The sequence below is a fragment of the Varanus komodoensis genome, unplaced genomic scaffold (genome assembly GCF_004798865.1).
Source record: "Varanus komodoensis strain SLA01 unplaced genomic scaffold, ASM479886v1 scaffold9, whole genome shotgun sequence".
NCBI classification, from domain to species: Eukaryota; Metazoa; Chordata; class Lepidosauria; order Squamata; family Varanidae; genus Varanus; species Varanus komodoensis.
This window is the reverse complement of record NW_025336598.1, coordinates 32,630,832-32,775,010: the sequence shown is the minus strand read 5'-3', so window position 1 is coordinate 32,775,010 and position 144,179 is coordinate 32,630,832. Positions and strand designations below refer to the sequence as shown.

Below are 144,179 nucleotides of genomic sequence, written 5' to 3'. Positions count from 1 at the left end.
GCTGAGGAACACTGAGGAATGCTATATGTGGGAAAACCCTTTTAGGTACCATTGTAAGAAATAATAGGATCTCCATGTGCTTACACATGTTACACTGTTAATCAATACATGCAACATCATTTCAGCTTTGCTATAGTATTAATACACATATGAAATGTAATTCCAGTTTAACACATGTTGAAAAGTGGTGTTTATTATATATCAATAGATTAATTCTTCACTAGGTTTTTTAATGTAAACCATCCCGAGACATCTGTGAAGGGATGGTATAGAAAAGTTTTAAATAATAAATAAATAATGCTCTTGACAGCATTTAATTTTTTTATTTCTACCTGATCCTCTTAAATTGTTATACCGTTGCCCAATGATACGAAAAAATAATGAAAACTTTCTCAAAAACAAAACAGATTAGAACAGTTATGCTTACCCTGCCATATTAGATGGAGCAAGAATTTCAGTGGAAGTGAAAATGGAATGAGACTCAGTATTCACAATAAATAGCCTTACAGTTGGATTTGTTGCACCTGCCTGAGAGAATTAAGATATTTTATGTCATGATGAAGTCTGTACAAATAATGTTGTTCATTATGAAATTATATAAACTTCAAAGAAGTGAAACACAACATATGAACAAAAACTATGCATAATCAAAGATAGACTGTATGAAATTTAAAATGCGCACAGGCGCTTTGGTAAAAATTACAAAGCCAGCACTTGACATTTAATGCAATCCATAAACAAACAGCATACTTTCTACTGCACATGTAAAAGCAAACATAAATTGTTGTGAAGGACTGCTCTTTGAGCGGAAACACTTTGCCAAATCGCACACATTTCTGGACTCGATGGTCACATCCGACTTCAGAGAGCAATAAACATTCCACCATCAGAATCAGCCAACACAGATACAAAATGCCAAGCAGCTTGAACAATGAGGAATCCAAGAAGCAATTCTGTTGCTTGGATTCTCCGCATTCTCTTCTTCCCATCGATAGGGAAAGGAAAATACGTCTAGGTGAGTACGACAGAGATGGAAAGGCTGACCCCGTGCATGTCATTTGTTTCCTAGGCTGAATCCCTCCAAGCTTTTCCTCCCATTTCCAGCCACATCCCTGTATTTTTTACGCACTGACCTGATTCACACAACAGTGAGCTGTGGTGGGTCGTACCACCCAAACACAGGCCACTCTCTTTAGGGTTGCTCGTTTTGTTTTGTGCTTTTCCCCCCAGCTAGTCTCCCTGAGTATCCATGGACTGTAGCAGGGCTTCTTTCACCCTGGATGGGTTGACATGTTGTCCAACCAGAATGCCTGTCCTCCCTGGAGGTCGTGGGCAGCAGGAACAACACCCTTGGCAAGAGCAGCAACACTCCTACCAGCTGCCTACCTGGCAGGGTGACCACCACTGGCTCCCTTCCCAGAGCTCACTGGGACTGGGAGACGTTTTGGTTCACCACAGCTTTTCCCCCCTGCTTTTAACCGTTTTTGTTTTCAGAGATCGTTTTTGTAATCCCTGCTTTGACAGCCATTGACAGCCCCTCCAAACTGCCGAACCAGCACATCTGAGGGACCACCACTGGTTTTCCATCCTGTTTAAAAAAAGGAGAAAGTGCCCAAAATGTGCACAAATTGTTTCATTCTTTTAGTATTTTTATTTCATTTTTTTAAATGCAAGTGATGCATTAAACAGAACGCAGTGCTCCAAATAAGCAAGCAACATGGCTATTAATACTGAATCCAGTATATACACTTAAAATGACTAATTTAAAAAAAATCATATATCTAAAATTATTTTTAAAATTGATGCACACACATAGTTACACAGAGAGTTTTTAAAAAATGTGAAATGCCAGCTTCAGCCACAAATAGGAGTTTATCAAGTCCACCTTAACAACTGGGCCAGGACCAATCAGAAACAAGGCCAAACACCGGCATGGATTAACGAGCAGCTATCTGTACTCCACAGCCAATCAAGCTGCTTCAGTAAACACCATGGCTGGTTTCATCTCAGCTTTTGTATTAATATCAGATTTTCAGCTGATCGATAAAAATGGCATCCTTCATCTTTCTCCTTTGCAGGCTTCATTCATCTGCTTGCCTAGAGTTCTTCACTTCAGTCACTCTGCCGGCGTCCTTCTACCTCACACAAAGTGACCAAGGTCTAGCATGTGTTCCACTATGCTGCATATCAGCTTAAGTGTGCCTCATATTTTTTTAGGAGGGGTCTTGCCATTTCATTAATGTAAAAGGAATTACATCCCAGACATTCAGTGTGACAACCTCAGCCAGTGCCTCCCTTACCTTCCGCACAGACAGGGCATTCTGGAGTACGGCATTTGTTGTTATACTGACTAGACTTCACAAGATGTTGCTGTAGGGTTATCAGGGCAGTACAGACTAGATTAGTCTCAATATTATGGGAGCCAAGGATTGTTTGGGTTCCCTGTGCAAACATGTCAGTCACAAATGGGATTTTCAGAACAGAGGACTGGTTACTTTGGAAGGGATGTTGGTGGCTATCAAAACAGAGACTGTGAAAACCAATTTCCAAAAAAGAGGGCTTGTTGGAGGTATTTTTATTACATATTTTAAAAAAAGAATCATGGGAAGAAGAAAAAAAGCTGTAGGCATGTTTACCTCAGCTCCCTCTACCACACACACCCACACACACACACCCCTACTCCACAGGACAATGAGAGTGTGTTTCTGGACACTTCATCTTGCCTACTAAGACGAGGAAATGAAAAATGTAGATCATGAATTAATACCCTGCAGCCTTTATTTTTTTGTTACCCAGAGGGGAAGTGAGGTGGCCTGCTGTACTGGGGAAGGGATGCTTTGTGTGACTCAGTTCCACCCACACAATGCATTTATCCACAGAAATTCCAGCAATAGTCCACACAAATATGCATGCCTGTTATTTCCAATGGAAAAGAAGGACAAAGAAGGAGATGGTAATCTTGAACTGGCCAAAAAATGTCACTTTGCCCATCTACTATACGTATGTCATAACTGGAGATGGGGCGGGGGGACTTCCTTTCCACAAACCCTGGTCCTAAGACTGCTTAGCTGCCCCTGTGCTGCTTACATAAAACCGGCCATGCATCCCAACTGCGTTAATACAATCGAGCCATGGCTGTTTCAATTCAGAGAAAACGAGAGAAAGAAACAGAATTTCAAGGCAAAAAATTTGTGCAGGTAAATGCACAGTCCAACAGGACAAAAGTTTATTAAGAGGTCTGATATCCTTAAAGGAGAACCCGAGTTACAGATGATCATGTTTATGTCCAGGCAAACACTCTTAACTTAAGTAGCATTACAAGTGAGCTCTATGCAGCGAGTATGAGTTAGAAGTGTGTTTTTACCCACATATTTTGATGTTCCGCAAGTTATGAAAAGCCTCCTTTTTTCAAAGAAGGCTATGTAACGCAAAGGTACAGTCAGATGAAAAGCAGTTTTGAGTTGTTATTTCAGAGGCAACAGCTTTCAGTAAATGCTGGTTCATGGTGAAAGCACAAAACAGTTCTCAACGTTAATTTTATGTTTACATTAAACTTAAATAAATATTCATCAAGGTCTAGTGTAAAATTTTCATCTCTGAAAAAGTGACTTGGAATGGCATTCCTGAAGGTACACATGAAGCTAAATTCATGTTTACCTTTGCTTCTGTTATGCTAAAAATATATGGTAGATGCAGGGGATGCCCTCCTTGGCAATCCAGATTGATACTGCAGCCACTGGTGGAAGGGGTTTAAACCTGTCCTTCCCAAGTTGTTATCCAACAAAAATAAGCTAACAAACTTTTATTTGCCTTGCAAGAGAAATGTTTTGTGCCAATACAAATTTACATATTTTATTTTTATTAAAATTAATGTATTTTATGGTATGTTCTTTGTGAACTGTCTTAGATCCTTTTAATCTTGTAAACAGTATATAAATCATAATTGGCACCTTCTCTCCCAGGGCAAGCAGCAGGTTTGGGAGTAAAAAGTAATTTTCATCAGGACCATAAGAAAAAATGGAGTTGTTCAAACAGAAAGACACTTCTCAGATAGCAGGTAGTTTGCTCTTAGAAAAAAATAATTTTACTGGATCATCTTAATTTTTGTTAGGCCAAGCATTCTCAGTCATGCAGTCCTGCATAATATATCAGAGAATATGATACGAGTGCATATCACATATCGCATAGATGTCCAACAGCCCCCAAACTCTTTTAAGCAAGTAGGATGGGTGCTATAGAAAACCATGGGAGAAAAGCATATTGTCCTTCTTCCAATGATCACCCAAACACATTTCAATAAAGCAATTCGGAAACTTAAGAATCCCTAAGTCTTAAAAATTGCACTTATTTCCTGTTTCCCCAGAGAGAATAGAACATTTCAGTGCTGCCAGATGCTATTGACTTAAGTCACAGTAATCACTGCAAGCTGTTGAGGAGAGACAGACAATATTTTCATTAGCAGCAACTGATTAAATGTGACTATACTGTTAATCAAAGTGCTCAACAACTATGTTTAATAAATAACACAGACCTTAGGATATGGGATTCTGATGGTCCTTGGATATTGCAGCGTATCTTCTGAATAAAAGGAATACTCAATAACTGGAACATCGGTATCGTTAATCTCCGCATATGCTAAAAATCTGCCATTTGGAGACCACCACAGAGCCGAATGGGTGCCAAACATTTCCTCTGAAAGAAATGCAAATGTGTTCTTTTGAAGCAATTGTTGGCTTCTGCTTCCGAAACATTGTTCTTATTAATCTGTATAGAATTTCAGATGGAAGTTTAGCAACTAACATTCAGATTACTTGCCTGATCTTGCAACCAATACAATAATTTTTTTAAAAAAGCCTTTTTATGGAAATATTATGCTACAAAATCTGGTTTCAATAATGAATGCAAATTATAGCCGCTTAATTTATCATGGATTTTAAACACCATGACTAATCGTCATTTTGAACATCTCTAAATTAATCTTCCTTATAAGACACAGTCAAATGCACAGGCATTTCCTGTTTTCAGTCATGCCTTCAGTCCCTTCCTGGCAATTGAACTTAACAACTGGTGAATGCATTAAAACCTCTGGATTACAGTCATTATATACAAATGCAGTTGTAAAAAGTAAAAGCTATAATATCATTTCAGCTTAATTTTCCCACCATGATTTGGAGAATCATGAATGAGTCAGGCTAAGGCTTGGTTCTGGACGCAGCCCTCTCCACCCTCTCCATGTGCTTGGTGATTAGACTCAGAATCTTCCACCTCTAATCTGAAGAGCAAACCATAGTTTGTGCTTTCATCTTGATCTGACAAATTATAGCTTACAAAAATGTGAGGAGACCAAACAAGGTTGAAACTGCGGTTTGAGAAGCTAGTTTATTATAAATTAAGGTTTGCCACAAGTCAGAAAAAAATCTAATCTTCTCCGTTGTGCATGAAGAGACAGAGGGTAGAGGAAGCCTATGAGATAGAGATTCACTATAAGTCATTCTTATTATGTCAAACCAACATTTCATCTGCAAGCAGACACTATCTAATAAAAAGACTATACTGGAAATATTGTATATTTTCTACATGACACTTACCTTCATAGACCCAGTCTGCTAATCCATTAAAAATTTTGTTTTCTTCTCCATTGGTGGTGATATTTATATGTGGGCTATCTGGTGTCTCCTTCACATAAATATTGTTATGCCAAACAAAAGCCTGTAATAAACAAAACATTAATATACACACCACCAGCTAATGTTAATTTTATAGTCCTTTACTCTTGGATCGACATTCCCCAACCAATCTTCACATCTACATTAGTAGTTCGAAACATACTAAAGCACGTGGAGGGCAATGGACTGGGGAAATTGGTGTATTGGTGGACCTTTTCCCATTTACAAATTAACAACAAACTGGAAATCTTCTTGCTGCATTTGTACATTCAAGATTTCCAGCTGCCTCATTCTATCCCACTCCCACCAGCTGGTCAGTCCCTCCTGCCTCCATGTCAGTCAATGTTGCATGCTGGGAACTCCTTAGGGGGCTGTTAAGGCTTTTCCTGAAGATTCTGCAGGTGTCTGCAAATCTCAGAATTATTCCAAGTTTGCTGCTACTTCTCTCGTGAGGGTGAATGGTTCAGTGTGAGCTGCATGAGTATCAAGATGGGAGACCCAAAATGGTGTAAGGAGCAATGAGGATATGGGTCGGCTTGCGTGACTTTCACTCACCAGTTTGTGACCAACAGGTGACCAGGAGATATACTGGATATCCTGTGGAAGTGGGTTGGCTGTAATTAAGGAGCTAGGGAGACAAGGAACCACAAAGAAGCAAGTCAACATAACATGGTCTACACCGTAATTCTAACACTTGGATAAGGCAGTGGCACAACTTACTTATTGACTATATTGTAGAGGTGGTAAGATGCATTGTATGAATGTCTCCACACCTGAAAAAGAAATGTTTGTATATAAAGGAAAACGCCTGAACAAACTAAAAGGTACCTCAAGCCTGCATTAAAAATAAATGAATAAAGATCATGCCCAAACCATGTTCTCGTTATCTACACTAGATAATATTACCTCAAGGCAGCCTTTCTTAACCTGCTGCCTTCTACATTTTGGACTACAACCCCTAGCATTACTGACCACTCACCATGCTGCATCAGACTAATGGGAATTGCAAAGCACCTGAAGAGTAACAAGCTGCAGAAGACTACCAAAGGTCATGGGAACATGTGCTTGGGCATGGTGAGGGCACCTACAGATGGCCAAGCTTGGACAAATGGTTTAGAAGGACATCAACAAGCCTCAGGCGTATGCACTCCCTACTCCCTTGGCATGGTAACAAGGAGATAAAAAGATTTAGCTTCTGTTTTCAGTTATCGGAACTTTAGTGTGACATCCGAACCCTAAGCTGTGGTGAACACTAACAGTGGCAGCCTCCCCCACCCAGGACTGCTCCAGATGGTTTGGACTACAACTCCCATACTCCCTCACTATTGCATATGCTGGCTACAGCAGTCCCATCTGGGAAGCCACAGGCTGTGTGCTCTTGCCCCAAGCAGTAGTCAACCCTTTTCTGAGTTTAGATATAACTAACTCTAATCCTCATGAGTTTTGCTGGAGAAGGAGAGAGGAGAGGAGAGGAGAGGAGAGGAGAGGAGAGGAGAGGAGAGGAGGACTACACAAGCCCCTGTGACTCATTCACATTCTCATTAAATCAGAGCAGGGGTTCCCCCAGTGTGTGTACTTGTGCCTGTGAATAGCTTTCTATTCAGACAATTAAATGCGTCCCTTCTAAGTAAACCCACTGGCACAGCTTTTACCACACCTTTATTAGCAATTGATAAGGCCTAAATAAAATGGCTTTGTTTCACAGGGTGCCTGCTGGTGACACAAGTCATGCTTTCCCCAAGGAAAACTAGAGCTCTGGCTGGTGGGGAATGCTGGGAGCTGTACTCCAACACATCTGCAGGCCACCCGGCTGCAGAAGGCTGTTCTAGAAGAAAACAGCAGCTGATGTGGTAATGGACGTGTCTTAGGAGTGAAGACATTTATGATGATGCTGGTGGTGATGCTCTTTCAGATACAATATTTTTCTTCCAAAGACTGGCTGCTTCAGATCCACCAAGGGTGCTTTCTGCTTTGCCATACAGTTTAAACCCCTGGAGATTTATGGTCCCTGCATTATGGTCGAATCTAGAGCAACTAGAACTGGAAATAGCAACCTACTATCACACATACAGGTTTTAGCTTTTTAGCACCTCAGAAATCTATTTCCCCTAATACTTCTAACATAAGGGATGTCCTCAAAAACCTTTCTTATAAGATATGATAAAATAGCCTTGTGGCTATCTGTCAAGAATTTCCTTCACTAAAACTAGGTAAGTCTTATGCAGAAGACTTCAAGGCTGAATCTGACCAATCTCATGTGTCAATGGAATAGCATCATAAGATAATTTCTGGACTTTGAATTCTGATATTATTACCTGTGATTTGTACCTTGTCACTCACTTTTTCAGTATGTCGTTTTGGATGGTGTCACTCTACAGAGCGGCTTGAGAGGCTTTAAATAAAGACAGCCCACTGGAATTTGCTTGCTTTCTTCCAAGCCATGCCCAGTCATTTGCTTACGGTAACAGGGAACTCATCCTCTTTGATTGCACATGCAGTCCTATTGCTGGGCTTGGACTAGAAAGTTCCCCTTTTTTCCCTTAAGTGTTTTTCTCGGCTGCCTCACTGCCAAACTGATTGGGAGATTTCACCGTGACATTCCTCAGATCTCTTACTTCAGGGGCAAGTTCCCTCCCCTCCTCTGCCATTTAATCAAGCTAGGAGCCCACCTATCCTGACCACATCTAACGTAGACAAAAACCCTCTATTGTTCACAGTCAGAAGCAAGGAGAATGTGAAAAGATCAAAGTGTGATAGCATGGTAGCACAAAAGTACAGCGTTGTTGACGAGGAACACTAGGAAATAGCATTGATTCTTCCTGGATTAACTGCTGGACCAGTTATTCATAAGCCAGGCAGGTGAGTCAGAAATTGGTACCAGAGCACCTCCAGCAAAGCAGTATCTCTGTGGAGTAATGGCCAATTTGGTGTGCAACTTGGTGCAATGCAGGGTAATAAACCAAAAAGTAGTAGCAATAAGCCAGTTCTGAGCCACCTAAAGGCTGAAGTGAATTAACACTATAGAGGACCTGAACTTTTTCTATGGATACAAAGCAAATTCACAGAAGACAAAATTAGAATCTCATTGGTACCTTCTCATAACGGTATCGCAGGAGAGCGTATTTCTGGTCAGGTGACACTATTGCCTCAGAGCTATTGTAATTGGCCTGTTGACATAATTTTTTAAAAAAGCATTAGAGAACATAAATGTTCTGGAAGAAAGGAAAGTGCTCCACCTCTAACTCTCTTGGAGAGCTGATAACATGCAATATTATTGCAACTTACTAATGTACCATCTGCTATGATTTTAGTCTCTGTTCCATCATTAGCATTGATGAGAAAGACGTTTCTCCCCTTAGTGTGGAGATACTGATTCTCTAAGGAGGAAAAAGAAGGAAGCCATTCAGCACATCATGTCAAAAATCATGCAACTATTTGTGCTGTCCAATATCATACAGTGTACATGCACAACATTCAGGAATTCAAGTATCATAAGCAGTGCTACGTGGTTAGACAGCCCTTCATTTCACTATTCCATGTAGCATCATATGGAAGATGTCGCTGGAGCTGTTGCCGTTCATCTACCAAGTCAAATTCAGGATACAGCAGGGGAGAAAGGTGAGATCGCTTGGACTGGTATGTGGCAATGTTTATTAGAAGATATGCAAGAGCTCCTCTGCAGAAAGAGGAGAACTTGGAGAGGCTGGTTCATTGAGAAGCTGCCACTATTACAAGGTTTTAGAGGGAGGTAAAACAAGGACCCATCATCCACAAATATTATTTTAAAAATCTTAGCCTAGATTAGTTGTTGTATGCCTGGCAGTGTCAGTGGCTGGCTAGGGATGCACCATGTTCACACAACAGACAGTGCAGTGTTTGAAGGAAGGATGCCTCTGAACACGTGGCAGCCACACATCTGGAAGCGACGCCTTCCAAAGCTCCTAGCCTAAGCAGGTATTTACCGTGTGTTTGCACTTCTTTGTTTGTGTGTACATGGTTAATATCTGTTAACTTAATCGGATGTACTACAGAAAGCATCTGCTCACCTGAAACCCACTGCAAGCTGTATGTCTCATATTGAAATTTATCACTCAAATAATCCTGTAGCGTAAATGTCACTCGGGAGTCAGGAGTACCTGTCAGCAAAAGCGAAGGGGGATTGCTTGAGTTAGAGCTCACCTTCTCAGTATCGTCTGTCATACTCCTATGCCAAATAAAACGTTTGCAAATAAAAAACCTGGATTAAATTATGCTTGCAATATCCCATGATGTTTTGAATGTGCAATGTTACTGTGACCTATCATGATTTCCATTCCCACTCCCAGCACTCCTTAAAAGAAAAGAAGTAAAGCTGTTGATTTCTCTTTCTTTAATAGACTGTTTCCGGAGTACAAAAACGCCTGACATGTCTTGCTAGCAATAAAAAAAAAAAAAGATGAGTATGCTAGCAAGTTCAGATAACAGGCACTAACAGTTATCATGTACTGTGGGGTAAGACTAAAAAGCAAATGCACAGTATATAATTGAACACACAAATTAATCTTGCATACATTTTCCCGACACATTTCCATCCCATTTGCCTCCATACTTCAAAATAAGGGAACAAATACACTGAGATTAAGAAAGGTTTTACTTCTGGTTTTTTGTACCTCTTCCATGGTCTTCTTTCGTAACAGAAGGGTGAATAATAGAGAAATGGAACATATCAAATGTACTGAACTTTATGGCTGCAATAACCATTACCATATCTGCATGCTATCAGGTGTGAATAATGGGGAAATAATAAAAATATGACTAGGATCAAAGGTACAGTTGAAGATAGCATTCTCATAACCACCTGTAATGAATTATTGAGAGTGTTAAACTGGATGAACAGGACACAAATTATCCTAGCATCAGGGGAAATGGGTGCAATTAAACAGCAGAGAATTCTTATTCAGGATCTTTCACTCTGCCTATTGTAAAATAGAGAACACCAGGCTTTCAAATAATCAGTCTAATCCCAATCATATGACCTGCTGTTGCAGCAAACCTATACTCCAGGGACTCAAGATCAAAAGCAGGAGGCCAGATCAGCCAGCTTGCTTGCTTGCTTGCTTGCTTGCTTGCTTGCTTGCTTTATTTATTTATTTATTTATTATTTATTTATTTATTTATTTATTTATTTATTTAGAAAGCTTCTATGCCGCCCTATTTGCCGAAGCCTCGGGGTGGCTTACAACAATAAATAAATAATAACAATATAAAACAATATAATATAATTGGAGACATCCTAGCCAACATCTTATAATGTCCCAATGAAGTTACCATGTGTGAACCAAGCAAGACGGCCACAGGTGTGGGGCAAGAGATAGTATTTTAACACCCCCCAGGAAAGAATCCTCCATTATATATTAACAAGGTGAAACAAAGAAGGGATGATGAGCAACACTCAGTCTTGTCCTTGTGAAGAACAGCTCACAAGAAAAGGAAGCCTTTTCTGCACAACATGTCTAAAACACGAACACCGGGAAGACAGCGTGCCCTTGTCTCTGCCATGGGCAGAATAAACCAGGCAGCACCCAAGGCTTACCTTGTATCGAAGGCAGCAACTCTGTGGGGCTCAGAGTGCTTCTAGACAAGGCTTTTACCACGAAATTGCCCTGCCTCATTCACACAATCATTCAGGGGTTCTGGAAGATTCTCTCTTCCATTGTGATCTAACCACTAGTCTACTAGTCCCAATGTTTGGGATGGGAGGGAAACAAAAGGAAGCTAGGTGGAAAGGGAAGACAAGCTCTCACTTATCATTTACAAGTAATACATTACATTTATACCTCTCCTTTCTTCCATTTGCAAACTAAGCCATAGTGGCTTACAAGGTTTTCTTCCTTTCTATTTCATCCTTCTACAACAACCCTGTGAGGTAGGTTAGGCTGGGACTCTTTGAATGGCCCAAAGTTTGCTCCATGGACCTGGATCCTCTAGGTACCTAGATCAACACTCCAGCCATGTCTCCACAGTGGCTCAGGTACTGGGTCCAGAAGATATTGCTTCATCTGGCCTTTGGAGTCTCATTCTTCTGGAGTTATTTCGATAAGGTTCAGTGACTCTGTCATGCCAAAGTAATGTTTGTTTCAGTATAATACTTTTAAAATCGTAACGCACAGACGGCCGTTCCCTAAAGACATTTAACTTTGCAGGTCTAGAGAAGTGAACTGATTCTGAAGGGTAGTGGCCTCAAAAATTTACTATTATAAAGGGAGCACACATGCTAGGAAACCTCTGAACTCTGGCTCTGCTTTCATTGCCATGTCTGTCTTCAGGAGACACCGATCATTTTTTCTTATTTCCCCTTTATCTTCCCACTCTTCCTTTTGCAGGAAATTAGGATCATTTAAATAAGGAGTCAATAGGACAAAAAGGAAATAGTGCCTGTGTCTCATGTATAAAAAATACTCACAATATCAATATGCTACAAGATATAATTATGCCGTACTTTCCAGAAAGTGGATAGATGCATTAACACTCTTTTTTATATTATGCCATGAACTCATTACATGATGAGAAAGCAGAAAAGTTTCTATAGTTAACTCTGGCCAGGGAAGCAAAAGCTGTCTTAGTAAGTATGTCTAAAATGCATTCTACACTTTCTGTGGAAACTGAAGTGTGACTCACAGAAATATGTGAGCAAGAGTTCTAAAAAGCCACATATTTTACCAAGGGCAGCTCTGCAGCCCAGCAAGGCACCTCAGTGCACAAATAGAAATAGAAAACATATTTGTATTTCCAGGTGATCGTCTTCTAGTTTGCAGGGGAAATGATACTCCTGCCATGCAGCTGTGACCTTACAATGTTGCTATCAGTTGGAGTTGACAGCTGCAAGGCTCAAAGTTTCATGGGTCTGACCGACTGTAGGGCAGCTTCTTGTATGGAGAGGGGCACAGTTCAGCATAAGCTTTGCATTCCCTGTGTTAAATTCTGGGTCAGGCCCTGGAGTCCCCGGTAGACAAAGAAAGTTGGTAGCTCTGCTTATTAACTGTGAACCAGAGAAGTTGGTAGCAAGCGAGAGACAGATGAATGGCTCAGTGTAAGGCAAGTGTGGCAAACGGGTGGCCCTTCAGAAATTGTTGGACCGCAGTTCCCATCAGTACCAGGCAGAATGAACACTGGTCAGGGGTGACAGTCCAAGAATACCTGGAGGGGCACCAATTCCCCACCCCTGGTATCAGATAACATCTTCATTTTACAATGTTGTATAACTTAATGCTATTTGTGTCTTAGAAGATCATTCATGAAGGACTTTCTTGTAATAGTAAAGATACAAAAGTTACAGAAGTTACCAAATAATATCTGAAAAAATAAGAGTGTTCAGAGTCCCTTATGCTATAAGGTCTACTCAAAAGGCAGTCCCCTTTATTTCAGTGGGGCTAATTCCCAGGAGAACCTGGAGGAATGTTGTCCATGGGGTTGCGAAAAGCTGGGCACGACTTTGCGAATGAACAACAACAACTCCCGGGTCAATGTGTCCCTGCAGCATTAACATGGCCCTTCAGTGGGCAGCACTCTTCAGGAATGAATGCAGCCTCGCCTGCAATTACGTTAGGTGGAAATCTAACAAAACAGTACGAAACTGTAATTCTCACGGCTCAGACAAAGTCTGCTGCTTGCACAAACCTGTCCCTGGAGCTTTTAAAACTGCGAGGCTCGCCTACTCTTTGGGCAAAACCACGATCCTCTCCAGATAGCAAGCACATTTCATTCCTGGCTGTCTTTGACTTTCCCAAACCTTCGCGTCAAACTCAAACACAATCCTTTGCTCTTTCTCTACCTTATAGTCCAGATCAGTGGTTCCCACACTGTGTGCTTGGGCACAGCACACAGCTGTGTGAGACATGTCGTGGGCTACAGCACAGTGATTGTTTTACTTGTATGCATCTCCTAGCCTTCCACAGCAATTGTGGCACTTAGGGCAGCTTACAACAGTTTGAACAAACAAATAATAAAAGCCAACATATGTTAAACAAAGCAGAAAACAACAAGAATCAAAACCAGCAGTAAGAACAGCAAAAGGTGCAGCAGATAAGACCAATCTAAAAATCGAAGTGTTTTGGTGCAGTAGCTTACCACGTGAAATAAATTATACAGTTGAAAGTTCCTGAAAGTCAAAAACACCTCTCCAGAGAAGAGGTTGCCTGCTGCGACTCTGCATGATCAATCAGGAGAGCAATCTTATGGCCCCTAGAGAGTAGCTGTGGTGCCACAGGATGTTTCAGCGCTGCTTTGTGCCCATAGACAGAGCTAAGAGCAAAGAAGAGAAACTCTGAATGTGGCTCTTCCTTCCCCACCGCCTCCTCCGTTCCATGCGACCACAGAATGCTTCCCTTATAAGGCTGCACAGAGCCATCCACCAACCATGCCCTTTTTTGTATTTTAAATGTAGGAAGTACAGCAGGGCATAGGATGGATGGAGGATTCTGAACACAGAACCCTTTGTGTATTAGGAGTACAAACGACGATTGCAAGCCATAGGATTGACATCTAAGGTCGTAGCAGTGTGCTGGACTGGGCCTCAGGTTCTGGTCCCCACTCAGCCATGAAGCTCACCCGGTTTCTTTGGGCCGGTCACAGATTCTCAGTCTAACCTACTTCACTTGGTTGACTGTCATGAGGAGAAAAACAAGAACCTTGCAGGATGCCTCAGGTTCCTTGTGGAGAAGAAAGGTGGGTGCAACTATAATGCAATAGTAATAATAATCCTCCCCACACTTACACTCAGCTGACTTCAATCTGATTTACTTCTCAGTAGTTTACATGGTATGAGAGTACAGTCTTATGCATGTTCAGACAAAAAAAATGAGTCCTACAGTTCCCAGCATTTGCCAGTCAGCTCACAGTAGATCCTATCCATGTTGAAAGTACAAATTTGAATACGTAACGAGCTCCAGACAGCGCTCTAGAGAAAGACACTCACCTAAAAAACCTGGGAAACTGCTGCATGTCAGGTAGCACTTGCCTGGATGGGCCAACGCCCAGTAGGACAACTTCCATTATTCCAAGTCTAGCACAGACTATGGCCTAGCCCAGGAGTCGGCAACCTTCAACACTCAAAGGGCCATTTGGACCCATTTCCCACACAAAAGAAAACACCGGGAGCCGCAAAACCCTTTTGCCATCTAAAATGAAGATAACACTGCATATATCGTTTTTTACCTTAATGCTATGTATATCTTCATTATGATTTAGCTGCAGCTCTTGTTCAGTCACTAAAAACTGTTATTTTTAATCTTACATTATAAACTAGTAGGACTCCTTTTATATATTTTGAATAGGAGAACAGCTTCCTGAAGAGTCAAAGTCAGTGCTAAAGGGCTGCGTGCATTAAACAGCAAACCCCATAAGTTCATCAGCAGTAAAAGCAAATGAATCTACCCACGTATCATTAAACGTTTGGTTTTCTTCAGAAACTTTTCTTTTCTTCGATTTATCCATGGTTGGCCCACGGGGATAGGGGTGGGGGGCTCAGTAAATCGGCACGGGTCCACAGATCAGCAGCTGTGCCAGATCAGCGGCTGTGCCAGAGATATATGTGTGTTTAGTAACTGATTAGCAGATAAACAGTCAAGGGCTGTGAATTGTGATAGGTCACAAGCACAGCTTTTACATTCAGATAAAGGAGATTACATTGGGACAAAGAGAATCTTTTCAGCAGCGTTTCGTGTAACGCATGTTTCGTGTAACATGAGAGCCTGCAGGAAGCTTGTTTAGCAAAGGAATGTAGCAATTACTTAACTAGCTAGCGCTGCATTCCTGAGTGGAGCTTCGAGCAGATCAGCGGCTGTGCCGGGACGTGTTTTGAGCGACGGAGCCGCAGCAGAGGGGTTCAAGAGCCACGTGCGGCTCCAGAGCTGCAGGTTGCCGACCCCTGGCCTAAACTATACATTACGTATTTAACCCCACATGCAGCTGATACTCACTTTCTTTCTCTTTTTACCTCAGTGTAAGCAAGCAGGGACCTACCTCCTATAGGATGATTAAACCTCTTCCCTCCCACACTTAAATTTGGAGGGGCAAAGAAGGAGGGATAGATCCATGATGGGTTGTTGTGTTGGGCAAACTCTGTTTAAGTTTTTAATGCAGCTTAGCAGCTTTATGTGCAGGTTAGTAAAGAAAAAAGAAAAAAAGGAAGAAATTGAGGATGATCCACACACTGTATTTAACAGAACACGTAGTCTAGTCTAAAGTAAGCAGTTTAAACTGTACGGACAAGGTATGCCTCTAGTGTGTGTGTGTGTGTGTATGCATTAGCTCTTGGAAATTTTGGAAACAGTAATTACTTCCTAAGCCGGCCTGGGGCTTAGGAAAGGCAGTCTCCCGGTGCAGCAGCTCACTGAGCACATACGCTGTGCTGCTGCTTGTGCAGAAGCTGTCCAACGGGCACAGAGAACTCCCGACAGAACACAAAGGCCCAGGTTACTTGATCACCTCCGTCAATCATGCCAGGCAGTTCCTGATGATTCAAGCTGCCAACACAGATTGCTGTGCCATCCTAACCCAGGGGTTGTGGGTTATGCAAATGTTAGATGTGTTATTGTATGGTGAATCTGTGAGTTTCAGCAGGAAACTGCAGAATGCTCTCTATAACATGTAGGGTTTAAAAGGAGGCTGCAAAAAAACAAAAACAACAAAGATCATGCACCAATGAGGAAGGAGGAGGAAAAAGAAGAGGAGAATGCGGGACAGGGAGAGTATTAGGAATTGCAGGAAACTCAGAGCAATCCAGATAACTTGGAACATCTTTATGTAATCTTGATAAATACCCTTTGCACTCCTTCACCATTAATGAAATATCCCGTATTAACCAAAGATTAAGAATGCACTTGTAATCTCAAACAAGTCTAAGTAGGACCAAAGTCCATTCTGATCATGCGTTCAGTACAGCTTGTCGGTACTTTTGCGTGTGTGCCTGAACATTTTACTTGGGTTTATAAGAAATTACCAGATGCAAATGTTTCAAAGGAGAACAACACATCTTGCTAAATTCATCATCATTCCAATGAGATACTGATAAAGACCTGCATTGGTTGGGCTCTACAAGAAGAATGCCAAAGAGGTTATTAAGGTTCAACGGGAAGTATAGTGAACTTTCCCACTGTCCAAAAGTCAGGGGAGTTTTATGGAGCCATGCCAAGGCTTTATGGCCTTTGACTTAATGTGAAGAGAATTGCCTCAAAGTTGTTTTTCCAATAAAGTAAGAGCGGCTTTTAGCTATGAGAACACTGCTTTCTTTACTGAAGCACTTCTGCCCATAAACATACAGTATATACCAAGAAGCTGCATTCAGATAAATAAACTGATTGTACTTCCAAAATAAGAGATGCACTAAAGAGGAAAGTCTTTACTTGAATGCCTGTTCATAAAAGCTCATGTCAACAGAAGGGGGGTTTCACAATTCTAGGGCCACTACTGAGAAAGCTCCCTCTCTCACATGCTGCACCTTTATTTATTTATATGCCATGTTTTACCTTTCAAGAAATTCAAGGCGGCTTACAAAATCCTCCTCCTCCTCCTCCTCCTCTCAGTCTTTCCTCACAACAATCCTGTGCGGAAGATTGGGCGGAGAGTCTGTGACTGGTCCAAAGTCACCCAGTGAGCTCTATGGCTGCATGGAGACGAGAACCCACATCTCCTCAGTCCCAGCCCAGCACTATTAACCACTGCACTATACTGGCTCCTATCCTAATGGCATACACTCAAGAAGAAGCCATAATGCAGACGTTATCACGTGGCTGAAGGGCAGTTAGAGCCTTAAATGTTAAAACCAGCTGTCTGAATTGGTCCTGGTGGCTTACTGGCAGCTGACAGATCATGGGCATTTATCTATTGGATGTTATTTTACCAGCTGCAGCTTCTGGACCATCTTCAAAGCAGCCACGCTGTTTGCCCTAAAGCACTTTGCAGCGATCCAGTTAGGACATTATGAGTACATCACTAGCTGAGTACATCACCAGGTAGGGTCACAGGTCATTTGCTTCTAAAAAGCCTGTCTGTGCCTCACCTGTGTGAGTCAGTGACAAGCTGTGCACCTTAGTCTTCCCATGGAGAGCAGCCCTATCCAGGACTGGCTTCATATCATTATTGAGACCTGCTGCCTAACTAGCCCACTTATCCTTCAACTTCCCCACCTTTAGCTTCATTTTGTCCTCCCCCATCAATCTCATCACCACATTCAGACACTAGTCCAAGTGTTCCACTGCCTGAGGATGAGCGGCAAACTCCTGCCTTCACACTGGTGGTACTGAAGCCCAACAGGTACAGGTACCCTACAGGTAGTAAGTGGCAGCATGTTTTGGATTCTGACAATAGCCAAGCAATTATTTTACAGGCAAACAATGCCTGGAGAGCCTCTGCAGGGTGGTTCAACTGTGGTCACTGACCCTATGAAACTGCCTTACACTGAGAAAGGGCTTTGGCGTGTAGGGGAAGAATGGGGCGTACAAGCAAGTGGCACAGCCTACTACAGATGGGTGACATTCAGCACTTTGGTCATCCAGAATTTGGCTCAACAAACCAAGTTTTTAAAAAGAAAAGACGAAAATCAATTCTATTGACTCCATTAATTTGTGTTCCTACTGTAACATGTAGCTTGGTTTATAGCACCTTGTATTGATGCTTCCCTTTCCAGATCATCAGTTGGTCCAGAGCCAATGATAAGATTGGAGCCATGTTGTTTTCGCAACAGTCCTTAACAGAAAAAATCCTTAGTAAAAATTTCAGCACTGTAATGCACAGTGGAACATTGGTTTTATTCCTGTTATATAACTGATCCCTTCAAATACAGAACATGAACAGTTATTATATTTCCAGATGTTAAATGCCCCATCAGCCTCACCCATCATGGTCAACAGATAAGGATGATGAGAGAGATAAGCCAACAACATTTGGAAGGCCAAAGCTTCCCTACCACTGCTATAAGAGGGAAGCAGGAACAGATCTTTTTAAAATTAATCAGTATTCTGATATTAGCACACATCTACAATCGTATCCATATCTAAGGGAGGCAGAACTTTAAAAAGCAGTTGCACAGCTGTTTGGGTATGATTGTGACAAACTAGCACAGGTGCATGGACTCCTAGAGCACAGCATTCAAATGTTCCGTTCATAGTACCCATGTAAATATACTGGCACATGCATTTTTCTGTTTCCTGCTCTCAGGGATGGACCATGCTGCCTTCTTTGTACATGACTGACATTTCTGTATTCAGAGATACAGACTGGGTCCCATCATGACCATTTTGGCCTTCAGGAGGAGCTGTTTCTAGACATTCGTGAGCAGCACAATTAATTTTGAATATGCAACTTTGTAATATGTAGAAATTCAAGTTTCTGCCTTGAATTTCTCAAGAGGGAAATGGCGGTACACATTTTAAATAATAAAATTTTCAGCTGGCATAATAAGGAAATACTGCACAGTCCAATGTCCAAAAATGTGGAAACTATCAACCAATTGCAATGGATTGCTGACATTCCTGCAACTGCAGAAACCCATCAGCCACACCCAGTAACTAGAACCACATGCTCCATCTCGTAACCTAATTGTAGTGCAGACAGTATAATTATTTCAAGCCCCATTCCCCTTCACTTTTTATATGGAAATAGTCAAATTCTAAAAGCTGGATTCCGTAACTGTTTTTAAGGCATTGCTGTAACTGTCACTTGTAAAACACTGGATGCATATATATAACTTTTCCATCTTTACAGGTGGAAACAGCCCCTTTTTTTTTATAAAACTGAATCTTCCTTTCAACTTTATACACTGTACTGAAGCCCACACTGTCAAATATATGTATTGCGATGAAGTCAAATGATAAAGAAGGTTAATAAATTCTTTAAACGCATAAGAACAGCAGATACATAATCAATATTATGCTGTGGCACAACTGGGCGGCATACAAATGTTTTTAATAAATACATATGGAAACACCTCCCTTGCTGGCTTCTAAGAGGTTCTTTTATATTGCTGCTTCATGCTGAAGGCCCATAACTCCTAGAAACACATAGGGACCATACATTCTGGCAAGTTTGTTGTTCACAAATTCATGTGATTTGAATGCAATAATCTTATTTTGCATTTTTGCAATGAGGTGGCTAGATGGGGTCACTGGGGCAGTGGGTGTGGGCTTGGGTGGACTCCGAGGGATGGTGGGGGACAAGAGAGCCTGGAGGAATGCTGTCCATGGGGCTGTGATGGGTTGGGCACAATTTTGCGACAAACAACAACAACAAAATGTTATCCTATGGGCAGTTTACAAGAAGAATGAACCAACTGTTCGAAAAGAAATGTATCCATAGCACCTTCTGCTGATTTTGCTGAAGCATCACAGACAACCACCTGCCTTTACCTGAGGAAGGCATCTCTTCACTGTGATGGCGTATGACTCTACATTGCACCTAGAAGACCATGGGGTCGTTCATATTCCTAGCTCTGAGCCAGAAAACAGCTCTGACCTCGCTGGAGACCCATGTCCAGAGCATTCTTTCCAACCCTTGCAGCCCATGTAGGAAAAAAACAGTTGTTTTCCCATGGTCATAAAAATAATAGCAGAGAAGGGGTCTAGAGGGCATTCCAGGGAGGTGGGAGGACAGAGACAGAGGCAACCAAGCTATAATGTGACCTGTAGATGCCTCGGCCTCCTGCCCTCACCTCTGAAGCACAACATGACACTTAGACAGCCAAAACTGGCCATCTAGCTGTTCTTCCAGGTTGGAAGAGTGTGAAGGTGACCTTGACTTCTACACTTCTCCCACCCTGCGTAACAAGTCCATAATCCTCCAAGATTGGAGGGTTATAGGCAGCCTCATTTGTAGACTCCACTACAAATCAGCTGGCTCGCAGAATGTCACAGGATGCCAAGTTTTCCTATTGGTCTGCTCTGCATGTAATGGCTATTCAAACTATGGCTTCTGTTTGGGATTTGTTGGAAGTGTGGCTTGTTGTTGAACCATGGCTTGCTGTTATGTGCAAACCCTGCATTATGGTTTAACCATGGGTTGTAAACATGCTCCAAATATCTGTTTAGAAAGTCTCCAAACTCTCTGCAGCAGATTTTGCAGGCATAGAGGATGGAAAGGAATGGGAAAAGAGGGGGAATCATCTCTCTCCTTCCCTCCCCAGTCCACCCACAGAAGCCATTCAGTTAGTGGGATGAGCTAATCTGATTCCACTCCATGCACTTAATGGTATGGAAAGAAATGAGTAAAGGGATCCGTTTTTCACATTGATGAAAATTGCAAAATTCTCTTATCCTTTACTTATGTTTCTACAGGCCCTTTTCCCAAGTACTATTCTCCCAAGTATTGCAAACAGGTTGGAAATCAAAGTGCATCAAACTGTGGAAAGGTAAACAGTAGATAGTGGGAAGTTTCTCTGTGCCTGTTTCCTATAAAAAAAAGTTCCCCCTTTCTATATCACTGGGTAACATCTCATCTGTTTAAACTCATAGATAATGTATCTAGTTTGAACTTCAGAAGAAATGAATTTCAGGGGCAAGAGTTTGTCTATTTATTTAGCAGATGAATTAACTTGCTACTTATATATTCATACAGTGCCAAATTAAATACATTCTAGTCTGTCTTAGATAGCCTTAAAGTTTTGGCTTTTCTTACAGGAAGGCTTTGGAACTTCTCACAATACTTAGTACTTCCTATTACGAAAAGACCACTGCGAACTTACTTTGATTTGTCAACAAAACTGCAGGAACGACAATGATGGTAATGAGAACAGCAACCCCAAGAAGTCCCAAGAGCCATTTCACTGCAGTCTGGAAACAATTGAATAAAGTTAGAACAATTGAATAAAGCAGAGCGCTGCTGCATCAGGCCAATGGCCTATCTAGTCCAGCAGTCCATTTCCGACGATGACCGGGCAAATGCTTCTATTAAACCCACAAGCAGGACATGGGTGGGTCAGTTTCTTGCTATCTTCTGGGAACTTGGAGCACTGAGCCTCTTAGAATGAAGACAAATATAATATTTTCAGAGTAGTCAAGCTGCTTGGAAAGCAACTTCCACACTATGTTTCATTTCCTTTTTTTCAGGGCTCAGTTTGGGTGGTGGGTGGGTTCCACAATTTTTTAGCAGAAGCTGACAGTATATAGCAATGATCAGCTAGTGCCTATGATGCCTCCAAGAACAAACATGTTCCACCTCCCAGAAGAGTTTTTCATTTTTAAAAGCCTATTTCCTGCTTGGAGGAATTGATAACTGTACAAACACAGAAAGAGCACTTTAAAAAACATTAAAAGGTTGACAAACACCTGAAGCACTGAAAGTTGAATTAGCATTTGATTTGCTGGTATATATACTGGTTACTGAGACTGTAAAAACTTAAGAGAAATCAGGCTTATACCACAATGGAAAAACTAAATTTTTAACAGTATGCGCTTCATCCTGAGCCACAGCAATGCAAAATGGTTATGATCAAGGGACAGGGCCCGGGGGGGGGGGGGGGGCTTGGCTTGCTGGGAAAACCAGTTGCCTATCACAGGTAATAATGTAACATGACTCCTATAACATGGTTGAGACTTCAGGGGTTATGATTATATTGTGGAAAAACTACCTAACTTTGCACAAGATCTGATCTTATAATGCGAAACCCACATAGTTATAATAAACATTCAGGGTTTTTGCTTCCAGGTGAAAGACTTCTAGGGCTCACAGTCCAAAAGCACTGTTTAGCGACCTCATCTTTTCTTCCTTAATTGCTTTCTCCTGCTAAGAAAAGGATAGAAGAAGCAATGGGGAATCATGAGAGAGCTTCCATGGCATCGGTCTAGTCACTGGACTAGATGGTTCAATCCGCCAATGCTCTTTTTTGACAACTGCCATAAACACTGCAAGAGAAAAGCATTAATTGACCAAAACATTTTAAATGGCTTTTCTGAAAATAATCTGAGTCCAGGTGCATGCTTTTCCACAACAGCACATGTAAATGAATAGATCTTTGCAACGTGTAACCATTTTAGAAAAGGATACGCTAGGGCTCAAGTCTGAAAGCATCGACCTTCATCACAGATGCTGAGACCACTGCTGCTGACATCAACGTCTCAAGTCTGTCTCTCTGCCGTTTTCCCATGCCCAACATGTGCTATTGCAACATCAGGAAAACTCATGCAGAAAAGTCTAACAACTTTTCAGGGCAACCGAAAACTGATAAATCGTGCTGGATCAGACCAAAGGCCTGGCTGGCCCAACTTTTTGTTCCCACCATGGCCAAGCACAGGCCTGGAGTGCAGCAGTACTCAACCGCTCATGCTCCCCATCCACTGGAAGGGATAGATAGCCATCATGACGAGGTTATTGGGTAGCCTTTTCATCCACTAGTTTCTCTAACCCACGTTAAGCCACTCACACGTAAGCCAGACAGAGGAGGCGCGCTCTGCGCACAGGCAGAGGCAACTTCCTCGCACTTTTTCCCGCCGCTCGCGCCACGTCTGAACCCGGAGCCGGGCTAAGCAAGCGGCTGCGCGAGCCCCCGACGGAAGGAAGCGCAGAGCGGCGCTGCCAGCCTGGGCGAGCCGCCGCAGCGCGCTCCTCCGCCCGCGGCCAGGCCCCTCGGAGCGGCCGGCGCGGGCAGGCTTCCTCAGCACCGCCCTCGGGGGACCTCACCGGCGGGGCAGCGCTGCCGGACTGACCTTCATCGCGGGAAGCTTCCAGGGAGCCGACGCAGAGGCAGGCGGGCAGGCAGGCGAGCGGGCGGCGGCGGCGCGGCAGGCGCCTTTTCTGCGGCGCGCCGAAGTCCTCGCTCAGCGCCTAGTTAACCATTAGCGAGGAGCGCCGGGGGCAAGATCCGCGGGGCTGCCGCCCGCCCGCTCGCTGGAGCCGGGGAGGCCACGGTGGCGGGAGTGCGGGGAGGGAGGAGTCAGCAGGGCTGCGGGTGTCTGCAGGAGGCGGTGGGAGAATGAGGGGAAGGAAGGCGGGGAAGACAATGGGGCGCGGGCGTGCGGCGCGGCGGCTGTGCCGGAGCCGGAGCCCGAGCCGGAGCGAGCCAGGCCGAGGGAGAGCGCCCAGGCGCGGCGGCTGCGAGCGAGGGCCGCCGGTGGCACGAGGGAAGGCTCGCCAAGCCGCGGGAAGCGCCTCGGGTGCGCGGAAGGGCGCTAACGTGCGAGGAGCACTTCGCGGCGTGGGCGTCAGCCGCTGCACCGTGTGCGTGGCGCTGAGGGCGGCACAGATTTGGCGCGCGGGTGGAGAGGCGATCAGACCGGTTTGCGGCCGCCGCCGCCCCCCGCGCCCTCGAGGCCCGTTTTTGGAAAGCGGTGCCAAGCGGGGCGGAGGCGGGCTGATCGAGCGCCCGCCGGGCAACTGCGAGACCTGCCCTTCGGGGTCAGGTTGGGCATGTGTACAAGCCACAACCCAGCGGAGGGCGCCGCCGCCGCCTTCGCGCCTGGAAGGAACACCCGTTGTGTGCATTGGGGTTAGCTCCCATCTCGCTGCGCAGCGAGATACTGAATGCTTGGCATGGGAAGCCATGGGCATGAAGACCTTGGGATGGGAAGAACTCTTAAGAACATTAGTATAAATCTGCTAGAGACACCCCAGTCCCTCATCCTACCTGCGGCATAACAGAATAGTGCAATTGCACAAGTGGAAAGGTAATGCCACGGTAATGCCACATTTTCCATCCTCTAAAATGAGCTTTTCTTTCTGAGGCATTTATTCTGCAATCATTATGCCTTACCCATGGCTATTTATTGGGTATTTCAGATTTTTTGGTTGGGAAACCGCACTTTTAACAAGTTTTGTTTGTTTGTTTCAGAGTGGGGAACATGCACAATGATTGCTGATGAGAAAAGAAAGTATTGTTTCCACTTCCCTATTTACAGTTACACCACAGATCTGTTTCAGTTGTGTAGCAGAATCGAGATTCCAAGACATGCACAAATCCCACTTTTCTGCTTTATAACCTATAGGTGGTACTGTGATGGAACAGCACAAATATATAAGTTGAAAAAAGATTTCTTTGGTTGCTGATTTAAATGTTGCTCAACAAAAACAACAACAAAAGTCCCTTACCAGAAGTGTTACTAGTCACAGAAGGTAAACAGCTATATAATCAACTGTTAACAGGGAATGACAAATGCACAATAAATACTTCAGTTGAAAAACCCAGATTGCTGCTTAAGTAGAAGCATGGAATAACAGGCATGAGTAGAAAAGACCCTACTCAATGCACTTATCATGCACGCATCATTCCCTATTCATGGCCATTTATGCATACTTTAGACATCATGACCTCTCTAGTTTTGCTTCTGTTTTTAAAGAACATTTGGCAAGTGCAGAACACAGAATGATGGGTTCAAGTTACAGGAAGCCAGATTCCAGGAAAAAATTCCTGTTAGGGCAGTACAACAGTGGAACCCACTCCCTCGGGAGGCTGCCGGCTCTCCCACACTAGAGACATTCAAGATGCCACTGGACAGCCATCTGGGAGGGATGGTGTAACTTAGGAATCCTGCTCTGAACAGGAGGTTGGACCCTCTTGTTCCTTCCAACTCTATTATGATGCTAAGTTTTTCCAGGAACATGCAGCACTATTTACAAAGGCAAAAGAAAATTCATTTTCCACTCATGTATTTGCCCCACCAAAGTGCAACCAAGAAGTTATGTAACGATAAAGGAAATAGAAGTATTTTCCCTACTTGAGTGCTTGCATTATTCTGCTGTAGCCTGTACCACTTGGGTATGACAGGCTGAGTTTCGTAGCTGAGTGGGGCCTAGAGCCCAGATCTCCTGGGTTCCCAGTCCAACACACCAGCCACCACACCACACGGATGCTCACTGCCACTTCAGGAGCAGCAAGATACTGTGGGATTAGCTGACTCAGGGTGCCTTCTACTCAACCCCTGTGAGTAGAACACTTAGAAACAATTTGTCTGGGCATCTGGACCTTTGAACTACAACTCTCAGCAGTCCTGGCTATTGCAGGGGCTGATGAAATTTGAAGTGTAAAACATCTGGAGAGCACCAGCTTGGGTTTCTTGAGAACAGAAGGGCTGAGTGTTATGACACCAAACATGGGCTGAAGGAGCTATAATTAAAAAATTGTAGGAATGGAGAAAACAAAAGGAAGTACACTGTTACCTTGCATAATTTATGGTATCTTAGGTAATACCTAGTATGGGTGCTATAGATAAGTGGCTTACTGTTAAGACTATGCCTCATGTGTTACTGTTGAATGGTTACCATCAATCAGGTCTAGTTCCTGAAGAACTGAGAATGGAGACAGCTGCATTCCAGTTCAGAGCTGTATACCTTTGCAACTTAATTACCAGCACCAAGAGGAAGCCAAGTGGATTGTTCCAGTGGCAATAAACCTTTCAGCCAGTTCACGGTTTCTCCTGAGTCAAAGGTTGGGTTCCCCCTTCCCTGCACGCAAGTATGTTCCAACAATGAGCTGACTCACTCTTCCCTGTCTGAATCTGAGTGTGTACCCATTATGAGGGATGGCCTACACAGTCCTTTTTTAGAATATCCCAATGCAGAAGAAAAAAAATAAATGCACAAGAATTAAAAATCAAACACAATCTCCACACCCTTGAAGCTCGCAGAAAAGTCACCCATACTTGCAAAGGCACAAATGTTCATTGCTGGTAAATAAGCATGTACCCAAATTTCTTTGTGAAATAGGGATCTAATTATGAGAAGTAAAATATATTAAGAGCAGACTATAATGACGGGTTAAAAACATACTGCAAATCTGTCACAGAGAGGCTGCAAAATGGTGTGCTCTCTTCCATTTAAACTGAGGACAACAGTGTTTCTGGAATGTCCTCTGGTGGCAAAGGTTGACTTGATCTTAAATATGCTAGAATGTAATAAATTACAGACTATGCAACTGTATGAAAGAGAGATCTCAAGAAATGCATTTTACTACTGGAGTCGTATGTACACTAAATGCACAAAACACCCCAATCCTCTTTCATTTCTTTTTTTAAAGGAGTGAGAATCGGGCAGGGAATTGCTCCAATTGTTCAGGAAGTCTGTAAGTGAGACAGCCAACATATAAGGCAATTGCTAGAAGAAACTGAGTTTAAAAAAATACGTAACACTCAAAGTAGATGCAAAGTTATTAAGATGTTTGATTTCCATTGCAATATACTATTAGCATTAAATTAAATGCATACCATGCCTGTTTTCTTCCAGAGAGGCGCCCAAGTAGTTTTCACGATTCCCCCTCCTCTTAATTTCATCCTTACAATAAGCCTGTGAGATAGGTTAGAATGAGAGTGAGTGACTGACCCAAAGCCACCAAGTGAGCTGCAAGGCCAAGCGAGGAAAAGAATTTGACTCTCCATGGTGCTGACCATGGCATGACCCTGACTCTCAGCCTAAGCTACTTCTTAGGGTGCTGTTTGGATAAAATTGAGAAGAGGAACATCATATAAGCTCCCTGGATTCCTTGCAAGAAGACAAAAGGGCGTATAAAAAGCAAAATTTTGTATTATCCACAATTTCACACACCACCCATTAGAAGCACAATCTAATGCATGCTTAGAGAGAAGGAAAAAGCTCTTCTAAGTATGCTCCAGTCAGCCGTGCTGGGAATAGGACACGTTTTCCAGTTTAAGCATGCCTAACATTGCAGCCTAAGGAACCATTTATAAGAGACTGGTACACTACTGAGCAGCGAGAGATGAAGCAGGTGGGTAGATGGTAGAGCGCATGTGGAGGAGAACCTGTGCTGGATCTGACTGGACATGTTTGAGAGCTCATTATCGAGCCTACGCTGTGGTGCTGAAGGCAGCAAAGAGGGCCGCCTTCTCTACTAGCATTGCATCTTCTGAATGCCACCCAGTGGAGCTATTCCAAGAGGTTCATAGCCTTTTTCATGGTGGCCCTAAATGCAATCAGAACATTTGGTAGCCCGTTGTGAGAGTTTTGCACAGCATTGCAAGGGCAAAATCACTCTGATTTGGCACAGATTGGACTCTGCATTAAACGTAGTTCCTTGGTTAGAGGCATCCAGGGCACATTCTGGTCCTATTCTATTGGATAAGTTTCAATTATTGAAGCTTAATGATGTTGACAGGATACTTGGACAAGTCTGGCCTCCCACCTGTCTACTTGACCCTTGCCCAAGTTGTCTGGTCAATCTAAGGAAAGAACATGGGTCTGGATCCAGGAAATTGTGAATTCCTCTCTGAAAGGAGGACTGGTCACTTCCCTGTTGAAAGAGGCAGTGATTAGGCCCCTTCTGAAGAGGACAAACCTGGATCCAGAAGATGCTAACAATTCTAGGACAGGGGCCAATATCCTGTTTCTGGGCAAGGTGCTTGGCAGATGGTGGCTGGACAACTCCAGGTGCTCTTGGACAATACCCAGTATGTGAACCTATTTCAGTCTGGTTTTAGGCCCGATTATGGAACTGAAACTGCCTTGGCTGCCCTGTGGGATGAGCTTTGTTGGGAGAAAGGTAGGTGGAGTGCATACCTGCTTATACCTGGCTGGCTGATTCCAGATGGTGTTGCTGGGGGAATGTAGCTCTGCACCATGGCAAGTTTGCCATGGAGTTCTGCAGGGCTCCATCTTATCCTCCATGCTTTTCAACATTTACATGAAGCTGCTTGGAGAGGTCATCGGCTCTTCCTCTCTTTTTCATCTAACCCAGGTGAGGTGGTGATGGTCCTAAACCAGTGTCTGGCTGGGCTGGGTAAGGGCCAGCAAAGTGAAACTTAACCAGGACAAGATGGTTGATAGGTGGCTCCTATGTCCAGATGGGCATCGATTTCCCAGGGATATTTGCCAAGCACTGTCCTTGGTGCCAGACCAAGGCAATTTTATTCAAGGAGCATAGCTTTTCAATTGTTGATTATTTTAATTGGATTTTGATTTTAGTTGATATTTTAAAGTAAATTTTAGTATTTGTAGTTTTATGTTGTTGGTGTTTATTATACAAACTATCTAGATAACTGTATGGCTGTAAGACAGTATATAAAAGTACTAAATATAAATAAATAGGGGTGCCACGCTGTCTCCGTTCTATGAATTTCAGTGAGTGCCATCTCCCATATGTGCCCTTCCATTTGCTCACTAAGGTCTTTCCATGCTACGGGTTCCCGTCAGCTTGGAGCATGGCTTTTTCAGTAGTGGCATTTGTGCGATGGAATTCTACACCAAAATTTGCTACCGTGTCCTCCTTGGATAGTTCCTGCCAGCAAGTGTGTGTGCGTGTCTGTGTGTAATTTTTTCACACTTTACTGGATTAGCTGTTTACTGAAGACATTCATATAGAAACAAAAATGTATATTTAAAAAGCCTTTATGAGGAGCAGGTCCACGGAAATAGAAATGTGCATGTTGTGAAATATTATAATACAGGATTATGTCAGGGGAAACTTCTGGAAAAACAGTGCATTAGAAAAAAGCATATCCATAAGCATGTAATACAAAGATCAGGATGAATGTGCACGTGCACACACACATACGGATTTCCTGATAACTTTTAAAAAGGAAAATGCAGATGAACAGAAATGGGACAAATTGAACAAAAGACTGGAAAAGGAAGACACCGAAAGAGAATTAGATTAACTAATTTTATTCGATTTCTGCCCAGTTAAACAGGAAATAAGCATGCTCCGCTTGTTCCATATCAAGGCCAACAATTGCCTGATTCATTCAGAAGTTTCATAATATAAATGTGTCTTTGACATATAACTCTGTTATGCTTACTTTGAGGCCTGGCAAAACACATCTCTTGCCAACTTCTGTCATATCATAAAGAACAAAACGTCTGAGGAACACATTTTGTTTCCCGCTGGGCAAGATTCAGAGCACTATTCTGAAGCCTATAGTCATGTCATGATTATTGAATTTATTATTTTTATCTGTCTTAATATTTATGTATCACCCTGTTCCCATAGACTCTGGGCAGTTTACAGGAAATGAAATGGACTGTCAAGCAGCACCCTCAAAACAGGGTCTCACAGGGGGACAGTGACCCCCATCTAGAACTGGCTGACACACCTCTAATCCTGGAATTAGACCCTTATCAGCAAAGCACCTCCTTTTTGTCTGGATTCAACTTCAATTTGTTTTTCCTCACCCGGCCCTAAAATTACCAGCTTCAGGGAGTCATCCAGACAGGTGGTGTTCTCCTTAGAAACAGCAGCAGATGATGGTAAGGAGAAGTAAATCTAGGTGCCACCAGCTGGGCGTTCTAAAATTCAATCACCATTTATAAAATTCCATACTTTATAATATTTTAGTAAAATGAAAAAGGTTATTCCCCATGTTTCAGCAGGTTTCCCACTGGGCTCCTCTGCAAGTGGTGGATGCCTCAAGGAACTCAGTGGGGTGCTCCTTGTGGCAAAGCATCCAAGTTCATTCCAAGCTGCTCCTTTCACACCAGCCCTGCTCAGGTCTCCTGTACTTGAACAGGTCGGTGCAGGCGGAGAAGGGACCTTCCTGTCCTGCTTGTCAGTGGTGGCTCTCCATGTGAACTGTGGATGCAAGAGTAGAGACCATCAAATGTGACGATAATTCCCCCTCTTTCATGAGTCACCTGAATATATCATGCATCCTCTTACATCTGTTGGTCTTCAAGACTGTCACTTTGGGGGCAAGGGCTGTGCCACAATTGCTTGTGTGGCAGAAAGTGGGGGAAAGAGCACAGAGCAGCCAAACGGAGATCTGCTGATGCTGGGCAGTTCTGGACCACAGCGAGCGCAGGCAGGAGCATCTGCTGCAGCTCTTTGCACAGAATGCAATGGAAGAAACATGGAAACCATGAGAAAGTGTAGTATCTGGGTTCAAATGTGCAAACAAGCCATGGTGAAGTATAGAAACCACAGAACAGGCCATTGTTTCTCTGTGTTGTTCCACAAAGACCATCTTCAACAGGCTTCGTTCTGCTTGCCAGATACAACTTAATGACTGAATTATGTCTGAACCGATGCAGAGAGATGAATGCGCCTGTTGAACTTTCCCCAGCAAGCCTGGAGCAGCAATGGGTTCTTTTATTTCTTTATTTAAAGTTTTTTCTATGCCATCCCATTACTCAAAGTCTCTGGACAGCTTACAAGGATAAAAAAACAAAGAATAAAAAACCCCATAACAACAACAACAACCCACAACACACTGCATCCAATAAATAATGATCAAAACAAGGATAAAACCAATTGCTGGAAAAATAAAACTTTTGTACATTAAACTTTTGAGGAAGTTGGTATTAAGCTTAACCATTTTAGAGTATAACTTGAGACCCTGTTTGGTGGGAGAAAGAGGAACATACCCAGTCTTTCAGATAGAGGGTTCCTTGCAATTATTTTATTTATTTATTTATTTATTAAAACATTTTTATGCCGCCCCATTCGCCGAAGCCTCGGGGCGGCTTACAACAATAAATTAAAATAACATTTTAAAATATATACATTAAAATAAAATACAAATATACAATATAAAACATACAATATAAAACAAGCCGCCCTGGCCAGATAAAATTCAATAATATTAACATTTAAAATGCTGCTTAAATAAAAAGGTCTTCGCCTGGCGCCGAAAAACAACGACGGCGCCAGGCGGACCTGTCTGGTTATTATATCCAAATACATACCATAAAAGCATCAACCACTACAAAATACTACAGGGCCACAGAAGATGTACCAATTACAGCACAATCCTATGCCGGTCTGTATGCAAATTTCTTCGGCAGCACTTATCCCAGTTAATGGGTATAGGAATGCTGCTTGAATGGCTTGATAAAATGATTACAGCGGCTAACTCTGAAAAGATACAGAATTAAAAAGCAGCATTCCAGAGAAAAGAATGAAACTCGTATTGCAATATGTCAAGGACAAGGAATACAAAAAGAAAGAGCAAAATATGATCCAGAAAACGTATGAGTTAAGATGTAAAGATGTAACGAAAGAACATCTTTTGTAAAACTTATTTGCAGTCAGAACGTGGTATGTCTTTTAAGTGCCATCGACTTTAGGAAATGAAACTCTTGATGGAGTTTGTTCGTTCGGGGGATTATGCATGTGTATGTCCACGTGTGCATGTTTTTAATACCAGAAATGAAATGGAACAACCTGGCAACACAGCAGCATTAAGAGAAGGCCCCATTGTTCCTCTCCATCCCACCAAAGACATCTACACGTCTGCAGACTGCGTGCACTAAAGGTCAAATGCTGTTCTCTCTGACATCATGGATGGCAATATTCCCAGACACTTCATGGGCCTCAGAGTTTTCAGTATGGATTTCTCAAGCCCTTTTTACAAAACCAACAGCTTACATTTTGTACAAGGATGGGATTCATTGAGCCAATCTGAACTGTGACTAACTCATTGTGACTTAGTTAACCCATGGCTGTTAAAACCAATGGATGGGTTTGCATGGCACAACCACCTCTGGCTGATAATCGCATTGCCCCTGGTGCGCCATGTGACCGAAATAACTCCAGTAAGCCCCCGGGTATCAGTCAGCCTATATTGGTGATAAACGAAAAACAACTTCTTTGGATTGGACCAAAATATTAATTAATTAATTAAAATATTTTAATGGCACTCTTCAGCTTATAACATCAGGGTGGTATTTAAAATGTACTGAAGATTTTAGTATGATATGTAGTAAAAGAAAGAAACAACATCATGTCTTACTATAAAATAAGGAAAAGACACCAGTTGCATAAACAAGTTTGAAATAAGCCAGTCTGAAATCTCTAAACTAGCACAGCACTTAGTAGCAAAGGGATATTGGGTTTTTTTTTGGGGGGGGGGGTTTACATTTTGGGTCTCTTCAAGATGACATCACTCAAGCACCTGCTCACACATCAAAATTTACATGCAGCTCTACACATATTTACCCAGAGGCAAGTCTGTGTTGTGTAGGACTTAGTTACATGTACTGTAAGTGTACACGGAGTTGCAACTTAAAAGCGGTACTCTTGTGCAAACTTACTTGGGCATAAGCCCCAGTGAGCTCAATGGGGCTTATTTCTAAGTAGACATGCACCAAGCCCCTTGAAGTCTAAAGTATTTGAGAGTTTGACAACCTGGAGGATGGTGAAGGTTTATGAAATTATGGATGACTACACACAAGATTTTTCTTTTTCACACTCTCATAATACTGGGACGTGGGGACACCCACTGAAGGTTTTGGCAGAAAGTTTAGGACTGTCAGAAGAAACTATTTGATCACACTGCATAATTAGTATATAGCACTGTTAAGACGTGTTAGCCATTCAGTTTGATGGCACTGTGGCTTGTTTGATGGCACTGTGGCTTCACAGTTTCAGGGAGAGTAAATCTTTCAGATGCTGGTGGCCAGGGCAGCTCTGTGGAACTGCCTTGTTAAGAGGCAAGAGGCCCCGAGTACCAAGTGCCGGGACAAGGCAACGGGTGATGGCTATCATATCATGCTCTGCCTTCGAGCTTCTGGAAGCATTTTACTCACAGTTGACTAAAACAGCAAGATGAATGTGACAAACATTTGTCTTATCCAGCAGGGCACTGTTCTTATGCTCACTTTTAAAGATAAGTTTCATTGATAAAAGAATGAGGGTGGAGACCCGAGTCTCTGGGCTTTGCTTCCTGGATTCCCAGCACTCTGGGGAACAAGTCCAAGGTCATGATCTGAAACAGCCAGATATTAAGAACACAAGAAAATCCCTGCAGGATCAGACATGGGTCCATCTAACCCAGCATTCTGTTGACCCAGCGGCCAACCAGCTGTCCCCATTTCTGCATGTATTTGGAAGCATTTTTTGGTTGAAAACACCCCCTTCAGGTATTACTTAATGTGTCCAAAGGCAAGCTCACAGATTTAGTTAGTTTCCTTTGCCGCTTTCTGGGGGAAGCACTTTTTACCTGAGATCAAAGGGAAGTATCCAAGGCTGCCCATGCAGGGAACTACCACTAGCGCAACGGAGACCAACAGTTCCCAAAACAAGCCAGAGTGAGCGGAAACAGCAGTTCCTCAAATGGTTCAAAGTACAGAAGGAACTAAGCTGTCCAATGCCCTGCATTGCACCCAGGTTGGGGCAAATGGGTATGAGTGCACCTCCCTCCCACCGCCACCCCAGAACTGTGCCTCACCTCCTAGGACCTTTTCTTTAATCATATTTTTATTGGTGACATGACAGGCAATGGCAGCCTCCGTTTAAAGAATGACAGTTTGTTTTAAGGACAGGTGCAGTGTAAGAATAGGACCTTCTGAAAAATGCCACGCAATAAGGCAGGGAGCATCAAAAGGCCTCGCCTGGAAGAGCCCCCAAATGTCTGTTCACTCAAGACTTCCACTGACTGCGCTTGAATTTTTCATGGCCGCACTCACCCAGTAATTACTTAAGTGATCCTGAAAGAGTGGCCTGTCCAGGAATACGGTCCTTGAAGAGTTAATCATTACAGCTTTGCATCATGGGCTAGAATTAGGCTCCAGCCCTGGACTTTCCCATCTGAGTTTCAGTCTGCTCAGCCAGTTATAAAGAAGCATAGTTGTTGCTTGTGGTGAGAAGCCCCCCTGCCTTTTTCAAATCCTCCAGCCATTATGATGAGCAGACCAGGTGAGAAGACCAGAACAAAGAGAAAATTTAAAAAAGAAACCCAATCTGAAAAAATATCAACCCCGAGTTACTCTTTGGAGTCTACCCTTTCCTCTTTCAAAACGCTCACTATAGTCCCTGTCACTGTGGCTATTTTTTCTTCCTTTCCTTGAGTACTTGATGGCAAAGATGAAAATAGGCCTAGAGGAATAAAAACACTGCTGCACACACTACCCTGAGCTGGGCCGCAACCCAGGCCTGTGCTCTCATTTTCCCACCGCATGCAGCTCAGCATGAGGCTTTTTCAGGTTTCTGGGCAGGATGATCAATCCAGCAACTAGATGGTCAAGAAGTCCATTTGCTTTCTAAAATTAGTTTTCAATTGCTTACTTCGTCCTTTATATAGCAACGACTTAAAACATTTTCTCCTATTGTCCAGCAGTAAGGAAAATCTGAAGGTTAGGAACAAGACTAGGAGGAGGAATAAACACACCCTAAAATATTTACTTTCCATTTGCCCTTCCCTAAACTTGTAGTATGGACAGGTTTGTTTTTGGGGTGGGATCTAAAACCGAGATATCCAATCCAGCACCAAAGCCAAGCTCAGCAGTTCATTTACCAGAGCAGTTCTGCTCATGAATACAGGTGCAGATTAGCTGTAGACAAAGCCCGGCCTTTGAGCCTGGTAATCCTGGGGAATCATCCAAAAAGGGGTGAGACAGTTCAGCAAATTAAACTTCATTTGCACCTGAAGAACACTGTCCATCAGTGAGTAGGAGTGAGGATTGGCTGGCACTGTGTATCTCTCTGCTGGTCTCCCAAATACCCCACTAGAAAAGTTATTTTAATATCTTCACGTTTGCTTTGATTTTTGTATTATTATCTTTGCAGGTGAATGTGTCAGAATGAAATGATGCATACTATGAATGAAGGGATTGATAGCAAGAAGTGCAATTCAAGCCTCAGTTCGCTCTCCAAGGAATGCTTTTACAACAGCTCAGCAGATATCTTGGTAACAATGCCGGTCTCCGTGGTTCTCTATTCCCAGGCTGGATCTCTAATTGGAAATGTTTGGGTAGAACAGAAGCACAGCATGGAAAAGACCATATCACGAAGGCAGCCCTGTGCAGGAAGGAAGTGGTGCTGTCAAAGAGGGGTGGGTGTAGAGAGAGGAGTTACTCATATGCTGCCAGCTGTGAAGTGTGGGAAACCTCTGAGGTCACAACCGGTGCTGCTCGCAGATGGACAGCAGCTGGCCCCTCTAACAGAAGGGCTCCTGCAGGTATCCTCTCTTTCCCCTCCTCAACAGATGTTTTGTGGTAAGTAGAAGGATGGAAGTAGCCATAGGACTATACAGGAGAGTTGCAAGCAGCAGGTAACAACATCTGGAAACTGCAGAAGAACCAAACTATGCAGGACACAGAAATGCTCTTTTTAGCAAGCGGACTGTCACCCAAGAGGCCAGCATCTGCCTTGGAGGAACACTGTAGAGAGAGGCTTCCTATCCCCTTTCTGTGGCAGCACACAACTTCCTTTCCTATGAGGGACGGTTTGATTCTATCTTTGCATAGCTTTATGCAAGCTGCAAAGCACACACCCTCCTTGTTTCTGCCTGGCTTTCCATGGTTGTAAAATTCTGCTTTCTGATTCTGATTTGTTCTGAAGCTTGTTTTGCTTGCCTTAACTGGTTGTTCTGAGGTCGCAGCCTGTCCCAACTTGCCTGATATCTTGGGCTAAGGTTCCAGAAATCCTGATCAGTAGCCATGCGGGCTGAAGATTTCAGCCAGCCACAGTCCACAAGAACTGGCAGGTAACCAGCTTGAGGAAGGCTGTAACGCATACTGTTCTTTGAAAGAAATTGCCTTTTGTATCCCTGTGTACCGACATACATATTTTAAATAAACAATCGGAATAACAAGAACCCTTTCCTTCTGGATGGATTTTTTCTAAAAATATACTGCCAACCTGCTGCTGCTTTTATTTCCACCACTGGCAAAAAAAAAAAACCCAAGCAAAAACAAAAACACAAGTGTCAGGTACTTGTTAAACATAGGGAAATAGCTTTTTCTGGTTAAGCTCTGTCAGTCCCTTGATTTACAGGTTTAAAATTATTCAGTGCTGGTTGGTATTTAGTTTTTATGGCTTTAGCTCTTTTCTATGATTGTATGCTGTTTTATGGTGATATTTGTAATGTTTGTTGATTCCAGCTAATTGTTCTTTCAGTTTGTTACTTGCTTTCCCTCTTCCTTTGGATGAAAAATACTTAACTTGACTGGATTCTCTGATGTAAAACCCTCTGAACAAACCTCTTGTCTCTTATAAGGATGGACTCCTGCATCTTGGATGCAAGCAGAAGGATTTTAGACCGTGAGAACATGACATTTGCAAAGGAGTAGGTGTACATTGTAGGTGCATACAAATTATTATTCCGTTAATCTTCAAAAGAACTTCAAAAACTCCCTTGGTGTTGATAGGAAGAATACATAATGCAGTGCTATAAAAGATGATACACAAATATGCCACCTATAACCATATAATGAGATTGTCAGCTAGTGAAGGCAATAGCATGAGAAGCAATAGCCAAAGATCATTCAGGGTCTAAATCATTAGTGATTAAAGAGTATTAACTTCTGTACTCTTTAATAGTCTGGATGATATAAAAATAATTTTTATGATAATTTTCCAAAACTGGACTCTTTCATCTCTTAGGAATGGATGAAGTTCATGTGTGGGCACCATGACAAGAAAACTAGGAGTTTCCATATCCCACTGAAAAGAAACAAGACTGGAATATCAGTTCCAAAGAGTTTGAAAGGATTCCAAGCAATATCAGTTGGGAAACAAATATTTGAAAACAAATATTCCAAGCTCACCTCTGTTTGCAGAGATATCCCTGTTTTTATTAATATATGAGAAACTGAACAGTTCATCTTTGTGAGGAAGGGCATCTCTACACAAGCTGCTTATTGTGTGCTCAGGACTCCTCAGCTTGTGGGTGCTTGCTATGGCATTGGAATCCCTGAGGCCCTTTTGCCTATGCTTTCCAAGCATCTCCACACTCCTCCTCCCCCACCCCCCAAGCCCCCATGGAGAACAGGAGCTATTATGAGGCTATCACACTAAACCAAGCTAAAACAAAGAGGTGTATTTCTACAACTGCAGTCACCACCTTGTGATTGTGTGATGGAACATATAGCAAGATTCTGACAGACAATTCTGGGAAACAAAACATGGGTGAAGGAGCCAATCTTAATTCCACAAAGAATCTGGAAGCAGAAGCCTTGATAAAGCTGTGAGATAAAAGCTTCATGTGGAGAAGACTTTCACGTACTTTAGATCTTGGCTGTTATTCTTAATATATTTTGCTTATTTCCACATAAAACTAGGAGTGTTACCACCTGAAGAACTCAATGCATGTGTCCCAGAAGGATTTAGCTGCATGCCTACCCTTCTTCGGATTGCATTTGGGAATGTGAAAATCTGAGCTTGTTGAAGATCACCTATTCTCACTTTGAAGATTTCCGAACTTGTGCTCATATCAGATTGCAAGCTTTTATTCTTTCACATAAAAACATATGTGCATTTCAATATGCATTGTGTAAAGGTACACATTTCTGTGGACATGGTTAAAAAGTCTACACTTCTCTTCCATGGATTAGAGCACAGAATGCCTTTTTCAAAAGTGCACAGCATTTTTCCTGTATGCGTTTCCAATGAGTGCATTATGAATTTGCTTTATGTTTGGCCCATATCACTCTGCAAGTTCAGAAACATGTGGACTTTGACTGAGATTGCATTTGAATCCATGTTTGACTTCCTGAAACGTAAACACCTGCGTGCACTGTGGTCTGAAACACATCTCTTGTACATCCCAAATTACACCCCTGCTTAACTTCTGCCTGTGTTTAAACTTACCCAAAATTAGATCACCCCAGATTACTTAAGACCTGAACAGAGGCTTGGGCTTTGGCAAGAAGCAAGTATTAGAATGCACTGTTAAAAGCTGTGTAATTATTAAGCCATTTTATTTGTGTTTTCTGAGTCAGCTGGCAGAGACATCAATTTAACAATCTATCTATCACCAAGATTATCTGTGAGACGCAGCTAAGAATATACTGTACTACAGATTACATTGTCTTTTTGTGCAGAAGTATTGCTTCATCGCAGCTGCTTTGTATGCTGACTAGCCCATTAATCTGTCTCTCAGCTTCTTAACTGCGCTCCAGTCCTTGTGCTCCATGTGCACTTAGGAATGGATAGTTTCTAAGGTTCAGGGTCACCAGACTTTTACTGGCTCTGCTGCTGTGCCTTTAACATGGCACACAAAATAAAATGGATGATGCTCTTAACCACTTTGTCTCCTTACCAGGAAAAGTTCCTCTTGCATGTCATGTTGCTGTTGGATGTTGGCAAATGTGCAGATATACACTTTGCATACATGTTGTAAGTATCTTAGCTATTGTTTGCATCCAGTTTTCATCATTCTCTGAAGTCCTGCCGTACAGTTACCCCTTTGGTGAAAGTTCTGCAATTGCATATTCCCCTTAATTGACCTCATGTCACTTTATCCGTTGTCATGGCCATCACTTGTGTTACTGCATGCAGGATTTCCAGTTTTGAAGAAGTATATCTTTTTGATTGTTCTGGAAAGGAAAGCATGACTCAGCCCTGTGTTCTTTTTCTGAGCAAACTGTTCCAGATGTCAAGTGGTGAATGGTCAATTTTTCACAGTGATCTGTAGAGGCAGTGCTGGCATTTCAAGAACAACTTGGGGCAGAGAAACCTGTTGGCAAATCAGTCCTATAGTAGTAGCGCCGCAGAGCTGCAAAACACCAAGGTCACAATCCAGTCGAATTGAAATCCCAGTGGCCGGAAAGGTGGTGTCCAGCACATGGCTAACGAACACCTGTAGACAGCAATAAAATGTAAAAGCAGATTTAGTGCTGAATTGTTTCCTATTGCCCGTGCTCTATGTAAGTATGAAAAGTATGATTTCATAAGGCATTGGCCCATCTTTCATTGGTATTTTTGAAGAATGCTTTAAGGTGCTTTTCCAGCTGGCTATGGTATCCAGCTATTAAATGAGACCTTTTTGCCAAAGACCTTGCATCTGTGGAGGTTGTGTGCTCATTGACACAATGAAGCCCTTTGGTTAGGCAGCAACTAGAAAGGTGAGAAAACAGGATATGCTTACAGTTCCACACCAGTTCTTAATTGCATCATGAAACTTGGTGGCTGTTACACTGTGAAGTGCCTCCTCTGCTATTTATGTCCCCTGTGGATATTTCTTAGTATGGGCTAGAAAATGCATGAGAATCTCTTGTGCATTCTTGCCAATTGAGGTTTTATGTTAAAGGTGTTAATAGATGTTAAAGATGAATACAGGCGAAAACCAATTTAAGCTTCTTATACGAAAACACCTAAAAGTACCTCCTAAAATGCTGGGCATGTGCTAGAGAGAAGAAACAGGGGAGCATCTCTTGCCATAGGCCCCGGTTGACCCCTCCAGAAAACAAAATTAGGTAACTTGATGGGGTTGCTTGATACAACAGTCATATGATAATGGAAATTTTTTGAAGGTACAAGTGTGAGTGTTTTAAGGAATTAGACACCAAAAAAAGAAGCTTGAATCATTTTTTATTTAAGACTATTAACTGATGTCTGGAAAGCTGAGCCTTTTTATAACAAAGGTTTCCAGAGGGAAGTTTCCACCACATAATTTAAGCTGCCAGCCTTGTTGCTTTCATGTTTGGTGGGTACACCAGGTAGGTGTTGTCTTCTCAGGAAATGGTGACAATAATAGCATTGCTAAAAACACAGTTGTATAGGGCCTTTTGGATATCTTCTTTAAAGAAATGGTAGGATCTGAAAGCATACAGCCAGGAAACCTTTAGTTGTGTCCAGCTGAGAGTGGTGTATTCGCTACAAAATCCTTTCATCACAGGAAACTCATTTCTTTGCATGCCAAGCTGTGTAGCTTTAGGGTACATATGTTACACTTCAAAAATCCCCAGTGGTTGATAGTGGATGCAGTGAAGACCTTGATTTATATGCCATGTTTATTCTGCACCTTATTTTATTCTCCCAACAAGTCCCTGGAAACACAAAGAGAGAAAGTTAAAAATGGGTATATTGTTCAGAACACTGGTATGTGCTCATTCTTCATAAAATGTAGGTAATGAAAGTTCTTTAATGTCACCTTCTGCAATACTGCCATAATTTCTCCAATTGTATATAAGATGGCCCAAAATCTATGTTACATCTAACATCATTGGTGCAAGGCAGCCAAAGTTAAGTCAATGGTGGGAAATGATTACACATGTTTGAATCAATGGAATAAGCAAGTCAGTTCTGTGTGTATTTATTCACATGTAATTACCACTGGGTTGAATGGGGATTATTTCTGTGTAGGTGTGAATGCGATTACAGTCTCAAATATGCTTCAATCAATCTTAAACATTGCATTTGGTAGTTGTTGTTTAAATAAAGCCGTTAGACTGGGATCCTGCACATTTTTACCCATGATCTGAGTTTTGTTTACAGTCATGGGCATATTGTATATGTCAGAGTAAAGTTGGGGTGTGTGTAGAAATCCCTACAATTTTATTCTTTTCACCCAGTCCGCTCCTTTTTTTGGGGGGGGGGGTCTGTTGTTGTTACCATTGTGTTGCAAATAGAAAGATTTAAAAATAAAATAAAAGAGAGTAAAAATTGTAGAGAATTCCAGGCTGGAATTCCTATAAAACTGAATGCCCTAAATTCAGGACAGAGAAAAAGAAGTACTTCTTCAAAGGGCATATAATTAATTGACTGGATTGTCTACAAGGATGGTGGTTTTAAAAGCAGATTAGACGCATTTATGGAAGATACATTCACCAAGGGCTAATGGGTATGAGGCCATATGCTTCCAAATATTAGTTGCTGAAGAGAAACCATGGTGAAGCAAAGCCAACTTGTGGGTTTCCAGAAGTATCCAGTGGATTGCCAACCCCTAGATCCACACAGATGCCAAGTGGTAGATGACAGATATTTGTGAATGGTGTATGTATGTGTGGATCAGTGGGTGTATGTGAACATGGCTTAGACCTTCCCCATTTTTCATATTGGCCTGCTTGCTTTCAGGTTTGGACCCACCTACCACTGGCATGTGACCTGCTAGAAGGTTGCCCATGGTGGAATGGAGCTCTTGGGTCTGCCCACTCATGCTCTACCTAATGATGAGGTTGTCATCATCACGTCCCAGTCCATATGCACATGACAGCTGGCAGCATCCTTGGGACTCTCTTCATATTTTGCCTGGCTGAAAATTGTGGTGGTCTCACAGGAGTGGTGCCATACCAAAATAAGCGGACAGACTGCTTTTTGATGCCCCACCTCCCTGTATCCAAAAGCGGTTTGTTGGTTTGCGTGAGCAAGGTATACTAAGGGCTACTAATAGGGGAAAATAGAAAGAGAGCCTGTGTGAGCCCCTAGAAAATAGCCGTTCTCTTCTTAAAGGTCTCTCTTTCACAGCAGATATGCCGTCACATATACTGTAGATTATTGGGGCCATCCAGATGTGGTGGAATACAGTTCCCAACATTCCCTCAATCAGCCAGGGTGGCTGGGGAATGCTGGGAGTTGGTCTAACGCATCTAGAGGGCACCAGCTTGGGGAAGGCTAGTAAATATTAAGTAACAAAGTGGTAATAAGCAGCATTTCCCCCTGCACTAGCAGGTAATCCAAGAATAACTCAATATGGTTAGCCAAAATTCAGGCACCTCTGGGTCACTTTTTGGTTAAGCAGCCACTTCAAGAACTCTTGGGTAGCCATTTCATCCAGGATTTTGTGGTATTCACTGGTGAATGTGCCATCCGCGTGTCTTCTGCCAATGTTGTCGGCTGAATCAGCTGCTTCTGAGAAACTTAAAGGGGAAAAATGGACAAACTTTTCACATCCTTTCAGGTCAAAATATATGTTTCCTGTCTAATCCTTATTTTTTTTCAACTTTTACACAAAAGAGGCATACAGGATTGGGGTTTATATCATCCTAATAATCACCCTCCCCAAATAACACCAACAAGGGATCGTATTTAGACCCCCCAAACCATTTCTTTAATATGCACAACTAATAGAGGGAAGCCTTGGATATCATTCAGCCAGTTACATACTGTACATGTCCCACTGATTTGGGCAGCATGCATGAAAGCTCGTGCTTAGCTCTGCCCTCTAAATAAATGGAAATTACCTATGGCTGCTTGGCTGGGTCATGAATAGTACTTGAATCACCTCAGAAGTATTTGTCTGGCCAAGTACAGAAGCCCAAACATTCGTGGCCAGGTTCCACCAGTGGTGATTCATATATTAAGCAGATGGACTTTTCATAAAATGGGCATTTCATCCATCCAACGTTCTTATTCTAGTAGTTGTACCAACAGGAATTCCCATTTCTGCAGCTATAGCCACTTAAATCAGTTGGAAGAACTGGATTATGGACTGAGATTTGTATATACATACTTAGCCATCGAAGGGCCTCCCATGCTGATCCATTAAGACCAAAGGAACTTTGTCACTGAACTCTTTAAAAATGTTGACATAACATTTCAGTATTTTCTGAGAGCTGTATTCCCAAGGACAAGGCCATTCACCTTATCATGAACAGTACTTTATTTCTAAGTGATATAAAGTACACACTCAAGCCATTTTTTAAATTACTGCCCAAGAAGACAACATGGTTTCTCAGAATCAAGTGAGCCAATTTCCCCCATGACACAGGTATTACACAAGAAATAATAAACATTTCCTGAGGAAGAGCTCCGAGTTCTGTGCTTATACTTTTAATCAGGATCAGAAACAGAAGACAGAGTATATTATGTGGTCGGCTCCAAAGCAGTAGTTGGAAATAATAGACAGTATAAAAATGTATTGTAAACATGCAGATTCTGGTATACTTCAGAGTTAAATGTCCTCACAGCAGAGCCAACTGTTCCATTCACCCATTTCTTTTCACCTCCAGATTTTAATGCCTAAGAAGGGTTTGGGGGATGGATATAGAAATATCTTTCTGTTAGCAACATCAGATGGTACTGATGGTTTTGCTGAGAATTTGTAACAGCCTGCTGTATTATTTTCCCAAATCCTTTTGATGATGTGTAAGTAGACAAGCATATGGACCAAAATCCTGTTCTTGCTTTAGGGCCCTGAGGGTTCCTTTCAACAGGTACACAAATGGAAGTGACAGAGCAGCCACTTGCTGTGCTCTCCATCAAACTTATGTCTTAGATTTGACTGGTAATAAGATCGAAACAAAAGAGTAAATTTCAAGGCTCCGTTATGCTCGATCGCTGCTATGTAAGCTCCCAGGACTAAATTGTGCAAAGAGAATCTCATGTCATTACAAACCACAAAAAATAGCTTTGGGGGACGGGGTTGATTTTGAGCTTAGAAAGCTTGTGGGGAGAGGGGGTGCCAAGCCCTTTCCCATTTGTCATTTCTCCAATGCAGATCTCACTCCCCTGGGAAAGGGGAGGAAGGAAGGGTGATGTGGCCTCTCTCTCCTCCACTCGTTTTTCTGCATAAAATCGGAAAGGTTCATGGCATGTATCTGTGTGAAACACATCATTAGCCACTCAGAGGTGTATCGCTTAGCAAGGTTAGAAGGAATCAGGTGCAAAGAACACTTTAACAGTTGCCTTTCAATCCTGGATGGCCGCTTTTGTTGGACTCAAGGGCTAATACCTGATAATCCACATGATAGGCAAAAGCAGCAAACATGCCTTAAATTCACTGCGTCTTGTGAAATTTCTCCTTCCCGTAATGACACTTAAGCAAGGTATCTTAGGACTAGCATCAACCCTCCCAACAACTTATAACCCAGTGTTTCAGAAATACCTTTTATTGATTGGATTCCTTCCTAAATTCCAGCACACGTTATTGACTCTCATATCTCATTTTATTATGATGATGGCAATAATCATCCATTTTTATCAGTGCTAATGACATACATGGTGCCTTTACAGCTGGCGATATATATTTTGAGCGTGGAATCTGAGGCAGAAAGAATAAGAAAAGTCCTGCCCAAAAGAGCTCACAGTCTAAAGGTAGAAATAAGTACAGGTGGGAAAGGCATGTCGCTCTCTCTCAGCTGCCAGGCCATGCAGGCAAATGTGTCTGGGGCTTGGAGACTGCTGTGAGTGGGCTTATTAGGGGAGGAAATGAAGCACAAGAGACACTGTTCCAAATGTACAGTCGCTGAGAGAGAGAGAGAGGGAGAGAGAGAGAGATCAAAGTCAGTAGTGGGTAGAACAGACCAAAGAGCCAAAAGAAGGGGAGGTTGTCAAGAGAGTGGTGAGAACAGGATGTAGGTGGTTACTGATGGAGTACAGGTTACTGATGGAGGTGTTGGCAGCCTAAAGTTATGGCATGCTTTGAGGCAGGGGAGGGGTAAATATTCAGTGTATTGCAGAATGAGAGTGGGAAGGCAGAAAGAAAACTTTAGAAGGGATGGAAAGACAGTGACAGTGTGATGATTAGTTTAGCAGCAACTTCTCAAAGAGGCTGAGGAGGAGAGCCTTGGAGAGGAGGGGTTTGTACAAACTTTGGAAACCAAAAGAGTTTGACAAAGCAGAATGCTGGAAACACTAGAGGAAAACAAATGAGGGCTCTGGGCAAACGGGAGAAGAGAGATTTGGGAGCACACGCCTGGCAATCAGGGCTCGGCAATAAGTCATAAGGTGTGAAGGGGTAGTTGCATGAAGTCACAGGGTTTGGAAGGAAAGGAAATCAGATGGAAGAGGGAAATGTCATTGACCTGCACTATGACTTGACCTTATGGAGGAACTTGACCTATTCAGTCATGTAACAGCACAATATACTTGCAAAGAGCTACATTTTAATCAGCAGTTAGATCCACTCACACCCATGGTAACATCTTCAGTTGCAAAAGTGAAGTATGAAATACAGTGCGGTTGTGGGGGATACATTGAGGTTCCACTAGGCTTTGATTGGTAATAATCCCCAAAAGCTAAGAACGCTAATGATAGCAACAGATGGATTCTTACTCTCTTCTTCCTCGTCCATTCACTAGCCAAGCAATGAACTCCTTGGCAGCTTGACCTTCCAAGTAAGAGCTGATGTCACTGGTGTAGGTGCCGTCAGCGTGTCTCTCGTATTCGGCATGACGCCTGGCAGGCCCATTGCTAAAAGAAGAACAGTGTCTGAGTGCGTTGGCTACCTCCTCTGAATCATCATCATCATCATCATCATCATCATCATCATCATCATCATCTGTTGTCTTTTGTCCACACTACTTCCCTCCTTGGAAAACCCATTTGAACATGGCATCATACTCTAGCATGAGACACAGCCAGGAGACAGGATCTAGATGGAGCTAAGAATATTGGACCAGCAGGCCAGACGGATACTTTTTGCTGCCTGAGGCACAGGTCAAGATGGCGTCCCCAAGTGGAGAGAATTCTGAAAAGGGTTGTCTTCCCCCAGAGTCTTTGTAATATGTAATATGGAAGCCTGTCTTCAGTACCAGCATATCTGTCCAGCCTTGCTTTAGGGTAATCTACATCATTTGTAAATGGCTGTCCACAATAATATATTGTCTTCCCAGAGACACACAGCATTAGTGTGGGGTGCTTCGAGATGGAGGGGTCCTAGCACTTCTAACCAGAAGCCTTGTGCCTCCGTTCTGTCCTTTTTCCGTAAGGCATTTCCTGCTACATGATAATGAAGATGGGAGCGGCAGTTGGGAAACACAAGAAGCCTGCAAATGGAAGGTGGCAATGCCTGGACCCACACATGAGGCAGTGCATCCTTGCCGGGAAGCCCCCTTGATGAGGAACAAGGATGCGCTTACCAGTGCTCCATGTTGTAGCAGTAAAGGGAGCAGGTTACAAGGAGGTGTTCTCACAGGGTACATTGTCCCGTGTAGAACTCTGGCAAGGGGCAAGCTTGGCTAAACGGCTGTACTTCCCAGTCCACTCCCAAAATGACCTTCAGTCAGATTCAGTTCATCCAGATCCTACATTTCCGGGATTCATGGGGTGTGTGGGTCCAGATAGCATCAATCTCGGGAAGCTGGAGAGACCAAGGGGCTGCCTGTAGCATCCCTCTGTGAATTCTTCTTCAAGACACCAGGAATGTATGCATGTATATATTCTCACTTTTCTGCTATTGCACCTGCTTCCCATAAAAATCTCCTTTTACCAGTTTTTCCTTCCATTTTGAATGCCTGTAAAATTATCTCTATTAGAAATAACTGCATTTTTGTTTGATAGTCCATACTACTATACAGTAGAATAATACCACCCCTATTTGCTTTTTAAATCCTTTCAAATCTGTTTCTGAGATTATTTTGTCTTTGTCCTTGTTTAGTTACACCATGCCTTATGGGGTGTTTTTGTTGTTATTTTTGTTAGTTTCCTGCAATCAAATAAACACACAGCATATTAGTCTAAGAAATAGCTCCCCTTTTACTCGAATCCTATTAAAGGCTACATAAAACTCTGTCAGCTAAGGACTACTTCACTCAGTGTGTGTTCATAGATCTCTACAAAATATTCTGTCTTAGTTGTAAACCACCCAGAGAACTTTGGCTTCAGGTGGAACAGAAAAAATAAAATAAAATAAAAAATGGATGCTCATGGTGCGCATGTGCATTATACAAGTATAAATATCAGGCAGCCATGATTGTCTGGAGCATGTATACAGACAGTATCATGTGCCCATCTTGAATTATTCCACACATCATGGATTTGCAATCACATCATGCATGAAGTAGTCCACATGCCTTGATTAACTTCAGAGAACATGGAGGTGTTGATGTTTCCAACAACACATGTGTCTGCAGGACCAAGAACACGGCTCGTTGCAATAGCGCATACACAACTTGTGCTGAATTTGCCTTTTCCAGGTATCTTGGTTTGCATCTATCTACGCTGGAATTCAGTTGGTTATAAATGCAGCATAAGCCACAGTCCTGAGCCCACTTGTTTGAAGGTTATGTCCATTACACTGAGCAGAACTTGCTTCTGAAATTACTCCCACAGGTTGCCCCTTGCTGAGCAAAGCCAGTGCACCTGACAAAACCTGTTCTATAATGCACAGCTGTCTTCTAATTGCAGCTTAGCATGCACAAAAACCTACTCTGTAGGGACATTTTGGAAACAGGGCCCAAGCTTGGAAGGAGGCTCTATGTTTTACGTGCAGCAATGCCTGAGTTCAGTCCTTGCTACCCTCACCTAAAAAAGGATTAGGCAGCAAGCTATGAGAAAGACCTTTACCTGGAGACCTAGGCTCCAAAGAAGGCCTAGAGAGCCATTGCAAGCCAGAGTGGACACTACTCGGCTGGGTGGCTTAGTGAAGGGCAGGAAGGAGGAACATGTCATCTTCCAGATCGTGTTGGACTACAGCTCCTACCAGCATCTTGCTTATTTATGTATTTTATTTATTTCATTTCTATTTCCCCCACAGCTGAAGCTTTCTCTGTGGTTTCCCGGCATTACCCCACATAGCCAAAAGTGAGAGCTGTTGGGGTTGTGGCTTCTACCGGGTGATGCTGGACTGCCTGCTCTCCTCCGTGTTTACACATGGTGGTAATTTTGCCGCAAGCAGGGTCAGCACCACCACCTCTGGGAGGGCCATGGGCCTGTCTGGGGGAACCGCCTGCCCCCCATCGCGGCAGCAGCAGCAGCAGTACCAACAGGAGATCCCACATGTGCAGCACAGCACCGCACAAGGGTCCTCTAGAGGCCAGTATTTTTCAGAATGTGCAAAAGTATTCATGGTTGTGTTGAGGAACAATTTTTGCTTCATCCCCTCTGTTGTAAAATATTTATCCACTTAAAATATACCTTGAAAGCTGGTCCAGGAGGTTTTCTTTCTCTCTCTCTTCAACTCCTTGTTGTCTGTAGCAGAGGCCCATAAGGAAATTGAATTTACATGGATGGGGGAAAAATCCGTACAATCAGTTAAACGTTACAGTGCTCTTTTGTGACATTTTAATGCACAGGGCAGGAACCATATATGCATTGCATGACTTCTGCATTAACTCCAGGAATGCTATTTAGACTTGCATTATACCTGATGGGTTATCCAGTGTACCCTATAGCTGGAAATGTTCAGCTCTAATTCATACAGCTAAATTAGACATTAAACATTTTCAGACTTTTCTCTGCACAGTGCATCATTTCTTTTTTTACCTTAACATAAATATTTCAGTGAAATACCCTCTCATCTAAGATTGGCATTTAAGAAAAATGCAATCATTTCCTGTTTGAAGACTAATTTGTTTCCAGGTTCAAATCCAGATGATGCAGTATGCATGTCTACCTGTTCAGTTGCTCAGAAGTCAGTACTGAATTATGTATGGTTCCATAATTCATTTAACCCGTGCCCCACCCAACTAAAAGGAGAAAATGTTGCTTTGGAACTATATGGATGTTTATTCACTTGTAAAAGATCCAAAGCCAATTCACATAACCACTCAAGCTCCCAGTCAACCTCCTCCATAGCTTTATGAGGATCACGTTTGGGCTCAGTTGGTGGTTATGACCCCATAGGGAGCAGTTTTACTCACAACAGCTTGGTCTATATTGGGGAGGTTTGAGGCATAAAATAATAATGAGATGGATGTTGCTGGTGGCAAATTATATGGTTGATCCATTTCACATGTCAGAAGGTAGGGGAGAAAAAGTACTCAACTGCAAACAGAATAGTTCTGTGAAATCACTTCTAACACAGCTTTTTCTCTTGGACTAATTCAGACAATGTGCTTAATCACCAGCCTTCTATTAATTCACTTCAGTTTAAGTTTCAAACCCATTTACTAAGCAGCCCTGCTCCACGCAGAGAGGACTACTTCCAAGTAAATATGCTGAGCACCGATAATAACTAAGTTAACAAATAAGCAATTAGTCATTTCACTAATCAACACAATGGGCATGATCCTGCCTCTACCAAATGTACATGGAAAGGCAAGGTGCAGGGTATCCACCACGCGCACCAGAAGCCAGCTGGGGCCAAGAGTTTACATTTGCATTGATCAGATTTAGACTGGTACAAGCCTGATTCAGCACTGCTTTGCATGGCAAAGCAAGGCCAGGCCAGCCCAGGCACCCCTTGCATTCTACCCAGGAATTTTGCACCCCGCCTTTCATGTGCAGCTTCCACTTCCTCGGAGCAAAAGAATGCTTCAGAGGGCCGCAGCCAGCAGTCTCAGAGTGTCTGACTGCGGTCTGTCCAGGGAGAGCCTGACAAGTCCTTTGTTGGTGATCCATATTCAAGGGAGAGCTGGGAAGTTCTCATTTACATACAGGAAGGCTGTCGGGCGATGGCATCGTGCTAAGCCACTGTTCAACTGTTTCTACCTCCTGGCAGGTAAATGTTTGCACATCACATAAAAAGGCAGGATCATGCTCACTGAGACAAATGAGGTCTACATCTATCCTTTCAGCTTGCGTTATCAATTGTTAACCAACACCATCTGACTGAGGCATTATTCAGCAGGCTGATGGGACAAGAGTGATCACGCAGACACAAAAAAAAAGCAAAATAACACACATGATAATGAAACAGCAATGGACAATGACGTATTTGGATGTGACAAACCAAATACTGGTGTGTAAGACAGCAAAGTAGCACATTACTTTGACTGTTTTCATAAAAAATGATGAATGATACACAGTTATGAAAGACTAGTAGTGGAGAAGGAAACAAAACTGATAAAATGTTTAGGAATTCCAAATAGTGCATTACTTTCAAGTATAGTTGTATAGTTTACTCCAGTGATTTTGGGAACCCTGGCATTCCTGGGAAGCTTATTCTGGGAGTTCTCAATGACACAATCAGTAATAGCAGAAAAACTACCCAAAACACAGCTCACCCACCACTAGCTTCCCCTGGGATAAGCAGCAGCAGCAGGGGAAGACTGGATATGTTTTACATCACACTAGCAGTTTGTGACCCAGTTAGCTTCGATGATGCCTATGGAAACTGGTGGGAAGCTTTACAATAGGGCTGACTAAAATGTAGACCCTCACAGATGTTTTGGACTTCAAATTCCTGCCACCATGTCCAGTGGTCAGGAATACAAGGAGTTGAAGTTCAAAAGATCTGGAGCTCTATTCTACTCTCTGCTCTAGAACATTCGCAGAATCCTTTTCAAAGCATAGAAATTCCACGGCAGATAAACAAGAGTTCCTCAGCTGACCAATCAATGTGGAAAGGATTCTTTGAAGATAGGAAGTTCTAAAGCAAGGTGGCAAGGTGTTGGAATGGGTGGTGGCGGGACAACTCCAAGCACTCTTGGATGAGACTGACTATCTGGACCCATTTCAGTCCAGCTTCAGACCCGGGTATGGTACTGAATCGGCCTTGGTCGCCCTGTACAATGACCTGTGCAGGGAGAGAGACAGGGGGAGTGCGCCCCTGTTGGTCCTCCTCGACCTCTCAGCAGCTTTCGATACCATCGACCATGGTATCCTTCTGGATAGGCTAGTGGGATTGGGAGTAGGAGGCACTGCTTGGCAGTGGTTCCTCTCCTACCTCAATGGCCAATTCCAGAAGGTGGTGCTGGGGGACTTTGGCTCTGTGCCATGGCAGCTATGCCATGGAGTACCGCAGGGGTCCATTTTGTCCCCTTTGCTATTCAACATCTACATGAAACAGCTGGGAGAGGTCATCCGGAGGTGTGGACTGCAGAATCATCAGTACGCTGATGATACCCAGCTCTACCTCTCTTTTTCAACCGATCCAGGTGAGGCAGTGGCTGTACTGAACCGGTGCCTGACCGAGGTAATGGGCTGGAAGAAGGTCAATAAACTGAAACTCAATCCAGACAAGATGGAGGTCCTGCTGGTAGGTGGTTTGAACTCCTGGGTAGGTGACTTGGACCTTGGACCTTGCCCTGAATGGGGTTGTACTCTCTCTAAAGGACAGGGTCCACATCTTGAGGGTGCTCCTCGACCCAGAGCTGTCCCTGGAAGCTCAGGGGACTGTGGTGGCGAGGAGTGCTTTCCTTCATCTTCGGTTAATCCATCAGCTGTGTCCCTACCTGGAGGACGAATGCCTCGCGACAGTGACACATGCATTGGTTACTTTCTGATTGGATTTCTGTAATGCGCTCTACGTGGGGCTGCCTTTGAAGACAGTCCGGATACTTCAGATGGTGCAAAGTAGAGCAGCCAGGTTGCTGACAGGGACTGGGCATTACTCTCATATAACCCCAGTCCTCTACCAGCTTCACTGACTTCCCATCGAAGTCTGGGCTCAATTCAAGGTGCTGGTTATTACCTAAAAAGCCCTTAATGGCTTGGGACCTGAATACCTAAAGGAACGCCTTCTTCCATATTTGCCCTCCCGCCCCTGAGATCAGCAGCAGAGGCCCTCCTCTGGGAACCCTCCGTGAAAGACATTAGGAGGCAAAGTACCCGGAGGAGGGCTTTCTCTGTGGTGGCGCCCTGCCTATGGAATGTGCTCCCCAGAGAGGTCTGCCTGGCGCTATCTTTATTTGATTTTCAGCGCCAGGCTAAGACCTTTTTATTTAAACGATATTTTAATAACTTTTAACATCAGCTTATAGGTTTTAATATGCAGCCAGGGTGGATCTGGATTTTATTTGTATTATGTTTTATTTTATTTTATGTAAGCCGTCCTAAGGCTATGTGATGGGACGGAATACAAATACTCTAAATAAATGAATAAATAGAGAAATAAAGCTCCTGCTTTAATATACCATAAGGTTACCTTGCGGGAAGAAAGCCCAGATGTGACTTTTCCACATGGAGATCCCCATTTCATATAGATAAATGTGCACAGAGATCAAGTTTAAGAATGTCTGTAAGCGTGTTACTGGCATTCTACCTTCCCACACTTTTGCTCACCTTCTTCTAGGAGGGATCATGGTTCACTGGAGCATAGTACGCACTTGGCGTACAGAAAGTCTGCAGCTCAGTCTCCAGCCATTAGGCCGGGCAACAGGTAATGGGAAATTCCTCTGCCCAAGATGCTGGAACATTGCTGGTGCCACCCAGATGTCTTGGGCTTCAAACCCTTTCCACTCCAGCTAGCACGGCCAATGGAGAGGAATTCTAGGAGTTGCCATCCCTGGCATTTGGAGGACTCTACCTTGGGGAAATCGGCATTCGATGGTCCTAGGTCAGATGACCAAATAATCCAATCCAGAAAAAAACGTTATTTGTGGGAAAGACCATGATGTAACAGCAAAACTGAATGCTTTAGATGCAGAAGTACCATTTCCAGTCCCTAGCATCCCCACTTGGAGAGGGCAAAGAGCCGTTTGGCAGGCCTTGGACAACCACCGCCAGTCAGTGTAGACAGCACTGAACTGGATGGGCCCATGGTCTGTGTTGGTGTAAGGCAGAATCCTATGTTATAGATCCCAGCTCAAATGTCACCACATATTAGGGTCCTATTGTATATTATGTTCTCTTTTATGCATACCTCACTCGAGAACAGTATATCGATTGTGCCATGAATCATATTATCTTCTATGAAACCACATGCCAGGTTTATCATGATCCTGCATTTGATGGCATTAAACATCTTGGAGACTTTTTCAATCAACTCCTTCAAATGAGCTTGTTTCAGAAATATTTCATTAATGACAATATATTGCCATTCTTCTGATTCAACTGCTATAGATGTTAATGTTTGTTTCAAAAATGTCTGAACTTGTGTCTGTGTGTATACATTAGCTGTTGTCTTATATACAGTTATCTTGAATTAAAGCTTATAACAAACATTATGTTGCAGCACATTGAATATTTGATATGAAATGTATGAAATTGAATTCATACATGGATCAGCTGCTATCACATCCTGGCCTGCTCAATCTTTCTTTCTTTCTTTCTTTCTTTCTTTCTTTCTTTCTTTCTTTCTTTCTTTCTTTCTTTCTTTCTTTCTTTGGTGTGGCTGAATACTAGCTACTGATTTTTGATGAATTTCCATGGACATTTTAAATGGAAAGGTGCTATTAAAATGTTTTTAATAAATGCTATTAACTAGGCCTATCATCTTGGCTGAGCTTAGCTGTGTAGCAGAGTTTATGATGTTGTGCTGGCACAGCTGTCATCTTGCTCCATCTGGGCAGTTGCTTTTCTACATATGGCAACCAATACAGTAAGGCTTGTGTTGAACCCAGTTTAAATCCAAGCCTATTGGTTCAAGAGGAATATAGGTCACACTAAGAGATGTTCAGGATGTGGACCAAAATACAGCACAAAATTTTATGTGTTTAGACTCCATACATTTCAACAAGATGTCTTACTGTGTCAATAACTGCACTGGAGTGTGGAAGAGGACACGATCCATTTGGGCATTCTCCTGTGTGTGTCCTTTTGAAATAAATGGTGGTTATACAAGTGAACAGTAGTCACTATTGCACAATTCCCAATCATTTCAGAAGAATTTTCACAGGGAAAGTTTCCATTGCTTTGTTCTGTTAGGACTTCTCTACTTGAGGCATTTGTTGTGGATGAGTAGTTGTTCCCTGTTCACGGTTGCTTACAGATTCCATAGATGACGACATGACCCTCTAGTTCTGCTTTTCTGTCTAACCAGCACTTTCAGCATTTTTTAAGAGCAGGGAAAAGCAGCACTTGGGTGTGAAAGCAAAAGAAACTGCAACGTCTTTCTGTGTATTTGTGACATTCCGCTATCCCACAGAGCCATGTAATTAAAAAGCTAGAGAGGAAATATTTCTTGTGCAGTGCTTGGATCTCAAGGCTGTGATTAAACCAAAAGTAGATGCTTTGGAATAACAGCTAAGAACAGCTGAACATCTTTACCCAACTAGCACCAGTTTGAAAATTTATTTTTTTTTAACCTAGTATTTCTACCTCCAGATGCTGGAGAACGGGGCAATGATTGCCAAGGTGCTCCTGTAATATATAAAACTGTTACTAAGAACCCTGCACCACTGGAAGAGAGCAGGACATATATCAGCATGGATGACTGATGGATTGACGGACTGATGGGTAGATGGATGTAGGGTAGATGGGTGATGGGCGAGATGGGTGGATGGCTGAGCGGGTGGATACAGAGAAGTGGCTCCAGCTCTGTGAATCCTGGGGAAATTAAGCTGGGTGAAGGGGATCTTATCACTACATGGGTCTCCCCAGGTGATAACATTCCCCCCAGGCCATAATGTATAAGGGATGGGGTGTGGGATGGTAGTGGTGGGAGTCCATTTTGCTTACCCGCTTCTTTTAGTGTTCATTAACCACTGTACAAAATCTTGAGCTCGTCTCATGTCCAAGTACTTGCTGTAATCGCTGGTGAATGTACCTTGTGAATGGCGCTTGGCTTCATTCAGCTGTCTAGAGTCATCTAACGGTTCAGCCTGGGAGGCTTTGAACGATCTATAAGTGTGGTTTGTGACACATTAATGGCACTGAAGACGGCACATTTGCAAGGTGCTGGACCATGGGCAGACCTTCTTAAAAGACAAACATGTTCTTAAAAATTGCTGCTAAGAAAGGATTGTTAGTTGCCTGATAACTGCTTAGTCATAGGACAAATAGATTCTTTTTAGACGTCAGTAGCAAGAACCAAAGGCAGTACTGGTTGAACTAACAGTCTGCTGTGCAGCGGTCTCATCCAACGTGCAGTGGAAGGAAAAACTAAAAATTCATGTTAGCATCTTAAGGGGATTTCTATGCCACACTCCTCTAGAAGGAAATACATAGCCTGCATTTAAGTTAGTATTAGAAATTTAATCAGGGGTATTTACCTGGATTTCTCTTCTGTTTCCTGAAGGGGACTTTGCCAGCTACTTTGAACAATCATTAAAAGCAGACCGGCCACCATGTACATGCTTTTCATTTTTGTCACCTGTGGACAGGAATGGAGGGCAAACAGTCATTGCAACTTGTCTGGCTTCATTCACATATTTGGGGACCCCCAGCTTAAGGCACTCTGGTTGATTCAGGTGTTCTCTCTCCCTGTGGCAAGAAGCCACCAAAATCAGTTCTGTGTGACAGAGGAATTAACATAGGAAGCTGCGTTTTGCTGCGCCTGAGTATGTTCATCTAGCTCTGACTGGCAGCAGTTCCTTGCACGGTCTTCAGCAGACGGCCTTTCCTCATGCCTGCTATTGAATCTTTTGCAGCAAGAGATGCCAGGGATGGAAGCTGGGAACTTCTGCATGCAAAGTAACACATTTAAAAATGCAAAGCACATGAACAATTTTTGTGCTCAGCCATACTGTCCTGGTGGCTGTCAGTACAGCCGTGAGGTTTTCCTGTACAGCTGGAATAAACTGTTCATGCAACCTTGGGATCAAATGTTGCTGTGCAGAAATTGTGGCAGCTTCCGTCATGATGGCATAATGCAAAATATAAACTATGATACTTCGAGTAACTGGTAGTTATGGTTGCTTTCCTGTATTTAGGACTGGGCTGCTAGACAGACTCTGGGTGAAACAAAATTTTGTACATACAAGAAAAAAAGGTAAAATAGACTTTGGCTCTAATGTGCAAAATGACTTTTTGTTTTTTGTTTTGGTTTCCCCTGCATAAAGAATTAAAAGGAACTTTCACCACATCTCACAACCTTTATAGGGATTTCTATTTACCCTTACCGATACTTACACTTATATCTGCTTACCAATTTGCACAATAACTGGCACAATAAGCAAAAGTTGCTTCTCACAGCCACTCTGAAAGTGATGGCATTGACCTTAATTACAACTAATCAGCAAACTGATTTAAATAAAACTCAGTTGGGTGCAACAAACCTTTGCTAGATTGCACCCAGTAATACATTTTGCAGCATTTTAAAGAGAAAGTATAAATAATGCTGCTATTAATATTTGCATTTTTCCACCTCAAACCCAGACACAGGTTTCTTTTCTTGATGACATTCAGTAGAGCAATGCTGCCTCCCAGTGCTGCTTCGTTGGAGAACATGTTCCCACCCCTTCCCCTAGAACAGCAGAGATGCTGAATGGTTCAACATTGAAAGACAGCCTCTTTCGGTGTTAGGTTGGGGGAAATGACCAGAAAACATCCAGAGAATCATGATTGCTACATAAGAAATGTTAGACACAATGGCGAAGATTAGGAATTCTTGGAAAATGTCTTGAGAGCCTGTTCTGATTCAGGACTGCAGGTTATGCTTATGTATATGCAGGAATGCAGATTTCTATGGAAGCCTGGCTAGAGTAGGAGAGGTGGATCAGGCATGGGTTTGAAATCTGCCTGGTCATGAAAACCACCGTGTCTGAGCACCTTATAGAAGATAAAAATGGGACCTAAACTCCATGATTTCTCCCCTGAACTACAGAAAATAACGATAATGATCATGATTATTAATAACAATATTATTCACATTTCTATAGGAATGGGACTGAAAATATGTATGCTGGGACTTTAGTGTGATTTTAGAAGAATGAGCAGGGAAATTTGATACTAGCAGCCACCCCAGGCAAGATAATTAAACAAGGGAGATTTGACATGACACAAATAGTGTACTCATTCACCAAGAGGAGAGGAGAGGAGAGGAGAGGAGAGGAGAGGAGAGGAGAGGAGAGGAGAGATCAGTCAAGGAAGCCAGACCAATGCAGTATTAATAGCATATACATGCAGCTTGAACTTGGACTGAAAATAACTCAAAAGACTGTGGCAAAATTCCTGTTGTTTCCCTGAATTTGGTACAAACCATATAATATAACCCCAAGATGGGAGAAAATCTGTGGGCAGAGAGAAGTCCAAAGACACATTTCCAAAGGAATCATCTGCCTTCAGATCATTCTCAGAGTAACATGAAGCAATTCCTGTTAGTAATCCGTCATCATTCCTTTCTTAGAAACTGAAATGCTGACTTGGAATATGCTGGATCCAGTTTAGTCTTATTTAGCAAAGACTCACTGAAATGAATCTTAGCAGTAAGGACTAACTCAAGTCCCATTGATTTCAATGTGTCTCTTCCTGGTATGGCTAATTCTGGATTCAGCTCAGGATTCATTCCTGCCAGCCTGTCTTTTGTGGGGAATAAGAAATGATGGAATTACCCAATATTTTTATAGGACTAGAGTGACTTCTCTTTCCTTGTTAGACTATAAAAATTATAGAAATCTCGAGCATCATAACTCAAAGCTCAGATGAAAACATAATTAAAATATAAATGTATGTGTCACTTTTTAGAAGAATGACTAGTATGTTATCTGTGCCTGGAACAAGAGCCGACAGCTGAAATCCTAAACATACTTACTAGGGAAGATTTATTGAATGAATGGGAATCTACTGCAGAGTAAATTTGCCAAGGATAGGACTACACTTTCCTTGGTATATGGTAACATACCACCAGTGAATTATTTTAAATTCTGAAAAGTCTACGAAATATGCATTGATATTATTCTATATTTGATGGCTGCCTCAGATTGAACTAAAGCTGTAAAACACTGTGAAGTTGGGACTAAAAAGACCATGCAAAGGTTATAGTCCAGCTATTTTATACTATACTTTCACCAGATGTGTTTGCATCACAGCAGCAAGACTCCTTTATTTTAAATATAAAGGTAAAGGTTTCCCCTTGACATTAAGTCCAGTCGTGCCTGACTTTAGGGGGTGGTGCTCATCTCCGTTTCCTGGCTGAGGGAGCCAGCGTTTGTCCACAGACAGTCTTCGTGGTCATGCGGCCGGCATGACTAAACACCCAAGTGCACGGAACGCTGCTACCTGCCACCGAAGTGGTACCTTTTTATCTACTTGCGTTTGCATGCTTTTGATCTGCAAGGTCGGCAGGAGCTGGGATGGAGCAACTGGACACCCGTTGTACACCCCGTTGTACAGGACACCCTGTTGTACAGATTCGAACTGGCGACCTTCGATCAACCAGCCCAGCAGCACAGCAGTTTAAGCCACTGCGCCACCTGCAGTCCCATTTTAAATATACAAAATCCTTAATCCTAAACACATTTCCTTTGTAAGTGCATTTATTTCAGTAGCTCTGTCTCCCCACCCCCAATATATACTTGTATATAAACTTGGCTACTGAGTTCAGACGTGTATGCTCATCATCTGATGACTTGAATTTGCATGCATAAAACAGCCAGTGCAGACCAAGCTGAAGCTTTCTGCTGTCATTGGGCATTAGTTTCTATACAATTTGTTCTCAATGGAAACCGCTCATACATTCAAGCAAGATTCTTGAGTGTTAGGCCACTGAGGCAACCGTCCTAATATGCACCCTTACTTGGGGGTAAATTTCATTTAATTCAACAAGGTTTACTTCCAGGTGGCCCTAGATAGGATTGTGCAGCATGTGAAATACATGCAATTTTGAAAGTAGACCCTAGTTCTATTTTTCTGCAACTAAAATTTACTAATTTGTCATTACTAATGTGCTGCTGACCCCAATTAAAGTAAATGTTCTGGTCTCAAGGCAGCAGTCCTGGGCTTAGCTTGTTTTCTTGCAGCTGTTGTTTTTGGAATGTCAAAGGCTGTGACTGGGCATCCTTGGGATTCAGAGTGATATTTGGTTAACGAAATAAGGAAACCAGGAAGGGATTTTTCCCAGTGAAACTGAGCCTTGAACCCAGCTGCTTTGAATCATGTTGCCTTTAGTACAAAGGAACTGCTTTCCTTGCCTGGACCAAGGAGGCAGGTGATGCAGACAGCATCTGTTTATATCTATGGCAGAGACTGAAGGCACGCGATGTAACGGAACTAATAATAAAAAACACAGAATAATCCATTCAAGTTGCAACAACCCAGATTCAGGCTGGACATCAGGAAAAGCTTCCTCACTGTCAGAGCAATACGAGAGTGGAACCAGCTGTCTAGAGAGGTGGCGGGCTCTCCCACACTAGAGACATTCAAAAAGAAACTGGACAGCCATCTGAGTGGGATGGTATGACTTGGTGTCCTGCAACTTGGTGTCCTTCATGGCCCCTTGCAACTCTACCGTTCTATGAGCCTATGAACTGGAGCCGGTTGGTGTTTGGAGACTGCCTTGAAAGCCCATGTAAACCACCTCAAGTTCTATGGGAAAAGAAAGATGGAATAATAGGGGGGAGGAGGAGGTTTTGCATGTGAGGCTGGGTGCTGGTAGCTACAATCTAAGGCAGGAAAGTGGAAGTGATTTGTTTCCCCACACTAGCTACAAGGCAATGGGAACCTTAAGAATAATGCCAGTGCACGTCCATGAAGTGGGGGACAGGACTAGGATTCCCATGTGATAATTAACAGTGCAGTCCTGTACATGCCTATTTAGAGTTCAGTGGGACTTACTCTCAGTTAAGAGTGCACATGACTGCAATCTAAAGCACGCATGTTTTTTGGCTTTAGGATGGAGCAGCGACTCACTCCATCTTTCTTTCTTTCTAAAACCCTTCTTGCACTGTGCATAACAAGGTCCTATTACATCTATCACATGGTAGCAATGCTTCAGCCAACAACTTTTCTGCCTTTAAGTTCTGTATTGTTTCAAATAGCACACAGAAATTAAGAACCTAGGAAAAGCCCTGCAGGATCAGACCAAGGGTCCGTCCAGGCCAGCACTCCACTCCGTACAGACGGTGGCAAACCAGCTGCCCACAGGACCCCTCAGGCAGGACGGGTGCAAGAGCTCCTCCTGCCCTAGCTCCTCAGCCACTGGTCAGCGCAGGCACGCTGCCTCTGGGAAAGGAGGCAGCACACGGCCAGCGAGGCTAGTAGCCGCTGACAGCCTCCTCCCTCATGGATCTCTCCAATCCCTTTTTGAAACCATTTCTCTGAAATTGAAAAATTTATAGCTGAACTGTACTTTTAATTAGGGCCAACCAGAGTGCCATAAAAAGGGATGCAGGCTTTTGGGGAATAAGGAAGCACCTGAACACTAAATTACATTTCCCTTTTGAATAGAATAGTTATTTCAGTGTCCTTAAAGCAGAAAGGCCAAAATGCATCTGATGCAGAAGTGCCTTTTTATTTTCTTAAATATCCTCAGGTAAAGGAAGGGGGGTTCAACTTTCCCCTTTTTTCTAAAGCTAATCTCCCCCCCAATAAATAAATGAATAAATAAATAAATAAATAACCCATTACAAACTTCAGAAAGGAACACATCTGGTGTCTGTATTTTAACCCCCAATTCCAGACTGAGGCAAAGGGAAGCACTATTTATATTGGGGAATCAGCAAGTTGGAATGGATGGATCCTTTCCCCCTGCACCTCAGCTCTACTTCAAGCACAGTGCTGTTCTGAGGAACGGAAAAGCCAGTAGGGCATCCAGGTGAAGATTTCTTACATTAGGCATCATTTGGCTCTCAAGCTGACATCAGTAACAAGCAATCAAGAGGCCCTGTTTTGATAAACTCATCATGTCCCAACCTTTAGGCATGGCAAGGCAATTCTGTGGAAGGGTAAATGAAAGCACTTTAAAGCCCAATTGAGTTCACTGAATGGGATGCAATAATCTTCAGTGCTCCTAGGAACACAGAAAGCAGCCTGAAAGAGAATTAGTCTAGCTCAGTGTAGCTTGCACTGACCGGCAGCCTCTCTGCCAGGTTGAGTTTAGCATCTTCTGCAGTCTGATCTGGAGATGCTGGGGACTGAAACCAGGGCCTGCAGAGCAGGTGCTCTGTCACACAGAACTACCGTCTGGGAGTAAATCCTATGTGAACATAGGATTGTTTTCATTTTATGCTGAGAAATAGTTTTGTACCTAGAGAAGGAAACCTTGCTTCATTTTTTAGATGAAAGAAAGATTTGAAAATGTAAAAGTGAACTGAATTATTTTATTTATTTAAAGAAAAAAAATCCTCATCATGACTTTTCTCACAATAATATGACTAGTAGCCCTGTCTCTGTTCTGGCATTTATTTCAGCTTTACATATATGGTAACAATCTTTTACACATGAACTGCCTTTAAGTAAAATGATTTCTTCTGCTGCCTTTAAGTAAAATGGTTTCTAAACCATTCTTTATCACGTTTCTTCCTTCAACCCTTATTATATTCTCTCTCTCTCATTCTCTCTCTGTTTCACACACACCTGTGAAAATATTCTGTGGTTGCAATCCTTTACCTACTTACCTCAGAGTAAGCCCCACTGAAAAAACGGGACTAACCTTTGAGCAGACACGCGTAGAGTTGCGCAGTAACGCAGCTTGTGAAGAAAACCTGAGCTGCTCAGCACTACTGTGAGTTCACTAAAGCAAAGCTACAGGTGCACCTGGGTCTTACCTTTGGACCCTTGGACGGGATGTGGAGAAGCAGGAAGGGCAGCACTGGTCTGGCGCTTTCTTTGGGGACTTCGGGAAGCCTTGAGGATCCCAGAGCGTCTGCCTACAAGTCTCCCTTGCACAGACTCATATATACCGTTCAGCTCTGGTAAGCACTTATGAGACTGCATCATTGCTGACAGCTTCTCTACTCAATTTGGAAAGAAAAAAAAAACTAAACAAGCGAACAAATGCTGTTGTTTGCCATCCGTTGCTCTGGATGATTGTTTTTACATCTGATTTCACACATTTGTGTTATTTACCCTGTGACATCAGTGTTGACATAGGCCCCTAACAGTAGCACAAGGGCAGTGAGGTGTCGCTGTCAAAAGAAGTCTCTGTCAAACTGATAGTCCATGCATCCATCCATCCTGGCAATCAAGTATCGGGGGAGCAATATATGCGCAACTACACCATGGAAATCTATATTATCTGAAAGTGTTGAACTCGGGCTGCATTGTGCATTTGCTTTTTAATATAAAGAAGCAACTGTAAGATGGAAAGCACATGTTCTTTACTAAATCTCCCCATAGCTACAGTTAAAAACTCTTCACACCATCATCCAATAGGTTGATTCCACATATATTTACATATATTTATTCACAAAGTCCCACTGGATTCTGTAGCTTACTCTTATGAAAGTGTGCTGAGATCTTTTCACACCTAGGACTCCAAGGAAGGGACCCACCTTCATTATATGACCATTGCCTACCTTGCCCTGTCTTTATCTTTTTCTTTCATTCAGAAAGGAGGACATTGGTAGCATTGCTCATGCAAGCCGTTTTAGGCTGGGGTCTGTCCAGATACTGAAGATAAGACTCAACTACTTTGGCCACCTAATGTGAAGGAAGGACTCCCTGGAGAAGAGCCTAATGCTGGGATCAATTGATGGCAAAAGAAGAAGTGGATGGCAGAGAATGAGGTGGCTGGATGGAGTTACTGAAGCAGTTGGCATGAACTTTAGTGGACTCTGGGGGATGGTGGAGGACAGGAGAGCCTAGAGGAATGTTGTCCATGGGGTTGCGATGGGTCGGACGTTACTTTATGACTAGTAATAACAACATGTCCCAGTGATTGAAAATGAGTGCCAAGGACTCTTGCTACATTAATAGAGAGCTTTGTGTTCTGTTACTAATAGAATAAGCTCTGTTGAGTACAATGGGAGAACTTTCTTCTTAGCAGAGGGGCATAGGAGTACACTTAAGCAGGTGTATTCAGCATACTAGAACCATATACCAGAATAAACTAATAGATAACACTGCAATTGTTTCTGTAAAGGATCATGCAGTGCACATCATGCATCAAGGGGGTAAATAGTTGCATAGGCAATAACGTCTAATGTGCACTTTTACAGAGATAATTTTGCTTACCTACATGGTGCTTACTTTTTTCCAATGGTATGCCTCACTGCCCATCAGTGCCTGAGAGCAAATATGTCAAAATGGCAATGCCAGGAGCTCAGGATGTTCATAATGGACAGGAAGCACACATGACTTTCACTGCCTCTTCTTCATATAACTTGCAATGTTTAGTGTTTAATCTTTACATCAGATGTGCCACCTGCCTGTGCATTGGCAGATATGAAGGTTATCTATATTATTGCCAAGGAAGCTTCTTATGCATCTGTTGAAAAGAGGAACTGTATCAATATAGAAAGCAAAAGAGAACACAGAGTTGCATAAAATGTACATATACTAATTGATGTGCATAGATGGAAGTTCAGAAATAATTGCTGTAATTGCTATAATTTACACTGCACCATCCTGGGAAGACTGCAGCCCAGTGCCTTGTCCGCATGTTCCCTCCGCTTCCCAAGTGCTGACAGCGGTTGATGGGCAATTTCAAGGCCCTGACCACTCTTCCTTCTTATGATGTTTCTTTCTCTTTCAATCAGACTTGAGGGCTGTCCTCTAGAACATTTCAGCCAGAGGACTCTTCTCTTCAATCTAGGACACAGGGCTGCCCTACCAAGATACACTGAGCATATGAAGCAAAAGTCACCATGGTGATGTTTGAATTCACAGCTTTCTGTCGTGTAGCTATGGTTGCAGCCCTATACATGTCCAAACAGGAAGTCCTCCAACTCCTAGCATGCCTGGCCAGCTAGGAAATGCTGGGAGCTGTAGGGCTGTTTCCTGCCAAATAATGTTTATAAAAGAGCAGGAGTGGAAGAATAATTCTGACCAATGCCTCTTAATCCCTGAGATCTCTTTTTTGACTCTGGATGGACTCCAATATATTGGGTGGCATTTGTTTATTTATTCATTCATTCCTACACGTTTATCCCACCCAATAACCTGAGGGCTGTCTTATTATATGTTTATGTATGCATTAATTATATTCCATGTTATTCCATGTCTCAAAGTGATGCACATCAACATTTTCAAACATACAAAGCAATGACAAACGAACTTCGTTACTTCATCAGAATATCATGACAATTTAAATGGTCATAGTGACCAACTACTCAAGGTCAGGGGCCGCAGGTCGGAGTGGGGGAGGGATGTTTTACAATCTTCCAGTTATTATATTAGCACTTATTCAAGGAGGCGATTCCACAGTTTGAAGGAAAATTGCTGGGAAGTCTGACTCCTCAGTGGGGATGGCAGAAGGAGTAGCATTCTGGTGAGCAGGATCCTCTGGCACAGGAGCGGACACACCAGGCAGTTCGTTTTTCCTATGCTTTTCCTGGGTGGGGGGCCGGGTTCCTTTGGTGCTCCCGAGGGCAGCAGGCTGGCTCATGGGTCACAGGGCAGGCCCCACGCTGCCCCCACGTCTGTTGCCCAGCATTTTGCAGCCACCTGCTCTCCACGCACCCCACTGTGCTCAGCGTGTGTCACCCGAGCAGAGTGGTGAGGACAACCTAAGTTCCCTCCCTGCCTGCTCACATACTTCTGGGCCTTTCCCAGTTCCATGACATTTAAAACCATCAATATCCTGCCTTTCTTCCTCTTGCCGAAGTGACCAAAATGGTCCTCATCTCCATTTTATCCTCACAACAACCCTGTGAGGTAGGCAAGGTTGTGAGGCCATGGCTGTCCAAATTTACCCTATCTCCATCATGACCACGAGTTGGCTGAGTCCCAGGCACCCCTCTGAGGGCCATGCAGTGACAGTGGCTCTCTACTGAGAGAAAGTGCCTGGGTAGCTGGCAGCAGGCCTTGCCACCCCCCTCTGAAGCGCTGCCTCAGGAGGATGGGATATGGGGAGGCGGGCCTGCCACCTCTAAGGCAGCACTGACTCTGCCTAAAGGTAGAACCTAGCCTCCCAACATGTCCCAAAGACGATTTTAGGTCAAAATGAAAAGGAGCACAAAATAATACTGGTTTCAAAATGGAAATCTAGGCCTAGAAGTGCACCTTTTCAGCCTTGTGGAGAACTTGCCTTCCTTTTAAGTCTGCCAGCAGAGTTACAGTTCCAGAGCAAGGCAGCAGGTGGCGTCTAATCCACAAGTTCTTTCACATGGCTGTTCGAGCTTCTCAGGAAGGGGTACTGACATGCAAGGCTTATTCCAGGCAATTCTCACAGGAACAAGTTTCTTTTCCTTTGCGTTCATGAGGCGCAGTCCAGCATATATAACCTATGGCATTCTGTGGCATTTAGAAGATGAACACATTTTTCTGTGGCATAAATCTTTTGTGGGTTAGAGCCAACTTTGATGCCAACATTCACCTAGGAGAATGACCAAGATGCAAAGGAGAATGGGGATCTTGTAGCTTTTCAAGTTGGGGGAAGAAGAAGGAATTTCATCTCAGTCATAAAACTTCCTAGGTAAGCTTTAGGCAAGTCATTATCCCTTCATTTTACCACCCATCCTTTCATCTACAACACCGATACCTTTTTTGGTCTGTTTATTTAATAATATTTATAAACAAGTTACACTGAAATGAATATCTAAGCAAGGCACACAACAATATAAGATCTTAATTAAATACTGTATAGTATCACTCTATGCAGAAGTCAAGATTACCGTCCTGGGATTGCTTGTTGAAAAAATTATGTTTTCAGTAAGTGCCAAAATCTCTGCAGCCTTGGCACCTGTCCAATGTGTAGTGGCAGGGACTGCACAAACTATGAAAAGCAAATGTACGTAGAAGGTGTGGAATCCAGGAAAGCACTTGATAAGTGAAAGGGCCCTCTTCGGGCACCTCTTTCCTCTCTCCCCTGCACACGATGCCCAAAGGTCCCTCTGCCCCACTGGGAACCCAACAGACGGTGCTTTGCACCTGCAAGAAGGACAGTGGGTGCCCAAACTGCACAGCAGCTCTTAGCACTGTTGCTCATTTGATTGTTTTGGGCTTCCTGTCAGATTTGTGTGAGTAGGTCTGTCAGTTTTGGTTATCTTGAGGAAAGATGCGGCCTTGGCAGTAGAGTATTAATAACAGTTCATTCTATTCAGGTTGTCATGTTGTGCGAACCCAGCTGATGTGTCTCCATGGGAGTCCAAGACGGCTGAGTGAGGCTGGGAGGGTTACAGCTAAAATCATGCTTATGCTCACATCTGTAAAGGAAGCAAAAGATTGTGGCAGAGACAGAAAGACTTGGAGATTTGAGTTTGGATCTTAAGGTTCTGGTGGTCTCTCTAGAGACTGGATGTACGGCAGTGAATTTGGCTGTCTGTTGGAGAGTTTAAGCTGCCAATCCATACATTTACAGAAAAATGCAAATACTGTCCATAAAGCCCCTGTGATATCCTTACAAGGGAAACTGAACCTGGGTAACTGGAACTTCTCATTGCTTGCTCTTCACAGTATAAGAGTGACTTCTACTATTATTTCCTCTTCCACCTCCTCCTCCTATTTATCCATTTTTAAAGTTCTACCCCACCCAGTAGCCAAGATGACTCTCTCTGCAGTTCCTTGTACAGTAAACAACAAAGGCAAAGTAAAGCTGATAAAACAATCAAGCCATGAAGTTTCTGATAAGTTTAGGTTCACAAGGGTAGGTATGGTATTCTCCCTAAATAATGCAGGTTTCAATACATAGGTGTATTTTTTTCCTCACAGAAAGCCAAATATCAAGGATGATTATAAATGTTTGCGATGTAAAAGCAAATGTAGCCTGCCACATAATAAAATGCATTTCAATTTCTTCTTAAGCCTAGACTATTGATTCTGCTTAATTTTCCTGGGATGAATAAAGTGTACACTTGTTTTCAAGGAGATACCTCAATCATGATCGCTGCAATATGCTGGAGCAGAGATAGAGAACAGATTGACCTCCAAATGTTGTTGGATTGCAATGCCCACCATCCTCCACACTGGTTACACTGGCTAGGGGTGATGGGAGTTGCATCTGGAAGGCTGCACAACTTTCATCACTGAGTTAGAGCATTTCCTCGGAAGTACTGTGGAGACTGCCAGTATCTTTTCTTTTGGCATAATGATGGGAAGTAGTATAAGGCTCTGTAGAATTTGAGTTTAATAATTTTCAGATCAGCTTTTGAAAATATGACTACATATTCTGTTTACAGCATGGTCTTGGAACTGGACTAAATATAAAAAGACACTGATAAGAAGTATTTCCATACAAAAGGCAAGAATTCCCCTCTACGGTATGAGAGGGTTAGGTGAGGGATCCAGTCTGCCTGGGACTAGCAACCAGGCCTGAACCAGTCAGCAGGGGCCAGCCATCAGGATGGACTCTGATCTTGATATTCTTGATGCTGCACAGGCACTGTCCCGCAGAACTGTCTTGCCTACTCTTTAGACATAGGGCAGGGACAAAACAGACATCCCTAAATGTGTGTCCAGCAGCTGCAACGTTTTTTTTTTTCACTTTTTCTCTAGAGTTGGTACAGGTAACATGGGAGCCATAGCTTAAAGTATCAAAGAACAAAGCAAAACAAACAGAAAAATATGCAGGTTGCCTGGGAAAGGGAACACCTAGGTTCACAGGGATGCATGGCCTGTCAGCAGTGGGCCACAAAGGAGAACCGGGGAAAGGCAAGCAGGAAACAGGAAGTTTTATATAGACAGAAGTGGTGTTAGAAAGCTGCCACTAGGCCTGGAGCGCCAAATCTTCCATTTGTAGTTCCAAACTTGTGGGAGGCCATTTGCTCCACCATGTTGCTGTCAATGGGCAGGCTGGAATAACGGTATGAGGCCTTTTGGCTGTGTTACATCTAATCCCCCTGCGACAATGGCCTTTTTGCTCACATGTGCTCCACCTACTGCCCTGCTCTTGGTACTTTCTTCCTGAAATCAGATCGCCCCAGCCCGGCTATACAACCCTTTTTAAAAACTGGGATGTCTGTAGGAGACAGGGTCCTTTAAACATGCACACAGAGTTTACAGCATATGTAAATTTGCATATTTGTGCTTTACTTAATTTGGCCTGTGGAACTGAGCCTTGGATCTTTTCAGTGTCTAGCACTGCCTCTGAATTGAGGTCATAGACAAAACACTCAGTTTCTGCCAGTATTTGTTTCTTGTTTTTCCAGTTTTCAGTGTGATTCAATTTGACCTTTGAGAATTTATCCAAATAGTCACTCATGTTTGTTATGTCTCAGACTCTGATAATTTTTAATATGATTTTACATGAAAATTCCTAAGCATGTTTGTGTAATATGCATTTTTAAAATATGTGCATTCTTGTATACAATTTTGCCAAGTATACTTTTTGGCAAGCAATTTTAAGAATATAGTGAATTTGTGAGCATTCTTTTCCTTTATGTGTGTGTGTGTGTGTGTGTGTGTGTTTGTATGATTTTTTTATTGGAGAGCTCCATTGCAATATTTGGAGAAATTGCAAAGGATAACTGAAACCAACTTTCAGTTGGTTAACTGAATAACGGAAACCAATAACAGTGGGAAAGTGAAAAAAAAAAGCTCACTAAAATGCAAACTGAATAAATTTTTCCTTCCTCCTTTGGTATGTTGCATCAGTTCACAGAAACTCCTTAGTTCACTGCCACCGCTGAACTACACTAGTGGACGAACGAGCTGGCTATCCATATGTTTTAGCTCATGAGCCTGGCTTGAAGTAGTGGCGTGTATTCCTCTAGCCACATAGCTTAAATATAGCTGATAGGAATCCTGCCCTGGAGTTGCGCGGTTGCCTATTTGAGAATAAAGATGCCTGATAATAAGTGAGCCATGATACCATCTTTTTAAAATGGAACAAGTTCAAAGCTCAAGATTGGTTGCCTTTGGTTTACGCAAGCAGAGGACTTGGCCCTAAAAGTACTTCTGGCTGTACTTTGAGAAAATGACACTTCTAATTGAAAAGAATAAGCAATGCCACTGCAAGACACGAGGAGTCATTCAGCTTAAGTGCCAGCTATTAGAACGATTCTGCAAAACGTACTAAACATCTGTACCCTGTAATTGTTACTTGTTTGGCACGCTGGGGTGGAGGGATGAGGAGATAAAATTTCAGCATAGATATTATTTGTGATTTTCTTGATGACAAAACATTAAATCTCCTACTGTCTTGACTGACTGAGGATGAGTTTCCACATTCAGTATTGACGGTATTTGGTTTGGTGCAACATGTAGATAAAATAAGCAATCTGGCAGTCCAGTTCTACTTATTCAGAAGAAAGTGTCTGCGTGCAACAGGGCTTGTTTCCAGTGAAGAGTGCATAGGACTGTGGCCTTAAAGATCTTAAGTACTTTCATGAAGCTAGGCAGCATCTGGTCAAGCAGATTTTTCTGTGTCCATCTGGGAGACAGTTTTGTGTTGAGATGCTGAAAGTGTGATTTTATCACTTCAGTTCAGTTATGGAAGAGGAAACCATACACCACAAATATTACAAGAGAAAGCCGACAAGAGCAATCATCTGCATTGCTCAATCTGGATGCTGATTTGGACTCCAGCTGTGGAGAAACTCTGGTCAGGCTTCTTCAACTGACATCCTTCCATACAGTATAACTGCCACAATGCCTGCCCCATGATCAGCCTGGCTGGAGGCCAAGGGAGTTGTAGCAGAGAACTTCTGGAGGGCATAGGGATGGGGAAGATTGGTCTTGGTGGCTGACCTAGAGATTAGATGTGAATTGGAGAATGCAGTGCAGCTTTGACAGCCAAGTGCTTCAGCTTTAAGAAGAGGTGCATTTGAGAAAAGTCAGCCTTCTACTCAGGATGCAAATGCAGGACCCAACCACTGAGGTAGCAATTAAAGATGGTCTACAAACCATAGATAAAGTATGGTAATTAAACAACTATAAAAGAGAGGCAGTGTGGTGTGGTAGAGTGTTGGACTGGGGGCCTGAGAGATCCGGGCTCTAATCCCCACTCGGACATAAAGTTTACTGGGTTACTTTGGGCCACTCACTCATTCACAGCCTGATCTACCTCACAGGGTTGTTGTGAGGATGCAATATTTAAGATGCCTTAGACTCCTCACAAAAGGAAAAAGGTGGGATATAAATGCAATGTAACAACAACAGTAACAATGAATTCACTGTTCAAGAACTCCTTTGATGTGCACATTACAAAAAATTGAGAGGACAGCAATTAACAAAATGCAGTTTGAAAATTTTAATGAAATTCACTGTTTTAAGGAAAAAGTCGCAATGGTGGAGCTGCTTGAACATTGGAGGACAGGAGTATTAGGAAATTGCGAATTCCATAAATTTGGAACCTCCACTGAGATTGCTCTGCCACTGCAATGAGGTGGTATAGAACTGAAATTAATAATAATTCCTTAAAATGGCACTGAGAATGGGGCTGAAGACATTGATCTCAAAGCACAGTAAGCTCATACAGGTGGAGGTGGTCCTGTATGGTCCTTATACAGGTGGAGGTGGTCCTGTCCCAACCTATTTAGAGCTTCAACTGCTTTAAATTAGGCCTGGAAACCAGTACTTAGCCCACTTCCTCCAAAAACAAAATGCAGCAACAAAAGCAGGTATTCAAGGACTTCTTGTGGGGGTGGGGAGATCTTGTGAAAAGCATAATCTGTTTGTGAAATGTCATCTATGAAAGTGAAATTTCAATTATGTATTTGGAGCTTTCTGCCTAGACAAGACTTTCAATGACTTTCAAGGGAAGTGATAATCTATTGTCATAAGATCAAACAAACCTCAGGAGGTTTCTGCACCAAGAACCGTGGCTACAATAGTGAAACCGTTTTAATGGATCAGAAGTCTTGGCTTTATTAATTCATCATCTCCCTTGTTTGCAAAAATTATTGTGCTAGTAGGTGTGGCGTTGCAAGCGGACTACTTACAGAGCCCCTGTAATTGCCTCTTTAATTAGGTCTGTTCCATGTTATATTTGCTTATTTTTATGTTAACTTTCTCAGAGCTATAATTTTACCCCTTTACCAATTAGAGCAGCTGAATTCTAATTACATTACCAACAAAAAGCTCATTAGTGTCTCTTAATTGGCAGTGTTTCCAAAAATCCTTTGCTGAATTTAATATTTTCTAAAGAGTTCCTATCAAAGTTTAATTTAATCATCAAAAACAGCTTGGCAGAGGCAATTACATAGAAGATGTGTCTGTTGTCTCTGAAAAATCTTGTGGTAGGAATATCAGAATGGCTGAAACAAACAAAGGCTGTAGCTTTGGAGCGGCAGGTTAACTCCCACTTCTGCAGTTTTAACACAGTAGACCAATCCTTTGTTTAATCACTCTTATGTCAAATGATTCATTTCATTCTCCTTTAAAGATCCAATCAATTTTTTAAAAAAATCCATTAATGGCCTGCTGTTAATTCAAGTACTTCTTTTTAAAAATTTGTAGTGATGTTCATGGGCATAGAAAACTGGGAAGACTCCAGATATGTGATGACAACTTCTCACAGCCTTGGCCAGCATGGCCAATGGTCCAGAATTATGGAAGTTGTAGTCCAAAAGATCTGGAGGATACCAGACCTGGACTAGGGTTTATCTGCACTACATGATATCCCTATGTATAACCTGTATAAACTCCAGGTTAGATCAAAGCACCTCAGTCTATATGGGACTGTTGTAGACAATGGTTTGGAAAACGATGGCTTGAGCTTCAGCTATTTGGGTAATATAGAAATACATAACAGTCATTTGTGCAACATGGCAGCATCCAGAGTGATGGTCTGAGCATGTCGTACTGATTATGGCCCTTTTGCACTGACTACCTGTCTGTCTCCAAGCCAATCAAGGTGCTTATTTCTGCTGACAAAGCCTTGCATAGCAATACCTGTTGAAGTAGCTCTCCTGTTGGAGATGCACCCATACACTGAGGTCAACTGCTGGAACCCTCTTCTTACTGCCTCCTCCAAAACATGTTTAAAGGATGGCAACAAGGGACGGGGCGTTTTGCAGTGGTAGGTCCCCAATTTTGCAACATACTTAGCAGTAAGAGTGGCAACATTGCCATCATTTTGGTGACTGAACAAGACTGTCCTTTACTCCAGGCAATTGAAGGGATAGGATGGGGCTTTTATGTATCAGTTGTTTTCATTATGAACTGTACTGTTGTTTTAATTATAAAAGTTACAAGACAAAAATTTTAAAGCCAAAGTTTAAAGCTACAGTAGCTGATACAAATTAAATCACAGGATCTGGTAAGCAGCTGACCTAATGCCTCAATATAATATGAAAACGAATTAAATGCCCTGTCATACAGGACAGTATTAAATTAACCTGGGGCCAAAAAGATATTAGAGTTCGCATCAGGCAGGTCTCAGTGGGTTGCTTGTTCTATAACTAGGAGGCCACCACTAATAAGTCCTTTCTTCTTGTTGCCACAAATCAAGCTTCCCTCAGAGATGGCAATCAGAGGTAGTCCCTAGATATGGTAGTGAGGTTCAGGTAGATAGCATTTGGGAGGAGGAGGAGTGGAGTGGGCCAAGCACAAGAGGAAGTCTGCAGATGCTAGAAGGACAGATTCCAAAAGGGTTTGTCCCAAACCTGTCCCCAGGAATCCTCTGGAAACCAGCCAGATCCATCAGCATGCAGGAGCAGACCATTTTAATAGGTGGTATTATTTTAATAATTTTATTATAAATTGCATTTGGTCTTTTTTGGAGAGAAAAGTTATTGAAAAATGCAATTAACAGCAACAATAATTACAATAACAATTGTTATACACTGGTTTTTTATCATTTATGTCATTTTAAGTGTGATAGGTTTTCCCCAAGAATCCTGGGAGTTGTAGTGTGGTCAGTATATAAAGAGTATTGTTGGAGTTCCTTAATCCTCTTTACAGACCAATAGTTACCAAGTCTTCCTTGAGCAAGGGAATGATCCAGTAGGCATGATCTCCACTGTTCACCGTGGCTTCTTTAAGTCACACCCGTGTATGCTGGGAGCTTTCTTAATGTTCAAACTGTGGCTGCAGCTTGTTGTGTCATTCAATCCCAGCAACCATGAAGGTTAAACAACCTTTGTTGTACTGATGACGAAGTAACAAGGAGTATTCAAAATGCTCGACTACTCAGATTGGCTGCCAACATACACTGCAGCCCACTGTGGCTTGAGCTACTGGTCATCTGAACACAACCAATGTCTGTTAAAACATAGAACAGTGATGTACACCTTCCCCTCCATTTCATCTACTACTTCCTGTAGATTCCCCACCCACTCCAAACTTGAGTGGACATTAAGGACTGCAATACAGGTGTAGCACCACCAGGATTGTCGGGACTTCTGAAGCTCAGACCCTGAAATAGGATATAGCTGGGAAGCCAAGGAGTTGAGTGTCTGCTTCCTACCTGGCAAATTAGGAGGTGGTGCTTAGCAGGGCCTGATGACCAGGGACACAGCTTGATGGATGCAGGATGGTGGAACTGATAGCAAAAAAATTCAAGTAGAGCAGAAACAGCCTTTTCCCTCAGTTGGGGCCCTTTGATCTATTACTCCTTCCCCTGGAGACTCTGGGAAGTGTCGCAAGCTAGGTTTCCCTCTTTGCACTTCTAAAACAACAGGCTGTTCTTTGGCAAAAGGCTTTTTATGCTCCAGTGCATTTCCAGTAAGTACAACCAACAAAGAATGAGCCTCTGAGCATGCACAGAGTGGTTTGATGAATCCAATCTAGCAACTACTTCTAAGAACCTTCCTTTTGAGTAAGTCTGGACCCCATCCCTCTGGAGGGTTCCCCTTGGAGGTGGGCTAGCCTCTTCTCTGTGTGCCGATGCTCTAGTGGACTAGCCTTCTTTCCCAATGCTGCATCATGGGCTCAAGAGTCATACTAGCCTAATCAGACTCCTGATGTCCTATGTTCCTTCCCAATAGCTGTAAATCCTGGCTATTCTCAGATTTCAGCTTTGATGGGTAAAAAAGCAAAATGTACAGCCTTTAAAAGACAAGTTTTATTTTTATTTGTTTGCTTCATATCAAATAAATGTACCCGAAAACAAACTGTCATATTATTTGCTAATACACAAGTGTCAATGAGACTGTAAACATCAAACCTTCTTTAATTCTCACTTCCTTTCTTCAGAATATACTTAATCTGTGCAGCAGATTTGGCTTTATAGCAAAGCGTGCATTGTTCTCATTGATACGAAGGCCTGGGAAGGGGAAATCGCCCTCTTTAAGGCAGGGAGAAACACTGCTTGAGGAAATGGGTCATATGAATGTAGAGATGCTTATACGAAAGGCCTGGGATTGCATGGTTCTGGTCAGTGTACCACTGAAAAAGAATAAAAGACCTTCATGCAACTTAATCTTATAGGTAACAGTAAAGTTCCAAAGCACTTGTGGGAGCAGTTCTGTGAGCCCAAGGGGAAGATTCTGACTTGTAGCCCTGACAGGAAACCTACCTACCCACATCCCCACAACACATGCATGCATGCACGCACGCACGCGCACATACACACACACAAGCGAATCACAGTTGAAAAGTGTTTCAAAGCATGTTGTGATCTGGAGGTGGAGGATGTGATGTTCAAACAGCAGCCAGCGTCACCATCACCACCATCATCATCATCAAACAAAGCCAAAAATCGTGCAGGGGATGTCAATATTATCCGTGCTTTTGGATTCTGCTGCAAACATGGCATTGGTGGAAAATTGCCCTGCACTGACTTGGTTCTCAAATATCGTGAAATTAAAAGAAGTATGATGAGTATTAAGTTGTGCATCAGAATGGGAAGCAATCAATGCAGCTATCAAGCGAAGTAACCTTTAAGACTGATAAAATGGCCCACTGCAGGAAAGTTTTTTCCATTTACATTTGGATAGCTGTATCATAGATATTTCCTAGCCAGAATTAACTGCTTCCCTTCCAAACATTAAAATAACCTTGGCATCTGTGGGAATGCACTCAACTTTATGCTTTCTGTCTCCTGCACTGGGAATCTAAGAAGCTAGGGGGCATAACTCCTCTCCCATGCCATACTCCCTTTCACTCCCCATATCGGGACTGCTCTGTGGCTCCTGTGAGTGTCCCTCCAGCTGTAATCTTCTCCCTCTGCCCCAGTCTAGGGCTTACCAAGGCTTGCCCATAACCTATTTTCAGTTTCGCATCTTTATCCTAAGGCAATGTGTATAATGTTGTAGAGTGTCCCTCTGAGCAAGTGAACAGTGACTCCATACTGTGAAAATCTTAAACATAATAGATATTGGTTTTGGGGACATTGAAGATGTTTTAGGAGAAACTGTCTCACTTGCTCTCAAGACTATTCAAAGGATTCACAGTTGTCCCCACTTCATCTTTTCAATACACCTTAAACTTATTGAAGTGGCCTCTCTGAGCCCTCGTCCCTGTGAGGCTTACAAATGTGCAAATGGAATCTTAGACTAGACATTTCTGCAAAATATGTGCTCTGTATAGAGTTGTTCTTAAGGCTGCATATTAAAGCTTAAATAGATAGATTATATCTACCATTGCCTGAAAATCCACTTGAGCATCGACTAAGGCTTTGGAGATCTGTGCCGAATTCTGAAAATGTACATTATCTGGAACAATTAAAGAAAGAATAAAAGAAAACATGAAATTAATAGGGTGAAAGTGGCTGGTAAAAATACTATCCTGGCAAATACCAGAAGGCTCGCAACTGCAGTGCATTAGACTCACGCTATGAGTTATCAAGCTATAGGGCAGACATGATCAACAATGAGTCAGCAGAATGGAGAATGGAAATGAGTCTCAAAGTACTGACCCTAATCGCTGTCGCAGAAAAATGCTTAATGTTTCTTAAACAAAGTGATTCTCTCTCAGGATCTGTACTGGCTTTTAATAAATCTCACCATCTGCTGTTCCATGGATGAGAAGGTAATCCACATTATGGAAGTTCTTAGCCCTTGACATCACCGTCGAGTTCTGTTAAGGGGGGGAGGAAACAATGAGCAATTCAGTGGTTGCCAAACACAAAACGATGGGGGTGCCTCTCTTCATTATCAGGTGCCTGTAGGACTGTGGTAGTAATCAGCATCAGCTGGCCACGAAGACGTGAACTAAGCAGTCCTTCCATTCTGTCAGGATATGAGTCCTAAATCATGGGCTTTGCAAGCATAGTGAAAAGCTTCCATACTGTCTGCTGGAGATGCCCTGGAGGAGGAGGACAGAGTCAAAGGCTGGGTTCGGGCAACAGAGTAACCCCCAGTCAGTGGTTGAATGTGGGTTGGTTGTGGATTGCCACTGAAGCATGGTTTCTGCTGAAGCATGGTTTATTGTACTGCCCGAAGCCAGCCAAGATAACAGTCCCTGGTGAGCAATGCACAGCTCACAGCCTACAACAAAACACGGATTCTCTTCATGGGTTTTTCATGGTTAGCAAACCATGGTGTCTTAGGGCAGCAGGGTTCAGATAGCAAAATAATCCATCTTTCAAACATAACTCATGGTTCAACAAAAACCCACAGTCAGGTTTGGGTTACTGTGCTGTTGGAACCCAGTCTAGAGCTGAGAGTCTGCATTTAAGAAGATAATCTGTCATGAAAACCTGGCAGAAAAACGATTTTGAACTGCTACTTCTTTAGGACTATGTGAGGCCAAGAGCTTTTTGGGCAAGCAGCAGTTACCAAGTGAGAAAAGGGCCTAAAATGCATGGAAGGGCACTACTGAGACCAGGACGACTGAACTTGTTCGGGTTTTGGATGGAACTTGGCTTGGGCGTCATATGCAAGCTGTTCTGAGCACTTCAGGATAAGTGCAGGAGGAAGTGTGTAAACAAGATTTCCTGTCATTCCAATTTGATGCAGCAGTGTGCTATGTTGCATTGGCAGGCATGACAGGGTGCAACACTTGTTCAAGTGTGCTACTTTAGAGGGTTAGTAGTAAAGGTGGTGGTGGTAGGTATCTTATATTTATTAGACATGCAGAAATATCCACGTGCTTGTCCCAAAAGGGGCTTGTTTATTTGCACAAGCTTTTGTGCACACAAAATGCTCATGGTCTTCAAAAGTGGCTACCTTCCTACTTCAAAAGTGGCTACCTCTCTCCTCCTAGAAAACCAACTATCTGGGTCAGGAGCAGAGGAAAACGGCTCCCTGGCAGAATATCTATTCCTGCTTGGGGACGCTTTAGGACTGTAGGCCCCAGCATCCTCACTAGGCAATGGACACTACCTACATGTGTTTCCACTGGAGAGAAGGATCTGTCTGCTGAGGGCCATCTCCCAGCAGAAACTGACAGGACTCCCCTCATTTCCCTGCCAGTGAAGATGGGAACTGCAGTGGTCCCAGTGCCCTTCATGGCAGGAGTGGATGGTTGGTCAGGGAACTGATGCGCACTGGTATAGTTTGTCCTGGCACGGAGTCATTTGGGGATAAGAACTAGAGGTGCTCAGGCACTTGATGTGGCAGTTCAGCAGGCCTTGCTTTACTCACACCTACTCATGAGGAAGGATACAGGGGCTTGCAGGCAGACATCTTACTTTCTCCTGCCCTCTTTACCTGCACACACACGTCACATATGCCAGCAGGTCAGGGAAAAGTATTGCTATCCTAGTTTTGTCCAACTTTCTGTGTCTCAAACAAATACTTGGCCAGAATATTCAGCCAAGCCTTTTTTTTGGAAATTTTGCAATATGAGTGTGGGGAAAAACCCTCCCTGCAGATTGTATTAATTTGAGGATAAGAGCATAGCACCTTTGGGTGACAAGAGTACCTTTTGACTAGATGACACATGCTTTATTTTAACATCCCCCCCCCCCCCAACCTCTCCCCCAAACAACAACAACCACAACACAAAAAGCGAAGCCACTGCTCCAAGCACCTTGTGAGCCAGACTCTGCATGGGAAAATGTTCCATTTCCTCCTCAGGGGCAATTCTGTGGGGAAGATGCTTGTCCTCAGCAGCATAATGTTGCGACAATCCTATTAGGCACTGAGGCTGACATTTGTAAGCAAATGGCCATGGGACTGCTGCGTTTAGCCTACATGCCCCTTAGTTACTCTCTTAGTTTAGTTTTGAAGATAAACATTGTTTTAGTCACCGCATCCAAATATGTCAGCTTCTGCCTGAAAGTTCTGTGGCTTTCCCTTTGCCCCGCAAGCACTAACATTCTCCTCCCCACAGCACACACACACACACTCTATGGGAACAAATGGTCTTGCAAAGGTGTAAAAGGCAATTCTGTGCATAATAAACCAAATGACGTGTGTTACTCAGACACGCACCATTTATCTCCAAAAATTATTTTCTTTTTTAAATGGCAGTTCTGCAGGCTGCAATCTGAAGTGGAAGATTGGTGCATGGGGATTTTCTCTCTCTAGTCCTTATTCTGCTGAAAATGTCAGAAAGTACCCTAAGGATTAAAATCTGGTAAGGAAGTGCTCTCACGATATTATTGTGGAGGCTAATGTTTTCACTAGCAACATCCCTTTAGGAAGCAATCATATCCACGAAACTGATTTGTGCATCCTGCAGCCCTGTCAGAATCTCTTCTTCAATCTAGTCCTACCCAAAATTGCCATTTTGAGATTATGTCCAACAGAAGCAGCAGCAGATGAGGGTGGAAAGGGACGGAGGAAGCATACCCTTGGCAGAGCCAGGTGGAGAAAGACAGAAGAAATGTGAGGAGCAGAATGGGAAGGTTTCTGCGATTCTTACCCTGTAGTGCTCAAGATTATCTGATTCAGTTGGAAGGCCCATAAATCTTTCTGTGTAGATGGATGCTGCAATGTACAACAAAAGCTGGTATGACAATACACACAAATATACATTTATATATAGCAAAAACCATGTGGGATGAATAATTATATTTACTTATTGCCGTACATTCACAGGAATCATTTCCAGTAATCTGAACAATCAATTTTGAAGCTTTTTGTCTGTCCAGAACTTGCCTCTGTAACCCACTGGGGCAGAGGTCATCAGACACATAAAATTGCCCACTAGCAATTCCCTGTAGCTCATCCATGGTAGCACTGGGGCCAGCCCACCATTAGGCAGTTGCTGATGAAAGGGCTGCAAACTGTTGTGCACTGGATACATTAGCACTGCATTTTTATTGTCCAGGGGGGAAGAAGCGCCGAAATTACTTGATAAACCTTGGATACAACGCTCCCTGGCTCCCGAGGCAGCACGTGTGAGGCATAACCAGCAGAATGCATTGGGCCAACCATACCTGGGGCTCAGTGAAGATATCCTAGGACTAGAAAACAGGATTGGGGTTCAAGGACTTTGGATAAATCCATGGCTGCTACATGGGAGTAATGACCTGTGCAGGCTTGGCCTAGGCTAAATGCTCAACCCAGCCAAAGTTGAGAATTTGAAAACTCCATTGGGAAAGAAATCAAGTGCTTATCAGTTCCACTGGCACCATCAAAACTTCACAGTTAACTGTGGCTGCGCTGAGCCCCAAGGTAGTTTAGAGTGTGTGTATGAATTTGCTTCGCTTCTGGAAATATTTGCCTAAGAAGTATATGGGGGAGGGGAAATCAGCAGTAGTTGAAGCCAGTCATGGAAGGAGACGGGTGGAGCTCCACTCATAAATGTTGGGCCGGCTGTATCTTAAACCAGGAACATCACCAAAATAAGCTCTTTTTGGCTTGTAAAAGGGGCACAGACAACCACATAATTCAATAAGCACAGATGCTTTTTGGGAAAAGAAGGAAAATCCATTAGCCACTTCTTCCGTTTAGCACAACTGCATCTCGTATTTGTAAATGACTATGATGGGATAATAGTCTTAAAATGATTCTTGAAGCATATGGATTTCAAGATGCCTTATATGCACCAGAGAAACCTTTACTTGTAAATAAACTGTAAGGCTCACTTCTGAGTATCTAAAGCAGATAGAGAATATTATCTCTCTTGTTCAACTAGGTACAAATGGGTGGGAATGGTGGTGGAAATGGGTTTCTGTGTGTGGCTCCTCCCTCTCACATAGGCAGCGATCAATGCTGTCAGTGCACCAAATGACTTGCCTGGTCCAAACTAAAAGCACCAACCATCTTCCCTGTGTCTCTACACCAGGGAAGGGCGAGTTAAATGAATGACAACTGCATGTGATTTCCTTCATTAACTTCTCCCAAATTAAAATTATTCCTTGTCGATCCTCCTGGACATAGTTTCTCTTACTTTCCTCATACTGCTCCTATCCATTCAGTCAGACCAATTCCTCATTCCTATCTTCAATTCTTATCCTCTGCTGTTTTATAATGTAGACAGGATATCTAGTCTAGAAATGCCTAGAAATATCTTAGATGAGGGTAGGCCATCTGATTCGCTCTAGATGCTTTGGACGTCAACTCCATTGCCACCTAACCTTGGCCATGCTGGTTATGGCTTTCATCAGGTTGCCTTTCCTACCCCAGATAAAGAGTGGCTCTTTTGCTAATGCAGAACCAAATCTGATTGATTTTCAGTTTATATAGATATACAATTTATCATTTTCATTCTTTATTCTGGTTACAGAATTTTGGCTATACAATTGCAGCAAGTGACCTTAATAATGTACAAGAAATTCATTTCAGGTCGTCCCCCCACAGGACATTACTCAATTTGCACATTTAATCAGGACTCAATCCTTGTAATGTGATTATTGAACAAACACACACAGAGAGAGTATTTGATAGCATGCATGCATTTCAAAATGCATATATTTCAAAAAAGTGCACAAATGTATTTTGATCATGGGAGAAGAATTAATACATTTCAAACATGTGCAAAGCTGATGCATACATTTGGAAAAAACCATACAGAGATATGTATGGGTTTCCATGTGAAAAGGAAGAAAGCAAGCTCAAAATCTGATGCAGACTTTAGTCTGAACAAGCTTCCAGATGGAATTCACAGAATTTTGGTGATCTAAAGTTTTTCTTATTCACACATTCCTAATAACTCTGCCCACTGTCCCACTATCCTAACAGTCTTCCAGACATTGAAAAGCCATTAGTTCCAGCTTTCTTGAAAAGCCCCAAGTCTCTTCACAAGAGTCTAAATCTGGGAGGGCAACCTCTGGCCTGCAGATCTAATCCTGGCAATGGAGGTGCTGAATCTTGTCTGTGGAAGGTGAGGCACCCTCTGCACCCTCCCCCAAGGAGAGAGGAATCAGACATAACAAGGGGACTTCCCATTCGTTGTAGGGGAGTGAGCGTCCCCTACATGAGTCCTATGTTGTCCAGCTGAGTCCCCTCCCATGCAGCTCACACCCCAGGTGGGATCCAAGTGGCACGGAGGATGGTATCTGATTCAGCTGGGACTTGTAGGACTCAGTCCTGAAAGCTGCAGCTGAGTTTCTTCTTGCTGGAGAGAGGCATCAACCTCTCTCTGTATGGGAAAAAGTCCATGGGGCAGCATGCCTGATGACATCAGAAGGAGAGGGGCTTTGTGGTGGGACCCTGTCCCTCTGGTATCACTTGGTCCACTGTTATGGTCATAGGGAGGCAATCTGGTCTATATGGATTGGTTTACTGATTTCTTTCAAAATCCTTGCTTATTCTTGGAGGACCTATGAGTACCTGAATGAGGCAGCAGCTGACATTTTGTTGACTAGCACAGCTCAATGCTGCTCATCATCCACATTTGGACAGGAAGCAGCTGTCAAAAGGACCCAGAGATGCCCTTGAAAAGGGTCTTCACCTTTCCTATTTTTATTGTATTAACATACTTTGGAGATGCAATTATGTATAACTCAACAAACTACTGCAACCCAGTCCTTCTAGAGTGCCAAATGACCATGGCAAAGGGAATTGTGCTTGATTTAAAATATGCTTCTTCTAAAAATATTTTGAAGAATTTGTTTCTAGGTGAAGTTGATATATCTTGTAAATTTTGCAAGTGACTGGGCTCCTTGCACTGACCTCATTTTTTAAATAATACAGTGTCTGTGTCCTGCTTTAAGGATTGATGCTTGCAAGTTATTTCCATACCGTAATATTCCCAGCTGGAAACAGGAGCCACTGCTATTCCACACTGAAACACTCCAGTTCCAGATCCAAGTGCCATCGAGGCTACATAGCCACCGTAAGACTAAAGAGAAGGAAGAGGGAAGTTAATCCTTTGCAGTTGCTTTTTAAGAATCCTAGTGGTTAAATCTTAAAGCCAAAGGGAATATTTGCTTTGGCAAGCAAGGAAAGAGAGTTTTTCCTGAATAAGTTCTGAATAATTCTCTACCAAGCACATGGGATTTCCAACCACTTTTCATTTACACAGTAAATGCCTTTATGAGACAAACAGAGCACCTTCCACACCCAGATCATCTGCAATGAAGTTTCTCTTGAAACTAAGATTTCACTATCAGAAAGAGAATGCAAAATGCCCCCACCCCCATGTTACCCCACATTATTAAGAATCTGGAGTCATCTGATGGGAAACAGGCAAAAAGTACCATATCTTGATACACAGAGAAACTGAACTATGGAATTTGTTTCCACAAGATATAGGGAAGGCTATCAGCCTGCAAGATTTTAAAAGGAGATTAAATGAATACATGGAGGATAAGACTAACAATGGCTACTCTTAAGGGTGACTACATATTTTCTCCAGTATCAGAGGCAGTATATCTCAGAATACTTAACTGCTGGGGAATGCAAGCTGGAAAGTGCTGTTGCACTCATATTCTGCTATGGGCTTTGCATAGGCATCCAGGAAGGATCTGCACTGGAACCCCTTTGTGTGGAGGCATGGCCTGCATTTTTTCACAACACAGCAACTGTTCTAGGGGTCCACACCCATTACTGCAGCACAGCAACCACCATATTTGTTACATGAGCAAGTGTCACGTGCAAGTACAGAGTGTTTTAATTATGGGAGAAGTAAGAAGAATGTGAAAGGTCGCATGTGTTTTGTGTGCTATTGCAGCACAATTGAGTGGCAGAAACTTCAGTAGTGCTGGAATTGCAGTGAAAAAGGTGGGGATGGTGGCATTTAAACTTTTGTTGTTTAGTCCATTAGCTGCATACATACCTTTGATGATGTGCAGCAGTGGAGAATTAAAAACTGCCTGGTAAATTACAGCTGTGCACATGTGCAAAACAGCTGGGGGAGGAAAACCAAGGCGGAGGAAGACATGAAGAGAGACATGAGATGAGGGGTGTTTTGCTTGTTTGCTTGCATATTATATAACAAACCGTGTAAGGAAAGAACAGGAAGCAAAAGAAAGTAGAGGAAGGCATGAGTGAAGGGAGAAAACTCAGAGAAAATGGTTCAAAACAGGTTTTACAGCTTTGAAGCTATTCCGGTTGGTAAGAATTGTTTTCCTGCTAGACTGGAACATGGCCAGCACTCCCCGCTTGTCACATTGTGCTGGCAGTTTCATTGCTGCAGTCCAGTCTTCCCCAGCCTAGTGCTTATACTACATGAGGAACTGCATGAGGAACTGTCTGGGGATGATAGGAGCTGTGATACAGCTCTGTTTTGACTGTGTGGTTTCTATTATTTTATAGAATAGAAACAACATAGTCTAGCTTTCTTCACCACTCTAGAATTTGTCTAGATATGGAGCTGTATGGAAATATTGTCAAACAAGCAAACAAATCTGGAGTGCACCAGAGTGGGAAAGGTTTTTTATTATTGATATAATTTGAGGCAGTGCAAAGATCTGGGATGCACCCTTCTAAATCCCGACCTTGTCCCCTGACATCGTCAATTCCCACTGCAGCATCCATCCCCCCATTTTCATGCAGAAAAAGAAGAGACAGAAAGGCAGTAAGCCAGATCTTGGAGGGGCCACTTCTCCAGGCACCGGGTTGATCACATGCTGAGCTTGCTTGCTGCTGATTGTCCCCATCTGGACAGCAAGTGCATTCGAAGGGACTCAGCCAACACCGAGAGGACGGCTCACTCAGTTGCCAGCTGAGCCTCAACCCAGCTTTACTCCTCCTGCACCTTGCCCAACTGAGCTTCCTCAAGAATGCACGGGGAAGAATGCAGTGCGGGTGGACAACTGCGACATTCGAATTGTGCTGAGTACAACGGATTGAGGTGAAGGTGTGTTGAATCAATTGCTTCAACAACATTGATCCTTTTCCTCCAGCACCTCCTAGCCTACCAGCACTTTCACATTTTTTTCTTGAAGGGGCATGAAGAATTGCTGAAAGGAGCAGTGGTCCGATGGGCTTCTGACAAGCATCACACCAACTTTGCTCTGCACGGGTGTGAACCACTGCCACACTCCATGAAGCTTCCAGTCCAGTAAAATTTACAGATATGCTACTGAGACACAGACTGATTCTTTTTGTCTCTGAGGGATAATACAAGCCCCCCCCCCAAAAAAAACATTGCTTCTCTTCCCCTTCTAATAAGCACTTTCCAAAGGCAGAGGAGATAAACTCCCAGCCATTAGCTAGAGTTTGGTAGCCTCATTCAATGTAAATGGCAACCAAACTCTAGACAGGCAGAAAGCTATGGGTGATTTTTAAAAATTTCCACACTGATTTTTGAAATTATTTGGGATTAGGAGCAAACATGGGACTATATCTGATGTTCATTTCCTGCTCACTGGCAAAGTATTAAAATACAATCAAGTGTCTCAATACAGAATTGTGTGTGTAGGGATTAGTCAATTATAAAACTTTACTAGACCTACATCTGTGAATAGGATCCATCAGAAATCTAACATGCTGTTTGCAGACACATACTGGAAACATTGCAGTATCCACATAATGTGGATCCATTTTGGCGACACATGCATAAACATTTTAATAGCTTATCCTTCAAGCACAGAACATCATGTCAGAAGCAGTTCATTGGCTTTCACAATTATGGCAAACATCATAGCAGATAGTGATATTCCAAGGCATACCTCCTTTGAACTGGGACATTCCTTTTTAACATTTTAAACTAACACTAGAAAACATCAAACATGACAAACATTGGATTTACTGGGTCAACCTCCTACTACATATTTTTAACATTCTAAAGTCAAATTTCAAATCAATCTATAATAGTTTAAAAAACATCTCTAAGTTTACGCCAGGTCCCGTTCCTCCAGCCAGTTATAGTGAACTGGGACATTCCATTTAGCTATCATGGTTAATAATTGTTGATATGTTTATAATATGTCTAATCCTTGCCAGAAACATTCAGAAATGGAAAAGAAATACTATGAAAAAGATTCTGGCTGAGAGATAGCTTCCTAAATCTAAAAGCTATTGCCAACAGAGATAATCTTGCTCTAAGGACCTAATGGAATTGAGGAGCAGCAGCAACAGGTCTTTTAACTAAATTGACTTGCTTAAAACACTAAATAGTTAAAAAGACTAATTACTTATCCGTGCTTCTAAACAAGTCAGATTAGATCTTTGCTCACTCAAGAACCCTAAGAACTACAGGTTGCAGGGAAAGATGGAACTAGTTGGAAATTGTAGGGGATGGTGAGCAGTGCCATCAGAGGGACTGCCGTCTGGAGGAAGTTTAGAAGGGAAACTGTGGAACACCGTAAGGACAGAAGAATGCAGTGGGCCAGCAGGAAGTATTTAAACAAACATCCTTGTTTGCATTCTTGTGGAAGTTCCGGCAAAAGGAGGACGCTGCACAGCAAAAATGTCTTTCAGTCGGCTGAAGATGAGCAGCCATGAAGGGCTAAACTGCATGCTGCATTAGGACACAGCATGGAGTTGGATCACACTTTCTTTTTCACTTCCAGGTAAGCACACAGGGCCTGATCTGGATCAAGTTCACTACATGCAGTTAGGAGAAGCTTAAAGCTCCTCACCCACCCATTTTCTCCCCCTCAATTCCCATCCCCACCCCCACATTGCTAAAACAAGGTGGGGGGGAATCCTCCACTGGCACCAATGGTGAGAAGCAAGTCAGTGAGAAAGTTTAAACATTGGACTGGAGACCCAAACATAGTTACCTGGAAGAAAAGAAAGTGAGGCTCAACTGCAGATTAGCCCTAACTTGTTGAAGGAAGATGTAATCTATTGGTCATTATTGTTTAGAAATAATAACCATATTGCTCTATGATTCTCTATCTATCCCATGTTAATGCACAGAACAAGATGTAGAAGGAATATAAAACAGAGAAATTAATGCAGCCTGAGAAGGCAAACAGCAGCATGTAAAAAGCCTTTGAATGCTTGAAAATCATTAAAAAAATTCTATCCTGTAAGTTATAGGAAGCTGTGAAAACATTTTTCCTTCACCAGGAGGCTTAAAGAACAGTACAGAATGCTAAGCAGAATTTGGGCCTGAAAAAAGAACCTGCTAAACACAGCCATGTACACGCAAGCAAGCAAGATGTTCTAGCTAACAACCAAATAGGTTTATGGAGTGGAAAAACAAAATCACCAGCAGTACAACATGGATCAATATTACTGCTTCTTAAATGCTCCAAAATCTCAGTGGTACAGTATTTAAAACTTTAAATGTAATTATTTCCCATGGGACAAAAACATAACTGACAAGAAATCAAAGGGAAGAGAGGTGAAGGGAAGAGTAGCAGAGAAGGAAGCTTTGTCATACAAATAATAACATCAACCATAACAGACGGAATCATTTTGTGAGCCATTCTGGCGAAAAAGAACCAGGTTTTCATGTTTAATTTATGTTATCTGTCCTGAAGACATGGGACTGGGTGACCTCAACAAATTCAGCGTGCACAGACATAGTTTCTCAGATACTAAGCCCAACATCAGAACCTCTTATTCATAATAGCCTTTAAGTACATCCTGATGCATTCCCTTGAGTGTAGGTTGTCAACATAAGCCAACAGCCAAAGAAGAAAGAAGTTTGATAATTTAAGAACTTTGCATGTGCGCCTGCGCGCTCACTCGCTCGCTCTCTCTCGCTCTCTCTCTCTCTCTCTCACACACACACATAATTAGTCTGACCTCTAAAACCTGCAATTTATTCTGTTTTAAATATTTTCATTTTAAAATCTGGCTTGTTTTGTGCTTCTGGGCAAGTTGCTGCTGTGGGAATGTAGGCCAAGAAGGAAACTTTTTCCTGGCAGCACACCACAGATTGAAGAGAGTGTGGTTGAAACCTTCTTGGGAGAAAAATCTGAGATGATGTAACATTTACAGTGGCCACAAGAAATTAATTGTTGATAGCATCCTTTAGAAACACAGCAAAGCTGTCTTATACAGAACAAGACCACTGGTCCATCTAGCCCAGTATTGTTAACACTGACAGACTGTCACTTAGGGAGGAGATTTTTCTGCCTTCCCGGAGATGGCAGAGTCTGGACCTAGTGTCTTCTGCATGCAAAGCATATGCCCTATCGCAGAATTATGTCCCTTGTCCACATGATCTCTCTTCAGTTGGCCTACCAGTTCTCTTGCTCTGCAGCACATCCAGCTGTGTTACTGTCTATCCTAGGGAACTGCCTTTAGGCGTAGAAACTTGCTGTACCAAAGACTCAGTAGATCTCCCTCACCCCCCACCCCCCAGAACTAGACGGACAGAACTCCTGGGAAATCAAACCTAGGATGGAAATAAGGAGAGCTCTGATGCAACAGAAGTGGTAACTGGGCCCTGAACGCTGATGCCACTGTTTCATGTCCATTCTTGAAAATCTCACATCCATGTCATAGCCTAGGCATCCCATAATACATTCTCCTGGAGAAAGGCAAGCCAGGACAATCCCACACAGCAAGCTTCCATATACTTCACTGAGATTTATTCAGGACAAGGGCAAAATAAAACAAAGCTAGTCAAGATATTTTTTAAATGATACATACCCAGCCCCATATGGCTATTCTTTTCTCATCAATAAATCCCATTTCTATAAACTTCCTGTTTGAAATTTAAAAAAAGTCTTGTTAGTACAAAACAGACCGGTGATAAAATACCTTTATTTCATCATCACAAGTGCTCATGAAGCTGACAACCTTTTTGCTCCTCAGAACTCTTCACTAGACACCCAGTGCAGGGCCATGGTAGGGCAGTGTTCCCCAACTTGTTGCCATCCAGATATGTGGGATGACAATATTATCCTCCTCAGACTGCAAGACCATTTGGGGTTTATGGGGGTTCTTGTGCCACACAGCTAGAGAGTACGAGGTTGGGAAAGGCTGAGCTGGAATATTAGGCATGACTGGGGGAAATCCAAGTTCAAGTCCTGCTTCACCTGTGGAAACTGTGGACAAATCAGTAACTCCCAACAAACCCACAGCACAGAAATATGAGACAAAGGTACTGCTCTGAGGTGCTTTGAGAAAAAGCAGAGATACAAATGTGGAAGACCAAGTTCTGGTTATCAGTAGTTCTGCCAAAGAATGGGGGAAACAAACTGCCTTGCGAAGAGTCCAGAGAAGCAAGATGGTTACTAACTTGATGAGAACCAGTAAGAGCATAAGAACATAATATATTACCAGGGGGACCACCCAGCTGGGATAGGCTTTATTCAATCAACATTGGGAAGTAAAAATAATTAAATCATTGTAAAGGCAAACTATCAAACAGCGGAGGCAGAAAAAGATGAAATGACAAAAAGGCCAGAAATCAATGGCTTATGAGTTGTTTTCCATGCCCTAAGTGAATGGCTCACTTGATGAAGATAGTGATGGTGGTACAAGGAAAACCAGAAGAAAGAAGCCAAATGGCAAAAGAAAACAATGGGGCAGACGTCACACCATTCTGCTAAAGTGCCCACACACAGGTCTCCTGCATTATCATATCCAAGGGACATGTGAGACCAGATGGGGATCATGGTCTTAGCTGCCAATGTAAATGTTGATTCAGCATGTTTCTATTGCCAGAGTGAACTTCCTCTCACTTCTTGGTCTTTGCTATTACTTCTTCCTTGCAGCTTCAGAAATGAGAAACCAAAACCATTCCAGTGTGACCACACACTGGGCCTGACAACCACTATAAATTAGAGAATGTCCGTGCTTTTGCATACTTTTTGCAGGGAGTCCAGCCACTTCCAGACTTTTGCAATGAACTGCTAATGAAGAGTGGGTGGGAGTTTCCTTACATTAGCTGGATGGATACCTAGTCGTGTCAAATAATGCACAAAGATTTGTTCAGTCCACGTTTCTGAGAGAACCAAACTGATTTGCAATTCCCACATTAATACACTGATTAAAATGTAATTATCCTGCATTTTGAACTTCTCCCAATTTAGCATTTTGGCTTTTAGCTCAAAAATGTATCAAAATGACTACAAAATGGGAAATTTTAGATGAAACTCTGTGCACAAACATGCATGTTTAGATAGCATGCATACAGATCTATGGATTGTGTGTATATGCTAAAATGCATCCTTCTGAAGCTTTTTTAACCTTTGCTGTTTACAGTGGAATTATGAATGAAGTTTTGTGAAAATGACCAGAAAAATTGAGTGACTTGTTCATGTCAAGTATCCTCTGCTGTCTCTGAACACTTCAGAGTAATAAAAGCTAATTTATAACTTTTATGGTTACTATAATGCAAGCAGTGCAAATTGCAGCACTGTACAAAAGAAAAGTAAATAAGAGATAGCAATAGGAAGGTCAAATGTAAACTGTAAAATATCTGATCTAATTCAATCTTAGCTTTCAAAAAGCAAGGTTAAAAGCAACAACATCCTTGATACAAGGAGGAAATGGAAGAGTCAAATAAGCAGAAATTGTATGGAAGAGATAAGAGGGTGCTTGCATAGATATAGGACTATCAGGTACATGGACTACATGTGTGGAGATGAGAGTTCAGAAGTGCTATTCTTGGATATCTACCTGTATTATTTATCAAGTCATAGTAATAAACCTTGCTCAATGTTAAAAAGAAATGTTTCTGCACCAATTAGTCCACACCCATGAAGCATCATCCCAATTTCCATTCACACCTGTGCCATCAATGTCTTTTACAACTCAAGGCACTGAAAGCATTATGAAACCAGCATACAGCCCTGTCCAAAGATGCCACCAAATCCAGAAGTCAAGAAGAAATTATTGAAAAGGTCAAGAATACCGGAGAGGACAAGAGGACAAAGAAAACAAGATAAAATACTCCAGCAGAGTCTTAAAGTGCCACACAAGCTGTTGAGGACAAGACTAGTTCATCTGAGCTGATGTTTGCCTCTACAAATGCATGTGGCGGTATTTGCAACAGCACAAGATGTGGTTGCTCTTGCTGCAAATAAATGGAGCTACTTTGCACTGGAGCTCCTTCTATGTTACATGAAGAGCCATTTATATAAAATACATCGAACATGGTAGGGGCATGCGTTAATGAATATAGCACACTATCCACTATACCATGGATTATGTAAACCACCCAGAGAGCCATTTTGACTAACAATCAGTATATAAATTGATTGATTGGCTTTACAAAGTTTATAAAATGTAATTAATTGTACTCCACTTAGAACTCTAGAACTTCCTGCATGTACAAAGCATTTAACTGGCTAGTATTTAATATGCCACATTTGGAAGAACTCTAGAACTTCCTGCATGTACGAAGTATTTAACTGGCTAGTATTTAATACGCCACATTTATCTAGCCAGCCATGGTGTCAGCACTCTACAGACCACAGAATCTATCATGCTTTTAGAGGGCCCTCAGTCTATGTTCTAGCATGGCACTCTTATTCTTACCTTACAGCTGAGATTTGATCATCAATTTCATAAACGCCAAGATTTCGATAGACTGCATGCAACATTTTATCCCCTTGGAAGGCAGTTCCTCTGCCATCCACGAGGGCCACCACAATCCCTTCCTTGCTTGTAAGGTATGTTATCCAGCTAACACTGAAAGCGGATTTCACATTTTGACTGCAAGGTCCTCCGTACCTACAACAAATGATCATGGAGTTTCATGTTCAGCATTTTGGACTACAAAATAACCTTTTAAAAACATCAGAATATAGCAGAGGGCAGGGGGAGGAATGCAGAATATTATCAAAGTGGAATCAGTTCTTTCAGATCTCCTCAAATGCTTGAGCAACAAGTTTTCAAAGTTTTGGCTCAAACAGTATATGGTATAATATAAAACAAAATCTATACATTCTTTGGCTAACAGTTCCTGGATTCTATCTAGATATGTATGCTTCTTCAGCTTCTTATTGGATTGAGTATACGAGTTCATAGAGGGTGCTTCCCCCAGCCTCAATGCAGTCCTTGCTGCCCCCATGGCTGACAAATTTGCTGCTGTGGCACCAGCAATTGCAAAACAATCAACACTGAGTTTTTGTTGCAAAACATGAGAGCGGCCAAACATTTTAGGGGAGAATGCAGGCTTGCCATTAACCCTAAGCACCGCCCCACCTCTCAATCCTGTGCACCTCATTGGGTTCAGCTGATACAAGGTTAATTAGGTAATCATGCAGCATGCAACTGGCAAATGGGGGGTGACTTCTTCTCCCCCCCATGACTGTGTGAACCTGGTCAAAGAGTTCACACAACATCCATGGCAGTTTCTGAGCCATGCTGGCTTCAGAGTTGCTCATTGGATTGTCTGAACCCAGCATAATGATTTGTTTAACATGTACAACCAACTCTGACTACGGTCAGACACCAGTTTGAAACAAACATGGCTCACTGTGTTGTGTGAACAACTTCAGAGAAACTCATTTCTCAGAAAAAAAACAGAAACTGGAAGTTCCCTTTTTTGTTTTTTATGGTATAAAGATGTTGCCTTCTTTGCTGTTTTTGGAAGGGTCTTCTGGCTCTCTAGCCACAAACTCAGCATCCAGAAACAAAGCCAGTTTCCACAATTCCCCATGCTGTGAAGTATTGCTCAAGTAGAATATAACTGCAGGCTGAAGTAAGAACTCTTCCAAGTTTTCACTAGATGCCCATAATTACTGGGAGCCTCATGAATACACATACCACTCTGGCAGTACTTTTCTACTCCAGTTACGAAGGTGTTTTCAAATTAATTTCCTCTCCCACCCACACACACAAATTCACTTTTCCCTCTTCTGTTTTCTTAAGAGCACAATTTAACCATGTGTTGCTGCAGTGCTATATAGTAAAGTGACATCTCACAAAGCAAGGCTATGTTAAGAAATGAGCAAACGATAGGAAGTAGGCATGGAAGGAAGGCAAAAAAAAAAAAAAAAAACCCAACCCCAGAAAAAAAATTGAAGAAAAATGTACATACACCTCTATGAGAAGAGGATGCTTCTTGGATTTATCCAAATTAGGAGGTAGAAATATCTTGTACCATAAGGCTAAAAAAGAGAAAAAGACAATTACTTACAAAGGGTTCTGTTCAAATAACTTGGACTACACAGGAACTACAAAAGATACCTGTTGTCTAAAACCATGAAATAGCAAGAGTTGGAAGGGCCAAAAAGGCTCAATGCAAAACTCCAAGTACATCCCTAACAGATGGTTGTCAAATTGCATCTTGAATGCCTCCACCCTCCCTAGGTAATTTGTTCAATTGTTGTATTACTCAAACAGGAATTTTTTCCTAGAATCTGGCTTCCTGTAACTTGACCCTGTCCTGTACTATGGCATGATTAAGATTCTGGCATTCCTCTGTGTGGCACCCATTCAAGTATTTGGAGAATGCTATCCCATCTCCACTCAGTCCTCTCTTCTCAAGAGAACCCACCCTGTACTTTCAGTCTCCTCACAGGGCTTTGTTTCCAATCTCATGATCATCTTGAATGCACTCCGCTGAAACTTGTCCAGTTTGTCTGCATCTTTCTTAAACTGTGGTGCCCAGGGCTGGACACAGTCCTCAAGATGAGGCACAGCCAGTTCTGAACTACTACTTTGTGTGATTTGGAAATGATATTTATACTATTGCAACGAAAACATTTGTTTTTGGAGGACAGGAAGGCCTGAAGGAATGTCATCCATGGGGTCGCGATGGATCGGACATGACTTCATGACTAACAACAACAAAAACAAAAACATTTGCTTTTCTTGCAGGCGCAGCACATTGTTGACTCATTGTTGACTTGTGACCTAGAACAGTTCTGAGATCTATTTCACTAGTAGCATTGCAACTATGTATTTGGTTTATTCTTCTTAGATGCAGAACTTGGCATTTCTGCCTATTAAATTTAATTCTGTTGTTTGCAGCCCAGTGCTTCAACAGATCAAGTTCTCTTCGAATGTTGTTTCTGTCATTAGCTATCACACCCAATATTGTGTCATCTGCAAATATGATAAGCATTCTGTGTGTCTACTCATCTAAATCATTAATAAAAATGTTGAAGAGTGCTGGGCTCAGGAATGAAACTTTGGTGCGTTTCCATGATATGAGACAGGAATTTTTGTATTCACAATATTGCCCGAGTCTTTGACATCTGTTTCTCTGGCCTGGTTCATACTCTGGCCCACCCTTATCACTCCTAGGAATACTCCATTTTTAAACCCTTCCCTATGAGTTTAACATCAGTTTTAGTAGCTCTTCTAAAATACTGCAAAGAATGTATTCAAATTAATATATGAAACCTCATACATGTTCATATGTATAGAAGAGAAGCTATCCCTTTTTTGTTGTTGTTAGTCACAAAGTCATGTCCGACCCATTGTGACCCCATGGGCAACATTCCTCCAGGCCTTTCTGTCCTCCACCATCCCCCGGAGTCCACCCAAGCTCACACCGACTGCCCCAGTGACTCCATCTAGCCACCTCATTCTCTGCTGTCCCCTTCTTCTCTTGCCTTCAATTGTTCCCAGCATTAGGCTCTTCTCCAGTGAGTCCTTCCTTCTCATTAGGTGGCCAGAGTATTTGAGTTTCATCTTCACTATCTGGCCTTCTAAAGAGCAGTCAGAGTTGATCTCCTCTATGACTGACTGGTTTGATTGTCTTGCAGTCCAAGGGACTCGCAGGAGTCTCCTCCAGCACCACAATTCAAAGGCATCAATTCTTCGGCGCTCAGCCTTCCTTATGGTCCAACTTTCACAGCCATACATTGCAACTGGGAAAACCATGGCCTTGACTATACACACTTTTGTTGGCAGGGTGATGTCTCTGCTTTTTAGTATGCTGTCTAGATTTGCCATGGCTTTCCTCCCCAGGAGCAAGCGTCTTTTAATTTCTTGGCTGCAGTCCCTGTCTGCAGTGATCTTGGAGCCCAGGAAAATAAAAACTGTCACTACCTCCATTTCTTCCCCATCTATTTGCCAAGAAGAACCAGATGCTGTGATCTTAGTTTTCTTAATGTTGAGTTTCAAGCCAACTTTTGCACTCTCCTCTTTTACCTGCATCAAGAGACTCTTTAGTTCCTGAGATTCCAAGATGGCGCTGGAATGAGATGGATGTGATTAACAGAGCTCGTTTATCACGCCGGTATTATTCGGCAGCGAGTCGTGGGAGACTCTTCTAAGCCCTGTTGGGGTGAAGACAGATTGCCTGGGCATGCTTTTGGCTTGATGTGAGATGGCAATCTCATATCTGCTGAGAGCAATTCAGGTACTTCTCAACCGAGTAACACAGGGGGTGGTTTCAGCCCCTTCAAGTTCTTGACATCTTAGAAGATTAGCTTAGGATTTTTATTAGCTAGATAAGCATTGGAACTGCTGAGTAAATATTTTTTACTTCTTTTGCAATATTACCCATGGAAAAGCTGCATTTGTTTATAATTTGGCATTAAGAAAAGAAAAACCCTCCGGATGTTTAGGCGGCGACTGAGATGAGAGAGTGCTGAGACTTTTATCCAAGTTGAAGCCGAAGAAAAAGACTTTTTCCTCTAACCTCTCTAAGGGTATAAAATTAGTTTAAATTTTTAAGGTGCAATTACGTGACCAATCAAAGTTCAAAGCTTTGACCAATCATTTTGGATATCTGTTTGGACTTCTGCCAAGATCAACTGGACACTCACCAGGATATTTTTCATATTGTCAGATGCTTTCTTCTTTATTGTGACGACTGTTTGGGTGAGCATTCCTATTTTCCTTTTGCAATACTACTTGTGGAAAAACTGTATCTGTCGTTAATTGGCATAAAAAAAAAAGAGAAAAGGGAGAAAAGAGAAAGGATATAAGAATCTCCATTTCTTCTCCTGCGTTTCTGGGACCTCTGCCAAAGTATTTGGCAACTTGGCAACCTTCTGACCACTAGTGATCTAGAGAAAAGAAAAGTGGAACTGATCTTGGCTGCCAGTTTGTGGCTATTGGAATTATTGCAATGAAGAGATTTTTTTTTGGAAATACAAGAATCTTTAACAACTTTACAAATATCCCAAGAGGTGATGTTGAGACAACAGGAAATCTTCTCAATTGTACAAAAAAAGCGCATTGATAAGCCTGATGCTTCTTTTAAGGAGATGGTGATTGATGTAGAATCCAAAACTGAACAGAATATACAAGAAATGCAACAAGTATATGAAAAATTTGAAACTGTGGATAAAAAGAAACAAATTTGGCCACTAAAGGAAGGAATTTTTTTTTGAAGGATGGATGGATCCTGAATTAACTAAAATTGATTCTGAGGAAGAAGAAACAGTGAAGGTTGACTTGCAGCAAAAAACACAGCCATTGGGAATAAACACTGACCTACAACAAATGCTACAATCACTGAAGATAAAGCAAGAAATAGTGAAGATTGAAATACAGACTTTGAAGTGGGTTGATTTTCAACAAATAACACCAAGGGGAGAAAGATGGGCTGGAGATGTAAAGTTTAAAAATATTGATTTTCAACAAACCCTATTAAAACAAAAGCGGTCTGGAAGAGGTGTAAAAAAGAAATCTTAAAAAGGAATGGTATAAATGGGTTGGCATGTTTATTGTGGTATGGAAAGGCTAAGGTATATGATTTTAACTGTGGAAGCTTTTCTACATTTAAATGTGTTGAATTATGAAGAGATTATAAGATTTAAACTGAACTAAGAAGGAGAAGACTAGGAGTGGAGTCCCCCCTTTTTTTCTCTCCTTTGTGAGTGATATAAGGGAAAATTTGAGATTCTTTTCTTTTTCTTTTTTTTATCTTAAAAATGAATGACCAAAAGCTAAGTTGCATGACTCTTGTCTTTGAATTGCTATACTAGAAAATGACAATTATGGGAGTAGGAGGAGCTGTACTAAATAGATTTCTTTTTACAAGCGAGATATATTAAAGATTGTAAGGAGCTGGACTCTTATAAGGAGTTAATTGTATGTGATTAAGTGAAGTGTAAGCTAGATGAAACTTTAATAAATTAGCTTAAAGAAAATTTGTTTAAAAGATATCATAGATAATTGTTGTCGTTAAATAGATGTCCTTAAAGATGCTAAATGGATGTTAGACATGTGAACATGAATTGGGTTAAAAGTCTTTAGTTCTTTTTTAAGCTTGGAACTTTTCTTCTCTTTCACTTTCCTTTTTAGTGGATATTAGACTGGAATACTAGTAAGCAAAAAATGTATTTGATTATATTTGTAATATTATGAGTGTATCTGTTTAATATTAGAAAAATGAAAAGATCTGGAATTGTGTAGAGTTGGTTAGATTGAAGCTACTATTGAAGAAGAAAGAAGATATTGACTTTTATCAAATTTGGAGAGTCTTTCTTTTAATATTGGTCAAGGAAAACGGGTCTCTGTAAGAAATGGATGGACTGATCTTACCACAGAAGAAGAAAGAAGATAGTGACTTCTATCAAATTTGGAACCTTTTTTTTTTAATTGGCTGTAGAAACGGGACTTGGTTTAGATCTAAAAATGTTTTTTAAGATTCCATAAATGGATCTGAATATGATTACAGAATGTTAAAAGATATGTAGTAAGGGGCTGACTCAGTAGTTCCGATGTTTGTGATGATTGATGTTTTTAGTACTGTTTTAAAATTTAATAAAAAAGTACTGCAAAAAAAAAAAAAAAAAGAGAGAGAGAGAGAGAGAGAGACTCTTTAGTTCCTCTTCACTTTCTGCCATGAGTGGTATCATCTGCATATCTGAGGTTGTTGATATTTCTCCCAGCAATCTTAATTCCAACTTGTGATTCATCTAGCCCCGCCTTTCTCATGATGTGCTCTGCATATATGTTAAATAGGCAGGGCGACAGTAAACAGCCTTGCCGAACTCCTTTCTCAATTTAGAAACAATCATTGGTTCCGTGTCCAGTTCTCACTGTTGCTTCTTGACCCACATATAGGTTTCTCAAGAGACAAATAAGATGATCTGGTACTCCCATCACTTTAAGGACTTGTTACAATTTGTTGTGATCCACACAATCAAAGTCTTGAGCATAGTCAGTGAAGCAGAAGTAGATATTTTTCCGGAACTCCCTAGCTTTCTTCATGATCCAGCGTATGTTGGCAATTTGATCTCTAGTTCCTCTTCGAAATCCTGCCTGTACTTCTGGTAGTTCTTGGTCCACATACTGCTGAAGCCTAGCTTGTAGGATTTTGAGCATCACTTTGCTAGCATGTGAAATGAGTGCAATGGTGCGGTAGCTTGAACATTCATTGGCATTGCCCTTCTTTGGGATCGGAATGTAAAGTGACCTTTTCCAATCCCATGGCCACTGCTGAATTTTCCAAATTTGCTGGCATATTGAGTGTAGCACTTTTACTGCATCGTCTTTTAGGATTTTGAATAGCTCAGCTGGAATGCTGTTGCCTCCACTAGCTTTGTTGTTGCTCAGACTTCCTAAGGCCCATTTGACTTCACATTCCAGGATGTCTGGCTCAAGGTCAGTGACCACCCCATCATGGTGATCAGGGACGTAAAGCTCTTTCTTGTATAGTTCTTCTGTGTATTCTATTGTTTCCTTCTATTTCTTTGCACTGTTCATTTAAGAAGACATTCTTATCTCTTCTAGCTATTCTCTGGAATTTCTTTACAAAATTTAAAACTCGACTTAAAGCAAAAATAGGAAAGCTGCCCCATGCACATGAGAATGCTGTATGCTGAACAACTTATCCAGTTGTGGTCCTGCATTGTGATAACCAGGCCAGAGGGATGATTACATAGGATGGCTTTTTAATTGTCACTAACTTTAGTTAATTCTGATGGCAATTGCTGTATTGTATGGGTGGGCAAATCATGGTCCTTCCATCAACCTGAAGCTACTCTGGCTATGGCCAAGGGAAGTTGTACCATAAAAGGTGGACGAAAAATATTTAGGTTGGGCTTCCCCAAAAGTATCAGGTTTATGGTTCAGGAGAACACTTGGACCCACCACTGAATGTTGTATTGTCACTGGAGGCCTAGGTGGATCTGGTGACATAGGCAGTCTTTCATCCTTTTATGCTAATATGCCAATTATAATCCTATTTGGACAGAAGTGCCTTAGCTACGGTTATCCCTGGTCTCTTGGTTGGATTACTACATTGCATTACACACAGGTCTGCCTTTGAAAATTATCCAGAACCTTCAACAGGCCCAAACTAAAGCAGAAAGACTGTTAATGGAGACTGGCCAATACAATCATATTATATCAATGTTTGGTGATCTGCACTGGCTTGCCATCTAGTTCCATTTCCAGGTCTAAATTCTCATTTTAACTTACAAAACCCTAAACAGCTTGGAGTCAGGTTACTTGAAGAACCATGTTCTCCCATATAGACTTGCCCAGATCCTAAGATCATTTCCAGAGGCCCTTCTCTGGGTGTCCCAGTCAAATAATGTGAAGCGTATAGATATTAAGGAGAGGACCTCTGGTGGTAGCACCCCAGTTGCGAAATGCACCCCCCCACACACACACACAGACATACCTGGAATCTGCACAGTAGTCTTTTTGATATCAGGTGAAGATCTTTTTCCTTCAAATCTTTTAGTGCCTAAGTTTGTTTTCAAATGTGTATTCTTGTACTTTTAGATCTTTCCGTGTTGCTGGCTTTTATTCTGCATTTATTCCATTTATTTTTTAAAAAGTTTATGAATAAACTATGAGTGAAGTTTCTATTTTATGTTTTAGCACAACCACTTTTTAGAGTTTTAATTTTTGTGAACTTCCTAGGGAACACTGACAATTGGGTGGTAAAACAATGTAATAAGTAAATATTGTTTCATGGGATGAATCCAAGAATTAGAAGAGAGGTAGAAACACTTATGCCCATCTGCTTTCTCCACCCCACTCCCCACCCCACCCCTACCTTTATAAAACTGTTTTATGCCCTTACCCCTCATACTCTGTTATATGTCATTTCTCTAAACTAAAGAAATCTAACTATTCTAAGGATTACTTCTTAAGAAAAGTGCTTCAGGCCCCTGAAATGTCAGTTGTTCATTCATAGTCTTTACCAGCTCTTCAATGTATTTGCGGGATGAAATAATCAGTTTTATATACAACATTTCAGTGGGATTGAGCTTATTAGTACAGTACTGAAGGTGACAGAATAGTACCTCTCCTGTGTCAACAGTTCATGTGGTCCCATTGTAAGCTTTGAAGTAGCCAGCATACATCCCTTTTCAATCACAGTACAGTAGACTCTCAGTTTACCGGCACGCCTGGGATTGGTAGATGTTGGATAAAGTGTAGTTTCTGGTTGCTTGAGAGTTACTATTAAAAATAAGCCTAACTAATACTATAGCCCATACTATACCACACCATAAACTCTGTATTGACTTGATATTAATATTGAAATACAGTAATTAAAGCAAATTATTTATACTTTTTATTGTAAGCCACCATGAGATCTTTGGGTAGTAGGCAACATATAAATGGAAATATAAATAAATAAATACCTAAATAAATACTATTTCTATCTTCTGAGAATGAGCCTTATTGTCATTGATCATTGAAGAACTGACCTTAAGTTCCTCCATGAGCACAACTCGCACCTTTCTCAAGCTTCTTGGATATTTCCATCTTCTGCTTGAGGGTAAGCTCTAGGTGTTTATGCTTACTTGGAACCTGTTTTGGCATACTTGGGGTTGGGTGAGAACACAAAGTCTGAATAACAATAGATCCCAACCACCCAGTATGTTTACACACAGTGAATTGGTAGGAGTGGGAGACAAACACGTGGTGTGCGAAGTGTGGGCTTACTCACAATCCAGAGGATCAAGTTTAAACTTATATTTCCAATATAAATTGATTTTATTTTAATTTTTATTTAAAGTATTATTTCTTTGATTTTTTTGCAGGTTGCTTGAGAGTGCCAGTTGCTTGAGTTCTGGTTAACAGAAAGTCTACTGTATTTGAGAGAGAGAGGGAGAGATACTGGGAGAGAGATTGTGTGTGTGTGTGTGTGTGTGTGTGTGAGTGAGTGTGTGTGTGTGAGTGAGTGTGTGTGTGTGTGTGTGAGAGACAGAGAGAGAGAGAGAGAGAGAGAGAGAGAGAGAGAGAGAGAGAGAGAAGTTAAATTCATTGTACTTACTAATTCCATTTACTTCAAATTTGTTAATTTCAACTGTAGGCATTCTGATTTTTTTCAGAGCAGATTCTAAATTCTTATTGTCTTCCAGAACTTCAATTTCTATATTTAAAAAAGACCAATTGTCATGATATGATAGGTGTGATTTGAATGATATGATGGTTGATGTGAAAATGTCACATCTATTTTTATTTAATTTTATTGTGAATTTCACCAAACAAACAAACATTGAAATAAACAAATACAAAAAGAAACAAAAACAAAACAAAAAGGAAAAGAAACAAGAAAAACCCCTAAAATTAACAAATGCTAATATGTAAATATCCAAGGAACAGCACAAATCCAAATATATCAATTATATATAAGCTTCAGCAAAGGCAGGCAAACCAAATATCCATATATAGAGATGTCAGATCTCTTATGACCATTCTATGAGTGATTATCTCACCCTTGTAACTGCAGAAATATCAAACAGCTGTATGGCTTTAGCAGCAACATAGAAGGAAGATAGGAAAATATTTCCTTGAGCTAAACCTCCTTGGAGTTACGCTCAGGACTACTGCTGGCTTTAAAGTTCCCTGAAGCATAAGTAGCAAAAAGCTGCGATAGAGCTGGAAGAAGTGGTATTTGAAAGAAAAGTCTGACTGAGAACCAACTAACTACAGGCTTCCCTGAACCTTGTGCCTTTCCAAGGTGTTTGCCCACTGTCCCAGTGATTCCCGGGCAGCATTGGCTGGAGATGTCTGGCTTGTACTATTTGAGGGACAAAGGTTGATGAAGGTCATCCTATACTATGTTAAGTCCATCATTTCATTAGACTGTTAAAAGAGGTCTGGCACTTGAAAAAAGAAGCAGTATCATGGCTGATTTTTCTCTCCTACACATATTTAATCTGAACTAGCTAGCCCAAGATACATAAAAATAGCACAGCACATATTAAAATAGTTATAAGTAGATTACTGCAGCAGCAGCAGGTACAAACTCTTTCTGTGTTTCCACCATTACAATGCACTTAGGAAACCCAATTTGTGGTGATAAAATACCAGAAGATAACCAGAGTAAACATGGACAGAAATCTTACAACAAATGAACATACATTCCACCATCATTCAGAAGTCTGGTGGCCATCACTAAATCAGCTGGAGAACTCACTAAAGAATTATATACAATTGGCTACATACACATATGAAACCCTAGCTCAGTTCAGATGCTACTACTGGACAGAGGAAATATGCATAAAGGTTGGTATCATGGTGGCATCATCTGTACCAATGCATGTTTGTTTTGACATTGGAAGTTAGCCTAGGAATGTACACTGAAAGAATAGGAATATGACTCACAGCTGCAGCCTGCTAGCACAGTGCTCAGCCTAGGCTCTTTCCACTCAGAAGGGTCGCCTGGAGAAAGGCTGTGCTCCATATATCATGATTCCAGGTTATAATGCTAATTTAACACTCGAAGCAGAATGAGCACTGAGCAGGGAAAGGTTTTTTTGCATTTTTCTAAAATGCACACGCACACATATAGAGAAAGCATTTTATTTCATCAACTTTGAACAAAAATGGATCAAAGTATTTCTACAACACATTTATAATCTAATCATATGCCTTCCAAGTCCCACTAGCTGCAATAGGATTTAGTCCTGGGCAAGCCTCCATTGGAAGTGTTCTGGGGTTTCAGTTCCATTGACTGAAAAGGAACTTAATTCCACATGCATGTACATAGGGTTTTAGCATTAAAAGTAATATGTATAATAAAAGTTACCTCTGCCATATCTGTTGTCATAAAGAGTAGAAATAGGGATGCCTGGACCTGTAGTGATAATTAGTGGGGGAGGGGGGAGAATGTCCATTAAAGAATAACTGTGAAACATACAACTGCTATTGAAAATAGTGTGAATTTTGTTGGTGAAATAATCTGCATGTAATTCCCCCCCAATAGACAATTGCTCTCACTAGCTTAACATTTTAATCCATAAGGATGACCATGAAGCCAAACATGCCCTTGCACTAGCAGCAGGCACTTCAGTTCATACACAGAGGGAGAAGGACTCCCCAGTACTCACTTTTACCAAGAAAAGTGCAGGTTCTATGAGCAGGGTTCTAATCAACTGATCCACAGTAATCAAATGGATTTTCTATCTCCTGGACTCCAAAAGCCTTAACATTATCCTTCCATTGTATTTTTAGTTCACTTTGTATTTTTATCCAGGGATCACTATATCATGGAATTCATATTCTTGCAATGTATCTGCACAGTTCTTATCCTTTATATACTCGCTCAGTCTCTACCATCAGCACTGAGTCTGTTCTGTAAGCATGTGGCTTTGGCTACAACCGTTGTTCCTTCTAAGTCCAGATATGGCCAAGACCTATTGCTTCTTTCTTCCATATTACCAGGATCCCGCTTTACCCCTTCGCTGTTTAACAGTCCGCACACCATGCTTTCCCAGGAGCTCTGAGAACTTTAATTCTTCATATGTGTGTGTATGGAAAGTCTGTAAGCAAACATTCCTCAACAGAAGCTAAAATTCCTGGGACTCTCTGGCCAGTGGGATGTGTGTATATGAATTAAAAACAGCACTACATGGTAACAGTTGAACTGGTCTAAATAATGATTTACGCTTTCTAGTGTAGAGGGCTTTTCTCTAACAAGAGGTGACATTGTGTGGATGCAATTGATATGCACGTTTTTAAAATCATGTCAAAGGCAGCCTCAGTGGGAAACTCAGCTGCACTGACACAGAGGGGAGTAAAGATGAAACCTTTCTTTACCCAATATGCCCCATGGGGGTCCTAATGGAAATTGCTACCCTTATTTGCATTGGGAGGGAAGCCACCACTACAGCCAGTGGGACATGTGGCAGATTTTCATTGCCAGTAGTCCTGGTGTTGCTGGAGCTTCCTTGAAGATGCCATTTACATTTTTTTTAATGTGATCATCAACTGCATTTATAAAATGTCTGCCAAGAGCCAATCCAGATATATTGTCAATCTGTGAATTATTTGAAGCAGGAGTGAGTGGAAGCAAGCAGATGTGCTGTCTCCCATGCACCTGCCATGTCCAATTTTAATCAACATTCTGCAATCATAGGTTGTTGCTCATGCTATGTGAACCTGGAGTCCTGGGCTGTTTATCAGCTAAACAATCCAGCAGCTAATCCAGCAACAAACTATGAGTTTGTTCTTGCAAAGTCATTGTGCTCAATGAATTACAATCGATTGATCATACGTTGTTGACTGAAAGTGGAAATTATTAAAAGTAGAACTTTCTTTGTCTCCCACTCATGCAATGCATATCATAGATTAATTAACCCATGACTTGATTAACCTATGATTTGCTATTGCATGAAAACTGGGTCCAAATTTTGCCTGGCCCTCAGATTCCCATTTTTCCCTTGCTTTTGCACATGAAGACAACTGGCAGCCATATTTTCTCACAGTCACCTTGGGAAGGGCTCCTCAGGGTAGAGGGTGCCTCTGACTTCAACTCTTAAATACTAGGTTTTTGACCATATTTAAGAAATAAAACAGTGCATAGTGATACAGACAAGGGACATGTACTGTCCAGTATAGGTCTGTAAAAAACAGAGGCCTTTGAATGGCATAAATGCCAGTAAAGCGGCTTAGGAAACCAAGAAATGTTACATTGCAAGATGTGTTTTGCTCTCACAGATGAAGTGATGCCCAGCTAACAGTTACATAACCCGAGTCTAGAATTAACCATGCACACAACAGGGGCCGAAGAAGTTGTCGTAATTCATTTCTCAAGGTGAATACACTTTCTGTGTGATAACATCCTTAGCAAGGATGATTGAAAGGTATTATCATTTAGTTATGTTTGCTTAGTAGAGACTCTATTATTTGCACGCTTAAGCATCAATTGCAGATCATAAAACATTGATCAGAAAAGGCACTTAATTCACTAGCGTGATCCCAGGTGAATGTACACATCTACCATAATGACAATATCTCTGCTTTAAGAGAATTTTCAGACTACAATCCTATGCATCTACATTTGAGTGTAACCCAAACTGGACGTAATGGATCTGAATAAACATGTACAGAATTGGTTGGTGAGCCTTATGCAGGTATTTGCGTATCATTTCATTTGCATACCATTTTTGTTAATTTTATGTATTTAGATTTTGTCTTGCTTTGCTGAAATTCAGCATTAAAGAATGGAGAGTAATACAGGTATGCACATACATCCCACCCCAGCATCTCCATGTGCCCCATGCTTAATTAGGCCTTCATGCGCTGAGTACAAAAATCTGGTAAATCAGGGTTCCCAACTTGCAGGAATACAATGTGTGGCAGTCCATTTGGATGCCGGGTGTGTGGGGAAGCAGGGGAGGGACTTATGTGCCCACCCATGTCTCTCCACATTTTAGCCCTACCCACCTGCACAGGGGTATGCTAGATTCAAATTTCAAATTTAGGAATCAGTTATTGACATTCAGAACATATAATCTGAATTTAGAGGCAACTTTGTTCTAAATTCTGCATTAGTTTTTAAATGCAGAATTTATTCCAATGTTGCAGCTTTCTATCTAACGATGACAAAATATCATCATCATTACTACCAAATTACGGTTGGAGGAAAAGGGGAAAGAGAATGGTTTTTCTAAGGCAGTGATGGGCAGAAGGTCACTGTCCAGATTTTAAGACTTCATCTCCCAAGAAGGATCTGCAAGCAAGCATGGTCAATGGTCAGAATGCAGGAAGCTGAAGTCTAAAAAGTCTGGAGATGATCTTTCTGCCCCCACTGTCCTAAGTTGCCCTGGTGAGTTTATGTATTTGAACTGAGGATTTCCAGATTCACACTCTAGTCAGCTTCTTGTCTACGCCAACATACCAGCTAAGTTGGATTGCTCTGAACACATGGGTGGGACAACCAGGTAACAGTGAGAAAGCTGGCAGAGGAGCGGAAGTCCCAGCTGAGTCTGCTACATCATCTTCACCACCACCACCACCAATATTATCCGTACAGCTTCTCAGCGTTTCACTTGTGTTACCTCTGAAAACCTTATGACTACTCTGTTGGTAAGTATTATTATTCCTCACTATTTCTCATGTGGGAACTGAAGTTGAGAGTGGCTTGCCTAAAGCACTCTAGTGAGATTACAGCGGGGCACTTCCTAAATCACAGCTCACTCTCTAAGGCAGGGTCCTCCAACTTTTTCAGCAGGGGGCCAGTTGAAAGGTGCCGGTGCTGGCCACGGGCCGGGAAGGTGGTACTGGCGGTGCATGCGGGCTGGCGGGGGCGGTGCATGCGGGTGGGTGCGTGCACTGAGGTGGGGCTGGGGCGTGTGGCGAGGCGAGGCGAGGAGAGGCACGTGCAGTGAGGGGAGGGGAGGCAGGCGCACGAGGCAGCGGCTTGCTCGCTTGGCGATCGTTTTCTCCGAGCGAGCAGACTGCTGCCTCCCTGCATGCGGGGCAAGGTGGGCAGCAGCGGGCGCACACATGGGCGTGGCAGGTCCAAATGGGCATGGCGGGCCAGATCTGGTCCAGGGCCTTAGTTGGAGGACCCATGCTCTAAGCCATGATATTATAGCAGCTTTGTTCAAGCAGAGTCTTTATATGTTTACTCTGATGCCGCTGCACTCACTGGGTCTTATTTCTGGAAGAGTGTGCACAGGATTATACCTCTAAGGTTTAGTTTATTACTAGGCTGACATTGAAACAGAAATACCCAATAGATGCCTGAAAGCACAACTGGGATTTTATTTGCCCCGGCATTTGACTTACCATAACAGATTAAGGCATAATAGTCAGCATTGTAGCTGAATCTTGCTGCATAATACTGGCATCTTTTTTTTCTTAGACGACAAGTAATGCACTGCTTTACTGGAGGATTTTCTCTAAGGTTAATTCTGGAAAACAAAGGAAGATTTTTTTTCAAGTGCTTCCATCGCATTCAGGATTTCCTTGGATTAATGGAAACAGTGCTTACAGACAGCTAGCTCCAACACTGCAGTGGGGCATGGTGTTCCAAAGTCCCCACTTTTCAGGAAACCCTTTCCACAGTGATGTGTGTGGGGAAATTCCTGCTCTGTCTGCTGCATAACCCCCAGGTGTTATAGGAGATACAAGATATTAAGTGCTCTTGGAGGGGAAGCTTGATGATGGGAGCTAAGCTGTCTAAGCGAAGCCTGGCTATTATTTGTGATCTTCCCTGAAATGACAATAACTTTTACAGCCGGAACATGGTCCTAATAGTCTTTTCCCAACATTACGTAAGCAGGCTTGCTTGTCACAATGGACATTCCTTTTGATCCTCTCCTTTCTGCAGCCCAGATGTGTGCACACCAAGTCTCTCAATCTTCTGGAACAGATTTTGGGAGCACCTGGATTATAAGCAGGATCTGCTCTGCCAGCAGTTTCCAGTCTGCTGGCTGCTGGACAACATTGGAAGCAATCCAAAATGCTTGTGTGAAACACAGATGCAATTACACTCTGGAGTAAATAGTCCAGAGAAACAGTGTGAGATGTGCCTACATAGTTGGTGAGTGCTACTCACTCAAGGAATTTCTCAAAGGGCACCTTGTTGCTCCTCTCCCGGGTGGTTTGTCACCATCTTTCTTTGTAAAACGTATGTTACAGCTCTCTGAAACCTGCTGGTGAAATGTCCAATAAACCATCTGGCCCAATGACATGGATCTGAGTTTTTGAGGTGTGAAAATGTAGAAAGTCAGCTGCAGATGACAACAAGCTCTCTTGACCCTTGCCCATCCTGGCTTATTCAAGGCTGTCCAGGAGGATCCAGGGACTGGTGAGTGCATCTTTCCTGAAGAGGTGTTGCTCGGCATCTTCAAGAAGGTGATGGCACATCCACTTCTGAGAAACCTCTTCCTGATATCTGAAGAGTGATACCAACCATCACCTGCTTACAAACATCCCTTTTTGGGACAGGGTGCTTGAGGAAATGGTGGCTGTGCAGTGGCAGAGATGTTGGAAAGTAAGAACTATCTCAACCTGCTTCAGTCTGGGTTCAAGCCAGTCTTTGGGACAGAATTAGCTCTGGTTGTACTGACAGTTGGTCTCTTGCAGGAGAAAGATAAAGGGAGTACAACTCAGTCGCTCCTGTTCACTATTTCAACAATGTTTGATACCACTGACTTTCACAGTATTCTTTTGGATTGTCTCCAGGAATTAGGAATTGGGAAAACTGTTTTGTAGTGGTTTTCCCTCATATATCTAGAACTTTCCAAAGGTAGCACTGGCTGATTGTGCTTCTGCTGTCTGGTAATTATGTTGTCAAACACTGTTGGATATTCCAGGGTCCTGGGGTCCCCATGCAATCTAATATCGATATCAGAGGTGGGGAACTTCAGATGTGGCCCTCCTAGGTTCCTCCCTTCCCTTCTCCTACTTTCCCTAAACCACCGGCTATCTGATGGCTTTCCAGCTTTTGTGAAGCTTTCCCTCATCCAATAAGGTTTCTAATGCTTCTGCTAAGGCTCATTTACTGGCAATAACAACTTTAAATTACAATTTGCTGGTATTTAAAAATAAATGTTGGTCCCTTTTGCTTTCAGCCCCACCCACCACTGGGAACACAGCCCTGGAGAGCTTCTCCAAAGCTGAGTTCCACCCATGAGTTGGAAGAAGCTTCCCACACCTGATCATCTAGATCAAGCTGTTTGGGCAATCACTGGGAATTTAGTGAGGTGCCATCAGTGTGCTGATGACATCCAGGTCTATTTCTCTGTAACATCTACATCAGGATTGAGCATGGGCATTCTGAACCAGTGCAGGGAAGCAGGGGTGGTTGGATGAAGGCCAATAAACTGAGACTGAATCTTGACAAGACAGAGATTCCATGGAGGGGCAATTCTCCGGTAGAGGAAGTAGGGAGATTGCCTATTTTAAATGGGGTTGCAGTCCTTCAGAATGGGCAGGTAAATAGTTTGAGGGTATTCTTAGATTTACTGTTGTCATTAGAAGCCCAAGTGTAAGAATTGCCTTTTATAAGCTGCAGCTCTTATGTCAGCAATCTCCTTTTCTGGACAGTAATAGACCGGGCACTGCACATGTGCACTGGTATCTTTGCATTTAGGCTAGGGCTGCCCTTGAGCTCAGTCTAGAAGCTGCAGTTGGTGCAGAATGTGGTAGTCAGCACAGATTTGCTACCTTGCACATACTACACTTATGTTGAAGCAGCTGCACTGACTACCTGTTAACTATTGTGCTGAGATCAAGGTGGTGTTGTTAGCATACAAAGCCCAGAAAAACCTGGTAGCTCTCCTGTCTCAGTATAGACTGGTGTGATCACCAAGATCATTACAGAAGGCCTTGTTTTACTGTGACTTGCAGACTGCCATCTTTCAGGAACTTGGAAAGAGTGCCTACCTTATGGAATGCTTTCCCCATCTGTATTCAGGAGACACCAACTGTGGCATGTTTTAGGTGCCTGTTGAAAACCCATGCCTGAATGTTTGTGCTGCCTAGTTAATTTGTTTATTAAATCTGAGCTTTTTGCTTTCATTTTACATATTCAAACGATGAGTTTTTGTATTTATTATGACATATTTAATCTATAATTTTATAAACAGAGATATCCAAGAAGTATATAAATTGAAAAATAAACAACAAAATAATAAATTGTAAATAATGCCACAGAAGCAAATAAAGTATTTTATGGTAACTTACTTGTAAATATTTCTTCTTCCTGGATAGCCTTCAAATTCATTGCTTGAATAGAATCTGGAATGCAATTCACATTATCAAATATAACATCCTTTAACAGAGCAAGGAGCTCTTCATTATTGTGCATTCTACAAGCGGGATCTGCAAGAAAATGTTGCAGTGTAAACATTCCATCCATCCATCCATCCCCTCTCTCAGGATACTCTGTTCCATTCCCATTCCTCCCAGTTTTCCATCTCTTTCCACCAACAGTTAGCCCATTCAGCATGCTTGTTCTCTTCAGTTCCCCCTTCCCCTAAAATTCTTTTGTACTTCTTTAAACCTCTCAGTTCCCTTGAGTCTGCCTTACTGTGGTGCCACTCTGGCCAAAGATCAATACTGGCCAGAAATAAATTCACAATCAACATGCAGGTTTTTGCTAGGCCCCTGGAGAAACATGCAACAATATCCTAGCAAATGCAAAGACCTGAATATATCTGCATTTGTATGTCTTGTGCGCTGGAGCTCACCTCCGCTTCCCCTCAACCCATCCCTGTGATGAGGAGGGGTGAACTTTTCTCTCTGAGTGAGAAGCAGTGGAGTGTGGCAGAATTTCTACATCCAGGGCATTACGGCCCATTCATACATCCAGCATGACGGAAAAACTTTGTGGTCGTGGAGGTGGGGTATAATTGTGCTTTACTTGAAGCTGAACAGGCATTTCAAACGTGAGTTTGTCCAGGCTCTCAAATGGTATGTTATGGGGTTATATCACTCTCAGTGAGACCTTTACTTGTAAGTCCCACTACATTTAATGGGACTTACACACTGCAGGTTAGTGTGTATAAGATTTCCCTTTGCCTTTCTCGTTCTTGGAGGAACTGCATTGGCCCAAGAAGGTTTTTTTACGGGAAGTGCCCTGATAAAGCCAGTTTTCCCACACCCTCAGTGTAGCTGACAGTGAGTGCAGGTTAGGTTGGATTACTATCCGGAAGCATGAGGCATTCTGCCCCTTCTGGTCCTCCTCCCAATCCGGCTGTGCTTGCAGAAGTCATGCCACTCCCTCCCCCACTAGAAAAGGAACTTTGAAGCGTGGTTGATTTAGCCCCCCCATCTCCTTCCCTGGTCTCATGGTGCAGCTGATCACTTCGCTGCTTCATGACTGGCGTAGGTACATGTAGCCACAGCATCTGTGCAAAATCCCTGGATTGCAACCAGAAACAGGCATGCCAAAATCCATATTTATTGCACCAAGAATACTAAGTCAATATGTAATGGTGTCTTATCTTCACAGCTACATTGTTAGGCACCTCCAGTAATGGGCTTCTTTACTCAAAAAGTGATTCAGCTGTCTGTCTGTAAAGCCCAGGTTCAATGCAACATCAGGTTCTTTCAAGACAATAATTGGCAATGGGGATCCTTATTTATTGATTGATTTAGGTCATCTGGGAAGTCCTCAGATGCTGACCTGCAAAATGGGTATCTGCTATGTAAGTTGAATGGAAAATTAAGTTTTGCATGAAGCAACTTCCATTGACAAGCGACATAACCAACACGCTGAGGCATGCTTACATTGCATCATCTGTGACTTTGTAAATGTAGATGGCCTCCCACTTTCCGCTGGTGATTTGGACCGCGTTTTCCTACAAAAATGAACCATTTGGAATCAGGTACTTATTTCTGCACATGCACTACAATATTATGAGAACTTTCAATTCATTTTCTGTTTAACATACCACTGAGTCTCTGATGTAATGAATATGTTTGTAACCATTCTTGTCACTAAAAATTCTGTAGTATGAAAAGCTGTCTGAAGTGAAATATGGTCCTGAAACAAAGAACTGAGACAAGACAAACAAACATACCAAAAATAAGATACAGAAGCCATATATTCACATGTTATGTTCACATGACTCCAGTTCCCCGTCAGCTTCACTGGCTCCCCATTGAAGTCCGGGCCCAATTCAAGGTGTTGGTAATGACCTATAAAGCCCTAAACGGCTTGGGTCCTGGCTACCTGAAGGAGCGCTTACATCCATATGTGCCCAGCCGCCCCTTGAGATCTGTGGGAGAGGCCCTTCTCCGGGAACCCTCCATGAAGGAAATTAGGAGGGTGGTTACTCGGAGGAGGGCTTTCTCAGCAGTGGCGCCTAAGTTATGGAATGCGCTCCCCAGAGAGGTCCGCCTGGCGCCGCCGTCATTTGTTTTTTGGCGCCAGGCGAAGACCTTTTTATTTAAGCAACATTTTAAATGCTAATACTACTGAATTTTATCTGGCCAGGGCGGCTTATTTTATAATGTGTGTTTTAAATTATTATGATTATTTTATATGTATATTTTAACTTATTGGTTTTATCTATTGTTGTAAGCCGCCCCGAGGCTTCGGCGAATGGGGCGGCATAAAAATGTTTTAATAAATAAATAAAAATAAATAAATATATGAAGTACAAATGAAGCCATGGAAATCAGCTGTACATAATGCACTGAGCATGGTGGGTGGCAGAATTTTAAAATAACCTGTCCTACTGTTAGTTTTCCAACCAGATGTGGGGGCAGAGGGGAAATGACTGCTCTTATAATTTGTGTATGTTAGTGAAAAGTGTAGAAAAATATTTTCATAATGCTTAAATAAATACCTTTAAAAATAATAGACAACTTGTTCCCAGACTTCCCCATGGCATGTATATCTGTGGTGGTCACGGTCCTTTTCCATATGAGGATGCATTTTACATAAAAGTGCAATACTACACTTCAAGATTCATGGTACTGCTTGTGAACATTTGAACACGTAGTAACAAATTAGTTAGTTGCTACATGCTTCCATCATTCTTCTCGCATACCAAGGCTAAATTCCAACTTAGGTTTCAGCAGCTGATGGGGAAATTCCCTCGGTCCCTTTGAAAGTGCTAAAAACAAGTGCATGCAAACTAAAGGGCAAGATATATACAAATGGAAATATACTGTAATTCTTCTGAACATTTATATTCACAACTGTAACATGTATATATATTCTTCCTCCTCTTCCGGTTTCTATCCTTAAATGAGACTTCATTTTAATTCCTTGTTAAAGAACAAAAGCACTTCTTAAAATGAAATCTAATTGCATGGATTTGAAACAGTGCAAAACAAAATCCTTGTCTGTGTAGACCAATGAAGATCTGTCATACTTCTAACAAAATCAAAAGTTTAAAGGTAATAATCATCATACTCCACCAGCCCATCCTGTGTGACTCTCTTCTGTATGCTGCTGAGCCTGCAAAGTTAAAACAAGACAACTGTGTCACAACATGTGACGGAAGTGGAATAGGTATCATAGAAGATAATTTTCAATCAAACACAGACACTGAAAACTAAGGCCTGGTTTAAACTTTTTCACAGGATGGAGACAAAGAGGGAGCTCCTCCTCCTTACCAGATAAATGACATCGCATATGATGCATGGACTCCATATGAATCCCTTCCCTGGAAGTGTTGTGTGAACCCGTGTCAGCATGATGGCACTTCATTAAGCCCACCTCATGCCAGATGTTTCCTGCCAAATGCAATCTAGAATCTTCACAAGTGCTTTTTAAAAATGAGCCGAGATCCATAAATGGCACGCACATTTGCACGACCCCAGATTTCTGCAGAGCCTTTCCCTCTTTCCCCAACTGCTCTTTGAAAGGGATCTTTCACACTCTGTTTTTCAGGGTGTGCCTCTGTTACATCCAGTCTGAAAGGTGATAATCTTACAATATAGCTCTCCACAGCTGAGCAGGAACAGCTGAGCACAGGAACACCAGACTTGGTGTGTTTCGTAACAGAAAATAGGTTTGTTCACTAACAGATATAATGGCAGCCCTTGCATCAATCTGGAAACTGTATCATGGACCAGGAACTCCAACTCCCATCCTCAGAGGCCACCAACCCCTTGTCCCCTGACAGAGTTAACAGTGCAGGGAGAGGATTCAGCCACAGGAACGCATCACAGGGGTCCCAGCTCCCCAGGACCTAACTCCCCAGAAACGGCATGTAGAGGCACTTGCCTTGCCATCTTCAGCCTCTAAGGACATTAGCCAAGAAGACAGTTGCATGCCGCAGCTTCTTACACAACATTGTAGCTTGAGGCCACAAAAACAGGCCGGGCCCCAACTCAGTTAGTGCAGAGGTGAAGCCAGCCAGCCTGAAGGCAGCTAACCACTTTGCTGTTTCTTGGAGCAATTTCCAGCAATCCTGTTTGGTTGCCAGCCCCCTTGGGAGCTGATCTCTTCCCAACTTACTTTCCTGTGAAACCTGACTTCTTAACCTGGCCCCCACTGAAGATTTGCTCCATAGCAGAACCCTGGGATCCCACAGAGCACTGACAGAACCCACAGCCTGAAATGCATAATATGCTAGTTCTTGGTAATGAGTAGTGGCAACTTCCCAAAGTATGCACAACCTTTTGCTCTCCGCTTCAGTCTATTTTTGCTTCTAATGAGTATGATGTCTCTGGAAAATTCATTGTGCTTAACCTCCTATTAGCTCCAGGCTGGGTCCAACTGATTGCAGTCTCTTAGGGCCAACACAACAGATCCTCCTACTCCTTAGACATTTGCAGTACTTGGGAATGTTCTTACTCTTTTTTGTCTTTTTGTAGAAACTGGAACATTTAAAGCAGTCCTCCCACTTTGGTACCTTCCAGATGTGAGGACTACAACTTCCACGATCCCTAGCTTGCATGGCTCAGGGTGTGAAAGGCTGACTTGGAGTCTCTTAGGGCAAAAAGAGAGGCAACATAAAGATTGCTCATTCCTCTCTTCTTTCTCCTGGATTTGCAACCCAGGTCCTGTGTGATGACAAGAAGTAGCAAGTTGTTGGAGAACAATGGCCCACACAATATTCTTAACTTAGCCTGTTCTCCTCAGGAGCAGTGGAAGAGGCTGTCGCGTGAAGGTGTTGACATATATGTTTTCTGTCTGTGGAATGAGACCGTATCTTGGTTTTTTGCCCCAGGCAGCAAAATACTGATCACACCTAACAGCACTTCTGAAATAGCTCCACTATTCTTGAATTGTTGCTTTCATCTCCACATTTAGCCATTTGAATGGTGTATTTTATACAAAAATCTCAACATATGCTATTATAACTTGGTAAAATTAGACTGATATGCTAAAAGTCTTCCATGTGCTTTAGTTCCTAGCTTATGATTCACTTTCAAAGTTCCTAGTGTACTGCCAAAATTTTAAATTAATGTATGGTTCAAACATTTAGCATTCTGGTTTTTACATGAAAATAAATTATTAGGAGGCTATGTTTGACAAGGTTGCATACTGTTGATTTATACATGTATATAACATATTTATTTTCTTTGAGATACGTTTAATACTGTCGATGAAATATTTCTTTACCTTCTGGAGTTCTGTGAAATGTTTTCAGTAAACTTTATGTTCTGAAGAAAGTATTTTGCTTTCAACAGTCAGGGTTATATCTTCTCCTCCAGGGGCTCAGTACTGTACTATGCTGAGCACTTGAGACTGTCAAAAATTTTACTGAAAGGGAAGGGTGCTCAGGAAGCTCCCAGGATTATGTCTGTTGGATAAGGCTGCTCACTGGGCTTTGCATTTTATAGAAGGAAATGGGGCCACTCTAAGACGTTTTGATGCTGTGAAGTGAAGGCAAGGCACCTCCAACACCTAATTCAACATACAGTAACCAAATGTTGAGTCCCATATTTGGCTATGGGATGATTCCCTCCACTGCACTTGAGGACAGCAGACTAACTTAGGGACACAGGACAAGCCATGCAGTTCTTACAACTCTGTCCTTCTACACTCTCCCCTCTCCTACCAGCTACTTCTGCCTAAGGTGGCTGCCTCAGTTCAGCCTAATGGTGGAGCCAGCCTTAAGAGGCAACCAAATACAGCCAAGCTGGAAGGCAGCAACAGCATCATCAGGGAGCTGACAAGGGCCCAGAGCTGCTGTTCTGGGTCCCCTTCTCCATGAGCCACGGCCACTGTAACGGCCCACAATGTCCCGCAGCAACATCACTCTGCAGCTTTGTCAGTAATGACACAGCGAATGAAGGAATTGCAGTGCTGGTGATCCCGTACTCCTTACAAGGCCGCCATTCTCAATCTGAATTATTGTCCTCTGGCAATAAGCACACATACCCTTCCCTGAGACTGGACACAGATAAACAGAAGGAGGAAGAAAGGGGCTGCTGACTTGCACGGGGGGAACCAAAGGATCCCATGCTGAAGTCTCTTCATGGAATTGTATGGGGCGGAATCATTTATAATGGAAAGCTTCAAATACAGGACAAGGGGGAAAGCTGGTGGCTTTTGCATTTCTTGCTTGGAAATGTTTGCTCTATATTAAATAACACACCCAGTTTCCTAGCAAAGGGACATCAAGCTTCTCCCAAACCCATTAGCGATTTAGTAAAAGCAATGGTTTATTGCCAATGACTGACAAGGGGAAAATCGGACAAGAAGATATTCCTGTGATGCCACCCTTGCTGATGCATTTCCCCCGTAAAACACCATCCACTCAACTAAGGTGCTGACCCTTATAAAACTAAGCACAGCTAAATCCTAATTTCAGTGAAAAGCACAAATGTGCCCACTGTTTCATTTCTATAAGCGACTCTCATTGACCTCTGCAAGACTGTCACATCTGAAGCTCTGGATAAACGCATTGGTAGCCTTGGAGGCCTTTTGATGAACCACAACCTTGTCTTGCTTTTAGTTTAATTCACTGGGAGATATTATATTTGTATTTTCTTTATATGTCTTATTTCACAATGTATAAAGCTCAGTGTACCCTCCTGGATTTGCAGGACCGTATCACCGGTCCTTTTTATTGTCTCCCAGTGTACAGCATAGCCCCCACTTCTTATGCATTACTACTTCCACTCTGAACAGAAAACAGAGTAAGTGATGGAAATATAGTCCCCCAGAGGTCTTTTGAATAAACACAGTTTAATGGCGTTCTCCCATCTGCTCACACGCCTATTAAATAACCATTGGTGCAGATTGATATGAGAAAAGCACTCTCTAAACAAAGTGTAAGAGCGGTTTCAGCAGCACCTCTCATCCGGTGAGGACATGCTGAGGAGTGCGATTGTTACTGGATAGAGGGCCTGAGGTTGCCAGGATGCTGACTGCTCCAGCTCCAAGCCCAGCAAAACGCTTCAGAGGGACAGAGCATCACCCAAATACATTTCTAGCATGCAGCTCTGCGTTCTGTATAGGGGCTCTGCCAGCAGTGGCGAAAATAAGGCAAAAGGAATTTCAGTGCTACAGTTCAGTTAATGAGACTAGGGAAATAAGGAGGGCTGTCCAGAAACAGGGTGTCTGGTGCAGCACAATCGACAGCTCTTGCTAAGGCTCTCTGACATGCTATTACTACAGTAGTAGGAATTCATAGAAATGAGGTAGAGATGACAGAAGCACAAATGTTTGGACTTTTTCTTACCCTGAAAGCCTAAAGAAGACACCCACCACCACACACACACACAAGGAGAGGGTTAAAAACTGGACCTCCTTTCATAAGAGGGGGTGAGAAATGCTTCCAAAATGATGTTTGTTTCCATGTCAGCAGAGAAATCAGAAACATTAACTGCAGCGCAACTGAAGCCAGGGTAGGAGTGGGATGGTTAAATGCTGATGAATTGTTGGATTTTAGTGTAACCTAACATTGCATAACTGACTTTGAAACTAGATATTGTCCCCATGTAGTAATTTTTAAAAACCAAAGAAAGAGTTGGAGCCAGTTCAAATTTCAGGAAGTGCAGGAGGAACGGTCAGAAATCTCCTACCTGGTCCCTTCTGTTCTGGGCTGCTGGAACTGCTCTTTCTGTAGGGGAGCTTTAGATCCAACTCAGAGTTGGGAATATGTTTTCCACCCTTTTATACAGAAGCAACAGTATTGCTGTGAATGCTCATTAGTAGTTGCCAGAAGCAACTCTTGTTTTAAACATGAGACGGGTGGGAAAAGAATACCTCTGGGCAGCCCCAGGTTCTGGAGTACTCATTGTAGTCACAGATGGCCAACACCGTGAAGTTCTGGACCCTTTTCAGCCACTGCACACAGATTCGGGTATCTGTTACCCAGGTAATCCAAGTGACATAGTAATCACTGAAGAGAAAAGGGAAGAGAAAAGGGCAAATGAGTGTGGCTGGAGACTCACTAGTATTGTAGTGATAATAAGACATTCAGGACAGGTTGCGGAGCAATCTTATCCCCTTCAGGCAGCCTTCTTCAGAGGGTGATGACACTGAAGAGGTCTCCATTTGGCCATAGCAGACCAGCCCTCCCATAAGGTGGAATATGGCAGCTGCACCAGGCTGGGTGCAAGGGAAAATGGCAGCAACCCACCCTCCCAGCAGAGTTGTCTCCTCAAAGCATCTCCCAGGGTACTCCTGATGCCTTTAGATGAAGTGGTGCCCCCTCATCTGCCAGCCACGAATTGGTATAGCTTATTTCATATCCCTCTTAGTGGTGCTGGCCAGGATTCCGGTTGGGGGGGGGGGCACAGATCAGCCAAGCTAACAAGACCAGGAAATGCCCCCTCCACACGATCTCTGTAGAAGATCCACCACTTCGTTCTTCCAGACCCCACTAAGGATCATACAGTGAGTGGCCTTGCATATTGTTTGACCCCAGACTGGTTGTGTCACAGTGGCTTAAGATGAGCCGATAAGCTGCCCTCACAAGCCATAGCTTGCTCTAGGGTTTGGTGGCCTACCATGTCATACACACCCAGATAACACAACGTACCAGGGGACAAACCAATTTGCCAAAAAGGCTCTTGGCAAAAAGTGGCAAAAACAGCTTGCTGCTGTGGCCAAGTGGCTCTGTGCAAGTTCTGATGACCGTTACCATGGAGTGCACAAGAAGCCCTTCAGGACAGCCGCCAGAGGCTCCTCAAGCCATTGTGGCCAGCAGACTAAGGCCGACGTCTGGGGAGGTGCAGGGTGAGCTGTGCTCTGCCCTGCCAGCTCTGGAATAGGGTGAGCCCAGCAAGGCTCAGACCCTGCCCCAGAAGGGCTGGCAGCTGCAGCAACACAGGGCAAGCTGTATTGTACTTGGCCGCCTCTAGAGGAAGCCATGCAGAATGCTGCAGGGCAGCTGCTATGCCAGGCCAGGTGGAGGGAGCATGTTCCACTGGGCCTCTTTCGCAGTGGCAAGAGAGGGGAAGGGGGTCCTGCTGCCACAGCCAGCCAATCCGGCTGGGTGTGGCACTAGCCATCCTGTTGCCTGTGCATGAGTAGACTGAAGCGATGGGTGGTCCCCCATCCCGACATCCTCTGACATGCTATCAAGTGGCTGTGGAAGCGGAAACCTTGGTGCTCCCACAGTGTCTCCTGGGATACCTGCAGGAAGACTGAGGGGAGAGGAGGGTGATGAGGAGGCACCATGCCCCCAGTGCGCCCAGTTGTCTGTCAGGAATATGGGTGGTAGGCTGGATCATAAGCCACATCCTGCAGAGCTTTCTTTGGGTCATGCCAACCCTCCCAGTGAGAGCTCTGATGGCAGCAGAACATCAAAACCTACTCTACGGATTCACAGCATATATAAGAACTCCTGCACAGAAGACAAATCTTTCAAAAATGTACTGGGAAGGACAAACAGTTCAAAATAACATTCTATTACTTGCAAAAGAAAAGATGAATGTGAGAAGATATGACCTTGATGCTATTGCTGCTGGAGCAGGTATCTCCTTTGGGCTCGAACTTTCAGGGCTAGCAGTGTCTATCACAAATACTCTAACTGTAGGGTTTTTTGCTCCAGCCTTCAAAAGGAAAAGTATCAGCAGATTATTCAAAATATTATCTAGAGGATTTGGTTAAGACATTTTTTTCTATTTTAAAATTAAACCTTCTCCTTTACAGGGAAACTATTTCAGTCACACATGATGAAAACAGATTTGTGTAACTGTTTTTATCACCACTTTTTCAGACTGGCAAAGCAGTGCAGCAGTGGAAGCTCTGTGATGCCACGCGCCATTTTTCTATCATGATGTTTTCAAAAGGGGAGCTTTGGGCTCTCTGATCCTTCACTGAAATCTTAAGGGCTTGGTGGCTTTTTAAAGCAGCTCTATCTACAAGGATGGCGCTATAGCTCAGGGGTAAAGAACATGCTTTGCATGCACAGAATCCAGGATTCAATCCTTGTCATCTTCGGGAGGGCCGGGAAAAGTTTCCTCTCCAAAACCCTGGAGAGCCTGCTGCAGTTTCTTTCAGTCCTCAGTTCTGAAGGCCTGTCTCTGAAGTATGAAGATCAGTGAGACTGCTCTGGCACACTGGTGCTGAAAGCGACCAGTGCCTCTTCAAGTCTGCAATGGGAGGCCACTGATCTCTTGACTAGCAGTTTAATGCATATGCGGAAGTGCTTTTCACCCAGTAAAAAAAGCTTCCTTATTTATTCAGAGCAGTATTTGTAGGCTGCCTTTTAGGACTATACCAGGGCTGGGGAATCTTGATCCTTCCAGATGTCATTGAACTACAACTCCCACCATTCCTGACCACCATGCTGGCTGGGGCTGGTAGGAGCTGGAGTATGACAACATCTGGGGAACATTCCCCAACCCTAGCGTAGTCCTTCCATGTTCATAGCAGACTGGTGTCTATTAGCCCATCAGGCATGCAACAAATAATGAAAGCCAGGACCCTGCATCCCACCCCCTGGCAACTCCCCTTTAACAAATGTTTAAGGGAGTGATTAATTCCTCAGCCTCTTATTCCCCTTCCCTTCTTGTGTGCATTTCTCTTTTTGCACATATAAGAGTCTGTGACAACAAAGCACATCTTCCCCCTCCCTTGTCAGCAGCCATCTTGAATGCTGAATGTTACTCTAATGTGGGGGCTAAGTGTGTCCCACTGTATCTCCAGGGTAAGAGATGGATCAGGTCCTTCATTATGTTATTTTTGAAATACGCAACACTTGAATCCAGTTTTAGTCTAACCCTAATCATTAAATATGAGAAATCCAAACACCTATGTGTTAAAATATGATACAATCTTATTCAATATAAATAATATTTTATTTAATATGAAAATCAACATACCTTTGGATATGGAATAGTTATTTTTCTAGGGTATTGCTTCTCACCATAAAAGGAATATTCAATAACTGGTATCTCCGTGTCATTGAACTGTATATATGCCAGATTCTTGGCATGTGGGGACCACCACAGCGCGTATTTCACAGCCAGCATTTCCTCTAAAAGAAATTAGGTAAGATCTCATCTGTGTTCTACTACAAAAGATCAGGATCAGGCTACCACTGCCTTATCAGAGCACCATTAGTGTGTGTGTGTGTGTGTGTGTGTGTGTGAGAGAGAGAGAGAGAGAGAGAGAGAGAGAGAGAGAGAGAGAGTCCGTGCATGACCGTGTCTGTGTTTCTCTGATAAATTGCCACAACTGCATCTATCCTAATGACAGGCCCATAGCAAAAATGACACCCGAGGCACAATTTCCGTTGCTCTGATTTCTCTTTCCCACTTTCTTCTGGATAAGTCCCAAGCTAATTAATAGTGTGTTTGCAAGGAAGTGGGGGAGGCAGATCTGACATCCCCAGTGTGAAGGTAGCACAGCATCATGGAGCTTGCCATTACTCCAGCCTCTGCTGAACCAGAAAGGGAAGGTAAGAACATTCTTACCTCTCAGCTTTTAAGTACAATTCAGCTGAAATAATATGTATTGTCTCTTTTGATTATTTAGAGCACAATGCTATGCATGTTTAGATAGGGAAAAGAATCCTAGAAACTCCCAGAGTACAACAGCCAGCATGGCTTCCCAGAAGGAAATTAACATGCACAGGATCCTGCCCTTATAAACTGTGTCACATTTTGCTTGGCGATTCCCTATCAACCACCATAACCGGACTGCTCTTTTCAAAACAAGCAAGAGTGAGGTGCCACTGTTTTTTCTCCCTCTTAGATCATTACATATTTTTACATCCTGGAATACTTGCATTTTCCAAATGATCGGAACATTTCAATGTAGGTCAATTTTGTCTTTTACCTCTAAACTTGAGTACACAGTTCCTGTCTGATTTCATTACTGTATGAAAATTAACACCTATGACCACTTGACGATACTAAATCAGAATGATGATACTAAATCAGGATGATCCTTGGTCAGCAACCAGACTCTGCAGAGTTTTCTGGAAGGTACAGAAGATGGAGGGCCAAACCACCCCATCAACCTTCAAGGTGGTCCCCTGGCAAACCCCATTTCCAAAGCTACTCTCCTGAGCTCCCATTTCTGACTAGCAAGAGGCCTGAAGAAGCCCTGAGTTGCCCTTCCTTGGACATGAAGGTCCCGAGAGCCTGGGGAAGCTGAGGAAAGTCAAGGACAGGGACGTCTGCCGCTACTCCCCTCTCCCATTTGCTGCCTCACAGAACTTCTCACACAGTTCCAGAGGATTCCCCCCAATGCAGTGCAGACCACTGCCTTGTGCTTGCAGAGGTTTCAGCATAATTTTGCTCCCTGAAGTCTGGCTGCAACCCATTAACCTTTTCTGTATGCAGTCTGCTTTCCCATTCCTCAGACCAGACTTAATTAAAAATTTGTTACAGGTGCAAAATTATTTACTATGTTTTCTTTGCTCAGTGAAGAACTTTAGAAGGAAAATTAAAAGAAATGATGTCCTAATCTTACAGATAAGCAAAAGATCAAATTATAAGGGAAACAGATACTTTTATGGTAGAAAGACATCTGGGGATACATGGAAGAGGAAGAAACTGAATAGGACAAATATTGTTCTGAGGAAAGATGGGACAGGATATGAAAAATCAAGATACAGGAAGTTAAAACCACATTTCTTAGAAGAATTGTGAAGTGGATACAGAATGATAAAGAGCAGTCTTTGAACATTGACTGGTGGCATCACATAGTTTTGTTCTGTCTAGTATAGCAATACAGTTGCTTTGAAAAGGAAGTTTACCTTCATAAACCCAGTCAGGAATTCCATTAAATATTTTATTCCAATTACCATCAGTGGTTATTGGAACAGCAGGTTCTCTGGGGTGTTGTTTCAAATAGATATTGTTCTGGTACACATAAGCCTGGAAGGAAAAAAATCCACCTTTCCTTAAGATGTAATTTTTTTAGAGCAAAATTTTAGAGTAAAAATTTGTTCAGGGAGTACAGCACATATAAATATGGAGCTGTATTCTAAGATAACTCAAAACAGGCAGGAGGTAGTTGTGTTTGTACGCAGGCAGTTCTGTTTGTGCCAAAGTTTACTCCCAAAGTACAGGGGCAACTATCTGGAGTAGTTTACAATGGTTTGGAAGGGAGCTGGAGATTAGGGTGGGGGAATCAGCAAAGTACCTTGTGATTGGGCCCATTTTTTTCCATCTAGCTCTTTTCTATGGCAGGGAAAGGCATCCTGGTGCCCCCTGGAGGCTGTAAGCAGCAAGTCCCATCATGTCTGATCACTGGACATACTAGCAGGGGCTTGTGGGAGTTGCAGTCCAAAGCATCTGGAGGGCGCCAGGTTGCTGATCCTTGCATGCTTTAAGAGCAGTGTGCTTGAGAATATACATCACTGCCCTCAGACTGGAGCTATCCGTGCTCAGGTCTCAGCACCACCGTGAAGCTCACCTGGTGGTTGTGGTGGGGAAGACACCATTTCCAAGCCAAGGGTATTTTATAGTTTGGCTGTGCAAAGCAAATGTGATGGCTGCATATCTTACCACTACACAGCCTGAATAACTGGAGAAAGCAGAAGGCCAGATAAGGATCAAGTGAGCAGCTGTGGTGGTGCAGGGCAACCCTGAATGCCGAAACACACACCTATCCATGTGCGCCCGTAGGGCTAGGAAGGCAGCATGGTACACAAGCAACTGAATCCAGGCCTAGGTTTTCGTAAGCCCACAAGTCAGAGCTCTTCCATGCCTGTTCCTCTTGGCAGAGAAAGCAGGCTGTTTATTCCACCGTTGCTGCCAGTTTGCTCAGCACCGGGAAAGCAGAAGGGAGACTGGGTTGGGACCAGCCATGCCTGAACAGATATGAGCAGGGTGCTGTTAGAAGGAAGCGAAGGCTGCCGAAATACACTCTGCTGAGGCCAAGTGTTGCCACTGCACTTATTTAACTGTCGGGCATTTTTTACTGCCCCAACCCAGTGTCCAAGGCTTCTTAACACCACTGCTGCACAACCGCTTGGCACCTGCAACCTCACCCAGGCTATGTTGGAGGGGAAGGGCCACACATGCAGATGTACACATATGCACAAATTAATTCTTACCAATTTGGACATTTTCCCACTAAATATACAGAGCATAGCTCAGTGTTGTGTGTTTCTTCTCACAAGTAGGCAAGGTAAACCCCAGTGCTAGTTTTCATGCAGGGAAACACAGCTCACCTCAAAAATCTAAGGTATTTGATATAAACTTTACATATAATTGCTTCTGCTTCTGAGAACAACAGGCTTTCCCTGCTTACTGCTGAAGAAAATCTGCCTTCTTTGGTCTTTCTGGGGCCCCTTTTTTATGGGCCTTTCCTGCAGCCCGGCTGACTAGACTGGCTGAGGGAAAAAATGGGTCAGGGCTGCACCACATGTAGCTGAAGGCCACCTCGGCTTGTGGGTTAGGCACCCTGGCATAAACTCTGTCCTCACATCTGGGAAGAGACGAGATTGCTGGAATCCATAGTCTTCAGCAAAGTAGCAAACTTTGGTTCCTGTACCTTGTTTTGGGCAAGCACAGTGCTGAATCCAAGATCAAATGATATCATGGGAACTCTGCTAAAGCACACACTTTATGTTAGAACACCTATCCAGCATGGCATATAGCTCTGTGCACCAGTGAAGTGTTAACTCGAACATTCAACATTATTAAGCATAGTAGATAAACAAAGATAAAAGGCTTGTGAAAATGATGCCTGCACAAACACTGAAGGCAAACAAAGCTCATCCAAAAGTAGCATTATTCTCACATGTCATTCGTTTACTGACCAATTTGTGTCCAACATATGACCAGGATATATGCTGAATGTTATGTGGAAGTTCATAGTCTGTGACAAAAACACTAAAAAAGGGAGAAAGGGAAAGAAAGATGGAATGACACAGTGCTTTTACAGTCAGTATTTCTTAATGATTTTGGCATTGCAGTCAAGACAAGTCTCGAATGTCAAAATTCACATTGGCTAAATCAGCAAACCCAAGCAAATTTTGTAAATGCCTCAAAAATATATGTATTTCTCTTCTTTTTTGTACGTATGTACCCAGTGAATGGTGATAATCATATCAGGTGAATGTCAGCAGTCCCTAATGAGTCTCTGGTGCCTTGAGGCATTCCCAAAGTTGTCTAGAACTGTCAGAATTTTACCTGTTTGGGCATTCAGCTTCACGAATTCACGCACACTCAGATCCAGTGCCAGCAACTGGCATGGCAGGGGGAACAGTCATGCACACTGGGACTGACACCTGCCTCTTTTAAAAGCGCATTATCCCTTTGCATTACAGAGGAGCACTGCCTTGGGTATAATCTTTCTTCTGGGCTCTTCGTTCAAAGTGTACATCAGTGCAGAGGCAACAAGGAGAAGGAAGCAGGTGGGAGAGGCAGCAATAGGCTGCAACAGAGGGGGAGTCCCTCTGCCTGTGCTACTCAGGGCAGGTGGCCAGAGCAGCGCAAGAGAGCTGAGAAGTTCAGGGTACAGCTGGAGCCAGAGGCAGTGCTTCTCTGTTACTGGATAATGACCACCACCATGTCTGCCATCCTCACCCATCCAGAGTAAGGCAGGAAGCAGCTAAGAGGAGCCATTGCTTGCACTTCTTTGGTTGGGTAGGGATGGCAGGGAAGCAGCAACAGCTTATGGCCCGAAACAGGGAAGCATCACCATCTCTGCTACTCTGGGTTTCCTTCCTGGTACTGGCAGGGTCTGAACAGCACCCCCTATCCCCCATCTCAGTAAGATCATGGGGATCAGGGAGAAGACATGCTCAAGGGAGGGTACCTTGCCCAGCCTCCCCTCCCCCCCCCAAATAGGAACATGATATCCTGTTAGAAAAAATGCAACTTAAGGCTTTATCCTTAGCATATCTACCTGGGAATGCCACTCTCTGTGTTTACCACGGGGTTTGCTTCCAAATAATTGCAAGAAAATAAGTGGAGGTGTGTTGGGTCAGAGCAAAGGCCTCTCTGCTCCAGCATGCAGACTCTGAATCAATTGATTCATTACCAGCTTTGTTTTCAACCTGTCCTGAAGGCTGGGCAGCGGCTTTTTTTTTGCTTGTATATCCCTGATTCTTATGGGTCTCCACTCTAAGAATAGTCCCAAGCCCAACTGGCTTCTAATATCATCCTTCATGGTGCTCTTCTACCACTCTGATGCCTATCCTACATTGTTAGAGTCCCCTGCTTTTCTACTCATTTGCCCAAAGAGAGATACATTTACTTTATATATGCAAATACACTTAATGTTGTCATCTCCCCCACACCCTCCCCCCAAAAGCATCAGTTGAGTCCAAGGTATAATGTAAGGCAACCTGTCTTTTTTCTTTACCGATTTCCTATGATAAGAAAAACAATGAAAGGAGTGGTGCAGAAGGGTAGAAGTGGCAGAAAGCAACATCTGGATACCCTACGAAGTGCTATGAAGTAGACAGGTCAATGGAGCAAAAAAAAAAAAAAAAAAATCTAGTCTGGAAGCACCCTTTTCCACTTTTACTTTTGTCAATTCAACCTTTTTTAAATCTTGGGGGTTTGCATATAGAGTGGGAACAAGGGCTTGATTGATCCTGCTGGGGCTAAACAATCCAGACACACTTCGTTGCAAACTGGGATTTCTGGGTTGCTGTGGGAGAATCGACCCAGAGCTCAAATTGACAGGTTTTAATGTCTGCCTGGCATCCTAACGCCATCAATTCATTCAAGTCCTCACACTATCGCTAGGCCCAGGCCATACAGACAGTTTAATGGTAATTCATATTAACTTAAATTGGGCTCAGTGTAACTCAAGGAGGACCCCACCCCGCAGTCTAAGATGATTCTGTTGCATGGCCTTCAATATGAAAGTGAATGCATTATGCACCTAGCTTGGCTATCCATGTCCATGGAATTACACTATATTTAATAATGTTTATTACAAAAAGATTCTTATAATTAGCATATTGTAGATAAATGTAAGATGGAATGTTAAAGCAGGAATCTATGCAGGAGAAACAAAATGAAAGATCATGTAATAAGTGAGGAAACTCAATTGGGAAACAAACCAAATAAACAAACTCCTCAAAACTGCAAGGTAGTTAAAATGGTTAGATTTGTTCTACCCCAGGTAGAACAAATAGATCACAGGTAGATCACAGGTCACTCCTATGCATGTTTACCTGGGAGAAAGATCTACTGATTTCAGTAGGGCTCACTCCATGCTAAACCAGCTTAGGATTACAATCCAAGCCACACTGCATTCATACAGCGGAAAATATCAGCTGCGCTTACTGCACCTCTTTCTACTGCTGGAAAACACCTGAGGCTCATATCATCTCTGCTTACATTTAACATCACTTTTATTACACAGCTTTTTATTATTCGGTATGTGAAAATTCTCATTGACATACACTATCATGATATTATCACTGTATCTAAATGATTCCAAAGGAAAACTATATATTGATTTTTTGTGCTCTAGGCTGTGTTGACTGGTGTACACACTTTCAATTTTGTAGTGGAACTGAGATCCATCTAATCACAACATGGAGAGCATTTCCTTTCCTGCTTTTCTGCTACATAGAGAGGTGATGCCATGGTGTATCATAAATGTCATAGGATGCTGTATAAGAGTCATGCTGAGAAAGGTGCATTGAAGAGAGAAAATGGTTTACTCTTGCTATGAAATGCACGAAAGAAAGTCCTGCTTTCTTTCTCCTTTACAATGAAATGCTGCATTTCCCTCCTCACCAAAAATGCTGATTATACACCAAAGTGAAACTGGAGAGTCACTCTATGATCACAGAATCCCTAAACAACAGAGAGTAGGGAGTGATGAGTGTGTGATAAATGCCTCAAGTAGAAAAGCTGCATAAGCTGTTTGAATAAGCATATCATCAGAAAAAACTGGGTAATGTCACCGGAGAAATTATCCTGTTTGATAACCTGCCATCTTTTCCCAAGTGGAAACTATGATGCCTCACAGGAGTCTCAAGAGAAGAATGATCATATGCACTAAACAAAAATACTTGTATTTCAGTATAGAAGAGGAAAATCTTAGACTCTTACCCATTGATAAGGTCATAAATGTGATAGGATGCTGTATAAGAGTGACGCCAAACCTGAAAAAGTTACATTAGAGCAATACAATTGTTAGTTCTTCCCAGTGGGGGCTTCATTCCTTCCAACTCCCAGTACTTTCAGCAAAATCAGTTCAAGCAGTACTTGAACCATTGAGAGCTTTCTGAATGTTTATACTGAACCATACCATAAGGCCAATTATCATCACATACCTTCTCCTCTATAAAGTTTCAAAAATGTAATAACAAGACTAGTCCAACTGAGCAGTGTCCACATCAGTCCACAACTGCACAGGGGTGGTCTGACCTTGACCACCCCCATGAGGTTGGGGTGATCCACAGGGCAAATCTATCATGCAGCCATCATGAGGCACTGCCAGCATTTGGAAACACTTCCAGACTTAAACGTAATATGGGAATGATCTCTTAAGATACCTTCCTCTCTACGTGGTAATAAACCTAACCCTATGTAGGCACTGAGTTTGCTCACATTGGGGCTGCCAGTGTGTGAGTCTGTGTGCATGCGGAAGGGGGAGAACACACATACGCCTTGGTCCCTGTCACATTCATATCCACAGCCTCTCTGCCCCTTGCTTTCCTGTATTGTGCAAGGAGATTCAGCCAAAAAAAAAAAAAAAAATGGGTAGAACTTCCTTTCACGTATTTCCCTTATTTATTTATGACATTTCTATTTGGTTGATGACTCTCAGGACAGTTTACAATGTATTAAAATCTAAAAATATAATAAACACTATCATATACAATTAAACAATGACAGATAAAATCAATAAAATCACATTATTGAGAAAAATATAAAAACAGAGAAATGATCTAGTAGAAATAATCATAAAATTAATGGAGTCAAAGCAAATTTAACAAAACAAATAGTCTCAATGTCATACAAAATAAAACTAAAATATAACATTTTAGCGATCAAAATACTGTGAAAAGAAAAAGGTTTAGGCCTGGCACTGAAAGGATAGTCGGTGCCAGGCGCACCTCTCTGGGGCACTGGTTCCATAACAAGGGTGCCACAGCTGAAAAAGCCCTTCTCCCTTTATATTTTTCACAGCAGGTTCCCAAAGAAGGACCTCTGCTGATGACCTTAGGCAAGATGTATATGGGAGAAGATATAAATACATAAAGCTGGGGACTGAATGTGTGGGACCTCCCACCTCCCCTTTTAGCTCTCGAATGAGCAGACTGGATGTCTGGTTAGGGTAAGGGTACACGTCATAATCCCCATCATTTTTCAACAGCAATAATGCTGTGTCATCCACATTGCCCACTGTACTGAACTGGGGGTCAGGATGATGGAACTCAACTGGGTAGGATACGCCCTCTCCTGATGTTGCTTCACCTCTCCTTGCTGGATAACAATGTCCCAGCTGGAAAGCTTCCCCTCTGAAGAGTCCTTTGAGAGCTGTGCTCCAGTAGATTTCCCATTTGCTGGGAAAATTTTGGAACAGCAGAGAGCAGCATACCCAGGAGTTTCCTGCAAAATAATTCTTTTGGCCATGAGGCAGGGGCCGGCCCTTTGCCCAGAGGAGACTTCCTGTGAGGGCTTGGGGTGGAAGGGAATAAAGAGAGCCTTGCTTCCTTTATTTCCCCCAGAAATTCCCTTGACAGGATTTTCCTGCACTCCTGAGTCTAAAAGACTCCAGACCCAACCAAAACCCAAAGATTTTACCTTTGAGTAATTGCTTTCCAAAAGTATGAAATCATGGTCCGCTGATATCATATAGTTTGAGGCATTCACTTTTTTCTGAAAAGTTAAGAGATCAGTTAGAATCTGAAACACAACTGTCACCTCTTTAATTTGTTGTTTTCAAATGGCACTAATACATACAAGCGTGCTGTTAGTCAACAGAACGACTGAGCTCCCAGATTCAGCATTGTGAAGAATTATATCATCTTCTGCAGACTGATGAAGATACTCGTTTCCTTGGAGAGGTTGGAAAACACAGCTTTAATTATACAATAAATTTAACTGCAAGTGCACTCCCACTGCATCTAAGAGAGCAGCCATATAGTTAACAGCTTATCTGTAGCCAGCTGTAGGCAACAAGGAATTTGCCAGCATATAAGTGGGCTGGTAGGGATGGCTGATCTCTCTGCTCCAGTGTGCTTGGTCGCTCTACTGGCAGGAGCAGAAGGGAAGCCTGTCCCACTCTCTGCTTCTTTTCCAGCCCAGTCGGGAGAATGCTTCTAAATGTTGCATCAGCTTCCCTAGACACCCAATACCTGCCTTCCCATTCTGGCTGTGGGGTAGGGGGATTCTCTTCCATGGGCAGTATGGAGATGCAGCATACTAGCCTCTTTGCAGACTGGGGGGGGGGGGGGGATAATTTGCAGGCCTGTAGGCTTTTAGGATCTGATTTTTAAGGCTAACCTAAGAGCTGCCAAAACAGATGGATGTGGACATTGAGAGAAATTAGTGGGAATTTGATGCTGTAATTCTGAAAGAGCAAAACAAAATAAAACAAACAAGGCAAGACACAAGATAATGACTTGCCAAGCATCTCTCCTCTTCCCATTCTTTGCACATTCTAGATACACATATTCATTTATTTTAAAAAAAGTATGTCCCACCCTTCCAAGGCACCTGTATTGTCCAGGACAGCTTAGAGTAATTAAAAATAAAACAACAGTAGAAAAATGGAAACAGGAATGAGAGATAAAAGCATTTCAAAATGAAGGTCTGTCACCCCATTTGTACAAATAACATCTTCACTTACGTGAAATCCAGTAAGGAAAATACGTTTTGTAATTAAAATCTCCATCCAGATACTCTTCTAGTGTTAAAGCTCTAAGATCATTCCCTTTGTGCCGATCTTTAGAAAAAGGACAGAGATGAAGGCATTAATAACAATGTACACAGCAAGCACAAATCATTACCAGAACAGCTTTCCTTTATTTCTTTGGCCAATAATTTAATAGAGGCACAGACCTGCTAAGATCACAGAAGGTGGTGGGTGTCTTCCTCCAACATCTAGAGAAATGATTTTAAAAGTGGAGTAACATCTCATTTTGAGGAAAAAATCATCCCCCTCAATCCAACAGATACATGACTTTTCTAAGAATGCCAGGATCCATTCGATAGATGGTTTGGAACTGCTGCATATTGTCAGCTTTACTTGGAATGTAAAGAACTGGCAATATAGTTAAATGACTAGCAAAATCTAAACATCTTCCATTTATACCAAACACAGGTCAGTTGTACCCTACAGAGTATCTTAAGATGTAAAGCTCTGTATTCTAGTTTTTGAGCCACTTTTTCCCTTCTTGTAATTTTCAGAGTCTCTCTTTATTTACTTTAAAAATATACATGTACGTATGACCAAATTATAGTAAATGTGAGTTCCCACATATGGCTATTAACAATCCAATATTAATTTGTGAATGTCCAAAATGTCATGTACACTGATTAATTTTAATGCCTGAAGGTCACCAAAATGAAATTGTCTGCATTTACTGGTACATCCAGCATGTGTATACATATTCATGTGTGTGTGCTAAGGATATTAAACGTATTCTGGGATTGTCAGCATTCACATGCATCAACTATAAACATTCACTGTTATATATGAAGTGATAAAGCAATATTGGCTCAGATCAGAAAACCAGTAAGTCATTCCATCTTTGTTTTCTCCACAGAATACATTTACATGTACATATGGGAAGATTCAGAAAGGAAGCTACTGAAAAATACAATTGTACAGGCTTCATATTAAAATAATTTCTGAAATTGCTGATTTTGCCATAGTTGTATTTGTTGCATTTCTATCCTCAGTCTACCCACTAAGCATGTTAAGGAATTGTGTATTCAATAAATACAAAGACACACAGCCAGACTTTTGGTTTTGTCATTTTCAAATTATATAAAGTCTGGAACATTTTCTTCCAAAACTTGATGGGGCAGGGGGAGTTAGCTGACTCACTGCAGAAAAATACTTCTATTGTCAAACTCTGTTAAGCAAGAAGCTAAAACTGCTATGACAGCTGCGTGAATTTTTAACATGAGCTTAGCCAGAGTAATAACAAAAAACAGTTATCTACCAACAAGAAAACACTCACCTTGAAATAAGCACCACTGAATTCAATGGGACTTACTTCAAAGAAAATATGCATAGGATTGCACTGCATGATTCTTCTGAAACAAGAGATTCTAAAAAAACAGGATGCTATGTCTTGTTTTCTGAAACTAGTTAAGAAATTGACTTTCAAAATATTGCTGCTGCTGATGTAGTAAATTGGAAAATTAGTGACAAAACAATGCTCAGAGAGGAAATGCACACATGCACACACATTGCACTCATTGGCCCTGTATCATACAGCTTAAAATAGCCTTGTGAATCAGCTCTTACTTCATTGTCAAAGGGTAAGCAATTCGCACTTCATCACAAAGTGAATGACAGAATGGTGATGAAATAAATTGGAACTTCTGTTTTTTGCCCCTTGTGTTCTTAATGATTCCAAAAATTCCTGAGAACAGTTTGTGATTGCCACTGTTTTGGAAAACAAAACATTAGCAGCAGGCTGTGCGCAGGCTAAGTGGTGCAATTGTGTGCATGAGGAGCTATTTGCCACACCTACTGAAAGAAGGGAGGGAGGGACTGAGGAAGGAAGGAAGGAAAAAGCGAAGGCAGGCAGGCAGGCGGGCGGGCCAGCACTGTCACACTGGAGAACATCGGTAATCTCTGCTGTACTGCATGAAGTATTGTATGATGTCCGAGACTGACGCTGCCTCCCCTGCCAAAAGGAAGGGTCTGAAAGAAAAAGAGTTCTGGCTGAGAACTGCACATTCAGTTCCTCTGACCAGCTTGCAGCACTGCTGTGCGCTGCCTCAGACAGGGCTATCGCATTGCATAAAGGGGGATTTCCGTGAGCAAGTTCTGGCCCAGAGGAGCTCAGCGGCTGGGAGATCTGAGTTGTTCGACTGGGAGGCAGAATCCCATGTCACAAGCTGCAGCTGTGTTCTCTTGGACTGTGTCTGGGTCAGCCACCCAGGCTCACTGTCAGTAGTGCCTTTGGAATTCAGGGCAGGGACAGTTAAGTTAGGCGCTGGCTCTTGTTGGAGTCATGCTTCTGTTCCTTGTAAGCTTTCCAGATCCGGCAGAGCTAGCTGCTCATTTGCTTCCAGGCAGTTGCCCCAAAACCTCACCTAGATACACAGGCCTAGGGCAGAGAAGCCTCGATCAGCAGCATTATCAGGAAGAACTATATGCCTTTCGGCTGCACCTGAGAATCCAGCATGGGTACTGGCTGTACAGCACACATTGTACCTAATCTGGAAGAGGATCTGCATGTGCCATGCCACGAAGCACCTTTGTTGGACTGAGGCTGCTGAGATGTTAAAGCTATAGTTCCTGATCTTAAGAACATACCATATTGAATCAGATGAAAAGTCTGTCCAGTCTCATTTCCAACAGTGGTCAGCCAGGTGCTTCCAGAGAGCCAAAAAGCTGGCTGCTAATCCTGTAGCAACTACATTTGGAAGTGCACCACCTCCAAACCCAGAAGTTCCATTTCCCTATTACACACAGCAGCGTTTGAGAGAGTCTCTCCTTCTTTTCCTCCCTTTCCCTTTTTAAATCCATCTAAGTCTGAACTGTTGAACCTAAGGTCTATGGGCCACCCATCAGGCCCTCCAGGTTTTCCCAGAGAGCCCATTCTATTTCCTCCAAGCATTTAGTGCTTTCTTCACTTTTGTGCTATTTCCCTTCCATTCTAAAAGGCTGAAATGCCTTTCCTTGCATCCTTACTCACTACAGTAAAAGCTTGAAGCTAAAATATGCTGTTATTTTTAGTATTTTGCCCCATTCCCCTTTTGAGTCCCTCAGAATGTGGCCAATGGGAACTTTTCTGAAGCTGAATGCAGTCCTCATGCTGAAGTTGACAGCCTGCTCTAAGGCCATCACCACATCTGGGAGAACCAAAATCTATGTACTCACTGGGCCTTGCATGAAAGCCTTTTTGTCTAAGTCAGCCTTCTTCAAGCCGGTATTCATCAGATGCCTATCTCTCCCTTAACTAGCCCAGTCAATAACTGGCAGTGATGGGAGTTGTACTTCAACACATCTGGAAGGGCAGATGTGTTGGGGCAGCCTTGTTTACGACTATTCAAACTTCAGAAATGGAACATGGAAGGTTTCCTTATCAGACACCCAAGAGTGGGAATGCTCAGTTCATCCCTCTCTTCTGATCATTGTATTTGATAGTACTTGAATCTCCACAACATATGAAACCTTTCACAGTGTTTACTTTAAGGCCACATGGTTGGCTTGCTTTTAAATGATAATGCTTGGTTTTTTGGCTATGTAACTATTAGTTACTGTAGAACAAACATGTCACTTCTGCTGTTGACACTGCTCCTCGCCAGCACTAATGCAGAAGAACGCTGTCAAGATAAATAAAACCAAAGGGCAATCTAGACACTATCACTATCAAAGCAAATACTGAGTTGGCAATAATCTTTGAAAATAAAGGTATGTGAAAAAGCTTATTTCCTCTGGGAGGAGTATGACAACATCTGAGAGTCTCACAAATAAAAAGAATACAAGAATAAAAAGCTTAAATTACAAATTCATTGAAAGGGTGTGCTTTATCAAGATAAACTGGTGGGATTATCAGCTCTCTCTTGATTGACATTTGGTATAAAACAAAATTACTCAATAATGCTTATAGGAAAAATAACCTTCAGGGCTACCTTGAAGAGGTCTATTGGGATGTCTGTCATTAAACTAAAAGTTGCATTCATCACATTTCATTATTTCACAGTATTTGCACTTACACACCATCAACAATTTTAAGGACCACACCATAGAGTTATTATCTATTTATCTAGTTGCTACCTCTGTCTATTTCAAACATTTTTTCAATATAAACAGATATTTGCAAAATAGTTTATAGTGTGATACAATAAAGGATGTAGCAGTCAGAGTACAACATCCAGTGCCTCCTGGCTCACCTGATGTAGCATGGGATGTTTAGGAGAATTTTGTCCACTGAAAGAAGTGATTCTGGGGCTAAGTATAGGTGAGGGCCAGTTAAATGAAGCCCAAACCAATGGCAGGGGCAAAATACTAAACTTTGAAAGCTGTCTACTACTACTAGAAAATTATAACCCTCATGATTACTTGTTATAAACTTCTTATGCATTATAAAGTCATAGCAAAACAGTTCATTAATATGATCACTGAATTACCACTGAGGCTTTGTACAAACTGCAAGAACCAATAAAGAAGCGGTAAAACATGCTTAAGGTTTCACATTCAATCCCCAATATCTCCAGCTAAAGGGTTTAGGCTAGTCAACCTGCTGTCAATGAAAAGAGTTTAACAGGCATTCTGGGAGAGCAGCTCAAGTCAATTTTAGGCAAACATAGACTTACAGAGAGTGTTTTATACAGAGATCTAAGACAGGATGTCCCACCACAAATATACACAACAGAGAAAGAACTAATAAGAAGCTGACATGCTGGCAACAATAAAAAATGGATCTTTTTAAAATGAAGTGAAGGGTTTTATTCCCAGGTTTTGGGCGGATGGGAGGGGGTTTCAATTAGAGAATGTCGTGCTCTTGACCTGGGAATGAGCTTTTTAACTTAAGCTTTATTTTCAGAAATTGTAAGCTGGCATGACTCAGTTTTGAAGAAGGCAGCTTCATGTGCATATTGGGAAGATGTTAGATAACAAAAGGAAACTATGCTGGATGTAACTACTTGCATACTGTATGTTGTCAGGATTATTAACCATTCTAACAAATCCATTGTATCCAAGGCAACTGATAACAGGGATTACATGGAATATTGTAACCATCATCAATTCAGAAGTACATGCAAACAGATAGATGGCTGTTTGAAACACTGTAGACTTGTCAGAGTACATTAGCGTACAGTAAGGAACACCAATGTTAGCATAGGTATGCTTTTCACTTGACAGACAGCCATCCTTATTTTTCCAGGATATGGATTATGTCAGCACAGCATACCTCAGCAAGTTCACAGTAAAGGTGACAAGACAGCAGACAGATTTTAATGACAAAGTACAATTCCCAAACTGTGGAAGCTTAAATAGTTTTAAGCTGGCTACAGGTTACACACATGTTAAGTCCCATCGAACTGAGCACAGTTTGCAGAAACTTCAACTAAGGCAGCAGGATGGGTGTTTATGTTTTTCCCCCTAATATGTTATCTTACCTTTTGAAGGAATTAATACTGCACACATAACTATTAAAGACAGCAAAAGGCAGGAGATCACTCCAATTAGTATTTTCATCTGGATCTGCAGGATAGAAATCCATTAGTATTCAGGTCTTCCCTAAAACACAGCAACTTAAAGCTTTTGCTATGATTTATTCCCCTCCTCCCAAGGCAAAAATTATAGTATTTCAGTAGAAATCGAAGTTCAGTCTGACAACAAAAGCACACATCTCCTTGAGGTGTGCTTTGAACGGGTTTCTGTTCTTTTCCCACTGAAGAGCATTTTTCTGCATCAGATATTTTCTCAAAACAGATTCTACAATTATAAAAGCCCAAATTCAGATGTATTTATTCATGTATTCATTCATTTTTACAGACCTTCATTCTTCCTGTTGTTTTCTAAAAGATTTCTAGTTCCCCTTTGCTCTTCTGGATGTTAGTCACTGGATCTCCGAAAGTAGTTTCCAAAAGCAGTGTCAGCTTTCTCAGATGGAGGCCAAATCTCAGAAAGAACTTTTTTTTATGTACGTTTAGAAACCATGCCAAATTTCAAAGATTTTTTTCCGGCGCATACAATTGGAAACAGATTTTTGAGGGCGTCCAAGCCCTGAAGTGAACTATGGGTAGTTGCTAAACATCCTTTGCTGTATCATCCTTCTCCATGTAAATCACAACCCAAATCTGCTTACATGAAGAGAGTGTGGGTTTTATGACTCAACAGCAAAATTGGACATGTGCTATTTCACTCCAGACTGTATGTACAGTGTGTTTTGGCATTTTGTGAACCAGGAAGATGTGTTTAAAATTAAGGCAATGTGTTCCTGATGCAGTGACAAAACAAGGAAAAATCATATTATCTGTTAATTTAAATAAATTATGCCTATGCCTCTCTGTTGTAGATACAGCAATCTCAGAACATTGTTCACTGATAGAGCCCATGCGTGGTATGCAGAAGGTCTCAATTAGCACTTGCCACATGCAGAAAGCCCTGGTCTCAATCCTTGATGACAGAAGGATCAGAGAGCAGGTGATGGGAAAGACCTCTGCCCAGGACCCTGGAGAGCAGCCAGTCAGAGTATAGAATACTGGCCTGGATGGACATCTAATTTGATTTGATAGAAGGCAACTCCAAGTGTTCCCAGGAAAGATCCTAGCAACAGGCTGTTCTTGTTTTTTCCCTTAGTGTTGGCTATATCCGAAAGAAAATGTAGCTATATTACAAAAGATTATTATACAGATGTATTTCTATAATATTTCAATTTGCTTTCCTAGATGTGTATTTTTATTTAGAGGACTGTGATCTTAGGTTACAATCCTTTTCACAGTTACTGGGGAGTAAGTAACACTGAACTTAGTAGATGTACCTAAGATGCCAATCACTTGGAATAATAATTATTCTGCTAAGAGATTAATCAAATATGAACTTTATGATCAAAGAAAAAGATATTGCTGATTAACTGGGCAACACTTTAGAACAATGTTAAGTACTATTAATGAAAGAACTTATAAAAACAGCAAATGACAATCACCATCTTGGAAGATGCATTCCTATTTCAATCTTATAGAACAACATTATACATTATTGAAAAATGAAAATATGTCTTTTTTGAAAGAAATCTTTAAGATATATGCAAATGCATACAGGTTTAATAAAGTGATTAAAAAGAATTTCAGTTAATTGACAAAGTTTTATTTAATTGGATGGCAGATATAATTAATTATTATTTTCACTTTATTGAATGGTCAAACAGGGGCTTCAGAGCTGGCCTCACAATTAAAATATTCAAATTACAGTAACATACAAAGATACCTTTAAAACAATGTTACAGCCTGTTAGATAGTTTTAACAGGCATTACTAGGAAAGGCACTGAAAACAAAATGGCTAAAGTTATATTGCCAAAAATCTCCAGAATTTGTAGATTTGTAGAATTTGGTCTGGTCACCACACATAAGAAAGATATTGTAAAGCTGTAGAAAGTGCAGAAAAGGGCAAGTAAAATGGACAGATGAGGAGCTACTTCTTCCCACAGCACATAATTAAACTATGGAATAAACTTCCATGAGATGTAGCGACCACCAATTTAGGCAGCTTTAAAAAGGGATTGGAGAAATTCATGAAGAAGGAGGCCTGGTGACTACATGTTACTTTAGCAGCAAAGGCAGTACATCAGTTGCTGGGGAACTTGCGCAAGAAGGTGCTCATATCCTTCTTGTGGGATCATTTGGGCAGCTGGTTGGCCATTGTATGAACAGGATGCTGAACTCAATGACCCACTGGTCTGATCCAGCAGGGCTCCTCTTATGCTCCTAAGTTAGCTTAGGAGGTTCAGGGCAGGTTGCCTGGAGCACACTGTACTGTCCTGTAGCAGAAGGGAATAACCAGGGCTTGTTTTCTACCTCCAGAGAGACATCTGGCATAGTTCTTTCTTTGACAGCTGTGAAGGTGTGCAGGAAGGGTGTTGTATCTCTGACTCCCCCTTCCGATAGGGCAATCTAAACTGTCCTATGGCCCCTGGGATACTTGCCCAGGGAGCATAGGATTGCTCTAAATACAGGAACTGAAATTATATTAGCTGCACCATCATCAGGTAGGGGTGATAATGGTGGTGGTGGTGGTGATTTTACTTCATTTCTGTACCACCCCACAGCCAAAGTTCCATGGGTGGTTTCATGGTCCATAACATCTTATCAAAAGAAACATATAAAAATCAAAACAGCTAAACACATACAGTGAAGAATGGCCCTTTAAAAGAAAGATGCCAACTGGCAGCAAGACAATGGCGAGGTTGGTACCAGGCGGGCCACAATGGGGAGGGCATTCCATAGACGGGAAGACACCACTAAAAACCCCCTTCCTCTTGTTGACACCCTCCAAGTCTCCATCAGAGTTGGCACTGTGTGGCCAGCCCCAGAAGTTGAGAACAGTGTCTGGGTAGATTGTAAGTGGGAGAAATTGTGATTCTAAGCAATGTAAGGCTTTATAGATTAAATCAGCACCTTGAATTGGGCCCAGAAGCACGTAGGCAGCCAAAATCTGATCCAGAGGGCTAACATGCTTACATTCATGATTATTAAATAGTGGCCTAGTTATTATTTAGGAGAAACTTAGCATATACAGTGCTTTTTAAATAAAACTGATAGCTGGCATAACAATATAAGGTGCATAGTTCCTAACCTCTCTTTGGCCTCTCAGATCCATGACAAAGACAACTAAAAGCAATATTCTTAGCAGAGAGCTGATGATGTTCAGCCAGACAGAGAGCTTTTCTACTTTTTCTGTTTCCCTTTGGTTTCATCACAGAATTGAGAGCCAAACACAACATGAAGAGCAATTCTATTCCTGCTTTTCTGCTACACAATCTTTCGGTGGTACTGTGACAGAGGGAAATAGCTCAAATAAAAGTGGAAAAGCCCCCACCCCATTTCATAAATATTAACACATTTCCCTGCTTTAACTATATCACAAACACACATTTAAAAACAGAAGCAAAAGTGAAAGGTCAGAATATCATTTAAATAAATCATAAATAACTGTGGATAGAGAATGAATACCTACAAAAAAACTTTGCATAGAAAAGTTCTTCATTTCCAACTGACTGTAGTTCAGCTGATTAAAAATATATCTATTTTTAAAATGCATTTATTTAATCATTTATTTTTATCTACCCTACCAGAACATGGTTACATGAAGCTCAAAGGTACGGGGATATTAAATCCTGAGTAATGTAAGGCCCATTAATTTCAATGGTCTACTCTACACAGTAATGTAGACCATTGAAATGGTCTACTCCAACACAGTATTTAATTCTGCTGACTGCCAAATGTCACTTAAGCTGACTCTTACCTGGGATTGAGTCAAACTGAAATCACTAGGCTTTATTTATGAGCAAACATACTCAAGATTGCACTATTAGCCACATAATTTATTAGTGATAAGCAAATAATAATTAGTGATAAGCAAATAATATTAGTGATAATTTCTGATAAGCAAACTAATCAGTACTCTTAACTAAGAGACTAATGGTGCAGTCCTGATTATGTTTACTCACAAATAAATCCAAGCTCTTTCACATTCAATTCAATGCCCTGAAATATTGAACAAAGAAAGCCTGACCTTTGGGGGTTATGGCTGCCAAACAGCTATGTAATTACATTCCCAGCTGATCACCTCAGACTGGAACTGGATTGGAATATTCAAATATTGGTAACAGTGTCATACTGGGCCTGCAGCTTTTATGCCAAGTGTGCCAAGAGCAAAGAAACTGAGAGCACCTTCCTTGATCTAGTCTCACCCACCTGCTTTTTTCCTATCCGAAAGCAGCAAGGGAGCAGATCTGAGCTGAATCAGGCCACCAAAGCCACTACTGTCAGCCCTGATTGGCTTAAATCTGATCTCTTCTGCAGTACAAAGCATGTTCTTTACCCCGTTGATTTTCTCACACAGCAGACCCAGCAGTAAGATAAAGGGTGTGACTGGAGAATGGCCAGTCTTAGTTCACTGCCCTTCAGCCTCAGTGAGTCTTTAAGAGCTGCTTGGCAGAGATCCACAAGGTGCACCTTCCTCACAACACAGAGGCATAGCGCTGAAGATGTTTCATTTGCTGAATGCCTGCCTTCATGGGGCAAGGAAGGGATCACTGCTTGCCAAGAAAATAAACAGTAATAAAGCAAGTAACTTAAGATGTGGCATATTTATTCTTACTCACTCACCTGGTAAGGAAAATGCTCACCTCCATTGCCTGGGCTCTCTGCTTCTTCATCCCTTTGTCAGGTGAGGAGTGATTGTTTTGAAAAACCAGCAATGGTCAATTTGCTGCTGGGTGGATGTATTCCCAGAATCTCTCTCATCCATTGGACTCTAAAATTTATTTATTCATTTGTTCATTCATTCATTCATTTTTAAACTAATATACTGCAGCCAAAATAGGTTTCTAAACTACAAGCATCAGTGAAGAGAATCGACATAGAAGAAACATAGAAGCAGAGCGAGTAAGAAGGGGTCTCCTGGGCTATCTAGTCTGACCCCCGGCTCCAGCCGGCTCTGCTCATGACATGGCTACCATGTTAAGACAATAACATTTACTGTGCAAACCTGCTGTGATCAGTGCGACTTGCTGTCAGGTCACTGAACCAGGCTGTTAGAAGGCCACCCCTTCAGGTCCCTTTGTCAAGGACCACGATCAGAAGCCATTCCAGCAGGTGGCAATGGAGGGACGGAGATGTGACTGGCCATTCCACCAACCCTGCTGAACAATCACCTGCTTTCCTCTCTTCCCTGCACATCCCTCTTTTCTTTTCTGTCAGGTCTTCTTAGAATGAGTTTTAATTATGGCATCTAAGCTGCTTTGAGAGACCTTTTGGCTGAGGAACTGGATAGAAATGGTTTAAGGCTACAATCCTGCACACCCTAAGCTGGAAGCAAGACCCACTGAACTCACTGGGGCTTGCTTGCTTATTTATTTATTTTTATTTATTTAGAAATGTGTATGCCGTCCCATTTGCATGAGCCTCGGGATGGCTTCCATACAATAAATAAACAAACCGCATAAATAGTGCACATAAAATCCAGATTCACCCTGGCTGTAAAATTAAAACCTATAGATAATATTAAAAGTTGTTAAAACATATAGCACTGCAGCCTTAGTTCAGGGCTGGGCAACTTGTGACTCTCCATTTTCCCTCCATCAGCCCTGGCCAGCATAGTCAATGGTGAGGGAAAATGGGAGTTGTAGGCCAAAATATTTGGGGAGTTCTACATTTCCCACCCATGCCTTAACCGAGTAAGGCTGCAGTCCCATGCCGCTTACCTGGAAGTGTGTCATTGAACCCAATGGGGCTTACCTCTGAGGAGACATGCAGAGGCCTTTGGAAAAATGGTGTGCCTTTAGGGCCATGACGCCTATGCCAGTGGGCTAGGAAGCTTAGGAGAAGGGAGCTTCGGTTTTAGGTTAGCCATTTTATAGTTAGGATGCTTTTGTTATTGAGCCAGGATTTAAAAAAAAATAAAAATAAAAGGAAATATAGACCTCTCAGGGAAAGTGGGGGAACCTGGCCCCTGGAAATGGGGTGAAGCTATGTGAAACAGGCATCAGATATTATCTGAACAGCAATTAATTCAGCTGTTTCCTCCAGCCTATCCCTCTGCTGTTCCCATGTCCGATTTCTCTCCGTGATTCCCTGTGCTGGAGGGGTTTGGGCACTAAGATTAATCCGGCACTGCGCTTGGCAGGTGCTACAGTGGGCTCTAGCGGTCACTTGGTACGGCTGCAGACGGCTTGCAAGTGAGGAGCTCGGCACGAGAAAGAGAGGGCCAGAACAACTTCTGCAACCAATGTGCTGAGTCCTTCCTGCACAACAGCTGCTCTGTTGTTGTGCCCTTCATTTTACTTAGGCCATAAAAAGTAGGAGAAAGAATGAGAATGCACGTGTTGCTTAGCAACCACTCTTTCCTACCTAGAGGGTTACAATTTTAGTTGATTAATCAGGCAACTGATTTTTTAAAAGCATGTTTAGATACCCAATTATGAGTTAGGTGCCTGATTTTTTTAAGCACTATTTGATCAATCAATCAATCAATCAATCAATCATTCAGACTGCAGATCTGAAGTGTTACTTTTAATGCCAGGGTTCTTCAAAAAAGTTTCCACACTTTTAAAAACTTTATTTATTAAGAATTTCAAAAGCAAATTACATCACTTTTTTACATAGTCACCTTCCTTTGCAATGCATTTTTCCCAATGTCATACCAACTTTTTAATGCCATCAGCAAAAATATATAAAACATATTAAATATAAAATATAAAGGTGTGGAAACTTTGAAGACCCCTCATACAAGCATTGCAAACTTTATTTCTTTTTTCTTACACAGGACAGAACACCTCTTCTAAGATGGTGGACAACTGTGCTTTGTGTGTATGTCTCCTAAAAATGCGCTCCCACTTTAGAAAGATTGCTTATTCATACATATTTGTTTGAATATTTGTATTTGTTAATTTAATTAAAAGTCATGCTATCCAGTAGCTCAATTCCCCTTAGATAGACAGCAGTCTTAATGTAAATAATATGAAAAAGAGCAATGGACAAGGTTTGTGGAAGGCAGCCCTTCTGGTAGAAATGGCAGTCCTAACCTTTATTAAAATATTTCTAAATTGCCCTTTCATTTAACAAGTGCTTTGGCAAAACTTAATCTTTAGGTGTTTCAACATGTATCCAAAAGAAGAAAATTTAGACTCATTTGCTCAGCATGTGTGTTTATATAGCACACCCTAAATATTCAGTAGTGTTTCATCTACATCAGTTTAGGTGTGTTCTCTACCAGACCGTAGCTACAGCACTCAGCTGGTGGCCACATCAGTGGCTGATTAAACATGGCTCTACACACCTCCTTGACAGGCCTCTATACAAACAGGATTTGTTTTAGTTCCAAGGAAGAGAGGAGGGGGAACCGGCCCAAAAGCTGCCAATTCCCTGTGCCTGAATACAACTCAGTAGGCCTGTATTTGTATCCCCATATTGCAGATGGGTAGTGTTATCGGACTGAGCCAGTCAACAGCTGGGGCAAACCCGGGTGGACCCCAGACCCAAGCCAAACAGAGCCTGAGACGAGACTTAGAGCCAAAATCAGCTTTATTCTAGTGCACTATAGAATAAAGGGAGACAAAAGGGGACATTCAGCCCAAAGCAGTGCCTCAAAAGTTGCACTCCAGTACATGCGTTTTATACCCTAGGTAACCAATTAGGTCACCTAATACACATCTAATACATTGATACATCAATGTGTGCACCCCCTCCCGTGCTGGAGAAAGAGTCCTTTCTTCTGTCAAGGACCAGACATTTCCCATGTCTATTTCTTATCTGCTCGAGATTCACACAGGCTTGCCATGTTCTTACCCCCTGCACATTTGCAACTTTCATGGTGGCTAGAACCAGTTACCACTGTGCCTTTGATTACCGTATTCGAGGTCAGGCTAGCGTGTTAGCTGTAGGTTACACAAAGTTCATTTTGTTCTTATCCCCCCTCCCTTCTGGAACAATTTAACTGTGGTGTTTTTACTATGTGGCCTTCCTCTGGCCAACTACTTTTGGGGCCTTTCTCTGGCCAATTACTCTTGGGGTGTTTTGGGGTGCTGCAATTGGTAACAGTAGCTACGGATGAGAAAACGGGGCTGGTGCTTAGGCCATGTCAGTTTCTAGTCCATAAAACTTCTGCTTTGAGCCAGGGGATGCCTCAGCACCGAACTGATGTGCTGCCAAGTTATCGCAGGTGAGATTTCTACAGCAACAAGAACTAGAATCAAGCTACTTGCAGTCATTCGGTTTGAAACAGCTGGGACTTGGATCCATCAAAATCTGCTCAAAATCTCTTCCAAAGTGAATTCCTGCTCACACGTAGGCAGAAGTCTGTTTACATGCCTGTTCTCTTACCTTCTCCTGCTGAGGAGCCATTTTTTTGTGTATCTGGTTCCAGGAACAACTGGAGAAAGGCCTTCTTTCCTTTACTACCATACTGAGCAAGGAAAGCCTCCGCTTTGTTCTGTTTCCCCCTTTTGGTAAGGATGCTTCTCATACAGTTCCCAAGAAGCTTCATATGTTTGCTGAGCATCCCTTTCCAAACTTTAAGGATACCAGGCAGCAGGTCTGCACAATTGATGCAACGCACCATGGATTATTTAAGGCCATTTGACACATGCCAGTGACGCTTTTGCATATTCAAACCATGATGATCCACTGCTGTGGCTTATTGTGTCATGTGAACCTGGCAAAGGTGGCTTATACAAGGGCCAAACAACCTCACAGATCCCATGGGTTTAGGGTAACAACCCTCACATAAGCCAACCTCACCACAATCTCACTGCACAATATGCAAAACAGTCACAGCACATCCACAGCACCTTCAGCCTACATAAGTGGCAATAGACTGTGGTGATGGTGAAAACCTCAAATCTGTGAGCCACTTGTTTGCCTTTAATTTTTAAGCTCTGTTTGCTTAGCCTGTTTTCAGTCTAGCACCAGAGTACATTTCAGAGATCTGCCTGAATTCAGAGTAAGCTATTAGGGACTTGTTTTTAAAAACAACAGATCTCCAGAAACCAGTAATTTGTCTAGTGGGGCTATGTGGTCTTTGTTGTAGAAATTTGTCCAGTCACAGAAAGTAGTTCCAATTTGGCAATATCCCCCAAATGGAGCAACCAGTGTAGTTTTGTTGTGCCATCACAAGTGCTCTTGATGAACTTGGGAGAGTGGAGTTCCTGTAATAATATGACCAAAACCAACTGTGGCATTGCAAAATCCAGAAGGTATGAATGGGTACAGTGCCTTGTGCAAAAACACAGTGAAAACATTCAGACAAAATA

At 42.3% G+C, this 144,179-nt stretch overlaps 3 protein-coding genes across 6 annotated transcripts in view; all 3 read right to left on the bottom strand.

Moving 5' to 3' along the window:
- Positions 1-23,546, bottom strand: part of DPP4 (dipeptidyl peptidase 4) — a 65,237-nt gene extending 41,691 nt beyond the window's left edge. The window contains exons 1-10 of one of the 3 annotated variants that reach the window (XM_044418133.1): positions 23,339-23,546; positions 21,379-21,466; positions 9,713-9,802; positions 8,952-9,043; positions 8,759-8,833; positions 6,387-6,439; positions 6,222-6,294; positions 5,589-5,709; positions 4,532-4,692; positions 428-528 (exon numbers count right to left, since the gene is read on the bottom strand). In XM_044418133.1, coding sequence (XP_044274068.1) covers positions 428-528; positions 4,532-4,692; positions 5,589-5,709; positions 6,222-6,294; positions 6,387-6,439; positions 8,759-8,833; positions 8,952-9,043; positions 9,713-9,802; positions 21,379-21,466; positions 23,339-23,344 — 860 coding nt within the window. In that variant the 5' untranslated portion in view covers positions 23,345-23,546. Of the gene's footprint in view, positions 1-427; positions 529-4,531; positions 4,693-5,588; positions 5,710-6,221; positions 6,295-6,386; positions 6,440-8,758; positions 8,834-8,951; positions 9,044-9,712; positions 9,803-11,637; positions 13,536-21,378; positions 21,467-23,338 lie in introns of those variants that run through there. The other 2 variants (XM_044418135.1, XM_044418134.1) reach the window with 2 other exon arrangements.
- Positions 23,547-40,258: 16,712 nt separating this feature from the next.
- Positions 40,259-55,027, bottom strand: GCG (glucagon). The gene is made up of 6 exons (XM_044418168.1): positions 54,924-55,027; positions 54,391-54,552; positions 48,025-48,078; positions 45,223-45,360; positions 41,943-42,086; positions 40,259-40,277 (listed from the first exon to the last, which is right to left on the bottom strand). The coding sequence occupies exons 1-6, from the start codon at positions 55,013-55,015 to the stop codon at positions 40,259-40,261; spliced, it is 609 nt and encodes a 202-aa protein (XP_044274103.1). The 5' UTR covers positions 55,016-55,027.
- An 18,584-nt stretch (positions 55,028-73,611) lies between these two features.
- Positions 73,612-135,333, bottom strand: LOC123017174 (fibroblast activation protein alpha). Of its 2 annotated transcripts, none has more exons than XM_044418337.1 (26): positions 135,204-135,333; positions 134,823-134,907; positions 129,361-129,456; positions 128,472-128,566; positions 128,313-128,387; positions 126,612-126,664; positions 123,350-123,422; positions 121,337-121,457; positions 119,454-119,608; positions 118,075-118,178; positions 116,386-116,521; positions 111,631-111,675; positions 110,159-110,263; positions 109,995-110,065; positions 108,447-108,500; positions 105,543-105,667; positions 101,557-101,604; positions 99,796-99,894; positions 91,690-91,759; positions 90,183-90,377; positions 87,345-87,399; positions 81,588-81,687; positions 78,322-78,386; positions 75,516-75,588; positions 75,151-75,224; positions 73,612-73,956 (listed from the first exon to the last, which is right to left on the bottom strand). In XM_044418337.1, the coding sequence occupies exons 1-26, from the start codon at positions 135,207-135,209 to the stop codon at positions 73,858-73,860; spliced, it is 2,277 nt and encodes a 758-aa protein (XP_044274272.1). In that variant the 5' UTR covers positions 135,210-135,333; the 3' UTR covers positions 73,612-73,857. The 2 variants fall into 2 exon arrangements, 1 of the variants encoding a protein (XP_044274272.1); XR_006413547.1 differs by having other exon boundaries at positions 73,914-73,956; positions 75,428-75,588.
- Between the last annotated feature and the right edge of the window lie 8,846 nt (positions 135,334-144,179).

Excerpts from the sequence above, each read along its gene's own strand:
- GCG (XM_044418168.1), bottom strand. The coding sequence starts at position 55,015 with ATGAAAAGCATGTACATGGTGGCCGGTCTGCTTTTAATGATTGTTCAA. Across the intron at positions 54,553-54,923 it reads GAAACAGAAGAGAAATCCAG|ATCGTTCAAAGCCTCCCAGG; the intron begins GTAAATACCCCT and ends CCACACTTATAG. Across the intron at positions 45,361-48,024 it reads CTCCTGGACCAGCTTTCAAG|CAATGGGCCTGCCAGGCGTC; the intron begins GTATATTTTAAG and ends TTCTTCTTTTAG.
- LOC123017174 (XM_044418337.1), bottom strand. Across the intron at positions 78,387-81,587 it reads TTCCAGCTGGGAATATTACG|CATCCATCTACACAGAAAGA; the intron begins GTATGGAAATAA and ends TGTACATTGCAG. Across the intron at positions 73,957-75,150 it reads AAGTGGATTTTCAGGCAATG|TGGTACACTGACCAGAACCA; the intron begins GTAGATATAATC and ends ATTCTTTTTCAG.